Consider the following 106646-nt stretch of genomic DNA (forward strand, 5'->3'; position numbering starts at 1 on the left):
ACATTCTAAAATGAGGTACCCGTCTAGTCAGCCTTTAAATAGATGATTTTCTAATAGGTGGCGTCTCAGTTTATCTGCATTCTTCACTTTTACAGCCTTATATTTCATAATTTGGTGACCCATTGGGAGATTCAGCTTATTCTGTAATAACACACTGAAAGGGGAATTGTGGAGGAGCATTATGGCTTGTAGCCACTTATTACATAAGATGTCAAATTTCAGAAGCCAGACTTAGCCCCGACGTAATTCTGTCAGCTTCAGTGGTTTGTGCCAGGACTGTTTGGTTTTGAAGCCGAATGTACAAAAGAAAAGCCGTAACTTCCAGTCTTTGGCAAACAGTAAACGATGTGGACCACATACTAAGATATGTTATAGACGCTTGGATTTTGTCAATAGGTAGTATTTTAAAAGTGAAGTGGTTAAACTCTTAATGTAAATGAAGGGGGGGGGGGGGGGATAAGAGAGGTGGGGGTTTTGTACACAGCTATTGGAAACTAACGTTGCAAAGCTGCTATTTGTCATCCAGATCACTTCTTCTGTAAACCTCAGGTTCCGCATACAGATGCTTTCTCTGATCATAAATGGTGACGGCTAACTTGAAATTATAATTAAGCGATACTACCCAGCTAGAGCAGAGCCGTATTCCTTGCTCGGCCGATGCCCGTGACCGGACATGCTGTGGCGCTTCCCGGGAGCAGAGCGAGGATCCTAACGCACGAAAATAGACATCCCGCCTCGCAGGCGCACGGAGAGGGGGAGAGCCGGTACCTCTCAGAGGGCACCCCGGCCCCGCCACGGCCCGGCCCGGCTGCCGCCGCATCGCAGCATCGCTCGGGAGCAGCCCAGGCGGGGGCCGGGGGAGGCGCAGCTCGGCGCAGGGTCCGGGCTTTTCCCCGCGTCGCCGCCAGCCCCCGCAGGCACCGGCAGCTGCACGGAGCTCCGGCCGGCAGCCCGGGTCACGTGTGAGGGCCGTAATCCCGGAGAGGGGGTGTCATTACCGGGGGAAGGGGGCGGCGGGAGGAGGGGCTGCCGCCGATGAGGGCTGAAGCCGGGTGCGCGGCCGGCTGCGGGCGCCGGAGCCGCGGGCGCCGCTGCGGGCGAGGCGGGGGCTGCGGCCGCGGCCATGGCTTGGCCCTGCATCAGCCGGGTGTGCTGCCTGGCCCGCTTCTGGAGCCAGCTGGACAAGTCCGACCTCTCCGTGCCGCTCACCATCCACAACTACTCGGACATCGAGGAGCAGGAGGACGGTGCGCCCCAGCGCGGCGGGCCCCCCCCGCGGGGCAGCGCCCGCCCGCCCGCCCCGGCCCCCCGCCCGCGGGACCCCGCCGCCGGGAAGCCGGGCGGCCGCAGGAAGGGCCGGGCGGCCGCCGCCGGAGAGCCCTTCGCGGCGGAGACCCAGTACCGGCGGGACTTCAGAGCGTGGCCCCTCCCGAGGAGGGACGCCTTCCCCTGGGTCAGCGCCAGCAGCGGCGGCGGCGGGAGGGACGGGGCCGCCCCCCAGCCCGCCCCGGGCCGCGCCGCCTGCGCCCTGCCCGGCAGCGGCGGGAGGCCGGCGGTGGACGGCTGCGGCGGCCCCGAGCAGCTCCGGCCGCGCTCGCAGGCGGACGGCGGCCACACCACCTCCTACAGGTAACCGGGCCCGGGCGACCGGCGCGGGGGAGCTCCCTGCCGCGGCCGAGGGATGCGCCTCCGCAGCGCGGGGCGGGGATGCCGGCGAACGACGGCGGCGGGGGGCTGCAACCAAGGGGAGGAGGAGGAGGGGGACGGGGCGCTCAGCCTGCGGCCGAAGCCGCGTTCGCTTTCGGAAGCGCGGCCCCCAAACGCGTCGCTTGCTCCCCGGGCGGGTGCCCGACCCCGGCTGCGCTGGCCCGGCGAGCCCCAGCTGCGCGCCTTTGCAGCAGAGCCTGCGGGGCACGCACCGCGGCCGCCGGCTGAGCCGCCCTGCCTCTCCCAGCTCCTGCCGTGGTTAAGAGGGAGCGAAGGGAGTAAGCCGGGTGGGATCCACGGTGCCATCCCCAGCGCAGCAGCGCTTTAGCTGACCCGCGGCAGGGAGACACGGGACTTGGGACCGCTGGAGCTGCCCAGGACCTGTCCTTAGTCAACCGTCGCACTGAGCTGCGCTCCCCAAATCGGTCGGTGCCGTCATCTTTTTCCCTTTAAGGCTCCTGGAACGCCACGTTCAAGTTGAGCCGAATTACCGCCTCAAAGATTAGTCAGACGCAAACACATAGGGGATATACCCTCAAAAATATGCCCATATGGGCAACGGGAAGAATTGTCACAAACCACCTTTCCCAAAGAGCTTATAAAAACGATTAAGTGACTCTTACGTTACTGATGCCTTCCTCACCCTGTGATCAGTATGACTGATCACAGACACTTATTTTCTGGAACGAGCAATCAGGTGCAGGGACGCACCTAAATTCGGCCCCTCTTCTCATTGACATCCACCATGGGAGGAGAGGGGATTTCAGCTCCGACAAGGCTGCTGTTGAATATTGTACCAGTTTCGCATTGTTACCACGTGTTCCCCAATAATGATGTTTGGCAGGTTTTAATACACCTATGAGGTATGTTAATAGAGTAATTCTTTTTATTCCAATAGAATTCCAAGTATTTAGACACTTATTATATACCTAGGAGACATTTCTCTTCATAATTGCAGTTTATTAGATTATTTATCACAGTGGGGGCCCTGGGAAGGATTACAGTCCTGCGTGAGAAAGCGTATTGCTTATCCCGCTCTTCCCCACACAGGCAGCTGCCCTGGTACTAGGGCAGTTAACATATGGACTCCAGAAGGGATAACTGCAGTATTTGAATTTATGTGTCATTTTATCCTTTGCCACATCTCACAGGACAATCACAGAGTGAAAGAAAAGCACTTTTAAATTTCCAAGGAGCACAGGAATTACTTCAACAGAGAAACCTGCCTAGAACAAGACTAGCAAGGTTCATCTTTCAGAAATGCATCCATCTCTGCATTGTTGTTGAAGCCTCCCCCTCTTCTTCAGCCTGATCCCAGAGGAAGGGCGCATTAGCCTGCATTAGAGCTGCAGCTTCCTTACAGCTGTTCCAACTCTCAGCAAAGAGTCATTTCCCACACCTTTCTTCCCGCCGACTTGTCTGTTCTTACACACGGTTCTCAACTATTGTCATGAAAGAGCAAAAAATTTGCAGATCACAGGACAAAGCACTGGTAGTGGTGAGATACCAATCATGCAAATCAAAACAAGTTTTAGAAAAAGTAAGACTTCAAGGTAGTCAGGGAACTCCTCAGGGCTGACAGGAGGAGCAGTGCAGGACAAGGACAGAGGCACAAGCCGGGGCAGGCGCAACAGGACAAAGTTCTCATGTAGTGCCTTTAAGCTGTTTGAAGGCTATACAGTACAACTAATGCAGGCAGGGCTATACAAGTCAAATCACCTTTATCTTACTCCAGTAGTTCCCACAGTTTCTTTGAATTATTGCCCAGTACAATATTGCAAACTTAAGAAATCCCCGTACCACTGAATGCACCCTAGAAAAGTCAGAGGAGTCACAAAAAGCAGCAGGAGGAAAGTCCACAATAGCTTTGCAGGCTGCAAAAGTCTATTTGGATTTGTTGCCTTTTTTTTTTTTTTTTTTTAAAGGAAGACTAAACAGGAACAGAGCAGTTGGTACTTGGCAGAGTTACACTCATTTTCAGTTACATGTGGGGAACTGGGCTTGCATTTGGTAGCTTCAGTCATGCTGAAGCCCCAGGAGTGCTCCACTGGTCTGAGGCAGAGAAGGGGCAATCCACAGCACGCCCACCCTTTGCGAGCTGAGCACCCACAACCACGAGGAGATTTCCACTAGCCCCGCTGCAGTTCAGTCCTCCTTTCCTCTTACCTTATTATTTTCCAAAGGCAGCATTGCAGTCTGCACATATTTATCTCATCTTCAGGCAGTAGCCAAGCAGCACCATTAAGGGTTGATGTTCATCACCTTCCTAACAAAGGACAGAGCAACCCTACTCGTGCATTAAACTATCCCTTGGTGGCCACGCACAGCTCCACTATGCTCTGGCAGCAGGGATCTGCCCCGCTTCTTGTAGGCTGCACCCACCCACAGGTGAGGAGGCAGCACTGGGGAAGCAGGAAAGGCAGATCAGCTGCGGTGGAGGCAGAGCAAGGGGGATTTCTGTTACTGGAGGCAGCTGGAGGGTGCTGGGCCCTGAGGAGGAGGTTGGGCGTGAACTACATAAAGCCTTTAGGGGGCTTGGGAAAAGGGAGAGGGTGTCCCGTACAGAGACATGCAAGCAAGGACTACTGCAGGTAGGTTAGAGAGGAGCAAAGGCACGGAAGACACGCATTTTTGGTCAGACCCTCTCATTTAACCTTGGGGACATTCCCTCTTTTCTGGTGTTGCAGGAGTATCAACCCTTCCCTATGGCTCAGCCCTGTGAGGAGGTTGAATGGCCCTGAGAACCGGGCTCTATGTGTGGGGAGCTGCATCTGTTCTGAGAAGAAATGTGTCATTTGAGTCCTATGTACTACAGGTGCTTGGGCAGGCTCTGCACCTAGCCAGGTCAGGCATGCGTGACAAGGCTCTGGCAGGTACGATCGGCTCCTACAGTGTGGACGCTGCCAGTCAGCAGCCTCCAGCTGCATTTTGTGACTTTGTCAGGTCTCAGCAGCTGGCTGGGCTTGCTTGATGTTACAGAGAAAAGATCTGAAGGGAAGAAAAGACCGGCTTGAACAAGACACTGCAGAAAAGGTGGCATTGACACGTGGTCCACTCCAAGCTTTTAATGGCCGTGGTGGTTTTCTTGCTTAATTCTGTAAGGCATTGGGGTTTTTTTTAGGTTTTGTGGTTTGTTTCTTTCTTTTTAATTCAGGGATTCTGGCTGCGTGGTTCTACAACAGCCTGTTGAACGTTTATTCCTGTGGAACACCCAAGTGTAGCAGTGAGTCCCCTGTAAAGTTCAGCACTGTTTTTTATGCTTTCGTGCATCAGTACACTGCTCCCATGAGGCTTCATTCTGCAAGTTCCTGCTACATCTTTCTCTCTGCACTCATTTTTAAGCACAGAAGAAAATTCAGCTGCATACAAAACTGGTTGTACATAATGCAGCCAGTCAGCCTGACCTGGCATTTACGAGAACAAAATAAACCCACCCCTAGGATCAGTGACCAAGACAAAAAGACCAGTCCCATTCCTAGTGACTTCTGGGGGAACCTTTCTACGGCCAAAGATAAATGTGGAGGGTGTTGGAAGAACACCTGTGCCTCTGAAGAAGCAAAGATATCTTTAATTTTGAAAGAATTAGCTCTGTATAAAGGGTGGAAGGACAGCACAGCTGCCTGCCCTCCGAACTATTGTCCCATGTCCCCAGGTCTTTGGGGCAGCTCCTGTCTCCAGTCCCTGAGATTTTGGCTGGAGTTCTGCAGGGTCTGAATGAAGTCAAACCCCAGCTGGGCTACATGGGGGGAGCTCAGGCACACAGGCTGAGGCAGATCAATAAAAGCTGCACTTGAAAGGCTAAAATGGGATATACTCCAACTGTGAAAAGATCCCAGGGACTGCTGCAGAGGGTTGCAGTAGCTTACACCTTACTGATGCTGGAGGAGGCGGAAGGAAGCGCTGAGCAGCCCACTTTGCACCTTCCCAAGGGTTTGTCCGTTGGAGTTATGGAAGTGACTTCTCCTTTCAGCAGTAAGTTTCAGGTGCTGTGTGCTTTTGGCTTTGCACACAGTTAGTTGTAGTACTAGGTCTTGATTGCATTTAGCAGACATTTTAGAAGTAGGTAAGTGCTTTACTTTGCCCCCTTCTACTGTGGATGAGAGAAGCTGGTGGTGTCAGCAGGTATCTCCAGCTGGCTCTGTTCTCCGGATGTCATCTTCTTACCTTGTGAGAAGGCAATAGGGATGAAGGCACAACCTCTCTGGTGGGGCTGGTATTGCTGGGAGGGGAACCCTGTTCAAGGCTCAGCTGTACTCCTTTAAGTCGCTTCAGACCTCAGTTTCCCCTTCGGTAACATGCCAGCTTTTGGAAAGCACTTCAAATGTGTAAGTGAAAACGTTGCATCAGAGCTGTGAGGGATTGTTTTGCCTTTTCTTCCCCCACCTATTGGCTTTGCTTGTATTAGCACTCAGGGAAGGTGGAGGATGACTGCAAATTTCTGCATACACACACGCCAGCCCCGAGCAAAGCCTAATCTCCGCAGTTGGTGTTTCTGCACTATAGATGTTTTAAGCAGGTATGAACATCAAGAGCACTTGACTTGTTCGCAGGTGGGAGGCACAGCAGTAAAGCAGACCAAACCGGGGGTCTTGAGATCAGCAGGGTTTGCTGCTCACCCAGAGCAAGCAATTTTGTTTTGATGAAAACGCATAAAGAGCTGGGGTCATTAAGGGGAAAGGGCCTGATGTGCCATTGCTAATGATTTTGGGAGTAGCAGGGTGGAAGATGCCTCAGCAAACTGAACTCCCACCTCCTTGCATGAGTATTCAGCATGTGCCATTCGTTGCACCGTGACCATGGAGCAGACATCCTCCCCACCAGGGAAGATACTGCAGAATGAAGGGGAATCACACTTTTCCCCATAACTATGGATGCAGTCACAGAGCGTGTTACTTGGCTGTCTATACTATTCCCCCACCTTCAAATAGTGCTTGTGCAGAAAGGCAAGGTGAACTGTGGTGACAGCTTCACATTAAAAAGCATCTTATTTCAGCTGTGCAGCAGAAAACAGAAAATACCTGCACTCATGTTCAGCGATGTGTGGGATCATGGCACACACCTGAGCTGGCAGGGTTAATAGTACTGTGTATGAGGAGCTCCATCCTTGATCCAGTAAGATATTTAAATGCATGCTTATCCTTAATAATAGGAGTAAAGCTTTTATAATCAAGGCTTACAGTTATCTTTACATTCTTAAGTATCTTGCTGCTTGGGGAAATTAATACTGAAGCCCCTGATTTTTACGCTATTTAAGAAGCAAGCTTGCTTGGTGCAGGCATTGGGATGGCTCCAGAGAGACTCACTATGCACTGCATAGCCTGGCTCGGGGGAGGGAGGGCTTGGAGGGGGACAGAGCTGTGTGAGGAGAGAGCAAGGGCAGCTGGAAATAGTGGCTCAAGAGAGGATGTCTCTTCTGCAAAGCACGCTGCAGAACTGAAATGGGGAAGATTCAAAGCTGTTCCATAAAGGTAGGAGGAATTTCCTCCACTCAAAGTACACCCAAACTTACATTAAAGGAAAAGGGGAAAGAATGGGAAGTGGGATAATGACAGAAGTCAAGACCCGAAGATTACCCACAACCCCCTATTCACACAGCTCCGATAAGAGGGAAGCAGCTGCCTGTCCTACCACACCACTCTAAGTGCTCCTTCCTTGGGGATCTGTCTGTGAGCAGAGCAAGCCCCCAAAACCCACCCTAAGACAACAGTTTGAGGCTTGTGGGTTTTTTCCTGGCCTTTCAGTCCAGTCTTTTGCTGTTGCTTCTTTCCTGTGAGTTATGAGCAGCTCCAAGTACTGCCTGACCTTACTATAAGTGAGACCCAAGACAGGAAGCAGCCAAGTGTCTTCTGCTTTCCTCCTCTGTAATTCCTGTGTGCTGGTCTCTCCACCCCTCTAGTTTTTCCCTCCATCAGCCTTTCCCCCATTTCTGTCCTTGTGCTGTGCTCTTTGGCTGGGTAGGAGAATGGGCACAATCTGCTCCTGCGTCCAAGGCTTGGAAGGGCCTCCTGCACCCCACTGGTGTCTGACATAGCTCAGAGGAAAAGCAGTTTAATGGCTCCATTATCCAGGAAGGCTCCTGGCTTTGTCCATCATGCAGAGCTCACCACTGCATCCATGACTCTTTACACTTGCAATTCTCCATTGACCAGGAGATGTCACAGCACCCTGATCTGTGCCGGTCTTTGCCATAGGCAGACTCAGCCTATCCTCTGGGAGAGCACTGCTGGCTGCCCAACTCTACCTGGGCAAAACAAAACTGTCCCACCTGAAGGGGTGGCTGCATGACTGTGCCAGGAGCCTGCAAGGAGCTGTGTCGCAAAAAAGGAAGAATTTCACACCCCACAACTTCTGCCCAAACCCCTTGCACACCAGTCTGGCTTCCCCAACAGACATCTAGAGTAGTGTGTACCTTGAAAAGAAAATAACACAGACCCCCAAGCTGTGCACGCAACTTTCCTTCTGAAGGGAAAATGGGACGAATGTTCATTATGCTGTTTAATTCTCACTGGTGCACTGAGTATGATAAGGAAGAGGGCAGTGGAAGAATAAATGCAGACTAGCTTAGGCAGTGTAGCTCAGAGTTACATTCAGCTAATGAGCCTTTTTCTCCATTTCTTAAATGAGAAATGGGATTGTAATGCAGATACTCAGAATGCCACTAATAATTAATCATGTGAAGCAAACCATGACATAAAGATGAGGTACTAAAATGACAGCTGTGATGGCATTGGTGGTGTACTAGGAGGCAAAGGAATAGTATAAATGCTGAACGTAAATCTGTCTGGAGACAGCAGCTCCAGCATTGCAAACAACACAGTCGGTGTTTCCACTCTCCACCTCCCCACGCCAAACAGAAATGCCCTCCATCTCAGTGAAATTAAAAAGCTTTCTAGGTTAGATTTTCACTAGGTCAGTGAAATAAAAAAGATTTCACAGGCAGCTTTCTCTGCAAGGCCAGAAAACATTTGTGGAGCACACAAAACAGGGGAAGAGCTGGAGGCAGCACATGGGCTGGCAGCCGCATGGCTCGCAGCACCCAGCATCTTGAGCTGCAGCAGCAGCATACTGTGTTTGGAAGGAACAGAAGGACCAGCCCTGAATCCATCATTCCCAAGTCGTGCCCTGAAGTCTGTAAGGCCACACGGTAAATCATGGTGAGAGCCGGTGGGAGCATCCACCTTCCTGGTCCCCTGTCTAGGCTCTTTGACAGCCCTCGTACAGGCAGTCCTGCTCACCTGGGGAGGGACATGGCACACAACCACCAGCTCACTGAAGCAGCTGTCTTCAAAGGTGGGCTTCATAGTAACGCCCTGGTAATTAGTAGTCCAATACTTTTTTTTGTTTCTAGCATGTACATTAGCTATACTCCCACTTGCTCCATTTGCCATCACCACTGGGGGGTTAAACTGTCCCAGCAGGCCACTAGCCTCCCACTCTCCCCATTGCATTGATCCAAACCTTCCCCTCAAGACACACCCCAACACATTACAAAAGAAATGCCTTTCCCCAGGCTCTATTAAACAATTATGAGAAAGAGCAAAGAAACAATCGACGAAGCAGTGATTTATGTGATCAAAGCAGTTCCACAGAGTAACGGGGCAACCACCTGCAAAAAGCTGCTGCTTATTCCTTGCTAGAGCAAGTTGGAGGTAAAGAAAAAACAGTACACAAAAAGCAGCCTTTCCCTTCTGATCTCTACTATTTTAAAGCCTGCGTACAACTCAGGAGGCCTTTTTCTTTCACAACCACAGTGCTTTAGTACTTACAAGTACCACTGGGTCATTCCTATTCACGGAGATCAAAAATCTCACCTCTAGGTTGTAACAATGGAGAACAAAACAGAACCTAAAGAGACCCTGGATACTGCCTTATGGGCCTGGAGGCTATTTCCCCTCCACTGCAGGTCCTTGCAGACCCAAAGTAACCTGACAACTGCTGCTGTCTAGGGACAAGGGGAGGGAGGGTACAGCAGGAGGGACGAAGATGACCGCCTCCAGCAGCAACAGTCCATGTCTCTCATGTTCATGCCCAGCAGCAGCTGGGGATGGATGTTGCACCACACAATGCTCTCCCCTTCTCCATACCATTTCTGTAATTCCTCTCCCACCGTGCTGTTCTCTTGCTAATAACTGCTACTTGTGTGATCTTTGACAAGATACTACCTACAGTGACGGACATGGGGAAGGGAGAGAGAGACAATGCACTGGCTGAGCTGGACCTGACACATTGGCTTCGTCAAGCATAGGGAGCAAATTTGCATCAGGGAGTACAAGCAGGAGGAAGACAGTCACTTAATCTTGACCCTTGGTATCTTAAACTATGTGACATTAAAAACAGGTTGTTCCTCTTCCCCAGGCTCTGAGTAGCTCGTGCATTTTGCCTCCACTCATGACTCCAAGACCGATTTCTAGTCAAGTCACCAAATTGGTATTTGGGCCCATGTTCCTTCTAACTCTTGGCTATACAGCTAGAGATGGGTGCATGCATCCTGCAAGCTGAAAGGCAGAGCAAATTTAGTTAGCTGTACTTTCTGGACCAAAGGTAATAATTCTGGTTCCTTGATTTTTTTCAAGTACCCCAGCTCCCAGCAGAGATAAGTCATCTCACGTTTGGCCCAGCCCTTCCCTGTGGCTCAGAGTCCTGGATTCCCCCAGGGGGAAAGCCCGATTCCAAGTAAGAAAAGGTGCTGTGGTTCTGAGCCATGACAGGACCTGCTCTCACATTTCTGTTTCCGTGGGTGAAGGCAGAGCATTTCCTCATTGCATGTAGGTGCCTCAAAAATAGTTTTGACTATCCAGGCTGAGAGGAGAATGGTTTGGCTTCCAGCCAAAATGAGGGTCCTGTGATCCAAAAGGGCTGTGTTTGGGGGCCTGCCAAATCAGCAAATGATCTGCTACAAAGCAGCGAGACAGAGCTGGCTGCAGAGACAGGCAGCACAGTCATTCATTGAAAGCTGGGGACACACTCCATTGCAGTGCGGAGACCAGCCGGCACGAGGATGAATGGTTCGGAATCAATGCCACCAGCATCCTTGAGGCAATCCAGCTTTATGTGGGGCGGCAGGTTCCAGTTCTTGGAAACCGCTGGGACGTAATTGATGCCTTTGTACCACTTTGCTGATATTTTGCCCAGTAGCTCTGTGTCCTCTGGCTGCGCAGCAGAACAGACCTCAGACTTAACTCAGCATTCGCACGCATCTGCGATTCCATGCTGAAAGGTTGCCTTCTTGGGGCATTGCTTGGCCAAAATCACCTTTCTGCAAAGGTGCTTCCTAATCCTGAGGTGCTAAAGCAGCAGGATCCACACCACCAGCACCGGGAGAGCTGCGCAGGCACCTAACTGCTGCCTGAGCAAGCTTGAACAGCAAGACGCAGAGAAGGCAGAAGGTGGCTGTTCAGAACAGTGAAAGCAAACCGATTATAGACAAGATTTGCAGTCCACATAGACAGCCCTGACAGGGGCCCGGTTTTGCTTTCCAACAGCGGGAAGCTCTTCCATAGAGCAATATCCATTACTAAATGAGTGGATTTAAGAACTCACTCCACACTCAAGCTGACAAACTGCTGTCAGCCCTGGCTGTGGGCTCCTGTCCATTTCCTTGTGCCTGCACCCATACTCATCTGTCCTGACAGGATGCTAGTGCCGGCAGCTAACTCAGTCAAGAAACAGTTACTTAATTTTTTGGAATTAATTTTGGTAGCATGCTGGTTTCTCACTGGCTTAGATACAGTCCAGAGCTGTACCCTGTATCTACAAATCAACCAAGAAAAGAGGCAGCATTTTAAGGCTGAGTCTGTTTAGAAATCAAGCATAAACCAGGCAGTGGATATTTTGGTAATATACTAAAAGGATCAAGACCAAACTACACATTCTAAAATAATATTCCACACTTACACACTTTAAATAAGATTTTTAAAAGAGGAATTTGCAGCTACTATCAAAATAGCAAATAGGATGCTTGGGGAAAAATGAAGATCAGAAAGGCTGTGATCAAAGCTAAGCTCAGCACATTAAAACACAGCCTATTTCCCTAGCCTGGCCATGGCTCAGGACTTAGTCTTACCCCTTGGTCCTGTGTATAAGCAGCTAGTAAGATGCAGTTATTATTTAAGTATGCCGGGTATGAACATAAAATTGTCACATCTTTGTTAGTCGCCTCCCCTTTTTCTACAGAAACTGCCTGAGTTGGTTGCCAGAGATACATACACAAACAGAGCAGACTTCCGTCTTCTCCTGAGAGCAAACAAGCCAGCTCAGCTGGCTGTTACTGCAGCATCCAGAAAGTCCTAATGGAGAGGGCATTAGTGAAGCCTGTTTGTGACAAGAGGTACAGAGAAGCAGAGGGAAGGCTGCAGAAGGGAGTTGGCAGCTGAGCTAAGCTAGACCCTGCCGTGCTGTTCTTCAGTGCTCTCAAAACACGTGCTGCCCCTTTCTCAGTGCAGCCTCTGCACCCATTTCTCAGATGTCACTGCTCCAAGAGTAAGTCAGCCAAGTGCCTTCTCAGACATCGTCATGCAAAGTCACAGCACTTGCCCCCATCTCAAGGAAAATCATCAGCGGAAGCATCTGCCAGCTGAGATGGCATCTCCCTTCGGATGCATTTCAGACTGAGTTGCCACAGAGGCGCAGCAACAGCACACATTGGCAAACGTGCCTGCTGTCGAGAGAGCTAAAGCCAAATAAGGGAACATCAGCAGCCTGCATCCACCCGCGTGAAGGCTAAGCACTCGCAGCCCCAGACCAAGATGTTTTACACTGTAAATGGTCAATGAGCTAACAAGAAAAAGTCACCCTGACTTTTCAGGATGACTCTTTCTTATCCAGGAGGAAAGCACCAAGCACCTCCAGGAGAGAGCATGTTTTGACAGGAAACAAACTCTTAGTTAAGTCAGGGCGTCCAGTTAGCTCAGTCTATGCCCTGTTGCATCTTTCAGCCTGGGCTTTCTGAGAAAGGCAGGCCTCTAGGCTCAGTTCTTTTATTCTTGGTATGTCTTAGACAAGTTCAATCCTATGAGCTGACTGTAACCAGCCTTGCCTTCTGGCTTTGCAGCCACTCTGAGCACAAGTACCATGTGAGTATGTTGTGTTTTATGGGTTCTTCTGTCTTGACAATCTCATTTCAGGCAAGAGTATCGCCCATGGACTGGAGCAAAACCATCCAAGCCTATAAAGACAAAGCAAGGCTTCATTATTCCAGAAGACCATTTTGTTCAAGAGACAAGCTACAAGGCAGATTTTAAGGTAATTAACATTTTTTAAATCCCAAAGCCAACGTGAGTAAAGCCCAAAGTATGCGTCAGGAACTCTTCATTTTGTATCAGTGTGGTGCGTGTAGAATAAAGCCGTGTCCTCACTGACCACTCGTTCATCACTGCCCATTAGGTAATGTGCCCACCCCTTGCTTTCAGAGAGACATGCTAGAGAATGCCATACCATAACTTACCATAATTCAACCCGAGACTGAAATTTTAAATAGCATGACAGTCAGGAAGTTCAAGATTTGCAATTCCCTCATTTGGATACCTTATGTACAAGGTGTGTGTCATTCTCTCTCTCTGTGTAAGGTGCATTTAACACCCTCTGCACATACTCAGAGCTGTCAGCGTGCACTACCGTTAGGGCTGTAGCACAAGATTCAACCTCTGGTGCTAACATCAACCATGGACACAGGTGTTTGGCATGGGAGCATTTGCAGATCACTGCCTAAGGAACAGCACCCACCCACACAGGACAAAACTCCCCTGTGCTGATAAGGGCAGAAGCTGCCCCTGCTACCAACACCAAGGAGGACATAGCTGTGGCAAGCAGCTGAGCCACACAGCTCTTGGGCCTCTGAGACTTCCTTGGGATTTTCCTGCGAGTTTCTACAACTCTCTATACCAGCATAAGATCATTTTCTTATTGGTGAAATACATCTAAGCGTTACTGAAAATCCCACAAGGAAATGTTCTCTCTGTACTCAGCATTTTCCCTAGCAGGGCCCTACATACTCCCCGTCCCCGCATGGAAAGAAAGCATACACCGATGAGGCTCTGGTTTAGCTGCTTTTTGCATTAGACCACCAAAGAGAATGGCATTTCACAACCAACTGCAAAAGCCATTCACAGGCTGCACCGAGTGACTTGAAAGCAGACGGGGCTGGGTAATAGCAGCTACTCCAGGGCCACATATAAAAAGTAAATCTTTGCCTTGGAGGAGAGGAGGAAGAAGTGTTTAATCAGCAGACAGTCAAGTGCCTCCTCCACAGAGAATTGCTTGCACACTGCTGCAACAGGGCACACAATGGGTATATCCAGCTCCACTGAAAGTGGGACAGTGACCTCAGGCAAAACAGAATTTGCAAAACTCACCAAAACTTCCTCCTTCCTTTGAATAGTCTGGGCTGCTTACTGAGGTGCAGCAATGAGGGTAGAGGTATTTAACCCTTAACTCTTGTATTTTGACCCTCGTATTTAATCTTGTATTTTGACCCTGGAGGCGCAAAATACAGTGCCTTCCTATTTGGCAGACAGGATGCAAAACAGAGGGTCGTAGATGAACCCCTCAGAGTCCCTATCCCAGTTCTCGAGGAAGAGAAAGAGAAGACTGTAATCACAGACACAAACACATGCCGCCAAGGACACCGCACTCTGGACCATGTAAGCAAAGGTCCCATTTCCTGGAGCCCTAGGGTACCACCGCGGCCTCCCTTGCAGACAACACGGGAAAGGTGTAGTCTGGAATGAAGATGGTGCTGAGGAGCCACCAGTTCAAAGACAAGTCAGACTCTCCCCGGTTTACACTTGGCTATTTGGACTTTCCCTCTTGCCTGAAGCCCATGGCTTTGCTGGACATGTGAGAGTCAGGTTTACTTTGTGTCCTGACAGCCTGCATGTAGGACTCAGACTGCTGGTTCTCCCCAGCTACTAAGCTATGCACAGGCTGTTTGTGATGCTCCTCTTGTTCCTTAGCATGTCAGATTCATCCCCAGAGGAACGGAAAAATCAGAACAACACAACAACAGCAAACAGATCGATAGCTTTCCCTATATTCTCTTTGCCTGTGGTCTTGCTCTTCTTTCTCTACTCGGGATGGTGCCATCAGACTACTTGGCAGCTGGCAAAGCTTTCCACCCTTTCATGCTGTATGGCTGGATTCACCCAGAGTCCTGGGCTGGATGCACAACTAAGGCCAGTCCTGTTTCAAATCCCTTCCATTAGGGAAGACACAAGCATCCAGGCATCCTTCATGCTTCAGTACAACCACAACAGCTACATATTGTGTGAAATTCTGACGCGACAGACAACAGAGAGAGCAACCTCTGTTATCTCTACCTTTCCTCCAGGCCTGAGTTTACATCCTTATCAAAGTCCTTGCAGTTTCACAGCCTGGCATGGCCAGTAACCAATTCTTCTCCTTCAGGTACTCCAGGTCTGTGCCTCTGTTCACAGCACACACAGCTTGTGGCCCCATAAAGCATTGTAGTGGACCGTTCTGACAGAGCTTAGATGGCAATCTTCAGAAGGTTAAGGACCAGGCAGACACCACTGTAATTCCTCTCACTTAAACCCAGCACCAGTCCAGCAGTGAATTTGTGATGTTTGTAGAGTACGTGCCAGCAGGGCTTTGTGAAGAGGGCAGCTCTTTATCTTGCAGAGGCTGGGTCCTGCCAAGGCCTGCCCAGCCATGGTTAAGCCCCATCACACCACACACCTCAAGGTCCAAGGGCTGGGTTACAGCAAAGACCCTCTTCGGTGGCACGGCATCACACCCGCCCTTGAATCACCCTGTACGCTGAGGCCAGCCCCATCGACGCCCAGCCAAGAGCTAACGCTTGTCAGGTAGGGGCACGTTACAGGGGAGAGCAGATAGATTGTCACAGTGCTCCAGATCCCTCAAACCCTCCAGACATTTGCACCCTGTGTCGCACTAACGTTTCTCTCCCCCCTCGCCCCACTAGATCCCAGAGGTGAAGACCAGGTTCTCCCCCAACCCTTCTGCTGTTTTCCAGGCGCCGTCACGGATCCTCAACGTGTGAACCTGGACCCTCCTCACACCCAGGCAGCTTAAACGCAGCGTTTCTGTTAAGATGTATCACTATGCAATTTTCATGAGGAGTGTTAAGATCAAAGAACCGGTATTATCAAAAGCAGCTCCAGTGATTAATGATATGCACACACACTTTCTGTTAACACAACAAACCGCAAAGCGCTTGGTTCAGAACTGGCAAAACACGCTGCAAGGAGTGACCTAGTTTTTCACAGGAGCAGGTTCATTACTGTGCCAGCTGGCGTCACATTAGGAGATTGACTTTGGGCAGCAAAGGCAGTATTGCAGGCAACATCCCTATGCTTAACTACACAGGGTGGGAGGGAAAACAATCACAAGCAGGATAGATAATTAAAACCAAAAAGAGTTTTATTTAGCAGCACCCTCTAAGTAGGCCAGTAAAAGACAGGGAGTGTCTGGCTGACTTCTGAGCTTATGAGGGGTTTTGGAAATAGGACCTCAAATGGCATCACCAGAAATCATAGCATCAAAAGGGCTGGTCTGAACTTCCAGGGTTGTTTTAGCAGCTGGAGGAAGGCAGCATCACTGAACTCTAAAATAAATCTGGCACATGCAGTGTCTTGGGGCTTTAAGGCTGGAAAGCTGGATATTTCCAAAATTGGTGGGCTGACACAGGAGCAAGACATGACTGAACTTTGGGAGACAGCCCTGACAGCAACACACCAGCCTGGTTTGGAGAGGATTGCATGGACAGAATCAGCTAGGCACCTACCAGGCTCCAGAGGATCTAAGATATTTATGTAATTTGTATAGCTGTTAGGGTGAGTGTAAATATTGTATATGGATTTTACCTAAAGCAATTTGTGATCCTTTAATGAAAAGGACATGCTTATACTTTTAATAAATGTTAACTCTTTGCATATGCAAGGTGGAAAATATTGCCTTGAAATTCCTAAATTATTGCCTGTATATTGGTAATGCTATTGCTAGGAACAACCAGAAGCGAATGTTACTTAGAAACTCTTCTTAAAGAAAAATGTAATGTAGAATGTAAGACATCCTTCATTTTTAAGATAGGCCATTTTAAGTGTCATTGTTCTGAAGCTGATTTTTTTAGATTGGTGTGCATTTAACTTTTGCTGAGGTACACATGTTTTAAGAAATCATTTTTTAGCCTTTGTTCATCAAGACTCTAGTGGGTTTACAGTTTCTTTCTCCACAACTTCTGCAATATAATTAGTCTACTGCTTATTTCATGGTTTTACTCATTATTTTGGGTAAAAAAATTGAAAAACTTTTACTTTATGCGTTTGCAACACACAAATGTGTTGGCTAGAATAAAAGGAAACTATCCTCAGACTTGAACAGGGATCAGATATTAATTCACCTGTAATGAAATAGACTTTAACACAGGAGGATTTTTTTCTTAACCTTCCTACGAGCTGAAGTCTAAGGCAAATTTGATGAACTTTGGGGACTCTGCAAAGACATATGCATTGCTGATAATTCCCATATGAACAATTTTTGAACTGTTGGCATGTGGATGTATTTGGAATACATGCAGACAGCATCTTCTCGCTGCATTATGTGAGAATTTAATGGTGCCACCTCTGTTTGCTATACTAGCAGGACTGAACACAAACACGAGAATAGGTAACATCTGCTGTAAGCTGCGTTTGGTTGGGACAAGGGATGGCACTTCCCACACTCATCCTTGGACCCAGAGGAACCTACAGTAATACCAGTGCTTGCCAAAATAATTTTCAGGAGATTCAATTTTCAGGAAATTAATTTAAAACATTCAAACTGTAGTAAAGGTTTTGCATGTTAGATGTTTCTAAGAATTCAATCTGCTTGTTTAATCTCTTTATAATGTTTTTACCAGTTTTGTTCAAACAATTTAAGTTCATTTCAATCCTAGACTTTATTAACAAGAAAAAAAAAAGAAAAAAGGATAAATTGTCTATTCATTCTCTCTTAATTCACTGTATTTCTTAAAAAAAACCACCCAGTTGTAAACAAACTGGTAATATAATAAGCTTGTATTTTATCAAATGGACTGGATTTAATTTAATAAATTAAAACGTATTTTGGCTATTGGTTCTTTCCCAAATCTTTTTTGTTGTAAAACATAAACCTTGGGCATTCAACCTTGCAGGACAATTTGTCACTGCATTTCTCCCTTGCACAGCTACATGTGCAGGACAGCAGGGCAAGATGTCGGGGAGATGCCTGGTTGCATTTACAGCCATCAGCAGTCAATTCCTTACTCCTCAAGCTTATCTACAGGCACAGACCCCCAGCAAGAATGGCTTCCAAGGCACATTTCAAGCTGTGGCCTGACCGCTGATTTGAAAGTGCAACTGCTTTCCAAAGGAAGCTGTTGTTCTGCAGAATTCATAATCACTTACGGGATTTTTCCAAGCCATTTTCAAAGGGAAAGCAAACGATTCAGCAAACAGTCCATCAACATGAAGGGGGAAAGGGGATGAACCAATGATACCAATTTGCTACATTCGCTATCGGACACACAGAGGCTAGATCTACTCTGATGCAGGTGCCATGCTCTCAAGACCCCCTTTCAGCAGTGCCCACAGTGTGCCCTCTTAACAGAAAGGGACAAGCAACTTGCCTTTCACCTCAGTTTCACTCTGCCATCTCACACAGATCACAGGAAAATAGTGCTAGTTCTGAATTTTGACAGAGATCATCGCTTTACAGTTGCTCCCCAGAACATTTTAGTGAGTAAAGGTGCTGAAGGTGCAACCAGCTTCCCTAGATAGTGCGATGCCAGCTTTTCTTACTATGCCACAGTTGCCTGGCTCCAACTACAGGAAGGACAGATGGGAGGAAAACCAAGCAGGTACTTACCACTGCAAGGGACAGGGCAATGCAACTGGCTGCTGATGTCTGCAACATACCTGATTTTGCATGGAAAGTGCCTGCCTCAGCAAAATTGAAAGGTATCACACCAAGTTTCTCTGAAGAGGGCAAATCTACACAGGTTTTGCAGGCTCCAGGGAGTCATGATTCCAGGCCTGCTTCCAACGCTGCTCTCACACTAGTACTTGTCTTCCAGTTGCTCTGGGCTCACATCCATCAAGGCTTTCCAACTGTGAATCACACTGCAAACAAGGGTTATTTGACACATAAAGACATGTCCTTTAAAAGGAAGGTTTTACACCTGAAGCAAAATTTACTACCTATAGGGTGACACTGAATGTGCTTGTTTTGTTTCATCTTGCTGACACCTGGCCTGATGGGATGCTGAGAGTGAGTTTTATGCCAGCTGCATCCACAATGCCAGGGAGCTGTGAACACCTGCACTTCCACATGCTCAGGTGAAGCTCTGGTGTAGGAAATACTAGATTACTCAAGGCCAGTTCTCATTACCTGAACTTGAAAAGTTCACAAGTAGCACATTAATGATTTGCCTGCTTTCATAAACTGCACATTTCTCTTTGCGTTGCACTGATTTCTCAGAGGGTGAACAGATACAAACCTATCACCTCTGCCTTATCCATACCGATTTCCTTTATCCCGGCTGCTGCAGTAACGTATGATCCCAAGGACCAACCTGGTTTACCACAAATTGATGTTGGTGCCACATAGCCCAGAGAGGCTGTGTTTTCTTTCAGGGCAGAGATGGCACAGAAGGGATGGACAATCCCTTGTTCCAGGCAGCACAGGCTTTGGCATCACCGAGACTGCACCCTGGGACACAGACACACCGCTTGCTCCTGCACCAGCTCTGTGTGCAAAGAGCTTCATTTCTAAAGCGGATCCTTTGTCTGGTGCCTTCTGACCACCATGTCCCAGAGATGTGTTCACAAATGCAAAGGCAGGGCGGCAGCAGCCAGGAAGGCAGGCATAAGGGGGTTAGCGTCAAGGGCCCAGCCCACCGGCCACCGTCAGCCTTCCTTGGCCACACTGTCAATGTTTGGCTCTGGCAGCGTAAAGGAATTGCAGCGTGTGCTCATTTAGGAGGCACTTTTAGGGGATTTAGTACAAACAAGAATGAGTTTTGCAGTGTTTTGAAAGACAACGGAGCATTAAGTCTGCTCACAGACACAGATTATGCCTCCCCACAGCCTGGGGAAAATGGAGAAGTTAGCTTTCCTTACTTTTTTCCATTCCTATTTGTATTGGGTGCCCGTGCCCAGGAGCTGGCAGCGGGGCTGTGGGGTCTCTGTGAGGAGAGGCCGGGGCTGCCCCGTGCCGGACACGGCCGGTTCCGGCCGGTTCCAACCAGCCCAGGGCAGCTGGGGGAGCTGAGCCCCTCAGAGGAGCCGGCAGTGCCCCTGTGGGAGCACGCTTAAAAAAGGGGGGAGGAAGGACTGGCGAAGAGGGACTGTTAAGGGCAACCCCCCATCCCCTGCGCCTCTTGCGGGGGGAGAGGAGGTGGGAGTCACGAATGAAGGACTGAAGTCAAGTCTTAGGAAAAAAGGGGTGGGGGGAAAGATGGTTTGGGTTTTTTTCTTTGTTTCTCACCACCCAACTCTATTCTAATTGGCAGTAAGTTCAACTAATTTTCCCCAAGTTGAGTTTGTTTTGCCTATGACAGTAATTGGCATGTGATGTCCCTGTTTTGTCTTGACGCACAAGCTTTTTCATTTTATTTTCTCCCCTTGTTCTCCTGGAGGGGAGTGAGAGCAGCTGGGTGGGTGTCTGGCAGCCAGCCAATGTCAACCCACCACACTTTTCCATCTTCCACACAAACCAATTACTTGCTCTTTAAACAGGTAGCTCTGGAGAATGAAGAGTTGGAGGAGCTAAGCTTGCTGAGCTCCTGGCTTCCCTTCCCCCAACCTCCAAAACCAAGAGCTTTAACTACAAAAGGGAAAAATTACCTTTTCCTTCAGATCAAACTACCAATTTTTATCCAGAACTAAGAAAGACAGTCTGAATATACAGAGCACACAAAAATCTGTGGATTTGGAGAAACTTAGAGTGACAGGTGACAGTCAAGACAATCCTAGCACAGCTAATAAAAGAATTTATTGTAAACATACGTATCTTACACAATTATACAGTATAATACAGATAACATGAAGGATTTAAACACTCAGCCTTACAAATAGGGGCAATATTTGTAAAGATATCTTTAACTTGTATCAAGACTCTTTAGAAAGCCAGAGAAATATACCATAACATTTCAACACACTGTATCATCTGTAGCGTTCCACACACACCTGAATGGGTGCATGAAATTCCACAACCTCTAACCCATCTCCAAGCAATTCCCACAGGAACTTCTCACTGACAATTTTTTCTCCCACCACTTTTCAAAATTCAAAGAACTTGTTGCAAACGTTTCCTACATCTGAAGGACTAAACAAATGTGTTATTTTCTATCTGCTTTTAACAGTTTATTTTTCTTCAGCAAACTTTATATATTATTAATATAGCATCTCCTAGGAGAATAACCTGTGGTTGCTCAGAAATGTAGCAACAGATCTCCACTGCAAGAACCCCATTAAGAACAAGGGGCATTTACCTGCCTGCTTCAGGGCCAGGTTCAGGACTCATTCTGAAACTCCATTCCTCACAGAAAAGCAGGACACAGGCAAGGAAGCCACAATTTGCAAACAGATGCCCGAAGACGAGCTCCTGCATCCTCAAGAGCTGCTCTGGGCGTATCAAAATCCCAGAAACTAAGCCAACAAGAGACGGGGGCTGGAAATGCATGTGTCATTGCAGAAGATCACAGCATGACTGAGTTTGCCCAAAAGGCTGTTCCCACACAACCTGCAGGCTGTCATAGCAATAGTGACAGATATCTTGAAAATGCCCTTCTTTGTAAAAGCTGCATACAGGGGTGCCTGAAAGCAGTATGGACTTGAGTTCACTACAGCCTACAAAGTGTGGGGCCTGCAGTTCCCCAGCTACCTGGATTCCTCCCGACTCGCAACACTGAGCTGAAACATAATCACCGCTGCTCGACCCCTTCACACTGACCTCAGCTGAAAAACTCATGTCAGGGCTAAGCTGTGCACTTTACTTGTGCAGGCAATCCTGCACTCAGCTCACCCGAACAAGCCAGGATTATCTTTTGAATCCAGAGCATCTGAAATGCCCTTTCTAGGGGGCATTTAAGTCCTTCTCTGAATGCTGTTTGGATTTCATCCATTGGTCCCATTTCCTAGATTCAAGGGTCAGGTTCTGCCACTCTTATATTCAAGCAAACTAACTCCCTATTAGCTCTGATGAACAGAGAAGGGCTTTCCAGGAGATCCTTGTTTTAAGGTGGAGAAGACAGGCAGCATCTCATCTGAGGTACACAGTACCTTCTGCAGTTTAAGAACTGCATCAAACCTAAGCTACTCTCCTTGTAAGCCTGAAACCACCCTCTAACTGAACTATCTTACACAGTTCCTGCACACTACTGGAGTTACCATCACCTGTCTTCTAGCCCAAAAAAAGCACCAAAAGATAACATTTTGAAGATTTCTGTTCCTACCCCAGGCCAGGAAAGATAACTGTAGATTAATGTTTAAAAAAGGCTTTGTATTGTCAAAGCACGGCACCAACAAGAGTGAGGCCTCAGTACACCCCAGTGAGGTAGGTATCCTGCTCCCCATGCTCAGAGATGGGGAAACTGAGGCACAGAGTGATTAAATCAAAGGCCATGCAGCAGATCGGAGACCCAGCTGAGATCAGCGCATTGGAGGTTCTGGCTGTTTGACCCATGCTCCACCCACATGACAGCACTGCCTCACAAAACAAGCACCCTGAAAGCATGACAGTCCAACACAAGTCGCACCAACTTTACAATGGCTTATTCACACTACTAGCAAGCACCCATGGGGACCGACAAAGGGGTGGTGGATGTGGGGTGGTCAGGATGTTGTCAGCGAAGCCTTCTTCAGCGAGGTGTTGATAGCCTGGCTGCAGACATGTCTCCTACACCAGTGATGTTCCTGAGACAGGTAAGTGCTGGGGTTAGTAGCAGAACTTCTTCCTGCAGTCAAGACATCAGAGGAGCTCCCCGCAAGCAGCAAATCTCTGATTTTTAGATCCTATCAGGCCTCTCTGTGTGGAGCAGAACTTAAGCCAAAGTGGTGCTGCTCCCACAGCACTTCACAATCCAAGCTGATCATTAGTGAATGCTGTCAAAACATTAAGACTTGTACAACACAGCTGGTCACCTGCCCTCCAGCACACTCCAACCCTGCTGACAGCCTGGGGAGGCACTTGCTGGGCAAGCAAACAGTTTCAGCCAGTCCAAGCCCACAAACACTGAATACTGTTCATGCTCCTCTTCTTTCCCATGCAGGACAAGTAGTCAGTCAAATCTTACCAAGCCTGATCATGGTTTGTTCATCTTGATTGAGCATGTGTCAGTCTTCCCTTTCTGAGGTGACTAAGAAGGGTGGCATCTGACACCTCCTCTAGAGATGCAAGGAATTTGGTTAGGTGACACTTAGCTGAATAAACTAATGATAAGCCTACCCAGCTGTGTTCTCAGTCACATACATCATGCTCAAGCAGGACTGGCAGAATTTGTTGTAGCCATCAGCCTTCTGCTCCCCCACACTCAAACCTAACCAACCAACGCACCCATCTACTCAAATGACCCACCCTTAAAAGCTGCCTTTGACTTTTCTCATAAGAGTGCCAAAGCAACTGTTCTGCCCACTGCACGGGGAAAGCAACTCATATGTAGACTGCATCAAAAAGTGTAATTTCTTTTCTTAAAAAAAAGTTCAATCTCATCAATACAGCTGTCTCAGAGGGACCAGGCCTGTGGAGTCTCTCACAGCTAGCAACTCGATGCAAACTGACAATGTTTGTTCAGCCACTGAACGTACACTTACCAAGTAAACACTGACATTTAACAACTTGATTTGGAACAGAGCATCGTTTTGTTGCATTAAGGTGCATCTTTAATTGGAGGTAACAATCTAGTAGCCCAATGTTATAAATGTATATAATAGTGTCCTACAGAAATACTGAATTTGTCAACCCAACTTCAGTCATAAATCCACCTTTCCTGTAGCATCTTCTCTGCTCTATTTCATTGTTCCTCATTTAGTATCTTCATATGTTTGTTTGTGAGGAAGTCAAGAAAGGGAATATTACAGATGGCTTTGTGAATATTCATCACTGTGATCTCTCTTGGAGTCCTGCAGGGAATGCATCAGAGATGCTATTATAATACATAAAAAGACATGTGTGCATAAAGTAGCAAGTCAATAAGTTTACTAAAGGGGGGTGGGGAGAAAAAAGATCAATCAAAAAAGGATAAAAGAGCAGGTGTTAGAGCAACACAGGAAAAGCATTAAAATGTCACAGCACAAAAAAAAGCCACTCTCAAATGACTGGGGGAAACATCTTGGGCACTGGGACAGGAAAATCAAGTGCGGAAGTATTAATTCTTGAACGTTTATAGCACAGACTATGTGTATATGTTTCTATATACAACATATATACATATGTTTAATATATATTTATATAAATATTTATATATTGCATACAAGTAAATATTTAAACTAAGCATTTTCTTGAAAGTGAAAAAAAAAAACCAACAAACCACTACAAGCTATCCCAAATCATGCTGCTGACAGAAATCAAGATGTGGCCTAATCATTACCATAAAAATCACTCAGTATCTGAGCCAGAAAAGAGATATCAGTAAAATAACGAAGAGATTATTTAAGTTGTCTAAGTTCTGGCGGGCCATGGGTAAGTTGTCTACATGGTAACCTGAGATGGACAAGGGAGAGAAGGTCCTTCTGACAGAAAACCTGCAGAAACAGCTCATCTGCCTTTGAGCTTGGCAACACCAGAGAATCCTGTCTCAGTTTTTAACATTGTCTATGTTTCCATCCTTTGCCACTGTGGAGCTAGGAGATGACAAACCCCCTCATAAGGCTTGAATCTTCCCAGAATATAGTTCATAAATCCCCTCACTCACATGGTCTGAGTAACACAAAATCTGACTAAATTCCTCAAGCAGTTCAGTCCTTAGTGCTAGTGTAAGTGGTCCAAGAGGAAACAAGCTGCTGTACCTGTTGTGAGGAGCTGTCTGGTATGCCACAGCTAGCGCTTGGCGTAGGATATCACTCATAAGCTGTTCAGTGGCCTGTGACAAAAGACAACATTAGGAGACAGCATTATGAAAAGAGGAAAGGAACACACTATTTGCTTGAGTATCAGTATAAGAGCAGCTGAAATTCTGGCTCACTTCAATCCTGTATTCAATCAGCAGGGGGCAGTTAAAGATGGCCAAGTGAGTTTTATTAGCACAGTAATAAGAACTGAGTATATTTAACAGAAAGAAAGGGACCTGTAGATGCACAGAGCTCAGACTGCAACTGCCCAGTCTGGTTTCTCTCTGGTCCGGTAGAGCAGTATGTGCACAGCAGGGTGGATCCAATGTTCCAGAGCCTGTGCTTCAAAGAGCATTTTAGGGCCCTTCTCACACACCAGAGCTTGTTTTTTACATGGCAGGTTCCAGATATTCTCCTGGGAGCTGGCATATGCTTGTTAGCCACTCCCTGTGGTCACCAGGCTTATGTCAAGACACTTTCACAAAAACCTCCCAGCCTGGACAGCAAGCAGACGGCAGCCATATGCCCTACGTACTTGGCTTAATCAAGGTTCAATCAAAAGCTAATTAAAGCTCTTGGCTTTCTGTGCCTGTATCAAGACTAGAACAGAGGTTTCTGGGACGTTCAGTCAGGAAAGCTGGCATAACTCTACAATTATAATGGAGCAATCTGATGGCTGCAATCTGTGTCTACAAATGGACGTATCTGTATCTGAGTTCAACTATGATAAGTAACAGACCACAACAGAAGCGTGCATGCGGGTGCGTGTGTAACCTGGAATCAATTAGCTTTTGTAAAACTGATCTCCTGATAAGCAGCAGCCTGTATAAACAACCCCCAAAATTGTCTTTGGCTTGAAATACAGCAGAGCGCTGCCAAAAATAATCTGTGTTAGTCTTCAGTCCAAACCCAAGAACTCCAACTCCATGCTCTTCAAAGCTTTGGTAAGAAATGGTCTCTGTTTTTCCAAAAGTGATTATGATAGAGAAATGGTTTCTCGTATAAGGCAGAATTGCTACTGTCTGCAGGAATTCAGCAGTCTCCCAGCAGAGACAACCCACGCAAAAAGGAACTGAACAGGGTTTAGGAAAAAATAGCTAACTTTGTATAAAATAATCAAGTCTTACAGAACTCAGGCAGATTCCCCTCCAATTCTGAAGGGTAGGACAAAGTAAGGGGTACTTTCAAAGTTACAGAATGAGTCACTATCTTACTGGTGGTGAGAATCTGCAAATCACTATTCTGTGTCCAAGCCAACAAATCAGAAAGCTGGAAACACACATAGAAGTATATGACTCTCTTTGGCCAGCTATGTATCTTTCTATACATGCACAAAGACAGACATCAGACTCTGCATCTCCTGATTTGATAAATGCATATTAATAAGGATATTCCACCTTTTTTTCTACATTACTGGGTTAATACAGTTGCAGAAAAGTTCTTATTGTGACATAATTCCTTACCTTTAAAATCATATCTTCTATTACTGATGCATAAACATTCTTTTGTACCTCAGCAGGCTGAAAAGAAATCCCTATCTATAAAACACAGGAGAGGGAAAAAAAAATTAGTACATCAAATAACACAACCCAAATTGTATTACAGATTAGATGAAAATGAGATTAACAGAAAAAAAAAAAATCTATTACGAAGGGTAGTTAAAAAAACAAGCAAGCAGACACTCTAGAACTTTCAAGCAGTATAATCTCAGGCTTCATTTAAAAAAAATCTGGAGAAAATGAAGCTTGACCATTAGAACAGCCTGCAGAAATGCCTCTAAAACACAGAAGAAACAACAGCAGGTTTTAATTTTTATTTCAGAAAGTCCGCACAAAAACCAGGCTGCACTGGGTACCTTTGAAATGAGAATGGAAGCTCCATTTTAAAAACTGTACATATACTCAATCCATCTATTCATCACCTTCCCTGCACCTAACTATGGCAACTGAAACCACTTTAAACAGCACTCCTGGCACAGAAGTTCCACATCAAACAGAGTGTTTCAGCCCCCAGTCTCACCCTCATCATGCCCGTGCCCTTGTCACCTATGTAGCAAGAGACTAGATACACTGCAGAACCGAAGTTTTGTCCCTTGATGTCAGCATTTGAAGTGGAGAGGGAGATCCTTTCTTTCTCCCACAACTGCTGCTCCTGTCTCTGCTGGTACAAGCAGAGCACCCTTTCCTACAAGCCAAGACAGTCTCCTCTCTTTCTTTCCTGCTGCTGTGACAGAAGACCACCCTCTCCCTTTCTTTTACCCTAATTTGAATAGGGGGAAGAAATCCAAGCAGCAGAGAAGGTTACTGTGGTCTAAGCTTTACCGCAACCCCTTTTCAGGAGCTGCTATTCAACAGCTCTGGTCCAAGCAACAAGTTTGAATCTTTCACGTGATGGAACAGGAAGAATTCAGTGCTAGTGCTCCTCTTCCCTCATTTGCCCTTGCTTCTAGCCTTCCAGGATGATCTTTCTGGTACTAAGCCCTGCAACACAGCTACTCTGAAATGACCTCCTGGCTGGCATGCTTCACTTTCTCCTGCCAGCACTGGCCAGCTGAGTGTTGTAAGTCAGAAGGCCCAATTTTTTCAGGGCATTTAAAAAAACTTTCATAAAACACCGAGATGCCCATACAGATGAAAGAAAAGCAACTAAATAAATGTAAGACCACAACTAGCTTAACAACAGTTCTTATTAACTTTATGATTCACTTATTACCTTCTCTGCAGTGTCCCTCACAAACTCTGATGCAGGCAAGGAAGCCAAGTAGAACTTCATCTCCTCTTGTTTCTCCTCCTGTTCTTTCTTAATGTTTATTTTTAATGGCTCGCTAAAGTTGAGAATATCTACTTCCTCTTCATGTTCTGGTTCTCGTTTCAGAAATTGCTGTAGTTCCTCTAGTTTGCGGCACAGCTCCTCACCACTGCTGTAAGATGAAGGGCATTCTGAAAAAGAAGCAATCAATTAAACACATGATAGGTTATGGAAAGCTGTTTATAAACAGATGCACACTCAAAATATGTTAAGAAATTAAGGTAATTGGAAGCTATTTTTGTAGTTCCTACCAAACATAAGGATGAACAGAAATGCAAACAGTCATTGAGAGCCTTCTAATAGTATCTTCACGACTCTCATGGTCCTCTCCCTCATCTGCCCCTACACCAATCAAGAAGGCTGCATTTCGAACAAAACCAAGCGAATGTGAGTCCCAAACATTTTCACAGAAGCTTTCTGACAACTGGCAAAGCAGTCTGATGCACTTCAACTTGCTTGGAGAAATGCGAGTTTTTTACTATGTAGGCACCATGTAGCACTAAATCATCTTTTACATTGTGACAAGTATTATCATGCTTTTTAAGAAAAATCAGAAGACAGATTCACAATGGAATTACACAAGGGTAACCTATTCTCTGCATGCTTGACACGAGCCAGTAAAACCTTTATTAGAAAGCTATGCAATAAACAGATTCTCTTCTTCAAAGACAAACACAAATCTAGTTATTTAGGTAAAAATATTAAGAGGTGGATGTAGGCTTCCCTTCCACCTTCAACAACTGCAATACAGGGCCAGACTTGGCAAAGAATAATCAAATCCACACACTTCTGTGAAATTCCTTAAAACCCTGTGCGATCAGAACAGAAACACATTCAGCTTTGGGAAAAGGATTATCTGAAGGTGAAACAAGAGAGCTTAACTGTGAAGAATGGATGAAATTAAAGACGTATGTTTAATACATACTAAAATGGACTGTGGAGATCCCAGAGCTATGCCTAGTGAAATAACGTAGCAGCTGTAATAACAAAACATGAATCTTCACACAGGCCAATTCACCTTACTTTTGGAGGTAAATTAACCCCCACTGAGCTCCACATTGCCTGCCAAGTTTGGGTTGTTTTTTTTTTTTTTTTTTTTGTACCTGCACTCATTCACACTGTTTGCATGGTAAGTCTTAAGAGAGGCTAAGCTTACCCAAGGGCAGAAACATCATTACTCCCTATGCTTAGTTTGTGTGCCCACTTATAAATTATTACATTGTGGGGCAAGAATCATCTCTCAAGATTTGTCTACACTGGGCCTCCAAGGACCTCCAAGCAAAATAAAACCCAAAAGAGGCCCCAGAAAACATCAGGACTGATAGGGACAAGGGACAGCCTCACTTGTAGGCTTGCCCTTATGACCTCCAACTTTTTGTTATTCCAAAGTGAATTAACTTAAAAACAAAGAAAGTAAGAATCCACTTCTCCTGAAGAAGTAGCATGTGTGCGCATACACACAGTACTGAGCCATTTAATAAGCAGTATCTTTGGCAGAAAGGAGCATTCTGTCCCCCCATACTCACCTGGCTCATTGTCTATCTGCGTCAGCACATCTTCAATCGAGTCCTCATCATTCCGTAAGGTCTCAGGGTCAGGTGGAGTGTAGCCATGGCACCGACACCAGTGTACCACATGCTTTGTTTTCAGGGGTGTAATATTGTGAAACCTGGGGTGCTTCTCTATGATTTCTTGCAGGATCTTTCTCACTGTCATGGCTCGTTGCCACTGTGACAAACCAAAGGGAAAGTTCATCACACTGGCTAAAATGTTTAAGGCTAGACTATGGCCCACTAGACTACGGCCCAGAACAATAATTCAGGTTGCAAGGAAAACAATAGGAACATGATTTTCTCAGAAGTCAGAATGACGAGGAAAAACAAATGTGGAAGATGGTCCTAATCCTGATATTAGGCAGCTGTGGGCAGGTCATTTAAACTCTGCTTTGCCATCCAAGCAAAACATCAAGAAAAAGCGACACACATTTACAGGGGCCTAGACACATTTGTCTTGACTTGACATGTCTCATCTCCCAAGTAATACCTAAGGTGGCATAGTGCAAGAAATCCACTACAGCAAAATATGTTTCTCAAAACTTTGGTTAAACACTTTAATCATTTAAGTTGGCAACAGCAGAGGGTCTAATCAGTTTTAACGTCTTCCCTGTAAAATTCCATAGCAAGATGACAAAATTATGAAGAAATAGGGGGAAACATAACAACCACAATACAAAAAGGTCCAGATTAATTGAAATATTTATCTTTGGTGAACTGACAATCTATTTCAGCACTAGCACTGCTTATGTCAGATCCCTCAATTTTCTTCCTACAGAAAGTAGACACAATCCCATGAAAAGATAGACAAAGTAAGCTGGGTAAAATTACCATGAGCGTAATATGCCACAGAGGAGTGATGAGGATAAAGTGTTAACAGGACAGTTTGCAAAGATTTTGATTTTTAAAATGCCTCAAAAACATCTTTCTTTGAATCAACCAAAAAATGACCTTCAGAGTCCCTTCTGCTTGAAGTCTCTGAACAACAAACTGGATCACTACCTGGACACAAATCAGTGCACCTTGCAGTAAGTAATGGTTCCATTTAAAATGCAACAGACTGCTTCAGAAAACAGATCAGCCAACAACAAGGAAGGTTCCATAATTCAGAAATCCTTCTTGTGTCCCTAATGACTGCTTATGAAACACAGGAGGAGAGGATTACCTCGGCTGCCCTCCTCTTCCCAATATTCCAGCTGTAATACTGTTCCACTGAACTGGCACAAAAAGAGCTTGCATCTTCACCTAGAAAACACAAAGCCAAAAACAGTACTAAATTTTTAGTAAGTGAAGTAAGATAAATTCTGGTTTTGATGTTATTTAGTGGAGAAGAAGAGGGAAATGTGTTTCATGCTCACAGGATCAAGGACTGTAATTCTCTAACTCTTACAAATGTTGCGCTCTCTCTGAGCACAGCACAGTTATGGGCAGCAGACACTGTGGTTTTTGGATGCAGAACCAGCATCCCTCATGGTCACATACACAGGCATCTGTGGCTATATGCTGTTTTAAGCCTCTTTTTCCTCCCAAAACTGTAATGATGTAGACCTGTAAGTCTGTCTTACTGGTCAAAGTCTCTTCCTTTGGAAAACTTTTTTTTTCCAAACAAATTACAACCTAAAAATGAAACAACGGTGAAAAAGTTTCCTGGCAAAAACATGAGGAGGGGATATGAATCCTAAGCGATGGATTCATGAATGCTACTGTAGGCCAGAAAGCTGTATGTAATGAAAGCTCTACTGTGCTGCCCACTCCTACTTTGCTCACTGTGCAAAGAGAGGGTCTGCCCTACCTAGTCTCCAGGACCACTTGTTCAAAGTGCATTAGTTACCAGAGAAAGCTGACACATTTTCAGCTATGTACATAAGTAAGAGGTATGCAATTATAAAGTACCATACAAGATTAAAATGTTTCTCTGCAAAAAACCATCTTTAAAAAAAAAAAAAAGAAGCCAAAAACCCCAATAGCAAACACATTCCAATGCTGAGCTATGTTATCATATTTGCAAGCATTTCTGAAACCCTGGTATTAAACAAACAAACAAAAAAACCCCAAGCACATCCATTAAGGACAAACCAGGGAAAAGATGACCTACTTGCAGCCATTATGTGAGGAAATACAATCTATTTCTAAACAAAAACCAGGTGAAAGTTAATAACTGCTGACAACGTATTTGGCTTTATTGGAAGAACCTAATTGGATGGATGAGCCCAGAGGGTTGTGGTGAATGGGGTGAAATCCAGTTGGTGGTGGGTCACAAGTGGTGTTCCCCAGGGCTTGGTGTTGGGCCCTGTTCTGTTTAATATCTTTACCAATGATTTGGACAAGGGGATTGAGTGCACCCTCAGCAAGTTGCAGACGACACCAAGTTGGGAGGCAGGGTAGATCTGCTTGAGGGTAGGGAGGCTCTACAGAGAGATCTGGACAGGCTGGATCGATGGGCTGAGGCCAATTGTATGAAGTTCAACAAGGCCAAGTGCCGGGTCCTGCACTTTGGTCACAACAACCCCATGCAGCGCTCCAGGCTTGGGGAAGAGTGGCTGGAAAGCTGCCCAGCAGAGAAAGACCTGGGGGTGCTGGTTGACAGCCGGCTGAATGTGAGCCAGCAGTGTGCCCAGGTGGCCAAGAAGGCCAATGGCATCCTGGCCTGTACCAGAAATAGTGTGGCCAGCAGGAGCAGCGCAGTGATCGACCCCCTGTACTCGGCACTGGTGAGGCCGCACCTCGAGTACTGTGTTCAGGTTTGGGCCCCTCACTACAAGAAAGACACTGAGGTGCTGGAGCGTGTCCAGAAAAGGGCAACCAAGTTGTTGAGGGGCCTGGAGCACAAGTCTTAATGAGGAGCGGCTGAGGGAGCTGGGGTTGTTTAGCCTGGAGAAAAGGAGGCTGAGGGGAGACCTTATCGCTCTCTACAACTACCTGAAAGGAGGTTGTAGTGAGGTGGGTGCTGGTCTCTTCTGTCAGGTGGCTGGAGATAGGACAAGAGGAAATGGCCTCAAGTTGCAGCAAGAGAGATTTAGGTTAGATATTAGGAAAAATTTCTTTACTGAGAGGGTTGTCACACATTGGGACAGGCTGCCCGGGGAAGTGGTTGAGTCACCATCCCTGGAGGTATTAAAAAAGTGAGTAGACGGGGTACTCTAGAACATGGTTTAGTGGGCATGGATGATGGAAAAGACCTTCAAGATCAAGTCCAACCAACCTAAATGATGCTATGATTCTAATTCTAAGCATCTTTAGAATAACCCCTGGACTAAGCTCTCTAGGAGAATGGCTTCATTTCATGCTGCCTTTTAATAATTTTTGCGGCTACAGAGTATGCAAGGCATTCTGTTGATACACCGAAAACAGGAAGCAAAGCCTTTTCATTTACTGCTTACTTTTTTCAGCAATTAATGGAACCTTCTTCACTATTGCTGTTAAAAGCTGCTGGATGTTCTCCAAATATTCTATGCTGCAAGGGATTAAAAAAAAAAAAAAAAAAAATCACAATGAAGAATACTGTTGGAAGCAATGAATCAGATGCAAAAGGTTTCAAAATCACTGCATGGTTTAAAGTCCCTAGCCCCAAGGCATTATAGCAATAGCAGTGTGAGGATAAACTGTTATGCCCCAATCTGTAGAAGGTATTTCAAACAGCCCTTCCCCCTGCCTAAGTGTCCACATCTGAAGCTGCATTTGTCAAGCTGAACAAACTGAAGACAGGCTTTTTTGGGCAGGCTTGGAAGAAATCCCCGCATCACCTTGCAAGCTGCAACACTACTTTGAGGAATAAGACACACCTATTAATGCAGGCTGTCCCAGTAGGAACAAGGGAAACTGCATGGGAAACTTTGCAATTATGGGAGTTCAGATAAATTTTATTTAACCAGCCATACTGTATTTAACTGGAAAGAACTGTATTTTCCATTAGTTATTTTATAACTAAGATAATTTCCAGTGTGTAGCGACTTAAGATTTATTCCTGTCTCCTACACATACTCTCCATCAGGGTAATGTCTGCAGGGATATGTTGGGATAACAAAACTTTTCAAAACATGGAGACAGGAAAGTCAGCCACTGGAGGAATCAAGAGCAGAAGAAACATCCTACACATTACAAGAAATACGCAGACAAAATTTTGCAAACTGAGTTCTGGTGAAAAAACATTAACAAGTACTAGCAAGAGCATCAAAACAAGGCACAGGATTTCACAGCATCCAGTGAACAAATACTCCAGTGATCTTTATTATTTAATTCCAATTCTGAACCAAGGCGGCCCTCATACCAAGTAATTAAAGAAGTGTATGAGCTTAACAAGACTAGAGAGCCAAAAAGAGAGACAGTTCTACTTATTTCAGATGCCCCTTTTTTGACGTGCACTTGACTGGGCAGTTTGACTTGACCTCGGTAAGGACACACAATGGCAAGGGGATTTATACAAGCAGTGGATGATAATGAGGTTTTAGCAACTTGAGATTTTAGCAAACCCCAAAACAACTGCAAATCTTCAAATAATTTTTTTCCCCTTTCATGAGCCCTACATACAAATCCATTTATAAAGAAAATACTGCAACACTGTCCGAAACAAATCCCACCCAACAGGATGAGCACTGATACAGCAGCGTATGGGACAAGATTTTACAATGTATTTCTAGGTCAAACTTAACACTACTGCACATATCCCTAGAATCTCCTCTATTCCCCCAGTATTTCAAAGATCAGAAATCCTTACAGAGAAATGAACAATTACTTGATAACGTAATTCCCAAGTTCAGAGCTCTCTTCTGTTTTTACTGCTGCTTGGGCTTCCTGGGTACCCACAGAACTGCAGTTTTGTCCTGTTGAATCAGGCTCCATCTTAACTTCAAAGAAACAGAACACATTTTAAAAGACAAAAAGTACCACTCAGCTTAATAAATAGTGTCTTGCGAGACTCCAGTTAGACTAAGGGTCTTACATAATATCACTTAATTTGTTGTTTGCATTCTGATTGTTAAGCACGAACAAATTTGACCTTCAATTCTGCTGAAAGCCACCAGAACATGTTTCCCCCCCTCCAAACCTCAACATGCTCACATGTCATCCTTTTTAGAAAATCTGCATAATCAACTGCTGATGTTTTACATGTGACTAACTGAACTAAATTGAACTGTCTGCAAATGCATGTTGGCCTTTTTGTAAACAAAGCTGGATAGAAAACTACTAACAGTTTTATCAAGAAGTGACATTTCAAAGTGAGAACTTTTCTGAAGACTTCACTGATTTTGACATCAGTGAACTCTCTCACGTCTAGGACAGAACTCTGGTGAGACAGGAGCAGGGAGAGAGAGATGTTCCCAACCCACAACGGCCAGGCAGTCTGGTCATTCACGTGGGATGGGTGAAACGCATGACAGTTCTGCAAGAACTGGACTTTGAGTATCTCAGCTCTGCCTATGCATTATTCTGGGAAGTACCGTATGTACGTATTTCCTCTGTGTGTGTGCGCAAGCACATGTGCTGTCTACACCTAGTGCTGTTGGAAAGCATTCTCCAGTATGTTTCACCATAGTCACTATTCTGAGGACAGCAGTAACTGTGATTAAATACATGCTGCTCTATGCATTTCTGCAAATATGGATTGAAACAATGAATGTTTATGGTACTCATGGTAGCTTTCTAGAACCTCCTCATCTCTCTCTGTACTTGCCTATGCTTTGGGATTTGTTGAGGGGGAAGTCACTGTTAATTTCCTGGTCCCAGGTATCATTTTTACTTGATTCAAACACTGTAACAATGGAAATAAAGGAACCCACAGTCACAGGGTCTACTTTCATAGTCAGGCCACTTGCATAAAGCAGCACCAGCTTATTTTTACTACTCATCTTACTGAGAAATTCCTTGTTACCTTTAGTGATGGATGCTGTAGAGGGACTAGGGACAACCGTACTTGCTGCTGTGGCAGCTGAAACAGCTGAAACTTTGCTGGTAGAAAGAGACTGTATCACTGGAAAGGAGAAAAAAAAAAAAAAAAAAAAAAAGGACAACAAAGAAGAAGAAAAATATCAAATTTCATACACTTTGATAAATAACCATGTTCAGAAGCAACACAGTGTTTGCAGCACAAACTTTAGGGATGAATTTCCTTGCTACATTTTCTTCTATCTCCGACTTTGGACCATGTATGCCAACAGTGACCAAGAGCTACCCTGTGTCAAAGGGGATTTTCAAACACCATCTGTCATCCTCCTCTGCCCTTTACCTTTGTTCATAGGCATGAGTATTGTCTGAACACCTCCAGAAGCTGTGTTTACACCGAGCTGTTTAAGCTGGCTGGGAACTGTCAGAACAGCCTGCTGTGGACTAGACTGATTTGAGTGGATTTTTAGCAACCCTGCAAGAAGAACGGAAGACAAAATGTTAAATAAAACACACCATTTAGTTTATCTGCAGCTACTTCTCTCCCTTTCTGCCTGAACCAGGATGGCATGTAAGCTAGCACTGCCACCCTCTTAACAAGCCACAGTTCAGTGAACTGTCAGACAGGTTTTTACTGACACAAATGATTGCTAAAAATACTGGGGTGCTGCACCACAGTGTGCGCAGTATTACGTGCTGCACAGCGCTCTGATATTTGTAAAGCAAGTTTCCTAATTACCTAAGTAATCTTAAGCAAAAGTTGATGTAACAAACCTTTCAACTGAAGCAGGCTAAGCACAGAGTAAAACGCTCTTGTCAGAACAAGACTTGTGCTCAAGGGTCTGGTAAGCCAGTGAACTACAGCTCTGTTGTACTTACACAGCCACTCTCATTGAGGTATCCAAGTGCCGCACACACCTCTGCAATTCAGCTCAGCAGCATCCACTGCTGCACATCAAGTCTGATGAAGGACATACCTGAACTGAGTGTCCTGTGTCTTTCTGTAACAGGCACTGAATACATCCATAAAGATAGCTAATCAAGCTATGAAGCATATTGAAATGGGGACTGAATTAAATCACTGATTTTAGTCAAGGCTAAAAGAACAAGCAGGACATTCAGATATTAACAGCATTATCAATGGCAGCACCCAGTGACTTTGGTGGAAATCAGCACGGCTCCAAACTGTGCCACAGTGCCATGGGCGAGTAGTACTCATCACCTGTCCACCAACTCTCTCCTCCACAGTGATGACATCCCAAGCCACCACAGCGAGCACTCTAACACTGTGATTTGGGCCTATGTCCATCCTTTCTACTGGTAAAGCATCTATTTTCAATACAATTGTATTCAACCTATAGCTAACTTTTCTTCAGATTGTGGAAATGTAATAGGCTTCTATTCTAGAACATTGACAACAGTAGACTTCTTAGTTTCACAATGGTAATTTTATACTCACGATTTGTTTTGAGATAAAGTCTCATATTTTATTATTATTCTCCTCATATTTTATTATTATTGTTTAAGAAACACAGGCTGCCTTCCAGGTACTAGACATGCAAGGTCTGGTGAAGGTGTCTCTTGGTTTTGAAAGATGCACAGCACTGGTCAGTTAGGCTTTCACCTCCAGGCAAGAAGGCTAACCTAGTTATTACCAATTCACTTGTGTGTGATGCACAGATGTGTCAGGATAGGAGGACAGCAAGGGACTCAAACAGCAAGGCAAGTAAGATGGGACATTTTCAACTAACCCTATTAGCCTCATGGGTGGGAGACATTGTTCATTGCAAAACAAGGCAACATTTGAGATTGTTTTTTGGTTTGGGGGGGGGTTGTTGGGTTTTTTTTGTATTGTTTTGTTTTGGGTTTTTTTTACACTGAAATAACATGTTTTATAGCCACTGCTTCTTTTGGGATTCTTGAAGAAGTAGTTTTTCATGATGAAGTCAGTGCCTCAAGTTACAAAAGGCAAACCAAAATCTAGATAACATTCTCATACCTAAATGAGAGTATTAATCTGAAAGCTATTTAGAATGGCATATTTTCTACAAAAAAACCTTGCTGCTTTGTTTGCAAAGAGGAAAACATCCAACTGCTTATTGCAGAATTGTGGCAGTCTTAGCAATCTATGTTGTTTACTTTCAAGCTCTGGGAAAAAGTGTGATGAAAAAGGACGAGTTTGGAAGACTGTGTACATAGGAAACAAGAAGAGCTGCTTTAAAAACACACTGTCAGATGAGCTCAGCGTCACTTATTTTCTCTTTTCTGTATTTTCACTGTTTCCACTTAGTAAGAAGCCACTTCAAGTGAACACAACATGCCAGCAGGTAAATCAACCAAAACGAAAATTTCAGATTTTAATCCATAACACTCAAATTAAACCTGCTGTATTTGCTCTCCATGATACAAAAAATACTGGAAGACAGTAAAACTAAATAAGGAAAACTGCCCTCTACATAAGGGCAGTCCATCTTTATTACCTCATCTTTATTAACTTGAAACATTCCAAATCCAGCCTACCTCACTGTACTTAATGGATTTTGACTTCAAAGCCTTCAGTTCCCCCTAATCAACATCTCTCTCCTTTCCAAGTCAAGCAGAACAGATGCAAAGCCTCAGAGCCAAATTCTGCTCGAGCAGCTTCTCCAACTTCAGTGGGAGTTTCACTTTCACAAACTAATCAAGTCTGTAGTATTGCTGGTACCTTGATAGTTTCAGCATTCAGTGACACACTGTGCTCTTGAATAGGCAGAATGCATCTTCTAATGAGAACGTGGCATGAAAACTAAAATCCCTCTCCAATACCAATGGGCAACTCATGCTATTATTTGTAACAGATACACTGATGAGATAGGATGCCAAATTATTTAGACATCTCTGGCTAAGCCAAAAGTTATGCTAATATGTTTTATAAAGCATGATTTGACTTTTACACATTCACAAATGCAGGTGACTCTATATTCTTCCATTTACAGCGAAGACATCTAAAGAACTCACACCTGGATTTTAACTTTCTATGGGAAAGGCATGAAGGGAGTTTAATACCTGATACTGCAGCTTTTCCAGTCACAGGCGTTGGTGTAGGCATCAGAGAAGCAACACTTACAACAGTGGAAGTAGCAGTCTTATTCACTACTGATGAAGTAGTCTGGCTCTGGCTTATACAGATTTGGTGCTGCTGTCCAGACGTCTTTGCTGCAGGAGTTCCAGAGGATGAACTGGAACCTGCATTATCTATTTGCTGTGTAAAAGAGGCAGAGAGGACTAACAAATTCCTTTTCATGTCATAGATGATTCAACAGTAAGCACAACAAGGCAATATCTAGAAGTAGCAAAACCAAATGTTTATCTATCCATCATTAAGAAGCAAGAGGTTCTCAAGCACATATCCAAAAGCCCATATACAGTGATGGTACATATAGAATGGAGGCTGTTTCAAGCAGAAAAAATGAAACCCTGTACACAGGAACTGCTACCACTACTGCTTTGACAGTATCTGGAGCCAGGTCCCTTAACTTCAGCAAGCAGGTAGGCCTCCAGATGAGAAATTTGACCCAGGAATGTTTTGTATTTCCCTGCGGCTCAGAAGTCCAGAGGTATCAGTAGACAAATGGGAAAAAAGTTTGAGATAAAGAGGCTGGATGGAAAATTTCTCTCTCTGCAGCTTCACTGAGAGCTGTAAAAACAGTGAGTAGCACTTAATGCAAATTTTAGCATCTTCACCTATATATGCTGTGTATGCCAGCATTCAGCCTTCGGAGCGCAGCACGGTGTCAACTCTCCACTTGTTTAACCTTTGCCTCCCCACAGGCAAAAGAAGTGAGGCTAGGGAAACCGCTGGAGTGAATTATACACTCCCATTTTTGCTGCCTCCTCCCCACCCCCATGAACTCATAACTCCATGCCAGGTGGACAACCTGCATCAATTGGATGCATGGCTGCATCCACGCACAAGAGCGTTCACTCTAGGAATGCAAATGCTTTGCTTCCAACCTCATTCTATGCCAAAGCACCTCACTCCAAGGTTGTGGTGTTACAACTCCGCTGGGGTGGAGTGACATCCTTTGAACACAGTCAGGACCAAAGAACCACAAACTCTAGTCACTGATGGCCTCTGAAATCTGTTGATAGCAGATTGGGCACTAAGCACTGTGGAGAGTCTGTGATCTCAAAGGAGCAACATACAGTCTGGTTACTGCTGGCTTTCACTGGCCTGCTGGATACAGAGCTTCAGGCATTTCACATTCTTCTGCAAATTTTTGTGCCAGCAGCAGATTTGGTATTTGAAAGCTGCGTAGCCCAAAAATATCTGATCTGTATGATTGCAAAAGCTGTTTCAGATAAAGCCTTCCCTGCCTATCTGAATTTAACAACATTAAAAGCAAGAAAGCCCAAGTTTCAGTTTCTCTTCTCCCCTTGTTTCTTCACAGATACTACTTTATGCCAAACAGCAAACAACCCAACAGAAAAGGAGTTGTGTGCACTGTGCTGGTACACAAATATGAACAGGCCCACCAGCAATGCTGACTGAGAAGACGAACACCAAGAGTGGAAAAAAGCAGTGAAGTCCCTTCCTGGGGATGGACACACATGCTAGAGTGCAAATGTTACATTGTAGAATATTGGCAATGTTGTTTCTCACCTGGGCCACCCCGTTTGTGGGCAGGGCCATAGCAGGAGCAGCAGCTGTGGTGATAACACCTCCTGATACTCTCAGCACGGTGGTGCCAGGTTTGGAGAGCTGGGATGAGGCAGGCACTGATTTTATAGACCCATCTGATATTTTCACCAGCGATGTCTGTCCACTGGGTGCAGCCTTTGAAAAAGAATTCAGCATAAGGAAAAAGGTGTATTTGTTTGGATTTTTAAAAAATTTCTTAAAAAAACCCAACAAACAAAACACAACAACAACAACAACAAAACAAGACAAATAATGTTTTTCAGTAATACAAAAAGTATCAATTTTATCAAACTGTAGACTTTGAAAAAAACATGCCTACCAATCTTGAATTTTGGATGACAAATTAAGAATATTCTTCAGGATTTTGAATTTCATAGGGACCACTTGCTAGTTTTTAAAAGAAGGACCTTTGAGGGATACCCGAATGAAAATTTTTTAAGAGTTTTAGCAAGTGACCCATTTCTAAGCTTCACATATTTAAGCACATTTTTGCACCTGACTGTATCCACTTCTGTAATTCCATTTCACCTTCTAGTGGAAGGTGTCCCCGCCCATAGCAGGGGGGTTGGAACTAGATGATCTTTAAGGTCCCTTCCAACCCAAACCATTCTAGGAAATCCCAGAGCACATTTACAAACTAGCAACCCAAGCTTACACACAATCCACTCTGAGAACAAAAATAAAGCTGGAAAAGTATGGACCAATATCTGCATATGAAAGTAGGCCTTCATGTGCCTTCCTCATCATAGTACAGGCAGCATCATAACTGTACAAAAACCAAACCAAACCAAACAACTACAAAAGGAAAAGCTCTCACAACATGTGGTTCCTATACTTTATATGACAAAATGCTAACTAGTAAGAGAGAAACACATCATTTGCATGTTACCTGTGTAAATAGAGCTGTTTTCTGTCCAGTTATCACTTTTAGTGCTTGTCCTTGTGTGGAAGATGCTCCAACTCCTACATTGCCCTGAACAACTGAAGCTGGAGTCAGCTGCTTCCCAGAACTCTGAGGAGAAGGCTGGCCAACCAGAAAGGTGCCCTGCTCCAGAAATAAGTTAGGGTGGTCAGCACTTTGAAACACACTTAAGAGTCAATAGAAATCTAGGAGTATCAATACAGGATAAAAGCTTGTAGCTATAATGCAACAACATCATTTCATCTTCTAAAAGAAGGCACTGCTAATTACAGTGAATACTTCTGCACTAAGAGCTGGACATAGCCTTCTCTTCTTAGTGCAGAAAAACATTTTCTGATGCAAGGGAAGGGGTGAAAAAGCCACAACCAGTTTCCTGTCTTGTCAGAGGCATCTACTACAATTTAACACACTTTGTGCTCTTCAAGTTTACTCTTTGTGACAAATGCTGCTTAGCATGCAAGATCAGAGAGGCTACTGCTGGGCTAGGCAAAAAAAAGAAGAGAAATCGAGACATTCTGTCATCTTCTCACTTCAAAATGTATTTAGTCCCCCACAAAGGCTATATATTCAGAGCTCAGCATGCAGAAATCAAAGCGACAACTGGAGGTGTGCACTCGAATAACCTACCACCTGAGACCTTCCCACCCTTCCTACTTCACATCAGTATTCAGTTGCTACCCTTCAGAGGCTTCATTCACCCACCGTCACACATGGATCCCTTCACACAATCTTCTGTTTCCTCATTTTTCTTTCTTACTCAGCCTTGCTGTTTCACTCCAGTAACTCTCCTTTATTCTCCTGTATCTTGTGCTTTCCTCCAACTCTTACATACCCTACTGTGTAAGACAGCTCTTCCAACACCATCTCCGTCATATCACCTCTCTTATTTCGATGACCCTTGCGGCCCTGCCACCAGGCACTCTTATCACACTCTATCTCTTCTCCACCCACTGCTTACCCTGGCCTTACTCAGTGCTGCTTTCTCAGCCTGCAAGGAGCCACGAGGGTACAACCCTGCAAGGGGAGGTGAGGGGCAGAGATGTGCCAATAGCAACAGCAAGTGGTAAAGCAGGTGCCTGGCAGAGGGAAGAGATACAAGGGTTGTTAGCGACGATCTAGATCCCAGCCCCAAGAACGTTTCATGTACTACAGAACCACAGGACATCCACCTAGCACCACTGCAACCTGAAATGAAATGTCAATCTGCTTCAACTGAGATGCTTATGCCACTGACCTGGGGTGTCTGCTTCAGGATGTAGGATGTATAGGTGAGGTGCTGTGACAAGTTACTGCTTGTGCTTTGGGTTCCTCCTCCTCCACTACTCGTAGAAGAACCAGATTGGAGACCTGTAACCAGAAGAAAAGGCTTGACCCTTTGGTAACCAGACACTGTCAACTGCTAAAGCATCCCTGTATATTAAGTAATTGAAAACACTCTGCAAGACATATGCTGCCACATTTTGCAGCTGAGTAACATTATTACCCAGTACAGCACAGTTCAGATGTGCTGCTGTGCTCCCTTATACCTCAGCAAATGCCACGAATGAAAGGAGCTATGGGGGAAATAAGGAGGACCGGTGGGCAAGCAAAGCTCATTTCAGGCTGGTTTGAATTTTCTATCAAAAGAAAATGCTATCCAACAGATGAACAGCCTTTTCATTGGTCTTTTGCAGGTTATGAATCTGCAGCAAGAGCCCTAAAAACACTCTGAATCCCACTGATGACTTCATTTTACTTTTGTTGGGTGTTTCAATGCAATTTTGTTGAGTATTAGATCATAGATACCAAGCAGTGGTAATTTGCAGTGACACTTTGATATTGCTCTGCCTCCATAAGGAACAGCCTGAACACTGACTTTTCTGCAGTCTTTCATTAAGAAACAAGGGTAAAAATAAAATATTTATGGCTTTGTCATAAAAATCAGAAGTATTTGCTCTTCCTTGACAACTGTAAGATTATTTCCTTGTCCAAGTTGGACTGCTCCAGCTGCCTCTCTAAATCTCAAGCAATGGGGCTCCCATCACAAGTTCTACAGCCCAAAAATACCTTCAGCAAGAGTATTTACTTCTTCAGTGACATGTACTCAATTGCTACGTTGCTGGTATTTACAGCCTTATATATTAAACTGAATAATACCTCTTCCTCACTGCCAGTATCAGAACTGTGAGCAAAAAGTTTACACCCAATCCATCTCCCATCCCAAATCCCAGCCTCAAAAGGAGCATTCTGGAGAAGGCTCACAACAAAACTCTTCATCTACACAGTCCAAAACCTGTAGTATCCTTTCCCTACAGCAACAGCACACTATAAACTAAGTATTGCCCACTGGAACTATTTTAGCAATGTTATTCTCCATGTATTTCACAGTAAGTTTGACTCACAAGCCCATTAACAAAAAAGTGTTTCTACTGGATTCAACAGCTTGGGGCTAAACCTTGTATCAATATTCAAAACGATTCCTTTCCCTCGTTCCAGATGCAGTATCTTGTCCTTTTCAAAGTTAGTTTCTTATGTTTCTAGTTTCTCCAGGGTATCATTCCATTATTTATTAATAGCTTTCACAACTACATTCAAATCCATCTCAGTTCTACATCACGAAAATGCAGTTGTCTCTTCCTACAGATCACGAGAGTTAAAGGCAACTCTCCACTGAATTTTGAGGAAAATTACACTATCTGCTCTCAGCACAGAAAGACATTGAGAGCACCGCATGAAAAGCGGTTTCATCTAAAACAGAAGACACTTGTAAGATCTCAGTCTTAAAAAGCACCACATACTGTGTTGTTGTGAACAGAGAAACCCCACCCCATTACCGAGTTTCACAGTACCAGGATGCTTTCTAGCAAAGATGCCAAACATATTAATTATGCAGTGATTACATTATTTAACTCATTAGATTTCCCTGCAAGACTAACTAGCATTATTTGTGGCTCGCAGTATGGCTCCTTGGGGTATCAGAAGCAGTTTTCCTTTCCCAGAAGGATTCTTGCTGTTGGTGGTGAGGTACAGTTTGGTGCCTGGCGGTAAGTTTGCCAAGTTTGCCAGGTTGGTGGCTGGTAACTGCAGTGTAGCCATCACTAGAAAGGAAGAATAAAAAGAAATAAGACTACTGCTTCCAGAAAGTAGTACACATTGAAATCTGCACAGGATGAAAGTACTAGGAGTGACATGCAGCTAGCCTTTGATAATCCATACTTAGCCGGCCTAACCACAGATTAACTCCACCAGTGATGCACAGACACTTTTTTGAATAGGTCTGAAAAAAAATCTCTCTGCATGCAGTACCACTTATGGCTGCAGGCCAAAACAACACAGCCATGGGGTCTACAGACTTACTCCAGCCCAGAGGTCAGACAAGACCTTTCAAACAGTCCAGTGCCTGAGCTAACATGCTCAGCTAAAGCCAGCTGCCTGCAGAAGCAGGCAGGGTGCTTCTGCCCATACTCCCATAACTGTAAGCACTGGGGAAGATGCAAACATGTAGTAAGGACAGTTTGGCTCTTGTTGGTTGCATTTATGTGGAGCCCTTCGACCATCTAAGGACCACAATGCTGGGCAAAAATGTGAGACCTGGTTCCAGTAAAGTCTATCAGGTCTCCAGCACATTCCCCAGAATATCTGTCTGATCCCCACTCACAGAACACTGCATGTTTTAAAGTACTTGTGCTCCCTCTTCCCCCTTACAGATGATGAGTTAACATTTTCTTTATTACTAATCTCACTCAGCCTGAATTTCCCTACAGACCTCTCTACTCATTTTCAAGTTTTTCAATCACACATAGTTATTTTTCAGTTGAAAAGCCTCAAAGTCTACCCATCATGAGCCATTAACAAGGTGCAAAATTACTCTACCTGAGCCTTGAGATGTACTTTTCTGAGCACCTGTGGAAGAAACTTGTGCCTTCGTTATAGTCTGCACAGGCTGAGCAACAATCGTCCCTCCACCTCCACTCACGATGGCTTTGGCTACGCCTTGAGTCACAACCTGCTTTGGACCAACGGCCTTTGCTACAGAAGAGCTAGATTTTGCCACAAGTATCTGGCCACCACTTATAGCCACTGCTTGTTTCACTGTCGACTGTAAAGCAGAACCAACTGGAACACCAACAACCTGCAACAAATAAGTATTGGATGATGTGCTGCTGGCAAGGGCAATCATGTGAATTCTAGCTGGTATGCTATCTCCATCTCCAGACATTTCAGGACACTTTATACATGTCTAGTCACGTATACAAGCTATTCATTCAGAAACAAAATTAAATTGGCAAGAGGCCAATCCCAAGTAAAAAGATAAACTGTTAAACACAACTGGGATTTCAGAGCACCCACAAAAGATTAAGTACATTCAAATTACAGGGCACTTCCATTTTTTTCTGATATATAAGCAATGTCTTAATTCCAGCTGAAGATAAAGCTTGCCTTGGCAAAGTACAGAGATCCAGAAATTTAGTTTCAACACATTCATGGGAACAGACTCCTTGGGAAAACTATGTCCTCAAAGCAGAATCTACAAAGTGCTTCAATTTTATGTGTTGACAATAACTGCAGGGAAACACGAGTTTGCATACCTGCTCAAACAAGTAAATAAGGCAGTAAAAAGGACAATGAACTGTTGCAAATGTAAATATATATATTTACTTATGCAAAAGTGAAAGCTCCATATGTAGTCTCTTGTGCTTGGCACATGATTTGACTCTAACCACAATGGAAACAGGCAAGAATGGAGACAATTTCTGATACATCTGTCATCTTGTCACTGCACTGTTACGGTGCCTTCTCAGAAGCTGCGTCACTCCTGTGATAGCAACACTGCATTGACACAGACTCCTACAATAAAATACCTGAGTTGCCACTCAAGTAGGATTGCTTCCACCTAATGCTAGTTCTGCCGCAGCCTCCACCCCACTCCCTATTTGTCCTGTTCTTTTTTGTTGCAGGCCTGCAGTCCAAGGAAAGAATTTGCCTCCTCTTACAGAAAGACCTGGATGAGTTTCAGCAAGAGCTGATGATGGCAAGCAACTTCCAGGGTTGACAGGCTCCAGTTCAAAACCACCCCCACCCCACTGTTCAATGGGTTAGACAGAACTGGGAGATGTTCCCTGTGCACAATGAAATGCAATAGTGCCTGCTCATCCTGCTCCCTTCTCAAGGACTACAGTTAAGCATGACATGAGCCACTCTGTGCACATGGGGAAAACAGCTAACCACGGTGCTGCTGCCTGGGTCTGAGATAGAAGCAGCCCTACACCCCTGACAGAAACATGAAGTGTTGCAATAAAACCACAAGACAGACAGCTTACACCACACCAAAGATGCCCAAGTGCCTCATACCTTAGACTGCACTGTCCCCTCGCCTGCGCTCACGACCGGCTTCTGCGGTGACAAGGCTAACATGTGGCTCCCTTTTACAGTGACATACTGCTGCACAGAAGTCTGTGTGGTTGTCCCTGTCGCTGGTAGTTGGGGTTGCTGGGGCAGCTCTCCCGGCTCCTGCTTTATTATCACCTTTTAAATAGGATGAAATAATAATAAGAAAAGCAAACACCTTAAATCACTGGGGATCATTTCTGACACAGCCTGTCTGCAGGAAAGGGCAGCCAAGTCAGTAAACTCAGACATAGCTCTTACCACCAGGTGGACTCTCTAACTCAGCTCCAAGATGAGGGTTACTCCCAACACACAAGCATGTGTGTGGGTGTCTGAATTTACAAAGCATTCCAGATTTGAAGGGTGCTCACATAAATTACAGAATCACAGAAATTGCTAGTAATATTACAACTACTAGTCATACTAACAATGGACTTGGCCAGATCTGACTCCTTCAGGCCCTGCATCTCAGCATGGAGCAACAACACTTTACAGTCTCAAATTTCTAAGCACCTTCCTGCTCAGAACACATTCTAAACATCAATTTTTTTTTCTATCCTGCAAAATGACAACCGATATATAGCTATAGATATTGTAAATTATTATAGCTGACATTATTCTCTTGCATGTATGTTATATGTTTCTCTGGTACAGGCATTAATTCTAATCTCCAAGAGCAGCGACTCAAGAAAGGCTGGGGTTTTTTTTGTGTTCGATTGCTGTAGGTACTGTAAACGGTAGGAAGCATTCTTCCACCTTTTACTTGGACCACCTAATATTGCCAGAAACAACTTTAAATTCCGGATGGTAACATTGAAGGAAATGTACTCAGAAGTGGCAACATCTGAGATTCAGAAATCACTGTATCATTTTTTAAGAAGCTCCTGACACATCTACTGCAGTTTACTTTCACTGTATCCCATTAAAAATAGCCTTTAAAATATCAGCCTCACACACCACAGTGATTCAGAGCAAAACAAGAAAGGATGAAAGAGGAGATAAAAAGAAAGATTACATGTACAGCAGAGCCACAGGGAAAGAAAAGAAAACAAGATACATTTTTGACAGGTGCTAGAGCGCCCTTGGCAGCAAGACACATTGGTTCCAGTAACAGTTTTATGTGCACTGGAAGTTACATGGTTTGTGGCACAAGTCAGCATAAAATGGCACTACTGGGCTCCTTGTCCCAGCACAAAAGCCAAGAGGAATACCTTTGTAAAAGCTCCAAGTCCTCCAGTGACCGATTTGGGGCTTTGGACCTTGGAATGACTCCCAATGGGACAAAGGGGTGGCATGGTGGCAAACAGTGAATCCTCCTGCTGTGAATAGGAAGACATGGTGCAAAAATCAGTGAAATGTCCACTACAAGAAATAAAACAAGTGACTGCTAATAAAGGGTAGCCTGGAGCATCCGGGCAGGCCAAATTACCTATACAATTAAGACATTTCCAATATCAGTCAACATGGAAGTAAAAGGAGTGTAACATACTTAATGCAACCTACAAAGCAAATTTTATTTGGAAAGTTACATCTCCAACAGCAGTAACTGTTTCTTACCATATCATACACAAGTAAAAGAAATTGACTTATGTTTCCCAACCAGCTTTTTATACAAAGCATTTCAGAGCTGTAAAATTCAAGTAGGCTGAGGGGGGATTTTATCAATAAGTATAAATACCTGATGGGAAGGTGTAAAGATCAAGCCAGACAACACTCAATAGTATCCAATGAAAGGACAAGAGTAAATGGGCACAAATTGAAAAACTGAAACACAGGAAATTCTGTTTAATTATAGAAAAAGTGTTTTGTTTTGTTTTTTTAAATTTAATCGTGATCAAACACTGGAACAGGTTGCTCAGAGAGGCTGTGGACTCTCCAGTCTTGGAGATACTCAAAACCCGACTGGACACATTTCTTAGCAACCTGCTCTATTTGACCCTGCTTTGAGCAGGGCAGTTGGACTGGATGATCTCCAGAGGTCCCTGCCAATCGCAACCATTCTGTGATTCTATACACAATCTCAGAGAGAGAAGACAATCTAAGAAGAAACAAGTTACAGAGGGGAAAAAAACATTCAGTTTTAAGTCTGCAAGCAAAATTCTCTCAGATGAAGTTTTGCTCTCCTGTAACTAGAAAGATGTGATGGCACATAGTCTTTCCAGGCAGAACTCACCATTTGGCAGAAACAGTGAGGCTACATAACTAAACGGAGTAAAAAACATTTCCACACCCACAAAATCGCACACCTGGCATTTCTGGATCTGAGGCTGGTAGAGAAGTCAAATGCATTTGAGGAAGTTTGTTACAGTTGTTTTGTTTAAGTAAAATAATTGTACTCTTTTACAGTCAACATGAACTCCAAAGCCATGGTTTCACAATCACTTGGCCCATCCTTGGGTTGGATCATGACCAGAAAGCAAGCCCTCAGACTAACCTAATACTCCTGCCACCTTCCTTATACTGACCCATATGGCTGAAAACAGATTAGTTTTCAACCAGATTGGTTGTCTGTTCTGGTTCACCACATCACTGCACAACTGGTAGCAAACAGAGGGAGGTGTGAAGACAAGGCTAGGAGGCATAACCAGTCCTCTCAACAGCAGCCTGCATATCGGTCATTTTAAAGTGGCTGAAGAAACACAGACTTAAGTCATTAAAAAAAACCACAGAGAAAACTAGCACATAGTGAAGAGATGAAAAGTGGCGAGCTAAGCACAATCTGTAACATCACACTGAACTATGACACACCCTCCTCTTTAAAGAAACCATAAGATTACAGCTTTTTCACCAACCAGAAGACATAAATTAAATTTTTGATTACAGAGCTATGATTTTTATATTTATATATTTTTAAGTATCTTCAGTTTTTAACTTTGCCCTGGAAATACAGAATTCAACTCTTACTAATTACATGTGCCTACTCTGACTCGTTAAAAAACTTTCAGAAAGAACTGTCCCAAATCAGCGAAAAATTAAGACTAATGAACGGTTTTCAACATAGTTAAGTGAAATCCATCTGAGCAGACAGGCTCTTAAAAGCTGAATATCTAGCTGCACACCTGACACTTAAAATGCTTCTCCAAACTAACTGCTTCAGACAGCAATCTTCAACACTTTTTCGCTAACAGACATAGGAAGCATTTCAGTTCCAAATGTAAAGTGATTTGCTCTCTGCAGGCTGACTGGCAAGCCTCCCCACCCCACACCATATCCTGCATTAATATTCTTGCAACTTGGAGACAGGGAAACGCTCCTGTTTTCAGCAGCACACCCACCACCTGCTTTCAGAAAAGAGCCTCACTGATGCCACTTCCCTGCCAGAAATATCCTTCCTAGCACAAGATGTGGGAGAGATTTTATGTGAGACAGTTCAGCTCCGTACCTTTTGGGCTTTGCAGATCAGAAGCATGAACCCTATTTATCACTGTTTGTTTACACATTTGGTTACTCCACTGTTTACACAAACATTTTTCTAAATGCAAGCAGATGTAAAACCACTAAATGAGCTATTATCAGGCTGCTAGCAGCAGCTGCTGTACAAAAATAACGAACAGTGAAGGTTTTTGAGGTAGGCACCTCTGGTTTAATCACATACTGTCAATAACAAAGTGAAGAAGATCAAAGTCAGCTACAGAAGAGCTTTTTTTGAAAGACAGGACATTTTGAGAGCTATGCCCTCATGGATTTCCTTGTAGAAAAGCAAAAGAGCAGTGCCTTTAACAGAGGTGTACACAAGTCTAATTAGAGCTGCATGAAGTGACACTATCATCTTGTATAACCACCATGTTTTCATATGGCTCCATCTGTTAGACACAGTAAACCTTCACGTGAAATGACAACCAAAAGAACTTGCCTGAAATGCAGAATTTATAATACTAAAAAGCCCTATTTAATAAGAAGCTGGATTTTAAATGGAAAGTACGCACCTACTGAGAACATTACCTTGACAGCTGAGGTGACAAAACTGCTCCCATGGGTCTTTGATACAGGAGATCCAGTTCCATGAGAGGCCTGACAAACACTGGTCAGTTTGCTGGTTGGGCTCCCTGCGTATCGGGAAATAAAGTAGATGTCGGGTGAGGGCCAGGGAGTGGTGCCACTGAACACATGAAACCTCTTCTAACATGAAACATGGCATTTCATTTTGACTGTCATTTTCACCTGCAGAATCCACACCCCAGAGAAGGTAGTCTCCACCCAGAGCTCCATTTGCTGCAAGCAAATGGTCAGGCACCTTCCTGGGTGGCCAAGGGTATCAGCTACAGGTGCAAATATGTGAAATTAGGACAGTAAATGAGCTAGCTGCCAGTCAGAACTTGCTGCTGCAGATGTAACGGCCTCCACTGCTCAGAAGCCCCCTGAACCTACACTAGCCTCAGACACTGGCATGGGGAAAGGCTTGGAGGAGGCTGGAGTAAGAAGGAAAACAAAGGCCAGAAAAGGAGGGAAACAAAGTGAGGAGTAACAAGAGGAAGAGACAGAGTGAGTAGGGTAAACGAAGAAACAGAAATATGGAATGAAGACAGGGTCCTCTGTCTGCGGAAGACTGCTCTTGCAAAATTGACATACAGATACATGTGCCACAGCACTCTCCTGAACCCCCGAGATGGATGGGAGTTCAGTGGTAAACTTACCCTGCATTATTGGAGTGTGTACACAACACTTTGTTGCTCAGCAGCAGATGCGTTACTGCTGTTGGGTTGGTTTGTTAGTTTTGTTTGTTCAAGAGATGCCAAAGCTATGGATTACATGCATGAAAACACCATAATAGTCTCTCAAAAAGTTGTACTACAATCTGCACTTAAATTTAAATGTAAATGAGCAGCCATTTCTTGTAATAATGGGGTTTGGGAAGGCTGGCTTTCACAGAGCATAAAGGTCTCAGCCCTCTTTTTAAATATGATCTGCAGTCTTATCAAAAACATCCCCGGGACTTTGTCTGTAGTATCACATTACGCTCAGTCCAACCTGGCTACTGGTGTCAAAAAGCCAGTTCCACATTCCATCGTGGTCCCTCACACAGGGTCTGGTGATGAGGCTATCTCTCACAACAAAGCTCAATTTGGGGAGAGGAGGGTATTAATTTTCTTCTCTGCCACTGATCTGATCTGACTTGTGCAGGATATGGGGGAAGCGGCAGGAATGCAGGGGACGGAGAGGCAGCAGGCAGTTTCTTCCAGGCCAGTCTGTACTTACATCACACTAATGTGGTGGGAAACCGCACCTTTAATGGCATTAAGACTGGTACATCCAAACCACCTGGTGCATCTACAGATTATATTCTCCATGTGCAAATCTCTACTAGGAGAACACAAAAGTTACCCAAACCATGATAAACCATGTATGCAGAGTAGACAGTCAGGCTGGAGGTAAAGAAAAGAAAAAAGGCAGAAAACCCCCAACCAAACAAAAAAACCCAAACACCCTTATTGGTGAAACAGCTTCAGTGTTACCAAGAAAGCACGAAAACATACTTTAAAAAATTCAGCTGTAACTATGCTCCCCTACCATTTCCCTCTGTGATGAAATTAAAATGAATGACGGCTGTGTTCCCTCAGACAAAAGGAGGAACAGTTATTAAGAGACCAATTTTTGCAATTTCCAACAATGCCCAGCAAATGGTTTGTGTGTTACATGGATACTGCACTTCACCACATGGCTCTGAGCATCCTTCTGAGATGCTGGCAAGCACACACATACACAAACGAGTCTGTTTTTATATAGACCACAAATCACAACAAATAAATTAGTTTTGAGTGACCTTTCCTCCAGCCCAGACACAAAGATTACCAACTAACTCCCATACCCATCACCAGTCTCCTGAAGTTCAGTCCTGCCCCCGACCCCAGGCTTATGTCACCACTGAAGCAACAAGGGAACCCAGTCAGAGGAATCCAAACTGGCTGGAATTGGACAGCTAGAAGTTGAAAGCAGTAACAAAACCCAGCACGGCTGTTCTCCTGGTAACCTGGGCCTACACATTTCAACACATCTAGAGCACCATTCCCTGGGACCTAAGACTGATCAGCAAGTCACTGCAAGCTCTCCATGCTTTTTGCCCACATCCACGACACAGTTCTCACCCAACCACCCGTGCACTGTTTCTGTCTAAATCTCTGTGCACCACAGTCTACATTACTTTCTCCCCTTCCCTTTTTAACTGCAAAGAACAGGCTCTCTTTGAAGACGTATCTGTGAATTCAATTTGGCCTTATACTGTGTGCTGTTTCCTGAAGGAAGTTATGTTAAAGTCTGAGATACCCTTGACCATGTTATACAGGCTAGTTGTGCAAACCAACAATACCTCCCTCTTTCTTTGCCAAGTACTTTTCCATCTTCACAAGCTGAAATACTGTTATTATACTAATCATTTTAAAGGGAGAATAAACTTGAACGGGTAAGACTAAGCCACTGCCTTCTGTGATCACACTACACACCTGTGCTTGTGGCTGCTGCTCCAACCATCTGTCCAGGCTTGTCCACAATAATATATGGATTATTAATGACTGAACTAGCAGAGCCTTGCTTCATGTGCACCGGAGTGGAGGTTGGGGTACGAGGTAGCGGAGATGGACTAGGGGTCGATATCGGAGAACCTTAAGAAAAAAAGTCCAATGCTTCTATCTTGTAAATGTTGTTAAGAACATAAAAATACAGCAGTAGTAGTACTTTTTACAATGGCTTAGAGAAGGAACATTTTTTGAGGATGCATTTCCCAGCCTGAGTGAGATCACAGGACTTGGAGAAGGAAAGAGGATACAGAAGGTAAGGAAAGGAAAAGGCACATAAAGCACTATGGCTCATACCTAGCCTGGACATTCTCTGCCTACCAGGACAAGCAGGGTTCAAAGGGACCTTGAGAAGCCATCTGGTCCACCCCTGAATCCTGAGGGACGTTACCCTAAATCATTCTCACTGCCAAGACCAGTCTGCCGAAGGAGACGAAGAAAGAGAGCCAAGCTCTTTGATAGGTGCTCTCTTTCCCTTGTGGAGCCCACAGTATGGGCATTCAGAACCAGGAACCAAGCAGTTCATGTAAAAAGGCTGTGTGATACAGCAGCCATCAGACAGGTATGGATGCTCTTGTCTCTTCACTACTCTCACTACAGCAGAAGCCCTTGAAAGCAAACTGTAAAATGTGCAACTTCTAGCTAACAGGACCAGGACAGAGAAAAACTACAGAAGAAAAAAGCTTCATGAGGGGCTAAGCAAGAAATGCAGATTAAAGGACAGGCAAGGAAGTGATCAGAGAAAAGAGACAGCAGCAAGCACACTAAGCTTCAACTGCCTGTTAATCTGCTTTTTTGGCAGTGATTGACAATTGAAATGGAACAAATCTTGATCAAATAAAATTCCAATGTCTTATAAACTGATTTTGAAATCTGGATGGGGTGACACTTCTCAGCAGACAGCAGAACCTTGGAAAAATATTTAGCAGGGAAACATTTAAATAGCAAAGATCAACAGAGAATAGTCCAAGGATTTTAATAAAGATAGGATGGCCCCTGTAATTCTTGCTTCCTGGGAAGCCTTGGGAAAAGAAGATCAAGAGAAGAGCATATTAAGACAGAAGAAAGCACTTGGCATAGGTTCAAATGTAAATCAGCCTGAATACAGTTTTAAGATGTCATGGAAGAATATTGAAATTTAATAAAAACACCCAACAAACCAGACAAACTTCAGGAAAATTATCTGGGAGCAGATCATCAGAAATCACACATACTGATAGCTGGTGCTTCATCCTCTCTACCCTGAACACCATAAAATGAAGGAACGTAACAGGTCATGTTTCAGCTTCACAACATGTGACATGGTAAGCTGCACATTAAAACTTTCTGATGTAAAACATCATCCACTGGATGGCACCATGCCCAGGCAGGGAAGGGACTATAAGTGAAATGAGTAAACAGCACCTTGATCATGTTTGGTTCGGAAGCTATCAAAAGAGTATCACATTGCTCACTGCAGTCAGCTGACAATTTAACCCAACCGAGGGTGGACTTTTGGAAGAGGAAGACCAAGCTGTTCCGTCTGAAGAGGTATCGCAAGTACAAGAGGGACCATTTGTGTCTACAAGGTTCAATCCAATTGTTTGCCCAATAATCAGAAAAATTTTTCTTCTTAATCCATCCCAGCTGTCTGAAAGCAGGAGGGAGAAGAATGGCTTCTTCCCACATACAAATAACCCACATGAAAGATGTGTCCTTGCCTGGGCTTTTCTGTGGGTAGCAATCCAGTTAAATACTATCTTTTTCATACTTAAATGCATTCAAGAACAGGGAGAGAACGGCTCTCATCCTGCTTTTGATCTGATGTGAAGCATTTCACACTTGTATTTTTTCTTCCTTGAACATTAAGAAGTGTGTTTAGCTCCTTATTCTACAGTTTCCTATTGCCTGATGTTTAAAGATTGGCAGGAAATCAGGGGAAGGGCACAAAACAAGTCCAACTGGTTCACTCTTGTTTTCCAGGGTGAAGCACTGGGATAAGCAAACTAACATTCACCTGATACAATCTTGCAACTCATGGTGATAGGCTGGAAGGATTTTCCTGGTGACTCTGCAGGGCTTGGACTCTGACCTTGAGGCACTATTTTACAGCTAGCTGCAATGGGTTGAAAGGCTGAATTTCCATGAGAGCCAAAGGCAACTTTCTGTGTGGCTAATTTGGTGGGAGTCCGTTCTATCGAAGATGGCAGGGAATAAAACGTGGCATGTCTTTCGGTTTCAGCATTCCCAGGGAATCCTGATTAAAACAGGGAAAAGAAGAGAAATAGTTCTTAGGCTGAGACATCTAATTCCTTACTGTGCTTCTCTACACAAACAAAACTTAGGTATGACAAACACACTTTCGAATGAAGGAAGGAAAAGCAACTGGTGGGCAGCCCCTAAACAGTGAAAAAATGGGGCAGGGGGTTCCTCCTGTGCAAGCCTGTTGGATTTGTCTCTGAACAGAAGAATAAAACGCTACCACGCACAGCCTGTTCAGCTGTGGCAGGTGATCAGCCACTTCTCACAAGTTTTCTTGGAACGACCCCTCCATTGACCTAAAGCTGCTGGTAGTTTCAAGTGTCCTTGGTTAGGGCTCCACAGGACTAAGGCTGGACCTCCTTCACTGAGAATCTCGCAGTGCATTTTTTCGAGTAAGAGCACAGGGAGACCACCTACTACCTTTTGACCTGGGTTAAGGAATCCACCTTATCTGATGTCAAAGGATCAATTAACCTGGAGTAATGAGAGAAGCCACTGCCTGTCAGTGTAAGAAAGAGGCAGGTTTACTTCCTTCCTGTTGGCTGTAGCACTGCTCACCTAAAGGTGCTGCGTATCTTCCTGTTTGAATAAAAAGCCTGAGCATTTAAAATTTGGTTGTGTTTCTCCTTCTTTGGCCAAAAGAAAACACCGCATTTGAACAGTGGACGTTCTTCTCACTGAGCCAGAACAGCCCCAGTGGCATCACAGCACCTACCAGAAGGCGCACCATGCAAGACACCAGCTTAAAGCCATTCCTTGAACACAGGAGTGTCAGGATAAATCAAGAAAGGCATCAGACCATGTTGCATGTGACCATATTTTGAAATATAAAGTTACTGTTTCCAGCAAGTTTCTCACACTAAAACGTGCAAGCCATAAAAGACACCCTTGTTTCTCAGCCCAGTTAACCAAGGTCTGTCATGTAAGCCTTGACACCGTATGTTTCAGAAAATAAAGCTAAATGCTAACAGAGGCACAGTTTCTCCTACTTCACACAAACTAAAAATCCTAACAGTGTGCCCAAGGGGCCAGCATTAGCTTGCTTCAGGCAATTCAAATGATCCTAAGGCATCAACTGCCCCATTGCAACAGGTGCTGCATTTCCTGAGCTTACAGGGGAAGGTGAGAATGAGACCATGACATGCACAGATGCCATCCCTCAGACAAACATACACTACAACTTTTTCACTCTCTATTTTCAACACCACAGTTATGTAGTCATTTTTGTTCCCCTCCTCCCGCCCCAGTCAACTCGTGTTAGGCACCAACGTAAATAACTGAACACACCACTAGGCCAATTTCTTTTATATATACACAGTCCCGGAAACATTCAGAAACCTAAAAAACCATCTGAAAACAGTCTGCCAAGAACAAAACTGTAAGTGCAATTCAACAACCTTTTTTCCAACTACATCTGCTGCATAAAGCTCCATATTCACTATGTTTAGCAAAACAAAGCCCACTCAACAAAATCGAGATTATAAAACACAAAAAACCCCCAAGAAACCCAAACCCAAAACCCAAATAAACCGTAACAATTTCTGAATTACATTTCAGAGTACACTGAGGAAATGAACATCTGAGGTGAGCAAGGAGCAGGTAGCACTGGCAACCTTTAAAGCACAAGAACAATCAAGAGGAGGTATCCAGAAGAGCTGAAGTTCCAAGAACTCAAATTTCACCAACACCCATTCACTCTACCTTTGTCCACAGAAGCATCTGGGCTGGAGTCCCGCAACTGTTTAATTGGTGAAGAAGCTTTGACTGGTGCTGGGATACCCAATGGCAGTGGTAAAGATGTAGGAACGTCAGAAAGGTCAGACTCTGAAGACTGGGAGAAGAGATACTCCTCGCCAAGGGAATGCCTATGCAGCTCCACATCCACTACCTTCCAGAAACAGGAGAAAGCACATTAATATTTGGCAGCCAGGTAAAGATATAAAAACTGAAAACAACTATGCCTTTTCTTTTTATTTTCATGTCTAGAAACCTCTCCCTCTCCTCCCCCCACCTCTGCATAACACTTCCGTTCATTTCAGGGACACTTCCCAGAGGTCCAGCAGCACCTGAGCTAAGACAAAAGTCTTGCAACATTTAACCCCCACAGTAAAAGAGGACATCTCTCAGTCCATGGGGAAATCTGAATAGCGAACACTGGAAGGAATACAGAGCCCAGCTCCAAGCATCCCACTAAGGGAAGGACTGCATACCCCCTTAGGGACAGGCACAGAACTGCAGCTTGCCTTTTCTGCCTTTTTTGATAAGACTTTGAGAAACACACTACTCTTCAAAAGTGTTCTTTAATCGCAGCAGACATCTCACATTAATGTTTTCCCCAGAGACTGAAAAGCTGAAGTAATGCAATTTCACCTCAAAAATTTCCATTCACTACAGACAAGTGGAAAATAATACAAAAAAAAAAATGTTTAGGGATATAGCAAACCACGAGTTATTAATTAATTTCATTTTAATTTTTAAGAGTTCATTTTCCATGAAGATACTGAATCTTGACAGACACAGAAACTTAGAAGTACTTGATATACTGCAAAATTTCAGCAGGATAGTTCAGTGATCCCTTTAACTTAAATTCTTTATGCATGAGATCTGCAGCACATCAGAATGCAAATCAAGACATTTGGTACCAGAAGCTCCACAAAGAAATAAAAATTAAAACTGTAGTACAAGCTAAGTTATTTATGAAAGAAGAGCTGGAAACAGTCTCCTCTGAACTAGAAAGGGGAAAAAATGACCGTTGTCATGAATAGTGACAGGGTGTCATAATGATTTCCTTTAACAAGAGAGCAAAATGTACATTCCAGAAATTGTGAAATCAAATGGGTCTGACTCTGTGCTTAGTCCCATATATCTTTTTCTTTTTAAACATCCTTAAGGGAAGCAAAGTACAACACCCATCCCACGACCCGGTGACTCACCGTTTCTGCGCCAAGTGTCTGCAGGCCTGTGTAGGTCCTGTCCAACTGGGTAAAACAATACAATATATTTAAATTAACTAGGGCAAAGTAATACATTAGATAGAATTTACAATACAATTTGTTTGAAAGGAGTTGAAACTACGTAAGTCGAGCAGCAGCACATCTAATTTTTTGAGACCGCAGGGTCAGAAATCTGTGTGCTCTGTTAAGTACCCTCTCTTCTGAAAAAAAGCCAACCACGACCCAAAGCCCACACTGAAGCAGAAAGGAGCAAAAAAGCTGGAAGAAATGAGATTGTTTGGGGAAATATTATTTCAGTCTAAGAGGAGTCTTCGAGGAGTGTCCTTTTTTATTCCTGATGACAATATAAGGAAATAATAATGAGAAAAAACTCAGAGATTTAAACTGACCAGCATGAAGGCTACATTTACACTATAATTTTTGATTAAATAACTGTTCACAGTGATCATCAGCTGATAGAGAGGCAGAAAATCCCAGAGGCATCTATTAAGATACCTATATAGAGAAGCTGGGTTTGACAGTCTTGCAGTGCCCCAGAGCTCAGGGGAAGACAGGCTGCGAGTCACAGAGGAGGGTTCAGCTCACTCCTATCACTTCACAGCAGCCACAGGCTCAGTATGCGAACAGCAAAGATTTGCTGATTTGAGTTCTTGTGTGCCACAGACTGGCTCAGTTTTCTTCTGTAGGCTGGGCTTCCTTTGCTGCATAACGTCCACCATACTGTTACCAATTTCTCCGCAAGTTTTCTCTCTCCAAATATATTTCACTCACCATCTGCATTAAATGTCCCTAAGTTCCAGGGGAACGTTTCTAACCTTTGCTACTATCTATATTTGGGGTTGCAATGAGGTATCTACATTAGCACGAAATTCATTAATGCAGGCAGAGTTTAAATAAAACTAATCATGCTGCTCAAAGAAACAGGAAACTAAACCAGCTCAGGACTTAATTCTACTAATGCTAGGGACTACTAATTAAAAGGAAAACAAGAGCAATGGCCTAGTTTTCTAGGACTGCTGCATACTGTAAATCCTATTGAGTGTCGCAGGACAGGTGAGTAAGTTGAAAAAGAAGGCTCTCTTCAAAAGGAACAAGGAATGAACAGGGAATCTCAGCCCTGCCCACTCTAACAACAAAGATAATCTCTAGCCCATACGTGAAAGTGCTGAAGGAACAGAATAGATACAGCAATCACTTTATCAACAGAAAGAGAGCCCTGCAGCACCTTGTCAAGTTAAAGCCAGTGAGAGCACGATAAAAATCTCAAACTGTAGGGAAACAATAGGTAATGCTTTGCTGCTCTGAGTAGAATCAGTTCCAGCTTCTGCAAGGCTGGGTTCCTTGGCTACTGCATCAACTCCAATAGAGCCAAGGTAAGAGGCTTTCCTGGATCTTTTTTGATTCTCCAGCTCAACTATTCACGTGCAAATAGCCAGCAGAACATACACAAAACAGAGAGAGGCAGAAGCACACACAAAAGTGGAGCCTCTTCTAGATTATGCAAGTGATCATTTAATTGCCTTTCTCTCAAATATTTTGTTCAAATACCTTCAAATTGTGTATGATATCAATCCTCTTGTTCTGGCTATCCTTGAAGTGTATCTGGACTCTCACAGGAAATTCTCCCCAGCCTCTCCTGGTCAGGTGAAATGGAGGTTCTCTGGAAACAAATGGTGATTCACGTTTTGGATGCAGAAGTGGTATAGCTTTCATCTACCTTTTTCAGAAAGCCAAAGACTGCTTTTCTAGCTGACAACTAAAGCTATCTTCAGGCCTGCTATTCACCAGAGAGAATGCAATCACAGAAATGAGAATTTTATGGCTTTGGACAGCTGAAAACATACTTTTATTTTGCACAAGGGTACAGGGAGGAAAACGGTAAAACACTGTTGGATGAGAGAACACAGGAAACAAGTGTCTTCAAAAAACAAACAAACAAAAAGAACAAAAAAAAAAAAAAAAAAAAAGAAGGCTGTGTAATGCCAAATGAAAAATACTTGTTTCAAAAATCCCAAGTCAGCTCCTAGGACACAGCTGCAAGGTGAGTTTTCAATGCAGCATTTTGCAATTGCTCTCTGCTATTCCCTATCTAGTAGCAAGAAGGCACACACTTCATATAACATTAAAAGAACACCACACACACAACAAGGAAAAGCTAACTCAACCACCGTCATTCTCCAAGCTGAAAAAGAAGGGCCTATTTCTAACATTTACTCTTACTTTGTTTGCATTTCAGCTTGTTGTTATTTGTAAATCCCAAATGTAGTTTTGCAATGAAACAAAACAGAAGAGGTTTAAAGGCTATATTTAGTCCAGAACATGTATGTCCACTACAATGACTGGGACTGTGCGACGAGAAATCAATTAACCAGATGGGACTAAAACATAAGACAAACAGCACTGACATCAGATACTGGAAACTGAGAAAGGCAGAAAAAGACAGCAGTCAAGTGTAATTTAGTATGTTAGACAAGAAATACAAAGGAGTTTGCTTTCGTCCTGCTCAGGGTTGCCTTCTCAGAAACATTACTGAACCATACCAACACTTCTTATCTCAGATAAGTCTTTCTGGCGTTGCCTTTCACTATTTTAATTTTGCCAGAATTAAGTTGCCATTCTGTACCTCGGCAGTCTCCCCACCCTCCTCAAGGAGGCAGCTCAACATCCTGAGAATAATTTCTTTGGGAAGACACAAAGTAGTTTGAAGGCATCCTCCCGCTATCTTGTCCCCAGGAGTGAGAATGAAAGATTGACAGGACATTTCTCTGCAGCAGTCAACAAAGAACCAACCCTGCTCATCTCATTAGGGTCACAGCTTTGAATACAGGTTTGGGAGAGGACAGAGAAGCTCCCATTTCTGTAGCACCAGCACCATTACACACTGATGGGAAATTCCTTCAAGCATGAAGCCAACGCCACTGATCTCACTACAGTGGACAAATATTTGGGAGAGGGATAAAATTTCTTGCCCAAACTAACATGTGTCATTAAAACTATGGGCAAAACAGCTGAGACTCCTTGTTCTTTTCCACAGTGGAATGGATGGGAGGTAGAAAACACCTCTTTTGGCAACAGAAGTCTAACCTGCACAGCAGACAGCGTAACACATAGAGGAGATGCACAAACTCTCATGAATAACATGAAATTCAACAACTGAATGCTTTTTCTCAGTAGGAAATTAAAAAAAACAAAACCTGTTTGGCACATTTGCTACATAAAAACTAATTTATTTTTAATATTATTTTGCAGTAAGTCAAGCCAAGCCGGAGGTTAAAGACAGACATGGAATACTAAACCAGGAAAATAAGTTGCTAACTTTCTAAGAAACTTGGCACTGTAAGCCTGGCAAGCATAAAGACTGGAATAGTGACTGGACTAATTCCTTATTACCTCACTTCTACCAGGTCATTAGGTTTGTAACTGGGATGGAGAAAGAACCAAACTTTCTTGACAAAATGATTTATGCTGGGTTCTCTCCGAGAGCCTCGGACATACACCATCCATTTGTGGGTCGACTGATCATTTTCTTCTCTCTTGTCAGGAGGAATGTACCTGGCAAAGAAGTTAAAAAACAAGCACAAGATAAAAATCCCGAATAGATAAATACCACAAAAAGTATTTCAGGAGAGATTAGGCAAAAAAATTGGGGATGGTAAAATGCCTATGTGGACCTTGCCCCCTGTACAGTTCTGCTCATTATTGCTTACTCTTGACAGTTCATCCAGAAACGGATACAGCTCCCATAATCTAGTCTATGCTTCTAACACATTTCCTCTATTTTAGTGCACAACTGCCATATGAAATTTGTCCATTTAAACATTTGGCTCTTATTAGGAAGACTTCACATTAACATTCTACCACTGCCAAATCCCTTTCCCCATCTTATTCTGATATGAGGAAGCAAAACCACACCAGAACATAATATCAGCAACTCTGCTACCATAAATACAAAAAAACCCAATTCTTCTTATAAATTTTTAAGAAACTTCATAGTCAATACTTGGTACCGGGTCCAGGCTTATGTAGATTTTCAAGATGCAATTCTAACACTGCAAGTCTTGTCAGCAAAGTTTGCTACTTTCTATGCAAGAGGAAAAGACTGACTTGAGTAGTGCAAGGGTGGAGAGTTAAAACCTGGACTTGTCCATAGTTTCCTAAAATGAATGCCTTTCTTCACTGATTTCCTCAAAGTTCAAAAGTTATGTGTATTCACCTGTCTTAAACATTTTTGGAAAAAAATTATAAATAAAAACTGTACAAATTAATTTCTTCAGACTATGCTGGACTTTCACAGTTTTCCTCCTTCTGGTGTTGGGGGTTTTGCTTTTGGGTTTTTTTTTGTTATTTGTTTAAAAATCCACATCATCCCTATGGACACATTGAATTAGCCATTAGGACAACTTGCTTTTCCAAATTTTCATGGAAAAACTTGGGATTTCTAACTGGTCAGAAAAGGCTGAAAAGACTCCCCTTGAGACAAACAGATCTTAAAACCTCCATATATATATATATATAAAACAACTACTAAAACACCTGTTCCTGCCACAAAAAACTCATGCAGACACTCGAGGAGGGCAGCCTTGGGTACAGTGATTATTCAAGGGCAATACCTCACATTGTGACAGCCTACCAATTTTATTTGTCTCCTAATTTTAACCTCCTATTCCATTTAATCCTGAAATAAAGGACCATCCTTCAAACTCTGGATACTAACTTGGAGACGTTGCCAACCACAATTGTTTTCTTCACATAAAGCCGTGAAGTTTCATCATTTGACAGTCCAGCATTTCGTTGTCCTGGTTTTTGCGAGCTTGAAACACTCGAACTGTCCTGAGGGTAGGGGAAGAAAAAAAACAGGGAAACAAAAAACCAAACATTCCTCTTCAACATCATTTTGTTTGGTGCTAGAAAAGTAAGGTGGTGTTAAAAAAAAGTAAACCTGCATAGTTAAATGAGAGACCAACAATGAATCATCCCTAAAAATACTCAAATTGCTATCTAGGCATGTTTAAGCAACTCAGGCACGTAACAATGATATACTACCTAGCCAAGTGTACTCTGCATGGCTTAACTGAGCATACTTTGTGACACACCATGGATCTGAGCCACGATTTCAGCTTGGGTTTCAAAAGCACTGCCGCTGCACTATCTGAAAAAAATCAAGCACTGCTAGAGTGGCATCATGTTGGTCACTAACCAGAAACAAATCTAAATCTCCCATGAGTGGCTTCTGAAAATCTAATCTTTCTCATTTCCAGCCTCTGCTGCTTTGAGGGACTCCAGTGTTGCTTCATGGTGAAGAACTGAGGCTGGGCTTGAGACAAGAGTTCAGTTGCAACTCAACAGGGACAGTAGTCAGCCATACCACGTCACTGACATCTAGATAAGTCTACAAATCCATTACAATACTTAAGGCACAACAAATCCAGCCTAAGCAACGTTATAACACAGCCTCGGCTATTAAGCAGTGGCCAAGATTCCCTGGCAAAATGAAGACACGACCATCCACAGTGCCAATGCAGGATGCACTGTCATTTGCATGACGGTGAGAGGCTTTTCTACGACTCTGTTGGATAAAGCAGCTGTCCGAAGAATAAGGGACTGCCATCCCCTCATGAACAACAGAGTTGGTGCTACAGCTTCCCAGATCATACTCCACTGAACATTCATCAGACAAGGGTCAGCGTGGGGACCGGTGGATCCACTAGGAACCACTACACCTCCTCTGTTAAGTCAGTGATGCCCCAAACTGGGGCAAGGAGCCACAGAAAGCTGGGATGGCTCCTGCTCCTCATTGCTCCCGCAGTCACCTCTGGGTCCTGCGCTGTGTTGGTTAAAGATGTACCAACATGCTACACCCAAGCAATGCAACTGCTCCATCACTGCCCCCAGTGCAGAAACAAGTTATATTGGTCTGATGGTTTACGATATAGGTGGGTCCACATTACATATTTTGTATCTGCCTTCAGCTACAGACCCTAGGCAGGGTTTCAGCAAACTGCAGCCCTGTTATCAAGGGTGTCATGCTGCTCAACAGAGGCAGAATTATTGCTCTTTCTGCCACGTATTATTGCAACTTGTTCAGTTGCAGAATGCAGTCATATGCAATGAGATATACCCATCCCTGGTTTGGGTTAGAGGCTGTACTCCTCTGGCAGGCCTGACAGCTTAAAGGCACATTTCACCTGCAGCCAGTGAGAGAGCCTCCCAGGTGGAGCTAACTGCAGCCAACAGGTGAAGCATTTCCATAGCTGCACGGCGAGCCATAAAGGGAATGGATCCAGATCAAAAATAACCCAGGAAAAAGTATGGGGGAACAATGAAAAAAGCTATTTTTAACCTGGGTCAGTTTGGTTCAGTTAAGCAAACAGTGATATTAGCACAACAGCAAGCAGCGCCACCAAGAGAAAAACAACTCAAACTATGCACCCAGGCTCTACCAGCTCACGCTCCCAGGGTGAGCTAATCCACTGGTGTCACGATGTTGTCACCACAGGCTGCTGAGGACGCCAAACCCCAAACTCCAGTGGTTCAACCACTCTAAGCAATGCAGTCCCCATGGGCACCCAGGGCCAGGCAGCAGCATTAATTCTTAGAAACACTGCTGGGAATGACACATCTTGCTCTTCTCTCCAGGCTCTACCCTTTCTGGCCTGACTTCCATCTGCACAGCAAAACCCTTTGCTCAAGCTGTGAAACGCCTCCTTCCCCAGAGGCTACCAACCAAGACAGTGGCAGATAGCTGTGCTAAAAAGAACACTAACACTGCTGCCTAGCTGACCTCTCTGTAGGGCAAGACTGAGTTAAGAGGAGTTCCCCAAGTTACATACACTTCAGTTAGCCTTACAGCAAAGCCAGGCTGAAAGAGTGGGAGCAAGCAGTTGGAGAGGGTAAGAAACAGATCTTCAGCAAGGTGGGTGAAAACATGAAGAGCTCCTGGTGCCAGCACTGAGTCCAGACAGAGCACACACCTCCAACAACTTGACCACCACTCGAGTTTTACTTTACCCGGCCAGTATTTCTGCTCTGTCTCTGGTCCAGGCTGTTTGGCAGCCGCTCGTCTGCATCTAAGTTGCCATTGTCTTTGTCCAGGAGAAAGTCATTATGCTGAGAGAGCGAGTCGCTCTCGGAGTGGTTGGCAGATGGAGTGTCTGAGCCCTGGTTAGCTGGAGATGACGATCTAGAGGGTGACTCCAAGAATTTCTTGATTGAAGGGTGATTAAGAATTGTCGCATCACATGACCTGGTCCCCTGCAACAAAGAGGTCAGGCAGATCCGGTCACTACTTCCCTGCAGCCCAGATGAAAACAAAGCTGCGCCAGAAGAGAAAAAGTCAATGTATGAAGAAAGAGCAAATATTTAATCAGCTGTCCTGCAGGAAAAACATATGCTGCAGAAGATAAAGGCTTAAAATGGTTCTACAGAAACAGCACCCCAAATTGATTCTGTTCCTTTAGACCTTTTGATCTCAGAAACCCACCTGGTTTTGGAAAGGAGGACTGCAGCCTACTCATGTACCTATAATGGCTCTTTGAAAATAACATCTTCCCTTCCCCGCGCAGATACCTATGGTCTCTTACCATACACAGAAAGGCCACAGCTGCCCAATTCTTGCAGGCAAGCAGGGTAAGTAAATGCATCAGGCTCTTTAGTTTTGATACTCACTGGCAGTCTTGTCAATGCCTATGAGGCAAGCTACATGTGTATTAGCACCCTGTCTGCTCCCAAAGCTCAATGGAGGATAAAGAATAATGTGCTTAGGCATGCTTGCAAACTTTCCTCAAAATGGACACCTTAGAGCTAATCTTAGATCCTCCCAAACCCGCAAGGTGGAGGATGGGGCAGGGGAGTGTTTAAATCTCTGTTGTTTTTTTCACTACTGTGACAAAGGCCTTTTCTTTTTTTCTCCTGTATTTGCTTCTAACATCGGAAGCAGCAAGGAAAACACCCATCTCTCAAAGCAAGCGTCCCTCGGCCACTTCTCCTTCCAGCCACCAGTCCTCCCTGTCACCTTGGTTTGATGGTGAAACAAGTCAGCAGCAATACCCCTCTGCCAGCAGCAGAGCACTGTCAGATAGCCTCACTCCAGCTCCTGAAGCCACAGACTCACACTAGAGTTGCACTGACAGCTTTTTTTGCAGGCAGTACCAGCTGAAAGAGGCTTTCTTCTTCCCTGCCCGAACCACCCAGATCAGCCAGGCTGGCACAATTATTCATGGGGAGGGGGCAGGTCACAAAAAAACAAATCAAGAAACTGATTTGGGATTTTTTTGTTGTTTGGTTGGATTTTGTTGGTTTTGTTTGGCTTTTTATTCTCTTTTGCAGGGTTATTTTTAATCCACGTAAATTCCCTGATCCAAAATTCCGTCAACAGGATGGAGGGGGTGGCATGGGGACAGACACCAGCAGCACTATGGAGCAGCAGAACTGCCCTCGAGAGGTGGTAACAGGAGTGGAGTTAAACATTATCCCACCTTGGACTTTAAAGGTTCATTTGTTTCTTTCCAATTACCAACTCTCAATTACCTACTTACAAGAGTTATATTCATATATCCAACGGTGGGGACACACATACATCATCACCAAAAAAACCCCCAAACCAAACCAAACTACCACTAAGAACCTCTTTTTTTTGGTTTGTTTTTTATCTCTAGTCAAGTAAAATGACAACACCTTGTCCGCTAATTTGTGGGAAAATGTAATAAACTGTAATCATACGGAATCATAAGCCTCAAAACCCAGCAGCACTGGGTTGAAGAACTGTTTATATTTATGAGAACAGGATAAGAATTTGCAAATCATCTTCCTAGAAGTTCTGAATGAAACTACAAAGACTCCTATTCTACCAGAAGCAGAAACAAGACAACCATTCACTGCCAAGTCAAACATACATTAATCACACATTAAAAATAGACAGCAAAGAAAACTGAAACCAGTAACAATTTCAAAATAAAGAGAGAATTGATTTAGCCTGCATGCAAATCAGGACTTTTAGAAAAAATTAAAAATGCAGTCAAAGATACAGCTACAGTAGCCATAAGCTCATAAAAACTACAGGAAAACTAAACAAAGCAAGGATCCACCATTAAGTTTTGTGAATACTTTGAAACAATTATAAAAGTTGTTATTTCTGGCAAGTGTGAAAATCAGCAAGGAAAAAACAAACACCCTGCATGGCAGAACAAGTAAAGAACAGGGGACAGTACAGCTCTTGCTGACACATGATGACATTGGATAAAAGCACTTTCAAAGATCAGAACCTAGCTCACATTCTTCAGCCACCTACACAAAAATCAAGGGGGGGAAGAGGGACTTCCAAGCCTCCCAATACTACCATAACCTTTTTCAACTCCAGTTGATCAACTCAAGTTCAGTGAAGGGGAAAAAAACAGCTGGACCTTTTTGTTTTTACCTCATTCCAAGACTTCTGGAAATCACAACAGGAAAACCAGGAGTAGCAGTGAGAGCCACTGCTTGGAAAAGAAATTTTCATGGGACTAGAGTAAAACCCAGGTTTGCAGCACCCATCTACAGCTTCCAAAAATCAGCTTAGATTTTTACTGGAAATCAGATCAACTCCCTGAACTGAAAAGATGGTAACTAAATACTTACACTGGCAGCGAACTACAAGTCAACTGGGAGTCTGCATGAGTGATGAACACCCTGCAATTACCAGCCCATTAAGGACAAAATGCTCAGAACTGGGGTTTAACTAATAGCGTTTGGGTTTTTTTTAATTTCCTTGTCAATTTTCAGTCTCTCTCTGGTATCTCCTCGATTTACCTCCTGCTTTACTGCAGCCATCAGTTCACCAAACCATTAACAGACTGGCTGCCAGGGTAAAGGGAGGACTGTTTCATGGCACTACCCAAGCCTCAAGAAATCTTGATTTTTTTTTTCCCCCCTCCCTGAGAAGTTGCAAACCCCATCTGCTTCCACTTTCCTCCTGTGAAACAGGAAAACATTCCCCACTTTTCAGGGCTTTGCAAGGGTAAACTGTGCAGTGTGTGAGAAGCAAGGTGCTCTCATGCAAGAACTGATGAAAAAAAAAATGCAGAGTATTTCAGAAACCAGAACCAAGGGCTGCTGAACGACTTCTCAACTGCTCCTTGAAGACTGGTTTTTCCCAAGTACCTGAGGCCCAGCTGGTGATGCACACCAGCATGTTACAGTTGCCACCCTCTCCCACTGCCACCCCGTTTGCAGTTCATATTCCACCATTTGAGGAAATCACATCTCAAAACCAAACACCAGCTGAATAACCAGTGAACTACACATCTTCTTTTGCAAAGATTCCCTAAAGTCTTATTATTCCCAAAGTAATTTGTACCTCTCCAGCTTTAAGGAGACCAGCAGACGCGTAATAGTTAGCCACAATACAGGCACGCAGTTTATCCATCATCCTTCTTGCTTCAATCAGGCGCTATAAAAAGAAGAGATAACATATAGTAACGGATAACTGCTGCAGCAATTGCCCCAAACCCCGATACACCAGGATCTTATGTATTTTTAAGAACAAAACCTTGATACCTGATCTATAACTTCAATTTCATGTTCTTTACTCTTCATTTCAACGGCAAACTGTTCTTTTATAATCGTCTCAATCTTCTGCACAGCAACATCTCGAGCTGTACAAGGCCACACATGGAAAATAAAGAAAAAGGAAGTATTTGTATTTCTGGTTTTGAGGCTTTATTTGAAAACATAAAGATGAGAAATCATTATGGAGGGAGAATTGAGGGGATAATACACACACAGAAAAGGGAAGGATCATTTTTCTGCAAAAGAAAGTAATTTGCCTTAACAAAAACCACATGTATCTTTAAAAGCTGGCTTATGTGGAGAGCTATTTTTTCCTTTTTACATCTGAGATGACAAATAACAGAAGATGGGAAGAACAGGACCAGTTTGTTTACTTCTGTCTCAGTAAAGCTGTAAACAGTAAAAGGAAAACTCAAATGTGCTTACGGCCAAGTGCAGTTACCACCGCAATTGCGCAGGAGTATGCTGGAACACTATGTACATTTTTCTGCTCTCTTTGGCCCGATTCATATCCAGGAAATTTACACCACTTCATGCAGCAATAATAAGGCAAACTAATACTTTATATGTTCAGCGCTGGCACGAAGTGCAGCCTGCTCTGGCGTGCCTACAAACCTTTTATTACCCACAAAGGAAACTACACTATCGAAAGCTGCTCTACCTCTTACAAAATCCTCTTCCAGCACGGCAGTCAAAAAATTTTAGCCTTTCAGCAGGAGTTTATTGACCTCAGTGGAAAGCATGTAGTTTAATATTTCAAACTGTGCAAATACCTTATGGCAAATTAGCGGCTAAGAACTAAATTGGCATCTTACTGTATTTTTCTAGAACATGTATAAACATAGAAGGAACAATTCTTTTTGCCCTACAACTACCGTAGACTTTAATATTGCCCTTCCTTTAAGTCACCTCTGTTACATCAAGGGGGTTTAAAGAACATCTGTTTTTATCAAGTTCTAAGCAAGAACTTGGAAAATCAGGAACTGTACTTCTAGAAGCAAGCCTGGAAAAGTCCTGGCTGTCCTCCTGCCAGCATCAGAAGTACAGTGACCCCACTGCAAAGCAGATCAGAGAAACAGCCTGGGTTCTTCTGTAAAAAAATCTCACATTGTTTCTATGTGGCATAGGAGGCAACAGCACCAAGACTTTGTTTTGAGCTTCAGAGGAAGCATTTGTTTTACTAAAGGGTACATATCTGTTTGAAGAGGTTTCTTTACTCTTTCTATTGGGATATTAGAAATCAAAAGCAAGTCAAAACTTTGCTGGTATGTTCCAGCTAGCATACATGATTTTACTGTCTGATCAGGTACCTACAACAGGAGTAAGGCAACTGATGCTTCTATATGCAACAGAGGTATCCTAAATATTTTTACTTATTTCCAGATACCCGAATGTATATATTCTAGGACAAGAAATAGTTCAAGCCTACATTAAAACAGAAGTATGGTTGAATCTGTATAAGTAATGCAATATGAAAAACCAGAGGGATATAATTTTCCTCCAGCCATGAACACCATGCCTAGGAAACTCGCATGTAAGGCCCCACTTAAAATAAACTTAAACAGATTAAGGTATGAGATGTACAGTTCAGACAGGGACAACTGCATCTCTTCCCAAGACTGATGCCATGCAACACCAGCATTATGACAATTAAAGCACTTCAGGATTTGTGGTTATATTACAGATGCTTTTAAGAACACTTTATTTTCATATTTTCTCAGCTTAGCGTCAACCACAGTCCCTAATTAAGATCGTGTTAGTGAAATTTGTATACTTAAGGAATTCTTGTATCGAAAGTTGGAGATCTTCCACGAGAGGAAGAAAGAAGTCAGTTTGGAGGAATCACCTGAACAGAAAGTTCACTTTGGCAAGGACAGTTTTCCAAGGCCCTGAGACTTTGCCTGCCAATTATTAAGACCTTCTGAAAAGTTGCTTCAGAAGTGGATTAAAAACCTGTCTGCAGTCCCCAGGACACTCCACCACAGAGGGTGGCAATTTCTGGCAGCCAGGCAGGGCAGGCAGCTGGGAGTGGTGATGCTCTTCTGCCATGGCCAGCTGCAGCACAGATCCACTGTCAGGGCCCCTAACCGGCCTGGCAGACAAGACCTGCCCAGCAACACATTCAACCCAGAGTTCAGCCTCCTCAGATTTGCCCAGCTCTACGCCATCCTCCAAAACATCACCTGAGAAGCCCTCATCTGTCCCTCTCCAACTGCCAGCTCCAGCATCCTGCTCTGTTCCTGGATCTTCTTCAGATTGACAGCCAGCTTCGGTTTTCTCACCTCCCTGTTCGTCAGCTCCTCCCACCACGATCCTCTCACTAGCTGTGCTATGGCAAAAATCACTAGCCTACTCCCTGTCCTGGGGCAAGAAGCTCGACTCTCATTTGCCCAGAGACGACTGCAACCTGTCCCAGGCACCCTGCCAACACGCTGGTTCCCAAAGCATGCATATCTGAGTTGTGCCAAACGTAAACCTATTCATCCAGCTACTCTCTCTACTACATTTCTTTATCCACCTTTCCTTCAGCGGGTAGCTGCTCCTCCGCCTCCCTTGCATCTTTCAAAGCCCCTTCCTTCTTCCTAACTTATCCCTTCTACACTCCTCAGTTTCACTTTGTCTGCCTACTCGTGCAAACATTTGTCATCTTCCAAGAGCCAGTCTACCTACTGCAGGGTCACGGATTCCTTTTAACCCTACTGCAGAGTCATGGATTTCCCCCCTCACCCCCCCGCCTCCCGCTATACTGCAACCTGTATCCTCCAAAATGTAAACAAACTGCCAATCTTTCTGGAAGCAGACTTCAACTGCAGAACAGATGCACAGGTTGGAGCACACCTCAGCATGGGTAACTGCTGGGAAGATGCGCTGACAAATACTTCAGCAAGCAAGAGGAACCAAAGTACACGGCTGGGGCCCTGGAAAGCTCGTGCTCTAGCTGCTATCATGCACCAAAGTCTGCATTCCTCACGCCTTGCTTACGGTTCAGCTAGCAGGTAGGAATGGCTCCGTGTACGACAATCACATCTTCACGTGGCTATACAGAGGTATCACTAACTTGCCTGCTCAATTTCTGCCCTTTGACCCCTTAGCTCCTACCCCAGTCCTTTCCTGACCTGTTTGCAGCATGCACATCCACAGCATTTCTAATTCCACCTGGGAGATCCCTTCAGTTCAGACAGCTCCTACCTGACTGTTCGGCTGCTTTGTGACGTTTGTTGGGATGCGTGATGGTGATCTCCTCATAGTCGGGGTCCTTCTCTGCGATCACTCTCTTGATCCCAGACATGTTCTCTCCACTGCTCCGCTAAGAGTAAAAATAAAAGCATTAACGCCACCCACAGCAACCTTCTGGTCACGCTTCAACCTCTCACCGTGAGGAGGCCCGCGGTGCACCTCCCGAAAGAGCCAGGACACCTCCTTCCCCGGTTGCTACAGATCAACCCACAGCCGCAAAGCTCGGAGCTGGTCCCGTTCTGTACGGTCCAGGAGCTTCAACTGCCTCCTGACCTCCGAAGCTCACCACAGCCCGTGCGCGTACACCCACGGCGGTGCCGCAATGGCAAACCACGGCCCGCTGAAGCACAGCGACCCCGGTGCGCCCCTGCCAGCGAGCTCTGCGCTGCGATCCCAGAGGACAGACACCCAGCTGTGGTCTGATGGGCGACTTCAGGGTTCCCCTCAGCACAGGCACCGCCACCTCCGACAGGCGCTCGGAAGGGGGAACGCCGCGGTCATCGCCCAGCCGGCAGCTCCAACGATCCGCACCCCAAATACGCGGGGAGACACCGAGGCACCGCGCCCTCGCCTGCGGAGCCGGACGCGCACAGGTGCCTCGGCACCAACCCGCGCCCTCGCTGGGCTGCCTGGCTTCCCCCCTCCGAGAACTCTTTAACCCGAACCACGACGACCCTTTCCGCGGGAAGCGGGGTGCACCGCGTCCCCACCGCCTGCGCGGCCCCTCTGAGGCGGGAAGCCCCCAGCGCAGCCCGTCCGTGCCGTGCCGTGCCCAGGAGGGCGGCCGCCGCCATCCCCGGCCTTCCCGCCGCCGCGGGGCAAGAGCCGGAGGCGTGAGGTAAAGCCGAGGCCGCGCCAGGCCCGGCGCTCCAGGGGAGCCCCGCGGCGGCAGAGCAGGGCAGGGCAGGGCAGGGCCGGGCCGGGCCGGGCCCGGGCGCTGCCGGTGCCGGGACGCCCCGGGGACGCGGGGGGCGGGGCAGTGACCGCGCGGCCGGGCCCACGTGCGCGGCCGGCGCCGCTCCCCTCCCCCCGCCCGCGCACACAAAGCCGCCGCCGCCGCGGCCGCGCGCTCCTCCCCCGCCCCCCCCGCCCCGCCGCTCACCCGCGCTCCGCCGCGCGCCGCCCGGCCCCGCCGCCGCCTGCACCGGCCGCCCCCGCCCGCCGCCCCGGGGCGCTCAGCGGCGGCCCCCGCCGCCCCGCCCCGCCGCCGCCGCCGCCAGCAGCAGCAGAACCGCCGCCATGAGCGCAGGGCCGTGTGCCTGGCTGCCCGTCAGCCGCCGGGGCGGGGCCCGCGCAGGCGGACAGCGGCGGAGGGGCGGGACGGGGCCGGAGACCGCCCCGGGGCGGGGGGGGGGCCGCACCTGCCGCCGCGGGCAGGTACCGCCTCGCCGGGAGGCGGAGGGCAGCGCCTCGCCCGCCAGCCCCGCGGCAGCGGTCCGGTTCCCGAGCGCAGGAGGAGAGGAAGGAGCGGGGGGGGGTCCCTCAGGCGAAGGCCGCCGAAGCGGGGTCGCTGGCGCTGTGGAGACCCGACCGCGCCTTCTCCAGCGTCGGGTGCGGAGGTAACGAACGGTTTGTGGGCAGCGATTTACCCTCAACGCCGGAAAAAAACCCGAGATTAGCGACGCTGTGATGTTTCCGTTTAGATATATTAATGTATTGGCCTAATCCTGATTTACTGGGTGAAACAACCTTACTTTAGTAAGTAATAAAACTTGAGGAAGACATCTTAATACAGAAGATACTCAGCAAAAGGAGGATGATTAGGAAAAAAACAAAAACCAAGAAATGAGGCACGGACTGACAGAAATGCAAGATTACCAACAGCCCACAAGAAGTGCACAGAAGCACCGTGTCACCTCAGGACGGGGATGGCGGCCCCAGCCCGCTCCCACGTGTTGTGCACACAAGGTCCGCTGAAGGGAGTTTTTGCATTGGTCTCACTAAAGATAGGCTTCAAACAAATCTTATACCGTGCTTACTACTCACCATATACCACGGTACTACTCACAGTCTCTCAGATCAGAGCTAAAATTGTCCAAATTAGCATAGCTAATACCACAGTTCATGTTTGGTTTTGGCCAGACTGCAATACCTCTGTCAGGTGTGGCTAACGGCAAATAGTGCTTTGGTCTGAGGTAGTCCCATGGTTCATGCAGTGAGCTGCTAACCAGCACAAATTAATGTACTGCTCATACATGTACTTGCAAACTTATTTATGAGGCCACTAATTAGCAAGCGTATGCTGAATGTTCAAGGCTTAGCCCTTAAAGTCCTCTTTTTTTCTAATTTCAGGACCACAACTAAAATGACTTTCTGATGTCTTGCCAAGCAAGAAACGTGAACTATGGCAAATCAACAGAGACTGTTCTCGTACTCGAATTTGTATCATGGTCATCAGGAAAAGTATGTATACAATGTAGTTCACTTCTATTTTCTTCCTTTTTCCTGCTTAATGGAAAGAGGAAGAAGAGGCTGCTGTTAAAATATTGCTGCTGGTTGACTATGTTTAAGACTTAAAATATCTTAAGATGGGCTTCCAGCCCTCAAAAATATTTCCATTGCTTTGCAGTCTGTGGATTCCCTTTCAGGCAACATTACTTCTTTCAGGAAAGTGAACTTCTGCAAGCATTGAACTTGGTAGTAACTTACTTTTGGCACCACAGCAACAGCCACTTTGTCGCTGTAAACGAGCCTGGCCACACTGCAGAACTGCAGCAGACACTGTTGGCTTGCCAAGTTTTATTTCATGTTAGAAGGTAACTGAAAACCACTACATATTTCAATAGTACAACATACAGACTCTCTCATCTCTGTGGGGGTAGGTTTGAAACTGTTGAAACTAGTGCAGCTACTTCAGTTTTCTGCATCTCAAAGCTGCAGAAAAAAACATGAAAGATGCAGCAGTATCATCATGTCCATTTAAGTTATATTAAAATGCAGAATGTCTGGCACCATTTCTACAAAGAGCTTCCCTTTCCTTATACTTATTTCTCTCTGTCATAGACACAGAGTATATTGAGTAACAGGGCCCTAGTGCCTTGGGCTTTATTTTGGAATATCTATAACACCCCACATCCGAATACACCACACAGGGAATAGATTAGTGACACATTCCATCTCAGTGGGCTACAGGGCAAAGCTATGGAAGCTGTATTTGACTGCACAATATCTAAAAGAAATGTTCTTGGGAAGAAGGCAAGCCTAGGATTACACAAAGGGCAAGTTCCAAAGATCCAGAATGCAAGTTACGGGGAAGAGAAAGCGTGGAGTACAGCTAATATTCTACTAGAAAATACATGAAAGATGGATGTAATCTGTAAAAAATGGGGTATTAAACCAAACACTTTCTTCCTATCAGTTCAACTGCAGCAGTACAACTCTGTCACAGTCTGAACCCTTACTCTGCCATCTGCAAGTGGGATCCTGAGATGGCCAAGTACCTGATTTTAGGAGGATAAACTTTCTATAGGATTCTTTCCAACCTGTTGTTGTTGACAGTCACCTTCCTAGCATTGTTACCTTTTCCTGATTTCCCATGCTGGTTTTGTCTTCCACATCCATTCACATTCTTTTCCCATCGCAATACCCAGGACTAACCAGTATTTCACATCCCACCCCCCTGCTTTATCATTTTTCCAGTTTTCATTCTCTTTTTAAGTTTATTCTTCTGCACAGCCTTGAGCTTGCCTTCATTCACATCAATATGGGAGACAGAAGAATGTATCGATGGATAGATATGAAGACTGCAGAATCCAACAAGTTAAATTACCCAGAAAAAACAGAAAGGAGTTTCCTCTTTGCACCACCAAGCCCCACCCTGGAACTTCTCATAACCTAAATAAAACACAGTGACCTATTCAAAAGGCAAATGTTTATTAGGTACACTGAACTTTAAAAAACTTTCAAAGAATTATGCAAGAAATATATTTAAATATAACAGGTGTTATTGCAATTATGCTACATTACAAAATCACTTTTCTACTGTTGGCACAATCTGAAGACCTTGATGTTATATGCGAGATAATGGTACATTGACGCTGGCACACAGTAAGTGGTCTGCACTTTTTTTGTTCAGATGTCATTTGTACTGCACCAGGTTGTTCTTGAAGACAAGATCAGCTCTTTGCGGAACTACGCCTTTTATGTTTCAGTAAATAAAGGAACTGGCAAGGAACAACATGAACTGCTGTTTTCCTCAGCAAATAAGGAAAATCAAAACATGATTTCAGGTGAAGATAAAATACCATATGAATAACAGTTCAGGAGGTAAACTCTCTTTCCATGGCCAACTAGCTCCTGTTAATCTGACTCCAAATTGCTACAGGTGCACCAAGAGAGAATGACTCATAGGTCCAGCATTTACACAGATGAAATTAGTAATAGTACATTACATTCAAGTCTCTTGATTTGCTTATTGCCATGCTGCACCATATTATTGCTTCATATTACGTATATTGAACAAGAGGTTCATGACTGACAAATCGGAGCATTCAGAAATATCGTAGAGGCTATCAACTAAAACAAGAAACTGTACATATTAAGGACAGGAAGTCAAAGACTAAACTCAAATCCTTTGTCACTGACGAGTGCTGGAAACAAAAAACAGGAAAAAACAAATACTGATTTCCCTACATTAAATCTGCCATAGCACTGTAATAATGGAAGCATTCTAGGCATATTCTAAACAAGAGATTTAACTATTCTAGTTAATGAATGGCAAGATTTATTTCTCAAAGGACATCAACTGTCTGGACAGGAAGACCAATCCTAATAAAGATAAACTGGGAGAAGTAATCCAAGCTCTTTTCCACAATAGATAAAAATATAGGTGAATTCAAGGCACAGGTATTTTCAAAATTAACACACGTTATTTTCTTTGGAACTAATAATACAAAGTAAGCCATAATTACATTATCAATGTGCTGTACACAGGGGCTTTTATGTGCATTACTTATAACAGCACTATCAGAAAATGATCACAAAATTATTCACACACAGAGATGTGCACACATAAACATATGAGCACAGAGTGGAGCACTACAGTAGAAAAAAAAGAAACATTCCTGTAAATAGAGTTCTTAGCAAAGTTTTCAGGGCTATATACTTTGAGTAACAAGAACTTATGTGTAATATTAGTTATGGAAGACAGCTGATGCAAGGCCAACATGCAGAGAACATGCGATTCACACATCTGGTTTGGGGTTGGTAGGAGGCTGCTTACTGTTTTGTGGCAATGCTCATAGCACTGACACAATCACGATAAACTGACAGTGAGATCCATTTTTATTAATGCCACCTGAAATAATTCAACACTGAAGAAACTTGTGTGCTAGACATATTTAAAAAATCACTGCTTGGCCCCCAACCAGATAGCAAATTTCTGCTTAAAAAAATTTCATCTTACCTTGTAGACTCCTCTTCTGAGTATATGTTGCTCAGATTTTTTTCTAATCAGGCACAACAAACCATTTCATTTGTACTTTCTTGTGTGTACGAGACTACATTCAGATTAAAACATTCATTTTGCCTCACTAATCAAGTCTTGTGAGTTTGTTAATGCTCTTGAATTGGCTTTTGCCATCTTCAGTGGTAGGAAAAAAAACCACGCACACATACACTTGCCTAGTTGGGCAATTAGGAAAAATGAACCTTTGGCTTTCCTGAACATTGCCACTAGAAGACCATGACCATATATGCATCTTTATTGCTCCAACTGAGTTCAGCGAGTTGACAAACATGAAATATTTTTACCACCTGAGTTTCAGCATCTGGAATTGCAAACTTATGAGCATCCAGAATGTCTTGGTTGCAGCAAGCCCAGCCAAACACACAAACCACAAACGCACTGTGTTTCCTACTGCCATCTCTCACCCAAGCCCAATGAATTTCTCTCTTGTCTCTTTGGAGCTGGGCTAAGTTTGTGGCTCTGCCCACCTGCTGAGAGCAACAGCTCCAGCACACCACCATGCCTTGGGCAGGAGGGAAACCTGAAGTCACAGGGAGTGGGACTGCTGCTTGTCTTGTCCTTGCAGCTCAAATAAAACAAAAGCAGGATAAATTGAGTAATTATCTAAGATAATGTGGTAAACTCAACTATTTTGAGGAAGAAGCTGGAGCACTCAGCAGTGTCCTTGCTCTCAAGCACAAGTGACCAACAAGCACAAGTGACCAAAGCTTCCTCTGAACCTCTGTCAGGGTAAGCATCTCCTCTTCCTACATCACCAACCTCTCTCAAAAATCTGCAGTGTTAAAAAATACCATTTAAAAAGCTTGAATAAATTATGATAAGGGTCCATATCAACATAACCTGCATTAAATATATCTGTGCTTCAGAGCGTAGAAACAAAAGCAATCTTTGATGAGAACCACATTGGTGCCAATTAAAATAAAAAAAATAACAGTACAACTCTGGACCCTTGGTGCTAGAGGTGAAAGCACAGTGCCTAATCCTCAAAACGCTTACCAGGCACATAGTATAACATGAATAATCTGATGGTACAAATAGAAGAGATTCCACAAATTATGCCTACTTAAGCATTACCAAGAAGGGAGCCTACAGGTAAAACTAAATGATTACCAGACAATGTTACATGTTTGATGGCTGTAAAATGAAGGAATGCATGGTGTATCTAGAAGTGGAAGGCTACAGGCTGCACTATAATGCAATACTGAAGTTATCTATTCAGAACTTTCTTGAAGCCAGGCTGCAAGGAAGCATCAACTTTCTTTTCAATTAACATCATATTGCTAAGAACAGAAGGATTCAACTCAGGAAGTAGACATCAATATGGAGAAGGAAAACATTTACTCTCATTTCTTTTTTAAAAGTGAAATACTTAAAAGGTAATTATCTGTTTAGTGGAGTGAAATATTAAACAACTCTTAGAATTTATTTTTTAGGTATGACTTTGGAGATACTTGAGCCCCCTTCCCATATATGGTTAGACTGAAGTTACATTTTTGTGCAGGGGTGTCTACTTTAGAGCTACCAACCCTATTACCATTTATGATGGAAATCTTTTGATTATACTAGATTACATTACTAATTTTCTCTCTTAGCTGAGACAAAAAACCCAAATTGCTGTTCAGGCCCATAAACTGCAAGCTAGACATGCATAATAGTGAGAGTTTAAATCTTTGAATTCATCTATACCTAAGTGAAATGCATTGGAGAACAGGTGGCTCAGGAATGCAACTTCCAAATTAATGCATCCTTCTAGAAAAATGGTATGTTTCATTAAACCAAAGTAGAATTGTTCTTTTCTAGTACATATAAAAATATTTGTTCTAACAGAGCAGGCCGTAAGTGCAAATTATTTACAGAGTTAACAAGCAAAAAAAGAAAATCACTGCCTGTTTTAAGGAAATCATTGCATGAATAACTGCCATTTTAGCAATGCTCCACTCATGTAACTGTTCAACATTGAATACAGGTTCTCAGGAATTGTAAGCAGAAATTTTCTTCTACATCTACATTTCTGCATTTACTGGTTCATTAAACACTGTCATTTACAGAATAATAGGTAACTACATAAATTGTTAAGAAAAGACAACCAAACTATAAAATGAATCTTCAAAACCGTAGAAAGCAGCATCTTGTTATTTACAGAGTAGTGCAGTATTATAAACACAGATTAAAAGATACCTATACATAAATGACATTGTTCTACACCTACAGAATAAAGAACGTTTAAAAACAGTTTAGCATGACAATCAACATTACAAGTCTTAACACAAATAAGGAGGAAATCAAAGGAAAGGAGAATATTTTTCAAATTGCATCTCTAATGAAGTCCTCCTATCATTTTTTTACATTTTCATTTACAATGATGGCACAAGTTATATACAGTGTTAGTATGTATCAGTTACTGGGCAATTACCATTGCTATCAACAGACCTTATTCACAGGTACTGGCAGTACCTTTTCAAAGTAACACTTGGTGAGCAGAAACACAAGAAACTTAGAAAAGGATTAATTTATCTGATTCATTTGTCTTACATTACCAAGGGACTTTCTTTTTAGGGCAATGTGAATGTACATGCTCAGGGACTGACTTCCTAATTACATCGCTGATATGCAAAGATTTGTATTTTATCAGTATTCTTAACATATACAAAGCAATGTTTGGTATTCAGCCAGAAACTGAAATTTGTGTCCTTTCCTGAGGTTACAAGTTAATGCATCACAAAGTGCAGCTCCCAGTGCTCTTTAAAAGTCATGACCATATGTTACTGAAAATGATGACTCCCAGTTTGGCATAACTTCACTGAGGGTCAGAATTTCCATCTCATGAAGAAATACTCTGGGAAAACAGATGAAGAAAGTCCAGTGGAACAAACGACGTTCCAGAGATGGTGCTTGTTTTCACCCTCCTGAGCAAGCATGGAGACCAGAACCCCGAGGCCAGGGCTGTCTCTGCAGGGGCCTTAGGTTTTTTTTCTGCCCTGGCACTGACCGACTTTCCTACTGGCTGCTGTCCTCAGAATTCCTTTGAAAGGCAGTTCCTGAGGTTTTTGGTGATTAACAGGAAATTGGTACACAGACAATCCTATTCATTTTCCAACTCTCAAGTGCTATTTCAGTTTTTATGAACTTGTGCCTCAACTATACAACTGTGTACTGGAAATAAAAGAGACCTAGTACAGAAATCTAGGGAGAACTTAAAAAAATACGCTTACAAAAAAAAAAAAAGTCAAAATACAGGTGCTTCCTAGGCTTCAGAATTATCCAAAACATATTATGTGGGAGTTACCTCATATAGCTACATGGACAGGGGCACAGATATTTTTCTGGTGATAGGATGGATCTTTCCAGAACTTCTTTATCTGTGGCCAAGCAGCTTATACAGTAGTTTAACTGTGCTAGAGCAAGTGATTGTCTGAAGAAAGGCCAAGAAATACTTGGTGGGTACTCTGCCATCTCTGCAGATGAGATATGCGAAAGATGAATTTATAAGCTGTAGGGTGCACCCAAGTCCCTACCTCTATCATCAGGTAATTTATAATGTGATTCAGAAAAGTGGAAGAATCCAGAGTTCATCATCCTTTATTCCCTGAATAGTTTAGAGAGACTTCGCAGGGAGCAAAGAGCAAACCCAGTAACTTTCAGACTTCAGCCATACTATTCAAAAAGTTAAAAACTGGGATTCAAAATTTGCTTCACAGATGCATGCCTACACCCCAAGGGTCACTAGTTTTCCATGTCATGTAGCCTTGTACTTCTGATGAACATTTAGCAACACTATGAATAAGGTCCATAGCGTTAAGGTACACAGTCGTTACTGCAGTGTGTTGCACTGGCTCACTAAACAACCAGTTTCTCCTTCAGAAAAAAGCATTCCTCAAAGATTCTAATATTTGTCCTATATAGCTTGTTTTGTTTGGTTTTGTGGGTTGGTTTTGTTTTTTTTTCATTCCAAACCATGCATGATCTGACATAAAATCTACTTGGTTAAGCCAAGTAATCTGCTTGTAAGTATGCTGTGCATATGAATTATAATATGAGATTTTTTTAATTGTAGGTAATTATCCTAGATGATTCTTTGGAATTTACCCGCCTATGTATTTTTCCAATTAGCAGAACCTGAAACACCTTGCAGATACCACTTCTTAGGACACAGGCACAAATGCTGGTGAAGGCACTTTCCCCAAAAAGCTTCCAAGATTTTAATTACTAATCACACATAGGGCAAACTTTCTGAACACTAGTACAACATACTATTACTGCTCTCATATCAGAGCCCACAGCAGATATAACTGAACTCTGGTTACTGGATATATTTGTAGACTTGTTTTGTAAGTTAAATTAACCCTTTTTCTAAAGGCACAGGATGTAATTTTCATGCAACACTTAGGTAGGGAAAGGGCATTTTCCCACTTCAGGAATCTTTAGAAAAGCCTGTCTTGCAGCAGACCACTGGATTAATTCATGCCATCTTCTTTTTTCAAGAAAAAAATTACAGTTTAAAGCCTTTTTCATTATATCTATGAATCGTCACACAGCCATGATATGATACTGGCCTGGGCATGGCTGCTACTCCTGTGATAATGCCTGTTGCAGGGTCATAACAAAGAATAGTGTCTGTGGCTTCACCATTTTCTCGTCTTCCACCAAGGATATAGATTTTTCCATTACACACAGACATGCCACAATTCTCCTGTTTCAAAATAGACAAAGGAATACATGATTATTTAAAAAACAAGACCTCAATTCCCGCATGTCTACTGCAGCATTGTGACTACCGTTTATAAACAGACTGACCTATACTATTCCCTCCCTGAAAGGGCCAATGCAGAAAGCACAATAATTGGGGAAAGCAGCAGCACAATCCTACAGAAAAGACTATTTCAGGTCTAAGCCTTCACTGCACATAGCTCAGACAAGGGATACAATGGGAATACAGCAGAACACTGTACTTGCCGTTTAAACATCTGAGGTAAGGAAAGGAGGAGAGAACAAAGATTTTCAGAACAGAGACCACAGTAGGTATTATTAATGCAAAAAATGGGAACAAGGAGAAGCATGTTAGAGAAGTAACAGATAACGAAGAGGGACGTAAACAGGGCAAGTGAAAAAAGCCATGACTAAGAAAAGAGTACATAAGAAAAAGTCAGCGCTGTGTCTTACTTGAAAGAAAGAGAAATAGGATTTTATTTCTTCCTTAGAAGCAGGCATGGAAAAAATATTCAGTTAAACAGAGAACACAGATCAAAACAGAGGAATAGAGGGAAGGCCAGGAAAAAAACCCAAATTCCTGTTAAGGTAGATACTGTAGAGTATGTGATTGACGTTTTAAAAACATAGGGAAAATTAACTGATACACACACACTTTACTACCAAGGGGACACATTTTTAAATTCTGCTCAACGTTCCACATGTGGAAATGATACAGCTCTCGCTGCTTAAGTCAGACACTTTCTGTGCTATACAGTGGGGTTTTTTTTCACACTGTAAAAAAAGCCTTCAATAATTTTTTGTTACATTGAAAGGCTTTAATCAATTATAAGGAAATTACTATCTTCAGTCTAAATTAAAACATGCAGCAGAACTTGACAGAGATCAATTTCTATACAATTAAAACATCATCCATTATGTCAACAGTAACTGCTCTCAAATGGAAAGTCTGGACTGGCTAACAGTGACACCCAGCTGAAAAGCTACTGGTTTAGAAAATTCCTCTTCTGTGAGGTTTTGAATTATATAGATGAAGTAAAGCAAGAATGGAATCAGAGACACAATTTTAACAGGGTTAAACAAGTGTATACTCATTTCATGCCAAGAGAGTTATGTAAAAAAATACCTTTCAGATGTCTACAGGCCTTTTAGTGTTAGTTACCTGTCTGCTGAATGTATTCTGTACATGCATCCAGTAGTCTTCAGCTGGATCATAGCAGTATATGGCTTTGGTAAGCCCACCAGCAACGTAGATCAGATTGTTTAAAGACACAGCCGTAATACATCTTTTTGCAATAGGGATAGTTGCACGGAGCAACCAAGAATTAGTATCGGGATCGTAAGACTGAACCTGAAAACAAATACATGCATTTCAGATTAAAAGCCTAACTGAAATAATAACCTGGAACACCCACACAGGTTATAGAAGGGGAGCAAAAGAAGCAATACCTGGTGGACAATATCTCACCAAGAAAATGAAGTCAATATAAATATAGGTCCATGTATCAATAACATCTATATATGCACTATATTCAACATTATTTTCCTAACACTCAGGTTTAAGAATTCACAGAATTTGTGAAGCCAATGACAGTATCCATGAGAAAGACCACAGTAACAGTATATTATTGAGTTAATGTTTTCTGCTTTTTTTTTTGTATTACAATACTTCCACACTCCATTCAGCAAAAGAGTTAAAACAGATCTCTGTACGATCTATTTTTAAACCAGTAATAGTGTTTACCATGGAGAGAAGATGCCATCAAATACAATCAACTGACCTTGTCAGAACACGTGTTGTCATCAGGACCACCCCCGATCACAAACAGTTTGCCAACACAGCTGGTGACTGCTGGAGAGCTCACAGCTTCTTTAAGGGGAGCCACCTCTGTCCATCGATTAGAAAATGAATCGTAACACTCTACACTGCTGAGGCGGTTTTGCCCATCATATCCTCCAACAACATATACCTATACAAAGTGGTGAAAACATCATTTCATTTTTAGAGTAGTTACTACATTTTAATATGAAATTAAATTAATTTAAAGCTTCAAGAATCCTAATTTGTTAGGTTTGTGAAGGGATACTTCCCTCAAATTTTTAATTTATACACAGGAGGAGAATAATATGGTCTAAAAATAATAGGTAAAGACTCCCTGGAGAGTTCCATTCAGTCACATGTGGTATGACACTGTGAACACACGTCCAAAGCATGGTATTATTAATACTGAGATAGAAACTTCCTATTTGAATGGCATTTGTTAAAAAAGGCACTTCTCTGCATTTTTCTTTTTATAGATTACATTCATCAACAGCAGCAGCAAAAGTCCATCTGAATTTACTTTTGCTTTTCTGTGTTTTGCCTTTTTCCTGATTGCTTACAAAAATATTTCTTCTTCTCAGTTTGTAAACTTTTCTTTGCTTTCCTGTTGGTTCTCTCATATTTCAGAAGCAGAGCTCATTATTATTCATATCTACCTTCTTCCCTCTGTTTGCTCCAGCTGCAAGTCTCATCTCTAAGAAGTCCAAGGGACACCACGTGCACCTCTTCCCTAACTTTCATTAATGGAATCCCATGGGCAGTTTGATGTTAAGGCATATATGCCTTCAAAATACAGCAAAATCTCCCATTTCCCCACAGCATATATTTGGTTAATTTCAACATAAAACATTAAATAAAAAAGCACAGAGCTGACAATCAGAGCAGTACCAGTTTCTGTTAATAACTGCAGAAACTGTTAAACTTCTTGACAGCACTTTTGAAGCACAGGCAAATCCAGATGCTTCTTTGCTTCCCAAAAAATTGCGTCTGGGGGATAAGACACTTCAATGACAAAAACACCACAAAAAAACCCCCAAACTGAGATGTAACATGATTTTCATGTCCACAGATAGTTTCTAACTAATAAAGAACCTAATTGTTTAAAATAATTCTTTTATTTGAAAATATATATATTTAAAATTATTTGATAGGAAATACGAAGTTATACTAAATATGTACATTATGTTTTCTCAACTGTTTTCTTATATACAGCAAACATCCCCACTATAAAAAAAAAATTATAAATATACTTCTCTTACTTTACCAAGAAGAACAGCCATTTTATGACGCCATCTGCCTTTATTTAAGGAGGCAACTCTGATCCAAATGTTAAGTTGAGAGTTATAAATCCAAACATCTCGGCTATTGATTCTTCCACCTTTAAAAACAAGAATATGCCAAGTTGAATAAATTCATTGTTGAATGAGAAATGTTAATAGTTAACATGCCCCTCTACAGTGGGCAAAGAAAACTTGACATCCTTTTTAGGTGAAATAAAGTTCTGGCTATATTTATATGCTAGACTGAAAAAGTCAGTTTCAGTGGATTTCAAACATGAAAACATACAGTGAGTTATTTTACTTACGTGTGCCTTTCCCAGTAATATGCTGAGGTAACATTAGATTATTTCTTGAGATTGGAATGCATTTTAACAGCTTTTGCCCATGGTCTTCAGATTTCCTTTAGTGTCACTACCTGGATGAGACACTCAAAATCTTAACTGTTTATGGGCCTCATGGCACATTCCTAACACTAGCTGTTCTTCTATTTGGTTCATGCATGCATCTCCTTTGTTTTACACTGTTCAAATGATACAGGTGCTACACATCTGGGACGACAACTTCCTTGGTTAAACTAACACATGGGACTCAGTGTCCCCTATAATTTACCCTTGCTAAAAGACTGAATGAGAGGTGTGTAAAAGCCTATAGCTATTGCTCATTTCACTGTAAAAGGCTGGTATAAATGGATCCCAAACTCAGGTGCTAAAAGGAATTTTCCATTTTACATTCCCATGATGAGAAGCAGCATTAACTTTTTCTTTGGGAGTTTAGGCAGCCATATGATACAAGCAAGTTGCCAGCAACATACTAGCACTGTGGTGCTCCTAGGCAACCGGTGTTTTTAAGGAGCACACAGCACATTTTGTAGCAGAGAAAATGCTCCTGGGAGAAGACTGCTTGGGATTTTTTGCTTCTAATTTTTTGCTTGTAGTTTTTCCAACTGTTGCTGCAAACAGGCCACTACTATATTTTAAAGGAGCATACTTAACAAGCATAAGCTAATCTCTTTAAATATAATTGATATCCTGGACTCAGCTGTAAAAACTGCCAATTAATACCAAACAAAAATCCCAGAAAACACTTTTGTCTACAATAAGATTGGTTTGGGGCTGGTGTTCACCATTTACATCAGAAAGTGACTTTCAGTTGAGCTTCTGTAAGTTCACAGTAATAAGATCTGCCACGCTACTTTAAAAAAAAAAAAAAAAGAAAAAAAAAAAAAAAACAAAGAAAAGAAAGAAGTCTTAAATTTTTTAGGATTATTCACCTGAAACAAGAATATCATTCCGTAGAGCACACACTGCATACTCAGACTTGGTAAACTCTGGAAGTTTAGCCAGTGACTTCCACTCTCCTGTTACAGGATCGTAGCACTCAGTATATGGCAAATTAAACCCTCCAACTCGTTCACAGCCTCCAACAACAACTATCACCTCAGAATAACCAGTTGATCTAAAAAAGTGAACACAGAAAACTAAGATGTAGAAGATATTAGTACATGGAGGCCAAACAACATTGTCTTCAAAACTGCATGAAAATCGGAAAATTTACTATTTAGCACTAACTTCTACAGCAGAGAAAAAAGAAAAAGGAGTCATTTAGCAAACAGAGGTTTTCACTGTTTCCAGCTGTCTCATTACACAGCAGGCTGCCAAACCGACAGGTGTTCTGTTTAAGTGGTGGAGTTGCACTGCACAACATTCTATGTAAAAATCAAATAACTAAAAAAATACAGAAAGCCCTTACTCCAATAATATTTTTCCTTTGACTGTGTATGTAGAGATATCAGAAACAGAGTTCAAGCGAGGCCTGAGACAATGAGATGAGCAATGTTTCACAATGAAGCCAGTCCCCATGTCCCCTGCCCCAAATTTTACAAAATTCATAGTACTTTACATTGCTTACATATTCAAAAAGTATAAAATGTTTTAGGTTATTTCCTGAAAAAATAAAAGCTGAAGGCATATAGTCACCAAAGTAAGGGTAAAGAAAGAGACCACAGAACCAACACATAGTTAAAAAAGTAAAAAACAGGCATAGTGATAGAAGGAAACATTAAGGAATGCTGAAATAAAAATTCAAGCCTAAAAGAAAAACTAAAACTCAGTGTGAAAAAATTAGGCATTAGACAGTCTGCAATGTATGCAAATACGCCTTTAAATTCTATTCCACACACATTCTCCTTCTACCAACCTGATGCTTCTGCATTATACATATTCACAGCAATAATGAAACTTGTTATATGTTAATCCACATTTGAACCTAGAGAATCAACCATCTTCGACATGCAAATCACACTATGACCAACTTTTATTCCGCCTCTCAAATTTATAATTTCTTGTGAGCATTTGTCAAAATTCTTTATTTTCCAGGCATTTTTAGATTAAAGGATTCTGCACTGATACAGTTATTTCAAGACTGCTGTCTATTAATTAAGTAAAACTGAATGCAAGATTGATTTTATTTTTGGTAAACCTTTTTGTTGTGTTGTGCTTTAAGTTTGATCCCAATATGAATAGACATCTCATTCATACCACTGCTGAGTACTGCAGTCCTCTCTCCAAGAAAAAAAAAAAAAAAAAAAATTACTTATGACTGCATTTGAGATAAAAGTTGCATGATCTGTCCCCAAACTTCTTAACATGAAGTTATGCACATATTAACTTATAAATCCTGATGACATTTTCCCCATTTTGAAACATCAGGAATAAAAACAGTTAGCCCTTCTATCTCCCTGTCACCACATACCATAATTGAAATATACCATATATATTTCTACTCAGAATATTTTAAACGGGCAAAGGCAATGCTAAATGAGAAGATACTATAAGATTATATAATGAAGATACATATCTGAGGAAGCATACTTACGCACCTGAACTACTCAGAAGAAACACTCTCTTCAGCTGCTCAGCTTTGAAGTCATGCTCATTCCTGGTTTCTATGTATTTACTGTTATTGGTTTTTGCTTTTTTGAGGAACAACTCTGAAAAGAATCTCTCAAAGGATAAGAGAGGGGAAGTTCCTGTGCCAGCAAAGCATTACCCAGGAAGACAATTTCCTTAAAAGCAAGATACTCATCTCAATTTGCCTTAGAAGCAAGCATTTGCTCTGATACATTTGAGTATCAGCTAACTGTATGTACAGAAGAGGTTTGTCTGTTGATTACTTTTTAGATTAGAATCAAGACCTCCACTTAGTTACTGAAACACTTACTGTACCAGATTATCAATCTTTATTTTAAAACTAAATGAACGAAAAATCTTTGATTGGAGAGGGCTCTTTATGAATTGCTATGACAGAGTTTTGCTCTTTAACAAAAAGATTAATTTAGTACAGTATTTCAAATCCACAAAAACCCCAAAATTTTCCCAACATTTTAGTACCTATATATACCCATATCCTTTCTTCACTTAAGAAACATTTTCTCTGTTACATTTTCTTGAAGGAGTCTTGCACTGTATAAGGTTTTAAGCTAGTTCCAACAGATTTTTTTGCAAATGACAGAGGGCACATCAGTTAAAAAAAAAAAAAAAAGTGGGAGTACACAAAAAGAACGTACAGGCAAAGGCTAATTCCAGAAAAGAACTAAGGATACATTTGAATGGAGATTAGAAAAAGCTGTGATCTCAATAAGCGGTACAGAAAGTCCTCCTTGCAGCCCTCAGCAGAAATGGTGTGAGCAAAATAACAGAGGTGAGCTAAAACAGGCACTAGAGAGATTTCAGAAGACACCCCCCCATCAGGAAGAGGTACACAAAATGGAAAGGGGGAGTGGAAGACAACGGACAGTGACATACAATCCCCTGCATTCCCAACAGCAGGTTTCCAACGGGTCCTGAGTTACATACAGACTTCTAGACAAGGTCAGAACGCCTAACAGCACAGTGTCAGATGGACAGAAGAACTTTCAGTAGTTCAAAGGGATTACATTAAAAACCATTTTAAATTTGGGAGACAAATTACAGGAATTCTGGTAAATCACTGCTTTTTTTCCCCCCTGTTAATTCACTTTTGGGTAGTAAACGGGTAACAGACAGAAATGTAAAGTGAAATAAAAATTCATCTCCCTGAGGCAAAAATAAGGAACTACATTAAAGCTTCCTAAAGGCAACCAAAAAGGATGTGTCAAAATGTATGAATGTAATAACTTCTAACTAATTAAAGACAACACTCATGTATTTTTATCAGACAGCTTAACAGAAACTGTGTGATTGAAGAATTCACAGGTACATGAAAATCTGAAGATAGTTCAAAGCATACAGTAGGAAGAGCCTGTTTTGTATATGGAAACGTATTATTGCTCACTGCTTGATCTCAGCTTGGACATTTGCTGTACAACACAACTAGCAGGGGACAAGAGAGACTTAAAAGGAGCATGAGAGACAACCTCAAGATGTCACTATGGTGTTGCAAGTACATAACTGAAAAGCTCTTTCAAAAAGACTCTGCATTTGTCAACGATGCCTAGTGGCAACCGTTACACCACATTTTAAACTTTTATTTACTTCAGGTAACTCTTCACAGGCTTCAAAAAGAAAAAAAAAAGTCAACTGTGAATTGCAATCCACACTGTTCTTAAAAAAAAAAAAAGGGTAGAACCCACTTCACCCATAGGTGCATACATACCCATACAAGGAATCACAATTAATTTCCAGAAGCTTCAGTAAAAACACTGGCGTGGGAATTTCTGATCCTGCAGCCTGTCTCCTTTTAGAAACAGTTTATATAAAAAACAAGGAAGACAAGAGAGAAGGAAAAGAGCTCCCCAGCATCCTGTCCTCCCCAGTCCCCCCAGAAAAGATGGCATGAAAACATGGGGGAAGGGGGACCTGGTAACTGTTTTAAAACATGATCTTTTTGCTATAGGCAACAAAAACAGACAGGCAACAGAAACAAATGGCAAAGAACTATTCCATGAATGTAATATAGAAAAGGAGAAAAAAATTCCTGCTGGGAGGCCTGCCAGTTTTTCTCTTTGTAAATGACTTCTCTTGTTCCTGCCTACTCGAATTCACAGTGCAGTTCAGTAAGCTCAGCAGTAAAACCAACAAAACCCACAAAATCCCAAACCAACACCGTCCCACCAGCTTCAAAAATCACCTTTATTAGGCAAGGTACTTCATTTACAAACTGGAACACTACACTGAAGCTATTCAGATTCTCAAGTACATACACACCATGCACTTCGACAAAACTGTTAGGTCTGAGTGTATTTGCTTTCTTTATCAAATTGGGTAATCAGCACACAACAAACACCACACCAAATACCACAAGATACAGCCTCCCTCCAACTGCTCATGAAATAAGGAGGTCTTTGGTCTGAATTCCCGTGGTCTCTCTCCCTCAGGCCCAGACTCAGAGCATGAAAAGCCTCTGAAACTATCATTGCACCAGTTTCCAAACTGCCATAAACCAAAAGCTTCCAGAGACCCTCCATGGCAGCATACAGCTTCAAAAACCTGGCAGCAGGGCTGCAAGGAGTCTAAGAATTTCTTCTCTCTTGGTAGGATCTATCTCCAGGATTGAAGACTGGAAAGCCACTAATAGGGCAAATGCTTGCCAAGTATTTCCCCCTGCCCCCACAAGCAAGCCTTTAATACATGCCAAAAAAAAAAAAAAGGTTCCCTGCACAGTCACTGTACAGCAACTACATTTGACTAAGAGTAAACAAAGATGAGTAACTCCTAACACAATCTGTTTGTCCAGACCAGATCTTTGCGTCACTTTAATATAATACATGATTTTATAACTCCAGCTTAAATCAGCTGGAGTTAACAATAAACTATCATGTCAACTATCACGTGGAGGTAAGGCTGGGAAAATATTTTTCAGGAAAAAAAATCATAACCACCATTGCTCATAAATGCCACTAATGGACTCTTCCTCATTTCTCCTTGCAACTTCAGTCACCTATTTGTGTAACACATTATTAAGTAGCAGCAATTCTGAATTATTAAAATGTCATAGAATAAGCATGAAATACTTCAGGAACTGTTTCATAATTCTTTAAAAATGCAGTATTTAGTTTCTTTACAGTTAAGAACCTGTTGTTCTGCTGTCTATTGTCTATTACAAATCCTTGCACTACTCCATCTGTGAAGTATTTGTGATGTAGCAAGTGAATGCTCTGAATATATATCCCCATCCACATCCTTTATAGTGTGCTATACACTTACATAACTTTGTTATAAAAAGAAAAAAGGTTGGGAAAGGGAACGGTTTACCTGCTATAGCACAGTAAGTTATTTTCGAGACACTGCTATTGTATGAAATAACTTAAGATCTCACCTAGCAAACATTAACCTTTAGAAAATATTTTACTTGCAAGGTAATGTAACTTCACTTACCTGAACAGCAATAAAGTGATCTGTGCCAAAAGACTCACTTACGTACATTTTCAAGACATGTGTGAGCTTCACGTGTTGGGGGGAAGTACAGAAGTGTAACTATAGTGGCTCCAGAATGCAAAATAAAATATTCTGCAAGGTAATTTTTTCTGGGCACATGTATATCAAGCATCTGTACATCGAACTATGTCCTTCTCCTACAGAAATAAGAAGAAAAAAAAAAAAACAAACAAACCAACTTTCCTCACCTGCGTGGCCTAGTTCTGGGAGACATCATCTCATTTCCAAGGATATGGTATCGCCTGGCTTCATGCAGCAGCTGATAGCATTCTGGGGAATTCTGAATCAGCTGGTCCACTTCCACAGTCTGAACGAAGTAGTTTGGGTGTAACAACGGGAGCCTGACATGCGTCAGAAGTTCATGCAACACTGGTCTTCGCAAGTCAACCGCCCGGTACACCCAGCGCATGACAGCTTCAAACACCATCTCTTCCTTACTGATCACCAGTTCATCACTGCAAATGTAATCAATAAGTTCATCCTTCCCCAGTTCAAGGAATTCTTCGTGCTGGGACACATCCTCAAATGTCTGCAGCGCAAAATTCCTGCACTTGGTAAACAGTGTCTTGAGCGAGTGCGTATCTGCAAAGCGCTGAATTCCCAGGCAATTGCAAGGATCCAGCTGTTCTTCCAGGAACTTGGCACAGGCATCACGCAAAACACTGATCTGAAAGAGACTTGATGTTTCAAAGAGATACTGCACGTTCTCTGTAGTGATTTTCACCTTGCCAGTGTATACATACTGTAAAAAGCAATCCATAGCTTCGGCAAAAATGCCATTGATCTCCACTAACATCTCTCTACTTTCTCTATGATCGTTGCAAAACATAGCTCTGAAGTAGCTGCTGCAGGCTGAGAGAACCGCTCGATGGCAGGGAAACTCCCTTCCCTCCACACAGATAATAACATCTGTGAACAACCGGCTGTCTCGAAATTCATTGAAGATCTGAAGAATGCTTTCAGCATGGGATGATCCCGAGGAGAAGTCGAAAAACTCAGGGCCTGACAATGATTTTGGGTCCATTTCAAAAACTTTCCGCTTGGTTGCAGGGGAATCTCGTATCCCACTATCCTCTCTATTCAGTCTGCGTCCCAATATTAGTACCATTGTTACATCAGTTGGCTATAGAGTCATTGAGAAAAATTTGCAGAGTTTCTCCTTTGTAGTGCTACAGTCTGAAAAATTAAAACACTTCAGTATTCAGTCTGGTATATTCTTAATTCCATCACGAGAATTAGACAAGATACTTGTCTGGTCACTCTGAGAATTAGTACAATTTTTTACCTTTACTAGAGGTGACACAGTATTATAGGGCAAATTACCACGCACCCTGCACAGGGCAATGCAGTATTATCTGCTACATGTTAAATACAAAATATACCCATAGAACAGGTGTTATGGATGGCAAGTTCTGGATGTCCCAGCACCACTGGCATTGCATTAGCGTTCAAGATAAAAAAACCTGAGATCTCAGCTCCAGCAAATCACCCAACTGACAGAAACCAAAGATTTCCTGGATAAAGATCCAGAGCTTTGGCTTTTCTCATTTTTCAGTGTAATCCTCAATTCAGCTGGAGCCTCCAAGTACCACTATAACAGCACTAGTCAAAAAGGGAAAAAAAAAAAAGACTGAAATTTTCAAGATAAAAATTCAGTTGAGAAATCACTCCATTGTCATTATAAAAAGTCTACCATAATGAAGTCTTAAAATACTTGTGTTTAACAACATTCAGCTATCTCCATGAATAACCTTGACTGTAAGTTTTCACCTGTTCATTCCTAGCATCTAAAAATTAGATTATATATATCTAAGATTCAATTAAAAATGAACGTAAACTGCTAGCGCACAAATCAGAATGAAGAAAGAATTACATTTGTTTGTGTAAAACTACTGAAAGTAAGAACCAAGGGCAACTTACTGAGGATAGGGAGATTTTCTGTTTTCCAAAGTACTACTAGCAAATAATTCTTAGCAAAACTTCTTGCTCACACACTTTCCAGTTTCAAATACATAATGTATGATGTTCCACCCAGCATGCCAACACACACTTCACATTATCAGAGCACCGAAGTTGCAAAAATCAAGTACTCAAATGTTAGCATATGCCAATATTAAAGTTTGTAGGTGAAGAAAATGCAGCTGATTTCGCAGGCGGTGCATATTAGAGGTAATGTGATCAACCAATCTAGCAGTAATAGGGCTTTTTGCCACTCCTGAGCTTTAAAATGAATTGGATGAATGTCCACCAAAATATACTGAGGCAGCAACAGGCTGGGCAAAACGCCCTCTTGGGTCTGACATAGGTATCATTCCAAATGCATGTAGTATTTATTTGCGTGTCTAAGAAGAACATGCACTGAATTATTTTAAAGTTTATGGACATTTTTTTCATGCTGCCAAGAGGTTATATTCAGTTTCCTTCATTCCCCACTTACACAGTCAGTAAACATCAACTCCTCACAGCAATTTCATTTCCTGACACGCTAGCATCTTTAGAGCTACAATTACCCAATCCAAGTCTGGCTACATCATCGCTTAATATAGAACACAATGAACATGCTTTTTTTTAAACAGGCATTTTACACAGCACCTTTGAAAGGCACCATCTTAACAAAGAGCATGAAAAGAATGCGTGCTCTACATTTACTCATTGAGAAAAAAGGTTTTAAAACTATCTTTTTCCATATAAAATTTTTTACATATATTTACAAGGTAGATTCTTGGTATGGCTCATTTACCCTACAAAATATTTAATTTTAATTTGAATTAAAATGGAAATAGTTGTCGCTCTGATGTCTGAAAAACACTGCTGCAACAAGCCTATCTAATAACATTGTTTCAGAGAGGCATAACTGGACAGTCTAATCTCTAGCTCATATTCTATCCAACCTATTTCACAACCATTTTACCCCATAGTGATGCAGGCCAGATAAAAACCAAACCCAACAACAACAACCACCACCACCTCACCAGCTCTGTTACTAACACTCTAACCCTTACATTTAACTTTATCTGCAATTAATTCCACACTACTCAGCATGAGAAAGTGGGCAGAAATGAAGCATCAGCAGTAGAAAAGGGAAATGTAACAATGAAAATATAAATATAAACCCTAAAAGCTTGATTCCAGTGTCACAGATTTAAATCAGAAGAATTTCACTAAAGCTAATGGAGCTTTTCCAAAGCAAAGTTAGCCCAAGATCAGAAACAAGACACTGGCATACTGCATGAAAGGGCAAAACACAGCAACTAAGTAAAAAAAGTTTCAAGATTAAATCTTTCTCATTACGTGAGAAGTTAAGACTTAAGAAGACACTATATTATGCAATCACTAATAAATGGAAAGAAGGGCTCTGGGTTAAGACTGCCCACTGAAGGAAGCAGTATCTTCTTTATGCTTGGAACAACATGAAATTAGTGGTCAGCAAATGATTATTTTTTTTCTTTAATGTCCTGATGGTTTAAAGAAATGGGAGACTAAAAAAAAATAAAAATCCATGGAGCAAAAACTAATCAAGGGGACAAATATTGCAAATTCAGAAATAAAAGAATAGAAAGGAAAAAGAATTACACTCCATTGCAGAAATCACTGCTTTTGAATATACTATGCTTCAATTTCTATCGAGTTAATGACTTCTGTAGGTTTGCTTAAGCAAAGTAATTTTGTAAGACTATCAGTAACACTATCACATGTTCAGCTCTATCAGACACACATTAAGTCCTTCTCACAAATCTTGCTCTGGCAGTTTTAAAATGCCACCACCTCCAGCTGCCTGCCCCATGTTTCAGCCCCAAAGCTGGAAAGGCAGAGGGGAATCCATGCCTGAAGCTGAGCTTCTTAGTGTGCAAAGGAGGAAAACATGCAAAAGAGGATATACCTGTTTGCACCGTAAGTGTATATAAGGGCACTTACACACGCCTACAGACTCTGCACTATAAACACCAATCATTTAAAGATTTTAACACTGAGATCTCTTCAGTAAGTTCAAACCAAGCAAACGAAAAACGAAAGAAATTTTCCCCAAAGGCAGCTATTGGAAATTATTATATCAAAAAAAAAAAAAAAAATACAAAATGCATCAGATTGCTTGCCTGAGCAAGGGTCAACAAGGATGGACCTTAAGCAAATCAGAGAGTATACCCATTCAAAAAACTGGAAAGGACAAACAAATCATACTTTCTATCAACAGGTTTTAAAAATGCTTTACAAATGCAGACACAGCTCTGACATGGATGTTACCTGCACGTGCACATCTCTAAATTAAGCTGGATTCACCCAAAGATCTGGTTCCTCTATTTCCTTAATCTATATTGTCTGTAGGCTTGCCTACACAAGATGTTCCTCAGAAATAATCTAAGAGCCCAATTCAAAGACTGGTAAATGAGGTCTATAAAATATTTGCCCTGACACCTTCTATCAGTAAATCCTCCTATGCAAATTACTTCTATGTTGCACTAAACTCCTTCTTCCTCCACTGCAACATCCTCACGTATTTTACCCCTCCTCCCTTCATCCACAGCTCTGACAACTTTCTGGTAGAGCTGTTTTTCTGTCACTTCTGCATCACAGAGCTCCTTTGGTCCGCTAGCAGAACTGACAGAAAGCAGCAGAGGAAACACGCGGCCAGGGTCGAGGCAAGGCGAGGCCCTTTGGTAACACCCAGTCATCAGGTGTGCCCGAGCTCTACCTTCAAAGCTCACCCTCAGGGTGCAGTTTCACGAGTACCTGAAGCTGAGCTGGGCTTCTGCTGCTGCTGCCAGCGGAGGTGGCTTCCACCCTGCGCCCACTGCCGCCGTGTCACGTCAGCACCAGCACTCGCGTGGCGCGGCCGGACCGGTGACCGTCTGTAAAGGGAGAAAAGGAGGTGAAGGGCAGGAGCCAGCAGCAGGGTCCCAGCACAGCCATGCGGCAGCCCAGCACGCTCCGCGGACACCGCCTGCGCGGCCAAGCCTGGCAGCACCAGTCATGTCTACTATTACCTGGTACGGTATTAGTAACAGCACCCCCAAGGTAACACGACCAAACTCAATAAAGTAAATGGTATTTTCATTCGGAAGCATGGGAACTGTAACTCAGGTTTGGCCCTGGTTATTTTATTTGTGTGACCTCAGATAACATGATCTGCAGATGTGCTTCATGTCAGACGTCTGGTTACCGCAGGAGTCGGAGAAAACAAACTCCCAGTTTTATCTACTGCAACACACTGGCTAAACCACAACATGTGCTCTAGTTTTTGTTTGGGTTTTTTTTTTCTTTTAAAGGAAGAGAGAGGTAAAAAAAAAAGCATAACCTTTCCCTCCTCCAAAAAAAACCAAACACGGCATTTTTTTTGCCTTCCTGTTTCTTTGTGACATAAAAAAAAGACCAAAGAGTTGTTTGTTTTAAAAGACTTTCTTTTTTAAAAAAATTTATTCTTGTTTTACAACAGAAATTGAGGATTTCAATGCCTTTAAAATGAAGGAGGTCTGTAAGAATACTGAATAACTAGTGAACAAGAATTCAAAGTGAACAAGCTGACTGACACGGTAAGGAGTTAGTTGCACCATATAAGTGTTTTACTCTAAAGTAAGACGCTATTTTGATAAAAAACAATACTCTGAATGCCAAAATGCAATAGCAATCAAGCTAATGACACACAAAAAAAGCCCCAAGAGCCCTCAAAAATCACCCAGCAAAAACAGGAACTGATTTGGACATGAGACTCACGATTATTAAGTAAAACAAAACAAAACAAAAACAAGCAGCAGAAAGGAACACCTTTAAACTGTGCAGAAGTCTTTAGGTAACCTTCTTGTAAGTGAAAAGGTCACCTAAAAGGGCACTGCATGCTCTCATTAACCTGTGGGGAACAGACTGTGAAAAAGTCAATGTTCTTCCACCTCAGTTTCACTATCATCTTTACACATACTCCGATTTTGTTTAAAAAAGCCCAACAAAAGCCCCAGTCATTGCAGACATCCTATGTGTTTCAAGGACTTCCGGGGGGTTCAGCCATCTGCCTGTGAATCTGAAGCTAACAAACAAACAAACAAACAAACAAACTGCAGCAATGAAACGGCGCAGTAACAGCCAGGCCGAAACCACAACCCACTGAGATTCTTTTTACCTACAGGAACAGGAATTTCTGCATACGTAATTACGTGAAAATTGGACTGACACATAAACATGTAGGTCTGAAAGCTCATGCGTTGCGGTGGATCCTATAGAGCAAGGCAACCCGAAACGCACAAAACAACCTCAGCAAAAAAATAATAATAAAAAAAAAAAATTAAAAAAAAAAAAAAAAAAAGGCCGGGGCATGCGAGGCCGATGGCGCCCTGAGCGGCCAGCCCTTCTCCCGCCGGTACTTCAGCACACCCGACCGGAGCCCAGCCCGCCAGCGCGGGCGCGTCCGGGGAAGGGAAGGCCGGCGCTAAGGGGACGGACGCCCGCGGGGCTGGAGGCGGCTGCACCGGCACAAAATGGCAGCGCCCGGCAGGACGCGGGTCCCAGCCCGGGAGAATCATCTGTCCCCGGCACGGCAAAGCACGCGGGGAACAACCGCCTCCCGCGGCCGCCCGCCAGCCCCGCACCGCGGGTACCGGCAAGGCCGGGCTTTAACGCCGGCACTGCAGCGGGCCGGTCCCGCAGCCGCCGGGAGGGCCCGGGCGCTCTGCACCCGCGGCCTAGAGCCCCGGAGACGGCAGCAGGCCGGGAACCATCCCCACCCCGCCGGGCCGGCCCCGCCATGGCAGAACGCCTGCGCCTGCCCCCGCCCCCCGCCCCCTCCCTCCCCCCGCCCCCCGCTCCCTCCCTCCCCCCCCCCAAGCCAACGGCCGCCGGGGGCGAGCGCGCGCGCGCACACACACGCCCACGCCACCCCCCCCCCCCCCCCCCGGTTGACACGGTGCACATGCGCAGAGCCACCGGCTCCCGGGCCGCCGCCGCGCGCACGCGCGCCCTCCAGCTCACCTTCACCCCGAGCCGCCTTAGTGACAGCCCCCCCCCCCGCGCACTGCCCAATCCCCGGGCGGCCCCGCGCCGCGGCCCCGCCTCCCCCCGCCCGCCCGCCCAATCCGCGGCCGCGGGGGCCCCCGCCGCGGCCGCCGCCGCCGCCCGGGGGGCACGGAGGGGCGCGGGGGAGACCCCGCGTTACGAAACCACCGCGGCAGGGCCAGGGGCACCCGGCGCCCCCCAGCCCCGCTCCGCCCCGCCGGGCCGGGCGCGCCGCCCCGCACCGCCCGTCGGGCCCCGCTGTCCGCACGCGGGGGGGGGACACACACACGACACGCACAGCCGACAGGTCCCGGGGCACCGGCGCTGTCGACGGCCCTTCCCCGCCCTGGCATCGCCGCGCCGGTCGCCCCGCGCTGCCCGGCAGGGCCGGGGACGCGCTGTCCCCACCGCGGCGGCTAACGGTCCCGGCCGGCCCCGCGTCGCGGCCCCGCAACAGCCGCGCCTCGGCGGAGCCCCGCGCCCTCCCCGGGGGCTCCCGGCCCGCCGCGGGGGCGGGGGGCCGCGCCGCCACCCGAAGCCCGCGCCCGCAGCGCGGCCCCGCGCCCCAGAGCCGGCACGCTGCCCCGCACTCACAGCCGGGAACGGGCCCCGCCGCGCTGCGCCCCGCGGGAGCTGCCGCCCCGGGGGGGTCGGGTCGGGTCGGGTCGGGTCGGGTGGGGAGCGGTGCGGTGCGGTGCGCTCGGGCCTCTCCACAGCCGCCGGTCGCGCTGCCAGCGCCGCTCAAAACAAAGGGGCCGGCGAGGGCATGTGACCGCCGAGCCACCGCACATGATGTCACGGCGGCTCGGCGCGGCCCTGGGAGCTGTAGTCCCGCCGCCCCGCCCGGTCCCGGCGCCCCGCCCGGGGACTTGGGTCCTGCTGCCGGGCGGCGGGGCGGCAGCCCGGGGGCGGCTGAACAAGCGGGGTCTGCTCTGGAGTAGCGTCCCGGGAGGAACCGGGGACAAACGGCCGGAGGACACGGAGGGGGCGTGAGAGCCCCCGGCGGCAAGAGGGCTGCAAGGCGGCAGCGTTTGCCACTGCCAGCTCTTGGCATTCGCCTTCCCTTTGCTGGGACCGTGGGGGGATGCCCGCGCACACGCACGCCCCCCCCGGTATTCCGGACCGGACTCTCGCCGTGAGCACCAGAGCTGCAGGTGAGGAGCAAGTGGTGCACGGGGATGGCACCTTTCACGGTGACGCTCCTTCGTGCCAGCTCTGGGGAACCCAACCAAAAACACTCGACGGGAGCCATCTCCCAGAGTAAAGAAAACACCAGGTCTCTGTAGTTTTTCAGTCTACGTGACCAAAATAGAAACTATTACACAAAAAAATCAATCAAAAGAGGATCTTTGTCTACGTGAGCTACAGCTTCACCCAATTAATACTGAATTGCCAACCGACAAAGCTTTTTTGCCAGTTCCTGTTCAACAGGAACACAAAACAGGGTGCCCCTTTCCCTGCTAATCAGAGAAAGGCAAGGTTACTTTTAAGCTGGGACGCAAAGAGCGCTGCTGTGGCAGCTGGAGGTCGCAGCGGTGGCAGCCAGTCAACTGCAAATATAAAAGCAGGACCCTGGTGTCATTGCCGTGCAATTTCAAGAGCAGGTCTGAGCCTGTCCTGGAGCCCAAATTCACTTCATATCCAAACTATTTGGACACTGGCCCATGCTCCAACACAGGCTGATGGAACATGCCTGCGAGTATGGAAATTTCTTTTTGCTCTGCCCTTCAGCATAAGCAAACTTGCAAGTCCATAATGCAGAGTAGTGAGGCAAGGGCAGGGACATGCATGCTTAAATTAAGTTCATTACCAGGTACTAAATGAGGCCTTATGCAACGTCGTGGAGCTGATGTAGGCAGGTAACTGGCTGCATTCTCCTTCCTAGAAGGATGACCTCTCCCTCCTGCCCCTTACTGCCGAGGGAAAGGAAGAAATACCAATTCTTCTATTAGCAGCCACTTACTTTGCTCTCCTAAATGTTAGCTATCAATCCCAGGCGTAATATATCTTTACCTTTTAGTGAACCTACACAATCATCTGACCTCAGGATATTCCTTCTTTTGCTTTCTTAGGCCCTCCCTGGGAAGCATACGCATCCTTGTGCTCTTTGCAGTAGCTGACAGTGGTCCTTCACTGAAACTATTAGAAGACCATCATGTGCTCAGGACTCCAGGATTGATCCTCTCTGGAGCAAACCAGTCTCAGATTTTCATAGGCTAAACGAGCTCTGCTTTTCCCTGGGGTCAGGTAAATTGCAGCTTTGCAAAACAGGTAGAATTCCTAATTAAAAGGCTAAGTTTCTGAAAATAGACTGAAAATGTCAATTGATTCCGGTATCTAAATTGTTTTCATGAAGACCTTAAACAATTGAAACCTTCAACCATTTTCCTGCCGAGCTAAAACTTGGAACTGCTTAACGGATTTAATTAGAAGTGAGACCATGCAGTCAATTTTTCATCCTCTGGCTGGAAAAGAAAGAAGGACCTCAAACAACAGAAACAGCAAAGAGAAAATCAGCAGGCAGTTCACCTTGTATAGTCCAGTTGCGTTGCAATAACTTATTTCACCCACTGAATATAAAAAATATTAATAACCTGAAATCTTACTTGTTACAAAGACATTAAGTCTAAAAAGTATATGACCTAAGAAAAATATTTTGCTTAAAATAGTTCTCTTATCTGATATAATCTCTCATCTGCCCCAGTCCTTTGGGTCTGTAACTCTTGAGGTCAATATGACTATGTAGAGTTCACTTCAGAAAACATAAGCGGGATTAAAGGAATGAGTCATGGGACGGAAAAAAATTAAAAAGAGGGTCAAGATATCTCTGAATTGGCTTGAAGGAACTATCTGAAGGGAGTATGTTTACTCCAATAAAAACTGCACGTGGCAAAAATACCTTGTGTGAAGAGGGTAAATGGAGCATTTAAAAAGAAAATACTAATTAAAAATACTCATTGAGCAATCAATTGTTTCATAATGTGCACATGTATGCATGCAGTCACATCCAGGCACTTCCAGTTCTGAAAGCCAACGTCACCGAGGATGTCTGAAATTAAGGATACTTGAGTTGCTACTACATCCTATTGGTCTTCATTCCTCTGCTAGCAGGGGGATTGGCTGTTCTTTCTCAAGCTGCACTGAGCACTTCTCTCAAAATAAGCAGTTGCACCTGCCTGAGAAGCTGAAGCCAATTATTAAAGGTTACTCATTTCTATAAAGCTTTGTTAATACTTTCTTAACAATGTACAGTACTTGTAAAGCATTTAGGCCAATATTTTCTGAAGAGGTCAGTGATTCTGGAGATTTGAAGGCATCTTCAGGGCACTGGAAAGGTTAAAACCTAAAATTAGAAGCCTGCGTGAAAATTTTGGCATGCATCTACCAATGTTCATGTGTTTTTCTGGTGGTGTTGAATTTGAATACCACCACCGGCGGGCACCTTTCAGACACATTTGAACGATGCAGCGTGCCACCTAAACGGGTCAGTGCATTCCTCCAAATAAAGACATTAACTATTTTGGGAAGTCGTGTGCCAGTATGTTCCTGAGAATTTTCCTCTGCTGTGGGGAGTGTTGTAACTCCTTCCCGGATCTTTCTAAAATTAAGCAAAACCCAGATGGTTTTCAAGTAGTTCATACATACAGAAAACAAACCCAAAGAAAGTCCATGATTTCTTTTAGTAGCTATTTACTGCTAATGGACACCCCACCTAACCAGTCTGGGGAAGGGCTCGGATCCGATTGAAGGAAGAGGTGAAGGTGAGCCGCAGCAACCGAGGGCGGGAAGCTGAAGAAGAATACAAAGGGAGAGGATAGTCTAAGTGCCACGTCCCTTACCTTGATCGCTGATCGGAGAGAAGAGAGCAACATTAAACAGTGAACAATGTTAATAACGCTGAATGCAACATGTGGATTGTTTCACCGGATAAAAGAATTTAGACATTTGAGTTAAGACGAGGGCGAGTGCAGGCTAATGTCTGACAGTGAATAAGCAACATAACGTTATGAAGAGCTGTGCAACGAATGGAGCAGAGATGAAACAAATCTTTCTCAGCACAAAGAGGGAAAACAGATTTTGACATTGCTAGAAAAAGTTTTAGTGGACAGAAGGCTTCAAAAAGAAAGAGGTGGTGTTGAGTGACAACATCGCTGCATATCCTGACATAAGTAGGCACAAAACATAATGACAGAGGCCATTCAGCAGAATTACAAACAATAGTCAGTACTGAGCAAAAGGAAAGGTGACATTAGTAGAATTTTGTGAGGAAGAGCCGAAGAGTGACTTCAGTAACTATGGAGGAATTGCTTTTTGAGTATGCCAGGAAAAAGCGCTAAGGTGTAGTAAGTGAAAAGGAAGAGGTGTATGGAAATAGCATTAAAAAGAAGAGGCTGGATTTAGATGAGGATGAAAGTACAGCAAAGTCTCTTCATGTGATAAAAGACCTCTCAGAGAAATACAGAGAAAACACCAAAACTTGCTAAAATCCTTCCCTTGACTTTGAACAGACTTTCACCATCATCCTGACAAAAGCCCTGTGGGTCACATTGACTTGAGCTGGTCTGCTGGGATAATCAGCAGGTACAAGCATTTAGGGTGGAAGGCACTTTTCCAGGACCAGTCCCTTTCAGCCTCTCCTCTTCCCATCACCTGTTTGAAATGGCAACTGCACCAGGAAATGTCATCTGCAACACAGATTGCTGTGCTGGCGCTTGAATAGCAAAGGGCCCTGGCAAACCAGTAGTCCCTCTCCCCAGACACCTCTTAGTCATCTTTTCCATTTTCACTGCCTCCTGGCTGATTCTGTAGGTCCCCCTTTCCTCTAGCCCTGCAGGCTGCACGTCCTAACCCTTTACTCAGGCCAGCAATGCTTCCCTGGGTGTACGTCTGCAGTGGTGAGGTGGCAGGATGAGTGCAGGCCCTGTCACAGGGCATGAAATGGGGCATCCTCTACAGCCAAACGCCATGCTTGTCCCCGCACGCCCAGTGCCGGGGCTGGGTGCCATCCTGCTGCCTGCACGCTCAGTGCTCACTCCTGCTCAGCCAGGGAGACACGGGGTTTACAGAGAGTGTGTACTTGACTTACGCACAAAAGCCACCTGGCAAAACATCAATAAAATGTTTACTGATTCGGCCCTGCAATTAGTATTGCATATCCCCCTGTACACTCCGATCCTCACCTGGCTGGCCCATGTTCCTAGCCCATGCAAATCCCCTCTCTTCCCACTCCTCCCAGTAGCCATTCACTGCTGTAAGTGCCTCAAAACAAGGCCTGTGCCAATAATGCTCCTGTGCAGAAAGCGTGTGTCTAATTTTTCCTCCCAGTATCTCTCATCTCCCAAGCCTGGGAGACAACTATGGGAGCGGAATTGCAGAGATCAGAAGAATGAATGTTGCATCACTGCTGCTATAAACACTGAACTATTTCTTTTTTTACAGCACTTGCAGTATCGAGACATCACAAAACCAGTGCCTAACTAAGGGAGAGAGAGACAGAGTGTGCTGGTGTTTGTCTGGTTCTTCTCTTCAGGCAGAAATAAGAAGGAAAGGAATGAAAGTTGTTTGAGCTCTCGTTGGCCACACAGGCGAAGACTTGAAGGGAGTTGTTGCAGAATGGCAGACAGACAGCACATGCAATCACTAATTTAGCAAAAGTAAGGTAGGTACCTGCAAAAACAGTTCCCCGAGCTGATGTGGTGTTATCACAATGTTCCCACCCAACCCCGTAACCTCAAGCCTAACCACAGCCCCACAATTGTTTGCATTAAGTATTTTCTCACAAGAGTATTTTCTCACACATCCCTACCTACACCACAGGCCGTCCCTTTTTGCCATGCCACCGCAGAGCACCCTACTGCAGAACTCCAGCTCTGCCCTTCAGCCACACTTAATAGCTCTTTCCTCAAACCATTTGCCAATGCCAGGACCAATTAATAGGCAGGAGCATTGCACCTCTTCATCTCCGAGACCTTCAGGCGTTTCACAAGTTAAATAAATTCTTTCTCCAACCCAAGTGACTGTGAAAAGCTTCGTCTGCCAGTGAAGCAGAAAATAAGGCAGGTTTGAAATATCATTTTGAACTGGCATGTGCATGCCACTATCCCAGATTTGGGAATCTCAGAATTGCAAAACTACCACTGATCTCCACGCTTGCAGATCTATGCCATCAGCTACTTCTGGTGCAGTACATACCCCTCTGGCAACAGGTCGAGGAATAGATCCTAAGCTTACAAATTGGTTAGCTTGGACTAGTACCCTTGCTACCCCTACTAGTGAATGTGGGACAGCAATCTTTCAGCTGCAGGACCAGCTATCCTGCATGCCGAGGAGGCCCTCACACTGGTCTGCTGCTGCTGTGCCTTAGGGGTGATGCTGGGGCAAATCTCTAGATGATTGTCATCTTCTAATTTTGGCTACCCCTTCACTTTGGTCATCAACAAAGTTTCATCAGGTGAAGTTAACTCAGGAAGAGTTAGTTTACCAGGAGCTCCATGATTTCTTCCTCCTCTGCTTGCAGCCAGATATGCCAAATGGCACAGCACCTGCTTTCTAAGACACATGCAGCTGCTTCTGTTATTGGCACTAGGACAGTGGTGCAGAGCAATCTCTCTCCAAGCTGACTGACAAGACTTGGCTCTCAAAGGATGGAGGAATCATGGGATGCCAGAAAGACAACTGGCAAGTTTGTCCTCAAGTCCCAGGCTTCCTGCACCCAAGAGGGCAGCACAGAAAAAAGCCCCCTAGTATCCAGAAATCACTGATGGGACTCACCAGCCCAGCATTCCCAGCCTGAATGCTGCTGCTGCATTGTCTGAAAGCGGTGGCTGCCTTCGGAGTGGATGAGTGGGGAGGGATGTGGAAACAGCTGCTGTGCCAAGACAGCTGCTTTGGAGTGGCACTCAGAATCCCAGGCCAGATCAACACCCCACTCACCCCCTTCGAAACTAGCTTTTAAGCACCTGCTCTGAGGTCTAAAATGAGACTGTTTCTGGACCTGAAATACTCCTATGGAAAAGAGTTGCATGCTTGCCTAAGGAATGCTCTCAGCTCTATTAAAATGCTAAGCCAGACTAAAGCAACCTCAGCTCAACGGTCATGGACAAAGATTTGTCATACGAAGACAGGAAATAAAATGGTAGCCAAAGAAATCCCAGGAAAAACACACTTAATGAAGGTTTGCAGATTCCAGTGCAGTAGCTAAATCAAGATGTTGTTTTGCCAAGAAAACATTGTGAAATCTGCAGTTTACTCTTTGATCCCAAGCCTTCCCTACCCATCTATTCATAAGCAGTATCATTAGACAGAAATGATTGTAAAAATAAGATTGGTTAGTTGGTAAGCTTCTGATAATAAACAGATTGTTTTGTCATGTCACGGCCGGCTACTAGACTTTTCTGGCATACACCAATATAGGACTGAACCTTGAAGAAAAAAAAGGAAGATGTAAAATATTACATATGGTATGATAGGCTTTCTTAGCCTTTTATATTAACATTTTAATATATAGGAGACAATACGTTGTAATTACAAAAGGGGAGGAGGACTGAAATGAGGAACAGGTTATTACTGTAGGCAGGAAGCAATAATAAAAAGGCGAATACATGCCTCATTTCTTTAGATGCTTGTTATATGTATGTTACTTGTATTTTTTTTCCTAAAATGAAATAAACCTAATAATGCCCATCTTTTTTCTAACACAGAAGCACATTAACAAGAGCATGAACTTCTGAAGCTCTTCTGTTCTTTCCCTGGGGCAGATATCATGGAAATTGTACTGGAATATGAAAATTCTCCACTCTCTTTTTAATGGGAAAATTAAATTGTTTTAAATCAATATTGACTGGCAGAAAAATTAAATTAGCATTTCTAAAGTTAAGAACCTAAAATCAGAGGTGACAAACTTTTAAAAGTTACCTGCTTTCTCAAGTCTAAGATGAGTTTGGTCCCCTCTTTCTCCAGTGTCACACCTCCAAAATTTCACACGTAGTCAGATGCACCTCGGCTCCCTCCCCGATGCCCAGTAACACTTAACACAGCCAGCGAGCTGGGCTCCACCTCCTGGCCCTGATACCAGCAAGCACAAGTATCCGTCACGGTTTCCAAATCCAAAGCGTTGCGGCGTTCCTGAGCTCCTCGCCTGGCCTGCTGCAGCTGTCCCAATGCCCTACATTCCAGACAGCTCCCCTGATTGCACAGCCCCGGACCTGACAGCTACGGAGGAGCGTTCACAGCACCTCCCCGATCACTCCTTCCAGCCACCAAGGTCTGCAGCAGCAGCGCTTTGGACTCCCAGGGTATGTCAGTACTGCGAGCGAACCGGAGCCCGCGAGCTGTGTAAGCACATCTTGCCCTGTGCTCTCGGAGCTTCCCCCACATGCTCCTGCCCTAGGTAAAGAAAGCACAGCTTGCCAGCAGCATGGCAAGGCCAGTGCTGGCTCCTGAGGCTCTCTGGGTTGCCTTCTGGCGAGTGAAGCTAAAGCGTACGTAAGCCCGGGTGAGTCTGGCTGAGGAACTTTCGGCCACAGTCGGGCGCCCA

The 106646-nt window shown here is 43.9% G+C and overlaps 3 protein-coding genes and 1 long non-coding RNA gene across 22 annotated transcripts; 2 read left to right on the plus strand and 2 right to left on the minus strand.

Moving 5' to 3' along the window:
* The first annotated feature begins 970 nt into the window (after positions 1-970).
* MAP6D1 (MAP6 domain containing 1) lies at positions 971-17138 on the plus strand. Of its 2 annotated transcripts, none has more exons than XM_030028206.1 (3): positions 971-1629; positions 12831-12948; positions 15698-17138. In XM_030028206.1, exons 1-3 carry the CDS (start codon positions 1124-1126, stop codon positions 15722-15724), a joined length of 651 nt encoding a protein of 216 aa, XP_029884066.1. In that variant the 5' UTR covers positions 971-1123; the 3' UTR covers positions 15725-17138. The 2 variants fall into 2 exon arrangements, with proteins under 2 accessions (XP_029884066.1, XP_029884065.1); XM_030028205.1 differs by having other exon boundaries at positions 974-1629; positions 15647-17138.
* YEATS2 (YEATS domain containing 2) lies at positions 12523-72587 on the minus strand. Of its 14 annotated transcripts, XR_005933322.1 has the most exons (32): positions 71396-71513; positions 68195-68292; positions 67995-68087; positions 64673-64915; positions 62379-62494; positions 61055-61216; positions 59213-59324; positions 57644-57688; positions 56412-56598; positions 54466-54705; positions 52398-52556; positions 49903-50006; positions 47172-47279; positions 45925-46098; positions 44446-44704; positions 43509-43670; positions 41828-41940; positions 40561-40716; positions 39633-39806; positions 38036-38231; positions 35334-35465; positions 34980-35078; positions 33843-33954; positions 32491-32564; positions 30276-30355; positions 29084-29285; positions 27462-27688; positions 26213-26287; positions 24708-24781; positions 23685-23822; positions 18618-18821; positions 12523-12871 (listed from the first exon to the last, which is right to left on the minus strand). XR_005933322.1 is itself a non-coding variant. In XM_030028192.2 (31 exons), exons 2-31 carry the CDS (start codon positions 71493-71495, stop codon positions 23714-23716), a joined length of 4185 nt encoding a protein of 1394 aa, XP_029884052.1. In that variant the 5' UTR covers positions 71496-71513; positions 72546-72587; the 3' UTR covers positions 20676-23713. The 14 variants fall into 14 exon arrangements, 10 of the variants coding, with proteins under 10 accessions (XP_029884052.1, XP_029884054.1, XP_029884053.1 ...); XM_030028192.2 differs by lacking the exons at positions 12523-12871; positions 18618-18821 and adding an exon at positions 72546-72587 and having other exon boundaries at positions 20676-23822; XM_030028194.2 differs by lacking the exons at positions 12523-12871; positions 18618-18821 and adding an exon at positions 71730-72119 and having other exon boundaries at positions 20676-23822.
* Positions 72588-75299: 2712 nt separating this feature from the next.
* On the minus strand, positions 75300-98839 carry KLHL24 (kelch like family member 24). 5 transcript variants are annotated; one of them, XM_030028204.2, is made up of 8 exons: positions 98705-98832; positions 95861-95979; positions 91321-92308; positions 85990-86174; positions 84699-84817; positions 83399-83587; positions 82780-82968; positions 75300-81600 (listed from the first exon to the last, which is right to left on the minus strand). In XM_030028204.2, exons 3-8 carry the CDS (start codon positions 92238-92240, stop codon positions 81400-81402), a joined length of 1803 nt encoding a protein of 600 aa, XP_029884064.1. In that variant the 5' UTR covers positions 92241-92308; positions 95861-95979; positions 98705-98832; the 3' UTR covers positions 75300-81399. The 5 variants fall into 5 exon arrangements, with proteins under 5 accessions (XP_029884064.1, XP_040982463.1, XP_040982466.1 ...); XM_041126529.1 differs by lacking the exon at positions 98705-98832 and adding an exon at positions 97246-97333; XM_041126532.1 differs by lacking the exon at positions 98705-98832 and adding an exon at positions 97242-97329.
* A 4733-nt stretch (positions 98840-103572) lies between these two features.
* LOC115347156 lies at positions 103573-105944 on the plus strand. The gene is made up of 2 exons (XR_003925394.2): positions 103573-103769; positions 105811-105944. It is a non-coding gene; the product is annotated as an uncharacterized LOC115347156 (long non-coding RNA).
* Positions 105945-106646: the final 702 nt, after the last annotated feature.

Source organism: Aquila chrysaetos, chromosome 10 (genome assembly GCF_900496995.4).
Source record: "Aquila chrysaetos chrysaetos chromosome 10, bAquChr1.4, whole genome shotgun sequence".
Taxonomy (NCBI): domain Eukaryota; kingdom Metazoa; phylum Chordata; class Aves; order Accipitriformes; family Accipitridae; genus Aquila; species Aquila chrysaetos.

Excerpts from the sequence above, each read along its gene's own strand:
- KLHL24 (XM_041126533.1), bottom strand. The coding sequence starts at position 92,240 with ATGGTACTAATATTGGGACGCAGACTGAATAGAGAGGATAGTGGGATA. Across the intron at positions 84,818-85,989 it reads GAATGATATTCTTGTTTCAG|GTGGAAGAATCAATAGCCGA; the intron begins GTGAATAATCCT and ends TTGTTTTTAAAG. Across the intron at positions 81,601-82,779 it reads AGAATACATTCAGCAGACAG|GAGAATTGTGGCATGTCTGT; the intron begins GTAACTAACACT and ends ATTTTGAAACAG.
- YEATS2 (XM_030028192.2), bottom strand. The coding sequence starts at position 71,495 with ATGTCTGGGATCAAGAGAGTGATCGCAGAGAAGGACCCCGACTATGAG. Across the intron at positions 57,689-59,212 it reads ATATCATACACAATTTGAAG|TTGGACAGGACCTACACAGG; the intron begins GTATTTGAACAA and ends TGTTTTACCCAG. Across the intron at positions 39,807-40,560 it reads AAACAGCTCTATTTACACAG|GCTGCACCCAGTGGACAGAC; the intron begins GTAACATGCAAA and ends TCTTTTTCAAAG.
- MAP6D1 (XM_030028205.1), top strand. The coding sequence starts at position 1,124 with ATGGCTTGGCCCTGCATCAGCCGGGTGTGCTGCCTGGCCCGCTTCTGG. Across the intron at positions 1,630-12,830 it reads GGCCACACCACCTCCTACAG|GCAAGAGTATCGCCCATGGA; the intron begins GTAACCGGGCCC and ends ATCTCATTTCAG. Across the intron at positions 12,949-15,646 it reads GCTACAAGGCAGATTTTAAG|ATCCCAGAGGTGAAGACCAG; the intron begins GTAATTAACATT and ends TCGCCCCACTAG.